Raw genomic sequence first — 101,756 nt, 5'->3', positions numbered from 1 at the left:
CAGAGAGCCCAACGCGGGGCTCGAACTCACAAACTGGGAGATCGTGACCTAATCTGAAGTCGGACATTTAACCAGCTGAGCAACCCAGGTGCACCTTTAATATTTTAATTAGAAAACTAAAAAAAAAATTTTTAAGTAGACTCCACACCCAATATGGGGCTTGAACTCACAACTCCAAGATCAAGAGCCAAATGCTCTACTAACTGAGCCAGCCAGGCGCCCCAAATAACTTGCTTTTTTAAAGTCCTACATAAGCAGACTTCTGATTTGAAGACACCCGTTTTTCACACAGAAACTTGTGTTGGAAGTAATAAAATTTAGGACATCAGGAATTTGGAATCCGGTGATATTACAAATAAGCTGCATACATTAGAAACTCTATGTGGCATATTGCTGGGTGATGAATGTGAAAAGTCTGCCGAGGAAGTGAAATTCCGGCAAGTTCCGTTCTCACTTTGGTTGAAGTTGGCGGACCTTCAGATGTGGACTTTTGGGCTGACGGCTGACAGTTTATTGGGGTTGGTTGTCACTCTCAGAAACGAAAGACACTTGCTGGAAGTGCAGGGATGGGATTCAACTGTCTACCTCTTTAATCTCTGAACGGGTAAGAAGTTACTGAGGAAACAAGCAGAGCCAGGCTTTGAGAGAATATGCTGCAAGCAGTTGTATGAAGACGGGCCAGACCAGGTCAGACCCCGCAGAGCTCATCTTTTGGAGCAGTGCCAACCTAGAGAACTTTCTGTGAAGATGTTGCCCATTTGCACTGGCCAATACAGTGGCCACTGGCCACCCCTGAGCCCCTGAAATGTGACTGGTGAGACTGAGGAATAAATTTTAAAACAAATTAATAAACATTGGTTTTAGAGTAATTTTGGGTTCACGGCAAAACTGAGCACAAAGTACAAAGAGTTCCCACGTACCCCCACTCCTACACCCACACATCTCCACCGCCATCAATATCCCACAACACAGCGGGACGTTTGTCACCACGGCTGAACCTGACACATCGTGATCTCCCAGAATCCATAGTTTACAGTAAGATTCACTCTTGGTGTTGTACGTTCTATGGAGGGATGCATTTTCAATCTTATTTAATTAATTAAATTAAGTTAATTTGACTTTAGTCAGCCAACCTGACGGGTGGCCGCCATGTTGGGCAGTGCAGCTCTGTCCAGCGAGAGAGGCCCAGGAGGGGGGATCACTGCCCAGTGTGGTGGTTACAGGAGTAAGAGGGAATCCCAGGCCGCTGGCTGGGTGGGACTCACACCGCCAAGCCTCTGTGTCCAGGCAAGAGGATGCAGGAGAGTCTCTGTTGTCCTGGTCTCTACAGGCTCTGACACCAAGGCTGGAAGCCTGCATGTGCCATTTCACGGACACCCGTGCCCATTGGTTTCCCGTCATGTTCCGTCAGAAAGAAGTGGGAAGGCAGGTGGAGAGGAGAAGCCATTTTTTTTTCAGGCTTCTGCGGGCATCTCAGGCATGGTAAGAACAAAGCAGTGGCTTTAATGATGGGCAGAAGCAGCAGTGGCTGGGGACTGCGGGCTTCCGGGTTCCTGCTCAGGGTCCAGTGATTTTGGGTTTTGGGCCACACCTTTTTCCCTTTTGACCTTTAGTCTTAGAAGCGCTTGAAGCTCCCTACAGTTACTAATCGATAGGCGACCTTATATGCCTGTTCCGTTTTTCGCATACTTTTGTACTCATTCTCCCGTATGAAACATCCTCTGTGGGAAATACCTAACATGACTTTTCCTGGGGTGCCTCGGCGGCTCAATCAGTTAAGTGTCTGACTCTTGGTTTCGGCTTCTGTCACGATCTCATTGTTCGTGGGGTCAAGTCCTGCGTTGGGCTCCACGCTGTCAACATGAAGCCTCCTTGGGATTCTTTCTTCTCCTCTCTCCGCCCCTCCCCTGGGTGCACTCTCTTGCTCTCTCAAAATAAATAAATAAACTTAAAAAATATTTAAAAAAATAAAATGACTTTTCCTTATGGAACACAGACTAATAAAGCACTCAAGACAGCTAAAAGCCTTGATCACCGCACGTAGACCACCACTACGCTTTCCAGCTGACCCACTCCCTTCCGTCCATCTATGCTCAGTACATTTTGCCTCCTGCATCCAGAGCCACCACTCTAGAACACAAATCTGATCATGTTTAGATCCCTCTTGTGGCTTCCCATTGTTTTTTGGGGGGAATGGGACAGAGGGAAAGGGAGAGAGTGAGAATCCTTTTTTTTTTTTTTTAAACATACTCATTTTAGAGAGACAGAGTGAGAGCAGGGGAGGGGCAGAGGGAGAGGGAGACACAGAATCCGAAGCAGGCTCCAGGCTCCGAGCTGTCAGCACAGAGCCCAATGTGGGGCTCAAACTCACGAGCTGTGAGATCATGACCTGAGCTGAAGTCGGACGCTTAACCAACTGAGCCACCCAGGCGCCCCAGGAGAGTCCTAAGTAGGCTCCACGCTCAGCACAGAGCCTGACATGGGGCTCGATCCCACCACCTGGGATCATAGGATCAGTCAGATGCTCAACCAACTGAGCCACCCAGGTGCCCCTTCCCATTGATCTTTATACAGGGGATGGAGAAGTGTAGGAGCATGATGAGACTGAAAACTTAGAGCAGACAGCAAAACACTCTCAAGATGAGACCAGATGACACATGGTCTCATATCATTGCTCTTTACTCAGGGGTGTCTCATAAGATCAGCAGGAGCTTGTGAGACTCCCAAATGGAAGAGGGAGACAGGAAGCTGTGCCCCACCCCTGAGATCACATGGCCTTCTAGCTTGCCTGCCTGAGAAACAGAGCCTGATCAGACTCACTGTGCCACCATCACAGGAGGAGGGCAGGTAAGGGGATGCCCACCTGCCCTGAAGAGACCTTGCGGTCAGCTGCCCAGGATTCCTTCTTCATCTTGTTAGTGGAATCCTTACTCATCCTGTTAGTGGAATCTGGCCACAGAGGAGTGTGTGTCCCTCGCGAATGGAAGACAAAACGTCTGAGAAATAAATGCCCTCTCCAGTACCGGTTCTCCAGCAAACGTCCGGTGCCTGCTCTGTGCCAGGCACAGTGTGAGACATGGAGGTGGAACGACAGCAAACATACATTACCACTCCCACTTTTCAGAAGGGGGGACTAGGGGCTCCGAGAAAGTAGTTAAGTGACTTGCTAAGGTGATTTGCCTCCTGCTAGAAATGGGAGCTGGGAAATCATCACACACACACACAGACACACACCCTCCCACCCCCCCACCCCCCCACACATACACCCTATCCTGGGAACAGCGAGTGTAGTTGGGCACGGCGAGGTTTCTGACGCTCCGTGAGGTGCGTAACAACCTTCCCATAAGGATTTGCCAGGCGCACGGAAAAGGGAACGGCACCTGAAAGAATGACAGCATGTCAGACTTACGCAGCGGACGGAGGGGTAACGGGGCAAATAGGCTGGGTTCACACGGTGGGACCCGCGCGCCTAACCGGCCCCGCCCCCTCCCGGCCTGGGCTAGGTGTGCGCGGCCCCGCTCCCGCCCCTTCGGTTTCGGTTGCGCGTGCGCAGCCCTGCCTCGGTCCCGCCCCTTCCCGGACTCAGCTGCGCGCGCACCGCCCCTCGCACCAGTGCGCACGCGCGGCCCCGCCCCCGTCTCCCCGGCGCTCGGAGCCCGAGTCCGCGGGAAGATGGCGGCCCCGCTCATCCCGCTCTCCCAGCAGGTATGGGCCAGCGGGCGGGGGTGCAGCGCCGGGGCGTAAGGCGCGAGGCGGGCGCCCCGGGGAGACCGATGCGCGGGGAGGCCCACCCGGGCGGCGGCGGCTCGTGCTGACGGGCCCGCGCGGAGGGAGGGCGAGTGGGCGGGCGGTCCTGAAGGTGACAGGCCGGCCCGGCCCGCGGCCTCCCGCGCCCTGGAGACCCTCTGCGGGCGGCGTCCAGGCGGGGCTGCTGCATGTATCTGCATGGTTCAGGGCCCGGGCCCGGCTACGAGTCTGGCCTTTGCCGCAGCTCCCAGGCCGGGCGATGCACGGTGGCACTGGGCTCTTGCTCTGGGAGGTGGGCGAGGGGAGCGAGCCTTTCTGCCGGTGCGACAGCCCCGCGAGTCTTTGTTTTCTGCCGGGTCCCAGCGCCGGCGAGGACGGTGTCCCCGCCGGGGTGGAGGGCAGAGCCCTGCCAGAGCCAGGACCCTCCAGCAGTGCGATCCCGGACTCATCCCTTTCTTGGGAGCTGTTTCTGCCACCCTTGAATTGAGAGAGAGGAGCTCGCACGTCTCCTTTCTGCGTCTTCAAATCTGCCTGATGGTCTGTCTTACTAAGGGGCAGTAACAGCGGCGCGACATATAACGTGCAAAAAAGAGCCTTGCGCAGGCAGCTTTGCTTTCTGGGAAAGATGTTCATTCATTTATTTGTCTGTCAAATGTGCGTTGGGCCAGGTGCTGGGAGTGCAGCAGTCACCCAGACAGACAAGGTCGCTGCTCTCCTGGAGGTGACACTCTTATGGGAACTAGAAACTACCTGTGTCCTGCTAACGACAGCTGCCTTTATTTACTGAATACTTGTGTTGTACCAAGCGCCATGTTATAAGCACTTTGAACTATCTAGCACGGAGTTGGAATTAAGAGTGAAGACACGGGGTCATGTCATCTTGCTGTTTAGTTCTTGGCTCTGTCATTTATTCCTTTGAGTGTGCTTGGGTGAAGTGCTTAGAACTCATCTGGAAAATGGAAATATAAAACATATAGGGATGATGTGAAGATTAAGCATGTAAAACGCTTAGTAAACAGTGCCTGGCACATCAAAGCACTCCGTGAAACTATAATTATTACCATCATTTAATTCTCTGGCAGATTGGGACATACGGGAATGTAGACCACAGCAGTAAGAATGCCGAACCTTAAGAGAGCTGATAGGTAGGTTGACATGACTGGTCAGCTTTTCCAAGGAGAGAGACATACCTGCTAAATCTTACAAGAACTAGCCAATTTGTAACGCCGTCACGAAATTAAAAGTGTTAAAGGCCAGTGGTTATTAATTAATACATTCTTATAACAGGTATGAAAGTGCTATGTAAATTAGGTGCTCTACGGATAGGGGGTATTATTATTAATAGCCACTCGCTATAGTTTAGGATATGTGCATTGGGTGAAACTCACTTAGGCTCACTTAATGAGAACGTGCTCCCATTTTTTTGGGGAGGGGAAGAATCTTTTTGAAACTTCCTTTGACTTCCTGTCAAATTTTGACAGCCCTAATTTGAACTTTGATGACAACAGTGGCTAATGTCTATTGAGTGCGTTGGAGTTTAAGTGCTTTCTAACATGTTGGCACTTATCCCCACAACAAGGAGAAGGAAATTCTCATTTTACTGATGCAGAATTAGGTTCAGAGGAAGGCCACTGTGAGTTAAGGAATGGAAACATGATTTGGGTCCTGTGATTCATGTGCTTAGCACCCTTTGGGATAAATTCCCAGTGCTTTCTCAGGAAGCCTCGCTGGTCTGGTGCCTGCCAGCCCTCTCCCGCCTCCTGCTTTCCCTGGTCCCCACCCTGCAGCCATACTTGCTGCTCTTCTGCTCCTCCCACAGTCCCAGCTTTCTCTGTCCTCAGGGTGTCTCACTAGTTGTTCCTTCTTCCAGAAGTGCTCTTCCCTGTCTCTTCCCTTGGTGCTTTTGGTTCCTGGGTCCTTTCCCTCCTTCGGGCGGTAGCTCAGATGTCATTCTTCCCAGAGGCCTTTGCTGATCGCTTGTCATAAGTAGAGCCCCTTCCATCCCACCAGAAATGTGTTTTTTCCACACACCCCTCGGCACCAATCAATGGTTTACACCCAGGCACCCAGGGAGAGCAGGTACAGGCCTCTTGATCCTGTGACCAGCCCCCAGGAGGTGTCTCAAGGTAAACTCTTGAGGCACCCATGACTTATACATGCCAGCGCCATTTCCAGGTGGCTTTTCTTCTCTATGTGTGGGATGGGGACAGGGGTGGGAGTTGCAAGAGACTGACAGCCAGGAGCCCATGACACGTTTAGGTCACAGACTTCTGTGCGTTTTCCTGTTCCTTTACACGTTTGTTGAACAAAGGCGTGACCAGGCTTTCTTCCTTCAGGTAGTTATCTGACATTTCTCTACACCTGTTCTTTTTTGTTGTTGTTAAGTTTATTTATTTTGAGGGAGATTGAGCACCAGCTGGGGAGGGGCAGAGAGAGAGAGAGGGAGGGAGGGAGGGAGAGAGAGAGAACCCCAAGCAGGCTCCACGCTGTTGATGCAAAGCCCGGCACGGGGCTGGAACTCATGAACCGTGAGATCATGACCTGAGCCGAAATCAAGAGTTGGACGCTTAACCGACTGAGCCACCCAGGCGCCCCTCTTTATACCTGTTCTTATGGGAAGCTCTGCACTAGGTGTTCCTGTCGGCCAAGGTGTGAGGCTTAGCCCGTCCAGCCGCTTTCAGTCTAAGCTGAGCGATCACACAGGTTCACAGATAATTCGCGGAGATGCGTGGATAGGATTCCAGGATAATTTCTGGTTGGGGGCATTCAGGGAGCCGCCTGGAGCGCGAGGCTGTGTTCTGGTTGGACTGAGGTGTAGAGCACACTTGGAACATTCTTGGAACACGGAACTTGGAACATGGATGGCCAGGTGAAGGTGAGTAAAGCAGCTGCTCGCAGGGTTGCAGAGGGGAGAGGGGCTGTGTGTTTCCCCTCTGTCGCCAGCACTTTTGCTATAGGCATCTTTCCTGGTCTGCTCCACAGTCCCCGGTATCTGTGACACCTCTTTCCCTGTGCAGTTTCTGATGACCCTGAATACGAATCTTGCTCTTGTGAAGGAAGAGTCAGGGTGGATTTCTCCCTCCGTTGGCGGCTCAGTGATTTCCGTTTCTCCCTGCCTCTGAGCAAGCTCCCCTTTGCCTCTCCTGGCCTGGAGGTGCACCTGTGTCCCTCCCCCCTTTGTACCGTGTGATCTCGTAAGTGGCCGGTCACCATGCCGTCCTTCACCCTGGTGGCCTGTCACTGGTTGCCCTTCAGCCTCACAGCACCGCGTCCTCTCTGTCTGCCCCCATCTTAGGGTCTCCCCGCAGAGCGTGCGCTTCCCCCACCAAGACGCTGCTGGAGTCCAGCCTCCTGTTTCTCCCTTGCCAGCCACCTCTGGAATTGGCCACTTCCTTACCACATCCACAAGTTCACAGGCTGCGGCTGCCCCCCCTTCCTACTCAGCCTCTGCCTCCAAGTTCATTCCGCACAACCACCCCCTGCTCCAGAAGCTTCCAGCTACTCCCGTCTCCCTCCCCTCAGTATGTCCAGCTCGGCCGCCCCTGTGCTGCTCCGCCTGACCTTGCCAGCTTGCTCTCCCACCCTCGCACCACTCCACTTAGACCCTTGCTGTTCCCAGCGCTCCCCCCACACCCTCCGTGGCTCTGTTGCCCCCACCTCGTGCTGTGACCTCCTGCTGCGTCCTGCCCCACCTCCCGCCCACGGGAGGCCACTCCCAGAGGCCTTCCTGGGGGTGTCTTCCATCAGTCCCACCAGAACGTCATTGTCCCTCCTGTACCTTCTGTGGGTCCCTTGTGTGGCCCTCGACCTAGGAAGCATGCGGGAAGCGTTGGGCTCACTGATGAAGAGAGTGTCCTGGGCCCAAGGGGGTGCTCCCACCAATGCCACTGGGGTCCTCCTCCGCCAGGTACTTCCTGTGCCCACGCCCTTGAGACACATCAGCTTTTTAATGGCTGCCATGTTCTGGAAGGTTTTTATTCCCATTTCACAAACTGAGACCCACAGAGATTTAAGTAACTTGCCAAAGTCCCATAGTTGGTGGGTTGACCCTACATCCGCCTGCCTGCAGAGCCCCGCTCTTTCCCCTCTTCCAGGCGGCCTGCTGGGCTCCTCGCCCAGAGCAACACCCGGTGAACGTGTCTGCAGTGAATGCCAAGTGCTTGGGACACTTGGTTGTCCTTTCGTCCCTTGTTTTTTTTCCTCTAAAATAACTGCCAGTCTCTCTGTCTTACTAGAATGCTAATGGTGATGTGGTATAAATTGGTGGGGACAGAGCCAGGGTTTAGAGTAAAGATTGGCCCTGCCCCGTAAGATCCAGAATTCCCCGGCTGGCTCTTTGTCGTATTGACCTGCATTGGCCTGGTTTTTGTGGACTGAGTAGCTCCCAGTCGAACAAGAACATACAAGTTTTGCTCCCTCTGCCCCAATTTTGCACTTTAAAGCAACTTTCCCACATCTGGCTCTTTACCCGATCAGCTGATCCCGGAAGTGGACTGTCTTCGATCAGATGGTACCCAAGCGCCGAGCGTCCACTCTCTGATGCCTCAGGCCACTTGCCATTATTGTGCCGACGGACAAACACAGCCGCCCCCCCCCCCCCCCGAAGGAGGCAGCCCGTCAGCCACTCTGGGGGTGCCCTCGGGTTCTCCCCTCCCAGACTTCACCTGAGCAGCCAGCATCCACTCGGAAAGCTCTTCCACATTCTTCCTGAAAGACACTTCTCCCACCCCGTTACCCCATGAGGTCCCTTCAGGGGGTGTGTGTTTTCAGTGTCATGGTCCCCAGATGTTCTCTCAGAGCCCTCAGTTGTGCGGTATTTTCCGTATCTCACTTTGTCCGTGTGCAAACTGGGCCTACCTCTAAGTATCTGCCTCCTGACAGCGGAGTATCAGCACCTCGCGGGGTGATGGGTGTGCCGTCAGAAAGCGCCTCTCGTTTGTGGATCGCGCTGTTCATTCGGCAGATGTGTATCAGGCTTCTTCTCTTTGCTGGGCACCTCCTGGCCAGTGGGATGTAGCAGTGAACCTGAAGACAGCTCTGTCCCCTGGAGCCGAGGTTCTAAGGACGGCGGGGGGGGGGGGGGGTGCAGACAGCAGGAAAGGAGCTAGTATGTAGTCTGTCCCAGGGCCGTGTGGTCCGCGCTGTGAAACCGAGTTTACGATCCCACAGGTGAGGTGGGGAGGCCTCACTGCACAGGCGCCAAGGACTGAGCAAAAAAGGCATTTGGATTGCTCACCTCCCCCTCCCGAGTCACCGTGGTCCGTCTTATCCTCCCTCTATGAAGAGGTAAACGGGGGCCCAGAGGCAGAGGTCACTTGTGAGAAGTCACACCCCACAAGCTCGTGCTGATAGAGCTCATCTGACACAGATCTGGGGCTCTGTGCGGCACTCCAGTTTCTTTTTATTTATTTCTTCACTGCCAAGCATTCAACAGTGTGAGAGGTCATTTGGTTTTAAACAACGGCCGTGCTCCCTGGGTGCTAGGCGCTGTATCCGCTAGATGCTGTAGAGTCTGATGGAGAGAAGATCACGTGTTTAAAATTTTATTTTATTGTTTTGATCTCCTCTCCCTGGAAAGTCATGGGGGAAACGGAAAGGCTGCCTTTTCGTCTTTACAGAGGGTCAGCAGGTCGGTTTCCCTGCTGGCGTGGGTGTTCGGTGCCTCAAGGCGGAAGGCAGAAATGAGGGCGCCATGTCCGGCCCACGAGGAGGGTCGGCGTGGTCTGGGCCACAGTGGAGGCAGAGGCCACGGGTGGTCTGAGCTGGATGAGGGGCGGACGACTTGCTTCCACTTGGGTGTGTTGGAGACGGCTGCATGGAGGAGGAAGGGCGCCGGGGCTGGGCCGTGGGGACATTGGGAAGGAAGGGAGGGATGCTTTTTCAGACAGCGGCAGAGCAGAATGAACAGAAACCGAGGGATTGGAATCCCGGCTCAAAAGGGTCGAATGTGAGGCCGGGGCTGGGAACTTTGGGCTCCGCATCCCTCTTTTAGTTAGGGTGACTTGGAGATTAAAGGGAGAAGGTGGCTTGGTAAATGGGACATGGTCTGTGCCTGGCCTACAGATTGGCCCGAGACAAAAGGGACTGACAGGGTGTCTGCTTGCCTAGAGTGGCCGACGAGGGGGGTGGGGTAGAGTGGAGACCTGCCTGCTGTGTGGCCCAGAGGGCCGCTCCTGCTTAGAATGCTCTGCCCACTCTAGTGGTAGGGCCAGCCCTTAATGTCCCAAGCTGCTGGAGGGAGGGAGAGGTTACAGATGACCACAAACAGCCATCTCCTTGCACTTCCGCCTGGCTCTGCCTACTGGAGGGGCGGGGCGGGGGGGGGGGGGAACTGTTGCACTCCTAATGGCAGAATTGATTTACTGATTACGTTCAGACTGGCTGATAAAAAGTCAGTTCTCCTTTTGTAGACACTGGTTGAAAGCAGGGAAGGGTGGTGCCAGGAAGCCTGGCTGTCCCTCTCTGCAGACTGGAGGCCGGCTTCTGCCCCTCCAGCACGCTGCTCACCTGCATCCCACGCTTCCCAGTTCTGCTCTCCTCCCTGTTTGCTGTGCCCTGTGGCCCCTTGGCATTCTTTTCCAGTTGCTTGTTCAGGCGACATTCTGTCTTGCCTCAGGGCCTTTGCACATGCTATTTATTGTTCCTTTCTGGGATTTTCTTCCACCTGTTATCTCTGCGTTAACTTCTACTCCTCTTCATATCTCAGCTGGCACATCACTTCCTCAGGTAAAGCATTCCCTGACAGATTGGCCCAGCTTCTCTGTTACTGCCTGTGGGGATGCTTTGTACTTTTCCACATACCAGTTTGTAATTTCCTGTTGCTGGGATTATTTGATGGATGGTCAGTCTCCCCCACCACCTAGACTACGCTCAAAAAGGCCTGTTTTAATTTGTCCTAGTTCCCCAGGTGCTCAGTAATCCTGTTGAGCAAATGGCAGAATGGTAGGGCAGGTCCACGGTGTGTGAGGTAGTGAGGAGCTGTGGCACGTTCTTGAGGAGTGAAGTGAGATGTTTAGATCTGACCGCTTGCGTAGAGAATGCACAGAGCTGGGCACCAGCTCAGAGATGCTTGTTGTGATATGGGCACGAGGTGATAAAGAGCAACCTAGGGCGCCTGGGTGGCTCAGTCGGTTAAGCATCCAACTTCCGCTCAGGTCATGATCTCACGGTTCGTGAGTTCGAGCCCGGTGTCAGGCTCTGAGCGCGAGCTGACAGCTCAGAGCCTGGAGCCTGCTTCGGATTCTGTGTCTCCCCCTCTCTTTCTGCCCCTCTCGCGCTCACACTCTGTCTCTGTCTCTCTCTCTCAAAAATAAGTAAACATTAGAGCCTGGAGCCTGCTTTGGATTCCGTGTCTCTCTCTCTCTGCCCCTTGCCTGCTCATGCTCTGTGTCTCACAAATAAATAAATGTTAAAAAAAAAAAAAAAAAAAAAAAAAAAAAAAGAGCAACCTGGCATGAGGTTGTTTCTGGAAGAGGAGAGGGGTTGGTGATTGGAGGACTGTGTGGGATGGTTATTTGGGCAGAGGGGCCTTCTAAGTGGGGGGAGGAGGCAGAAGAAAGGGGCAGGTGTGGTGTGTGCAGCCAGCAGGGCCAGACCAGCTTTGCTGGGCAGTGCCAGGTGGGTGGCTGGGTCACCTTGCAGCAGGCCCTTCAGGCCTGGTGGGACCCCACGTTTAGGTGCAGTTGAGAAGCAGCCTGCCTCCTGGGGGTACCGTCAGGTTGCACTTTCTGAGCATCCACCCTGTGCTGGTATGAGAGCAAGAAGAATAAAACAGCCCCCACCCTTTAGATAGCTCAGCTCGAGCCGGGCTCCCAGGCACACAGATAAGTAGGACCCCCTGTGGCAGACTCCTTCGTGGAGGTCAGGTGGCAGCCTGCATGGGTGGAATGAGTTGCCCTAGAGGATTGGAAATAAGGACAGGAGGAAGAGGGGGCCTGGGTCTTCCTTCCTCCTTTCCCTCTTCTGTTCCGGCAGGACTGGAGGCAGTAGGGTACAGCCTTTCAGACTGGCTGCTCACCGCCCCTCCCCCTTCCCCCCCCACCCCCCCGCCCCGCCCCGGTCCCTACCCGGTCAGAGTCCCCTTCCCCGACTCTGGAAACCCAGGTGTCGGGGAGAGGTCTGGGGTGCAGGTATTGCGCAGAAGTAAGGGAGTGTGTTTGGACACCCGCTTTGTGCCCACTCACCACTGACTCCTCATTAGGGAAGTGTCATTGGCACTGTCCCTGCAGCTCCTTTCTGAACAAGGAAACTGAGAAGGACAGAGGGAAAATGACTGGTTTCAGGCCTCTCAGGGAGGTGGGGTGCTCGGATCAGACCGCAGCTCCAAAGCTGGTGTTCGCTCCCATGGACACCACACCGGGGGGCTCCCGGGAGGGCAGGAGCAGCTGTGTCCCTGCTGTGTCCCGAGCCCCTGCAGCAGGCAGGTGATCACCATCTGTTGATGGATGCCACACGCTCCGAATAGCAACCAGGAGCAGCGTCTGTAGCCGCCCTTGATGGTAGTTGATTAGTGAAAATGTTTTCTGTGTCTTGGGTGGAGAAGCAGGCACCTTCTGCCCTGGGGATGGGAGTCAGGGAAGCCTTGGGAGACCAGCATCCTGATGGCCAGGCCCCCACACGTTCGCAGGGCTCCCGGTGTCTCTTCACTTCCGCTATGAGAGGGTATAGGAGGGGGTTCTCTGATTTACTAGTGACAGTGACAGGCATGCCTGTTGATCCATAGAAACTTGGCTTCTCTAATCCACAAAGGTTGTTTTCAGTTTTATATACTCAGTGGGAAAAGGAAACGATCTTCTTTCAGACCACTTTTTTTTTTTTTTTAATGTTTGTTTATTTTTGAGAGACAGAGATGGAGCACGAGCAGGGGAGGGGCAGATAGAGACACGCACACAGAATCTGAAGCAGGCTCAAGGCTCTGAGCTGTCAGCACAGAATCCGACGCGAGCCTTGAACCCATGAACCCATGATCACGACCTGAGCCGAAGTCAGACATTTAACTGACGCTCCCCAGGCACCCCCCAGGCTGTTTTTAAAGCGGAAAGAATGAATCGAAAGAACTGTTGATGGTGAGGCCCTCACATGGACACGCTTAAACCTGGACTGGAAGGCTCAGGGACTGGATTAGCCCTCTAAAATTCCCCACACCCTAGAAGCGGCAGTTTGTGGTTGGAGGTGCCAGAACCCGGTAGACCTAGGTGTGTGTTATCGAGAATGTTTCTCCCGTTGGGAGTTTTCTTTGATGAAGACTAGAACGGTCTCTGTGCCCGCAGGGCACCCCATATCCGTCGTGGGTGCTCTTTCCATGGTGAAGGGGGTTCCATAGGGACGAGCGGACACCCACGGCTGCTGAGTGGGTGCGAGCCAGTGCTGTTGTTCCTGTCGCCCACACGCCAGACCAGGGAATCGGCATTTTCTTTCAAGCCAAGCTCGTCGTCCCGTTGGCATTTGGCCTCTTGATTTAATTTTTTGTTGCCTTTGAGCCCCTTGAAAATACCCTTTGCTTCACACCTACAAACTCTGTGTGTGAAATTGCACGTTTTAAAAAAAATCATCAGTAAGGGGCGCCTGGGTGGCTCAGTTGGTTGAGCGGCCGACTCCGGCTCAGGTCACGATCTCGCGGTCCGTGAGTTCGAGCCCCGCGTCGGGCTCTGTGCTGACAGCTCGGAGCCTGGAGCCTACTTTGGATTCTGTGTCTCCCTCTCTCTGACACTCCCCTGTTCATGCTCTGTCTCTCCCTGTCTCAAAAATAAAACGTTAAAAAAAAAATCATCAGTAAGACTTAAGAACTAGTAAAAGACTGGGGTGTCCTAGATGTTGGGAGAGGCTCAGCCGACTAGTTGAGAGAGAAAACGAGTACGACGTGTGCTGCAGTGTAGCCAGCGTTTGGTGAAATATTTTATCATTTTTTTGGCCAAGATCATTTGGTGTGGCATGCTGTAAGGACTGCGGATTTGATGCTTGTGGGACACGCCCTGCTTAGCAGCCTTGCCTGACTTCCCTTCCCACCCGCCACCGATTCTCTGTAAAGAAAGCCTGCTCCTCTGACTCGGTGGCGGTAATAAGGGCGCTGATGGGTACAGTAGCGCCTCCCGCTTGTGGAGTGCGCTTTGCCGTGATGCTGAAAGCGATCCTCAGGGCAGGCACTGTATCGTTCCCATTTTATGGAAGCGGAAACTGAGGCCCCGCTCTGCTGCTGAGCGGTGGAGCTGTGTCTCTACCCGAGCATCGCTCTCGCTGCACCCATCCCAGCCTCTCCCTCCTGAGGCTCCATCTGTGAACAAACGATCTGTAAACAGACGTTTAAGGAAGGCCTGCTTACCCCGCCAGCGTGGCAAGAGGTAGAATAAATGTGAGACCGCCCCACGTCACCGAATTGAAAATGTAGGAGGGAGGCCTTGACAAAAATTGGACGTTTAAGAAATGTCTCATTTGTAAGTTCGGGGCTTATGGGAGTGTGAGGGAGGGACTCATTTCATTTGGGGGGGACTTTGGGAGGCTTTTTAAAGCAGGGGGTCATTTGTGGGGCTGGGAGGTAACTGGCCTTCAGCAGGCTCGGCCCCCCTCCCCGCAGGCATAGGGAATGATCTGCGGGGAGACCAGGAGCGGGAGGCACACAGTAGTAGAGCTTCTGCCAGAGCAGGAAGGAAAGCCGGGATTGAGGGCTGTATGCCCGCGGTTGTGTGCAAGGGCCTCTGAGTGGGTGTGTGTGAGCGTCCAGGTGGATGTGTGCGTGTGTGGGGGGGAGTAGTGCAGCTAGCTGGGGGGTGGGGGCAGGAGATGGCTGTGGGGCACCTCGAGAGCTCGGCAGAGGCTTGGAACCCTCTTTGCCAACTCACACTCTTTGCCAACCACAGAGGGTCTTTTCCGAGCTGAGGCGTGACCGTGTGTAATTCCTCTCCCTGCTCCTGCCAGCATGTTTTCTCTTCTGTGTTTGTTCCCTGATCAGACCGTGATGCTCCGCTCCTCCGTGGAATCTGTGGAATCTGGAGCCTGCTCGGTGCCTGGTGCCTAGAGGACCCCCAGGCTCCACAGAAGAGCAGTGGTGCCAGGAAGCTGATGATGCCATCCGCAGAGTGGAGGGGAGGGGCACGGAGAGCTGCTGACCCCATCCGCCTTGGGGAGCCCTGAGTCCCGGGCAGTGGGCTCTCTTGGGGGATGGCCAAATATCGGGCCAGGGCTCAGAAGATGGCCCAGGGTGTCTGATCTAGGAAAGGAATTTCGGGAAGATTCAGGGCCCCTTGGGGAAAGCTGGGAGCCTTGTGGGAAATGGGCATTCTCAAGGAAGGTGGTAGGTGCTCTGCTGTGTGGGGCCCTTACTGCTGAGCTGTCGCCCCTGTGAGTCTGTTCAGGGCCTGCTCCACCATACAGAGGAAGGAAGGACAGAACGGATGGGGGCTGTTCTCTGGGATGCTAGGAGGAGCCATATCCAGGGAGGGCTCTGGGGAGGCCGGGGCCACTTTTCATCTTAAACAGCACTTTGGGGAGAATGAGCTCGAATCTGCTCCCTGCTCCACCTTGGCTGCCCAGCAAGGTCCCGGGAGCTGTCATTGCCTGACCCTTTCCAGGGCCATCCACCTGCCCTCTGTGGCTGCACTCAACCCTCCTACTGCTCCCCACACGCCCGTCCCCCGATCCCCTCAGGACCCTCCTCCCTTGGTGTTTTCCCGCCAGTGGTGCCTCCTTCTGTCTGTGTCACCGGTGTCCTTGGCCTGCTTGTTGCCTTGCATCCCCTCGGGCAGGCTCAGCTGGGGCAGGGCCGGTCTTCCTGCCCTCGCAGGTGCGTGTCTAGGCTGCCGAGTGCCCCTGCTGTCCCCGTCTTTTCCTCCCAGCCCTTAATGGCCCTCAGTGTGTGTTGTCACGTGTAATGACATTCCCCTCCAGACTAGGAGCTCCACGAGGCATTCTGTAGAAATGGCAGAGGTTTCCACCTCGATGGCCCATAGGGACATCCCAGAGAAACGTGTGAAGGTGAATGGCTCATGTTGTCCGTGTTTGTGCACCGTGAGTGGCTGCATTCCTTGGCCTCATCATCCTGGAGGCCTGCCCAAGTCTCTCCCTGGTTGCTTCCTGTGGGTGCTCCCCTGTCACCCACTCTGTGTAGCTAAGTGCATATTCAGTTCACTGGCTCGTGTGCACATCTGCTCAGGTCGCCTTGGGGATCACGTTCCGGGCTTTTCAGCAAGGCGGGCACAGACCCCGTTACCTCACTGTGTCCACTCTTGTGGCTGGCTGAAACCGTGCTGAATGAGCCCAGGTCCCTGGCGGCCCCCTCTGTCCTAGAGCCCACCTTGCCCATCGCTGACCCCTCGCTCAGGCTCCGGAGGCTTCGGCTGTGCATCCCGCCATCCCCTCATGTCCCATGGCACCTTGTGCTGCAGTCACAGGCTCACTTTGCCTGCGTGTCTCCCCATCTTGCGTCCTAGAGCTGTGTCTCACACCCTTTTGTATGCTTGATTCCTCCTCATGGTGTGAACTTAACCTTTGGTTTGTTGATTGAGTGAACGAATGAATTTATAAGTGCAAGGGCAGACCACTCTTTCAGGAAGTCTTCTGGGAAAGGGGCGGTCAGTAGCTTGAGGTAGAACTGGGCTGAGGGAACATTTACGGGGATGGGATACATTTTTGCATGGGAGACGGTGGAAGGAGAGGACAAGGGAGAGCACAGAACTATAAACAGCCGGCACTGGAGGAGAGCTCACCCCAGGTCAGTCTCTGGTGGTGGGAATGCTTATCCTTATTTTCCAGATGAAGAAACTGAGGTACAGAGAGGCTGCTCACCTTCCCCAGGGTTGCACAGCACACTAGTGGTGGGGTAGGACTTGAGTCCGCATCTGTCTGGTGGCACTGTTGACCTCTGTGTGGGTCTGCTTCCCCTGGTGCTGGGAGTGCGGGGCCAAGAGGTGTGGGTGGAGACCTTTGGGACTCAGTGTAGGTCCTGCCTCCTGCCTAGGGTGGCATGTCAGGGCGGGAAGGTTGCTTAGGGTGACCTCGGTTTCTCTTTTACTTCCATTTCTGGTAGATGGGGCAAGAGCAGTGGGCTCCCAGCAGTGCTGAAGCGTTTACGCCTCGAGTCTCCAGGTAGTTCTGGCCCTGAACTCCCCCTGGCTGTCTTGGTCGCCTTGATGCTTCACTGTGTGTCCAAACTTTCAGGCATGGTTCTCTTGCTCTTTGGTTCTCCTTGTGGTTGGGGACTGCAGCCCTTACCCCCCGCTTCCCGTCCCCACCGCAGGCCTTGAGTTCCCAGCGGGCTGGGTGGAGGTGCTGTACCCTGTGCCGAATGGCAGGTACACGCCTTCAGCTCGTCTTTCTTTCGTCATGGCGGTCATTAGGGTCCCCAGGGAGAATCACGTAGCTTCAGACCCCTCTTCTCCTTGAATGTGTCTCTTTCCCTTTTCTGTCTTACTCACAAAAGCAGTGAAGCAGGGTGCACTGATGTAGAACGCTGGCAAACTCAGAGCCACAGGGGGCAACCACGTCTCTTAGCCTGTGGCTTCCGTCCTGCCACATTCGGGTCCGTGTGCGTATATGATCGCTGTGCGCTTATAGCCGGGCCGTGACCGTGTGTGCTGGCTTGGACCCTCCCTTTGCAAATACCTGACGGTCATGGCCCACGCTTAAGGGTTCTGCCCTTGCTGTTTTTACTGCTTTGTGGTGTATTCTCCTCACCTGTTTTCAACTTTGCTGTCACCTGCAGTGCTTGCCCTCAAGCAGGGTGAACTGATACGTCCCTCTTGCCTTTCCCCACCTCCTGCATAGTTAATCACTTCCCCAGGGTAGACCTCCCAAGGGGAGACCTTGCAGTAGTGGAAGGGTGTGTGTGTGTGTGTGTGTGTGTGTGTGTGTGTGTGTTAAAGAAGTACTAGTTTTTACTTTTTGACAAAAGTATGACAGTGCTGGTGATAAAGCTACTCTTTGTTCATCATACTTAACACATGAAGCAGCTTGTACCATTAGGATCCTTGCCAAAGCAGAAACATATCAAATGTCCGTCTTCTGTAAAATTTTACACACACTCGAAGTAGAGGGAAGAGTTTGATGAACTCCCATTTCTCACCACCCGTTTACAACAAATGTCATTTTTTCAAATCTCTCTGCACTTGTCTACTGTCCCTTGACCTCCTCTGCCATATACATTTTTATTTCTGAGGTTTTTATTTTAAATCTCAGAAATCACATTTCAATATGCATCTCTAACAGTAAGGCCATTTGTCTTTACATGACCATGGTGCCCTATCAACACCATTTTATCTATTTATTTATTTATTTATTTATTTATTTATTTATTTATTCATTCATCCATTCATTTTTAAAGCTTATTTTGAGGGAGAGGGAGAGAGTGCATGCATGGATGAGTGGGGGAGGGGCAGAGAGAGAGGGAGAGAGAATCTCAAGCACACGGAGCCCGATGTGATCATGACCATGAGATCATGACCTGAGCCAAAATCAAGAGTTGGACGCTTAATTGACCGAGCCACCCAGGAGCCCCAACACCTTACACATTTAATTATTCCTTAGTATTACCCGATTGATATGCAGTCCCTATTCAAATTTCCCTGATTGTCTAAAAAGGTGACCTTGTTATTTGGTTGTGAGGCCTCCTGTCTCTGTCACTCTCTTTTAAAAATTTATTTTGGGATAATTGTAGATTTACATTCAGTTTGGAAAAATAATGCAGGGTGGCCCTGTGTATCCTTCACTCAGTTTCCTGCAGTGGTAACATTTTGCAAATCTGTAGTACACTATCACAACCAAGACTTTGACATTGTTGGGGTCAGACGGAGATGGGCTCCATCCCGCACAAGGATCCCTCCTCTTGGTCCTTTTTAGCCACTCCCCTTACTTCCTTAGCCCCTGGTAACCACTGATCTGCTCATTTCCATAATTTCAGCATCTTAATAATGTTGTATAACGGAATCATGTAGCATGCAACCTTTGGAGATTGGCCTTTTTTACTTAGTATAATCCTCTGGAGAGAGTTTTCCAGGTTGTTGTGTGTATCAGTAGTTCATTTGTTGGCATTTTTCATTGGCAGGTAGTATTCCATGGGGGGGGGTCACAGTTCGTTTAACTCATTGAAGGATGTCTAGTGTGTTTCCAGTTTGGAGCGATGATGAATAAAGCTGCACTGAACATTTGAGTACAGGGCGTTATGTGAGCCTAAGTCTTCATTTCTCTGGATGAATGCCCAGGACAGTTGCTGGGTCTCGTGACAATTGCAGGTTTAATTCTTTCTAAGAAACTGCTAAACTCCAAATGTCCATCGACAGATGAATGGTAAAGAAGATGTGGTGTGTGTGTGTGTGTGTGTGTGTGTGTTAATACACACTCCATACATACAATGGAGTATTAACTTGGCAACCAGAAAGAATGGGGTCTTGCCATTTGCAACAACATGGATGGAACTAGGGGGTATTTGCTAAGCAAAATTAGAGAAAGACAAATATCATATGACTTCACTCATGAGGAATTTAAGATACAAAACAGATGAACAGAAGGGAAGGGAAGCAAAAATAATATAAAAACAGGGAGGGGGACAAAACATAAGAGACTCTTAAATATAGAGAACAAATGGAGGGTCGCTGGAGGGGTTGTGGGTGGGGGGTTGGGCTACATGGGCAAGGGGCATTAGGGAGGACACTTGTTGGGATGAGCACTCACTCGGTGTCACACAGGGGATGAATCACTGGATTCTACTCCTGAAATCATTACTGCACCATATGCCAAGTAGAGTAAAAAATATATTAATTAATTAAAAACAAAGAAACTGCTAAACTGGTTTCCAGAGTAGCTGTACCTTTTTACCATCCTACCGGCAACGTGGAAGTGGTCCAGTTTCTCTGCGTGCTCACTGGGGTCACTGTTCTTTTGGCCATTCTGATAGGTGTGTGGTGGCATCTGCAAGTTGTTCTGATTTGCATTTTCTCTAATGACCAACATATGCTGACCATCTTTTTGTGGCCTTACTTGACATCTGTGCATTCTCTTGGTGAAATGTCTCGTGCCTGTGTTCTCATTTGATTGTTTGCTTTTTTGCTGCTGAATTTTGAGAGCTCTTTATATATGCTGGGTACTAATCCTTTGTCAGATCTGTGATTTGCAAATATTTCTGTGGCTTGGCTTATCCTCCTCTTACCAGGGTCTTTCACAGAGCAACCATTTTTAATTTTGATCAGGTCCAACTTTATCAATTTTTCCTTCATGAGTCAGGCTGTTGGTATCAAGTCTAAGAACTCTTTGCCCAGCCCTTGATCCTGAATATTTTCTCCTATGTTTTTGCCCAGAAGTGTTATAGTTTTCCGTTTAAGCCTGTGATCCATTTGGAGTTAATTTTTGTAGAAATCTAGTGTGAGATTCTGTTGAGGCTCCTTTTCTTTTCCTTTCTTTTTCTTTCCTTCTCTTTTTGTTTTTTGAGTTTATTTTGAGAGAGGCAGAGACAGTGCGAGTAGGGGAGGGGCAGAGAGAGAGGGAGAGAGAGAGAGAATCCCAAGCAGGCTCTGTGGTGCCAGCACAGAGCCCGACACAGGGCTCGAACTCACAAAACCGTGAGATCATGACCTGAGGTGAAACCAAGAGTTGGACACTTAACCAACTGAGCCACCCAGGTGCCCCAAGGCTCTTTTTCTTCCATTGGATGTCCACTGGATGTCTAGTGGACCTATGCACCATATGTGGAACAGGCCTCTTTCCTTTTCCTAAATGGCTCTGCACCTTTGTCAGGACTTGGTTGGGCACACCTGTGCCTCTTTCTTGGTTGTGCCTCTTTCTTGGTTGGGCATACCTGTGTCTCTTTCTGGGCTCTGTGCTCTGTTCCCTGGCCCTGTGTGTCTACCCCTCCATCGCTGCCATGCTGCCTCCATTACTGCAGCCTCATAGTGAGTCTTGAAATCAGGTAGACTGGTTCCTCCCGCTTTCTTTTTCTTTTTCAGAATTGTTTAGCTATTTTGGTTCCCTTGCCTGTCTCCATACATTTTAGAATAACCTTCTTTTTATCTACCAGAAAATCTTGCTGGGGTTTGGTAGGAATCAAGTTAAAACCTGCCTATCAGGGGTGTGTGGGGTGGCACTACCCTCCAGAAAAGCCACTTGGCCACCTTCCCACCGGCAGGGCCCAAGATGCTTGTTCCCTCTTTGCTAGCTCTGCCCAGCAACCTCTCTCTGACCCCGCCAAGCTGATAGCAGGCGCTGGCCCGTTACTCTCTTGTAATACCGAAATTGAACATTTCCCCCAACTTTGCCACATCTTTTCTTTCTGAGTCACCTTTGTCTTTGACTTTGCTCATTTTTAAATGAAGATGCCTTTTTCCTTGTGACTTATAAAAAGCTCTTTCTCACCTCAGTGTTCTCCTTCTGTCAGCAATGCTTACCTTAGCTGGGGTTTAGACTCCCCCCCCCCCCCCCCGCCCCGATGGTGCCATTGGAGAGAACTGGTCGTTGCTGGGCAGTCAGGGATGCCCCAGTGTTTTCTGATGTTTTTTGAACGCTGCTGAGCTAAATCCCACTTTCCTCAGCTGCAGAATATGACTGTGCACATAGCCAAGATGATGGCTTTGTAAGCAGGGAGGGCAGCTAATGCCAAGTGGAAGACAGAAATGCAAAGATTATTAAGTGAGTACTGGGCTGCATTTTTGCATCGGCTTCTGGTTTTCCAAGTAGAAACTCAGAACGGGATGTCTCTTCGTGTTACATGCCTAATTCCTGCAAAACTTGGCAACTGGGTTGAAAAACACAACCATTTGCATTTCCCTGATGGTGAGTGACATTGAGCATCTTTTCATGTGCTTTGGCCATCTGGATGTCTTTAGGGAAATGTCTGTTCATGTTTTCCGCCCATTTTTAATTAGATTATATGGGTTTTTTGTTTGTTTTTTTGTTTTTTTGTTTTTGGTGTTGAGTTGTATCAGTTCTTTTTATATTTTGGATACTAACCCTTTATTGGATATGCCATTTGCAAATATTTCCTCCCATTAGTAGGTTGTCTTTAGTTTTGTAGTTTGTTTCCTTTGCCATGCAGAGGACTTTTACTTTGACCTTGTCCCAATAGTTTATTTTTGCTTTTGTTTCCCTTGCCTCAAGAGGCCTATCTAGAAGGATGTTGCTATGACTAGTGTTGGAGAGATTACTGCCTGTGTTCTCTCCTAGGATCTTTATGGTTTCAGGTCTCACATTTAGGTCCTTAATCCATTTAGAGTTTATTTTTTGTGTATGGTGTAAGAAAGTGGTCTAATTTCATTCTTTTGCATGTTGCCGTTCAGTTTCCCCAGCACCTTCTGTGAAGATACTGTCTTTTTCCCATTGCATATTCTTTCCTGCTTTGTCAGAGATTAATTTCTGGGCTTTCTATTCTGTTTCCATTGATCTATCTAAGCAGTACCATACTGTTTTGATTAGTATAGTTCTGTAATATAACTTGAAGTCTAGAATTATGACACCTCCAGCTTTGTTTTTCTTTTTTCAAGATTGCTTTGGCTATTCAGGGTCTTTTGTGGTTCCGTAGAAATTTTAGGATTTTTTATTCTAGTTCTGTGAAAAGTGCTGTTGGTATTTTGATAGGGATTGCATTTAAATCTATAGATTGCTTTGGGTGGTATAGACGTTTTAACAATATTTATTCTTCCAAAATAACTCATCATCAGGGAAATACAGATCAAAACCATAACAAGCTATCACATCCCATCTGTCAGAATGGCTAAAGTCAAAAACCCAAGAGACAATAAATGTTGGCAAAGATGTGGAGAAAGGGGAACCCTCGTGCACTATTGATGGGAATGCAAACTGGTGCAGCCACTATGGAAAACAGTATGGAAATTCCTCAAAAAATTTAAAATAGAACTATCCTACTGGGTGTCTATCCAAAGAGTACAAAAACACTAATTTGAAGGGATACATGCACCCTTATGTTTATTGCAGCATTATTTACAATAGCCAAACTATGGAAGGAGTGGCCCAAGTGTCCATTGATAGATGGATGGATAAAGAAGATGTGGCATATGTTATTCAGCCATAAGAAAGAATGAAATCTTGCCATTTGCAATGATGTGGATGAAGCTAGAGTATATTTTGCTAAGTGAAATAAGTCAGCTAGAGAAAGACAAATACCATATGATCTCACTCATATGTGAAATTTAAGAAACAAAACAAATGAACAATGGAAAAAAGAGACAAATCAAAAGAGATTTTAATTTTTTTAAAAATTATTTATTTTTAGGGGCGCCTGGGTGGCTCATTCGGTTAAGCGGCCGACTTCGGCTCAAGTCATGATCTCGCGGTCCGTGAGTTCAAGCCCCGCGTGGGGCTTTGTGCTGACAGCTCAGAGCCTGGAGCCTGTTTCAGATTCTGTGTCTCCCTCTCTCTGACCCTGCCCCGTTCATGCTCTGTCTCTCTCTCTCTCAAAAATAAATAAACGTTAAAAAAAATTTTTTTTTAATTATTTATTTTTAAACTTTTATTTATTTATTTTCAGAGAAAGAGAGTGTTCACACAAGTGAGGAGGGGCAGAGAGGGAGAGAGAGAATCTCAAGCAGGTTCCACACCGTCAGGGCAGAGTCCAGCATGGGGCTCGAACTCATGAACTGTGAGATTATGACCTGAACCAAAGTCAAGAGTTGGAGGCTTATCCGACTGAGCCACCCAGACGCCCAACCTTTTTTTTTTTTTTTTTTTTTTTTTAAGAGAGAGAGTGCGAGCAGAGGAGAGAGGCAGAGGGAGAGAATCTTAAGCAGGCTCCATGCCCAGTGCGGAATTCAACATGGGGTTCCGTCTCATGACCGTGACATCATGACCTGAGCCGAAATCAAGAGTCAGACACTTAACAGACTGAGCCACCCAGGTGCCCCCCAAAAGACTCTTAACTATAGAGAATAAACAGTTGGTTACCAGAGGGGAGGGAGGTTGGGGGATGGGGGAAACAGGCGGTGGGGAGTAAAGAACACAGTTATCTTGGGGCGCTTGGGTGGCTCAGTCAGTTAAGCATCCCACTTCAGCTCAGGTCATGATCTTGCAGCTCATGAGTTCAAGCCCTGCGTTGGGCTCTGTGCTGACAGCTCAGAGCCTAGAGCCTGCTTCCGATTCTGTGTCTCCTTCTCTCTCTGCCCCTCCTCTGCTCATGTTCTGTCTCGCTCAAAAAGAAATAAACATTAAAAAAAATTTAAAGAGTACAGTTATCTTGATGAGCACTGAGTAGTATATAGAACTGTTGAATCACTATATTGTACACCTGAAACTAACAAAACACGTGTGCTGACTACACTGGAACTTAAAAAAAGAAGATATATGACAGTAAAAAAAGAAAGAAAGAAGGAAGGAAAGAAAGAAGAGAGAAAGAAAGAAAGGAAGAAAGAAAGAGAAAGAAAGACAGATAGATAGATACAGCCATTATGGGGTCTTGGCTTTCTTGGGGAAATCAATGACAGGCTGTGCTGGTTTTCAAGTCAGTTTATGTACTCGAGTTGAGTCTTGCAGTCTGACCTCTTCAGTGGAATAAAATGCACAGTCATATAATCATGAGTCTGCATTTTCCCAGGCTACCATGCTTGGGAGGCTGTGCTGTGCCCGAGTGCCCAGCTGCCTGGGCAATTTTTGCAGCGTGCAGAGTAGGTTAGGGCCACGTGACCTGGGTGTTCCTCCAGCTCTGTCACTCATTGGCTCTGTGACCCTGGGCAAGGTAACCTCAGTCTTAGCACCTGTACATTGGGTACCTGTGCTGTAGTGTGGTTGGAGGATTAAATGAGGTACTGGATGGAAAACAGTGAGTGCTTCATAAATGTGATCCCCTATTTGTTAGTGCAAGAAATTAAACCTTTTTTTAAAAGTTCCAAAACAGAGGCACCTGAGTGGTCAGTTGGCTAAGCATCTGACTCTTGATTTCGGCTCAGGTCATGGTCTCACGGTTTGTGAGTTCAAGCCCCGCGTCAGGCTCTATGCTGACAGTGCAGAGCCTGCTTGGGATTCTCTCTCTCTCTCTCTCTCTCTCTCTCTCTCCCCCCCCTCCCCCTCTCACTCTCTCTCTCTCCCCCCCCTCCCTCCCTCCCTCTCTCTCTCTTTCCATCCTTCCTCTGCTTGTGTGCTCTCTCTCTCTCTCTCAAAAATAAATTAAAAAAAAAGAAAACTTAAAAGTCCTAAAACAAAAACTAGTTTCCTTTAAAGAATGCCATTTTGAAATGAGCAAGGCTGGCGATTGTTTGCTTTTTTTTGCATGAGAGCACATCCTTTCCTGGAAGAGTGGGAATTCTCCTGGTTCCAGGCATAAGGATTTAGGAAGGGTCCTGCCTGTGGACAAAAGTGGGGATCCGAACTGGGTGAATTCAATCCTGGGAGGTTTAGGAGTGGCTGGAACCCCGATCTTCAGAAGATTTCCCCTCCAAAGTGGTTCTGCTGTGTCCTTCCTTCATCTCGAGCTCCGTTTCCCCAGCCTCAAAACTGCATGTGCTCACATGAACTGTGGTGTTTTAAAGCCCACCCCACAGAAGGGTGTGAACTCCTTGCTACACTCCCCTCCCTGCCATCCCCGCTTGTAAAGTGCATCTAGGCTGGAGGAGAGAGCAAAGAGGCCACAGGAACTTTTCATGTTATCTCTGTGTATTTTAAGATACCACAAGCAACTGAAAGGTCAAAATCAAACTTCTGACTGAACCTCATCAATGATTCAGTCACTGTAAGTTGAAGCTGGCCCCTTAGCAGACTGAGTTGGTGAAGGAGATTGCCGTCCCAGGCCGGCTCTGTCCTACTTCCATTTTCTAAGACCTCGCCCAGCTCTCCGCAGCCTCTTACACTGAAAGCCCCGTCCCCCCTTTCTGTGTGTGCCCCAGGCTTTGTCTGGGGTCAAACAAAAGCAAACAGTGCAGGTGTCCACTCTCAGCGCGCCCTGCCCCAGCAGCCGCAACACTCCCTCTGGGAGCCGCTGCCTGCGCCTGCTGGTTGTGACGCTGCAGCGGGTTGTGACGGAGGTCTTGCCCAGGAGCTGGCCACAGAGACTGCCTGTCTTCGGGAGGTTCATGGTGTTGGCTAGCAGCAGGTGTCTTCAGTGGCGCATCGGGCAGCTTGCAGACCTGACTCCACCCGTCCCCGGGTTGAGGCAGTGTGGTGAGAGCAAGTACCAATTAGATCTGCTGGTTTCCCTTCTTTCTCCCCTTCGGCTTTTGCAGTAGCTGAAGTGTGAGTAATCAGATCAAAACCTCTAATTGCGGTCTTTGTCCCAGCTTCACTAAATCGACTTCCAGAGAGAGGAATAGTCGAGGCTTCTCCAGTGGATTTTCCGTCACCTGTGGATCATGTGGGATTAAAACCTGGCCGTAGAATGCCTGGGGGATGAGCCCCTAGCACAGACGGTTGGAGCTTTGGGTCTGGTGCTGCAGAGGCTTTTCAGGGTCTTGTTTTTCTTGATTGTGGATCCAGTAGCACAGAAGCATTTGGGAAGTTGGAGGCAGTTGTTGACTCTGTATGCCCCCAATACCGTAACTTTTGTCCTGGAATTATAGCAGCTTGGAAACTTCTTTCTTGCCTGCCGTGAGATCTTAAAAAAAAAAAAAAAAATCCCACTGGCAACGCATTTCAGACTCTCTGATTATTGGTGGGAAGGGGATCTTTGCCATCAAGGTGGAGGTCCCTGGGGCCTGCGCATTCCCTTCCCGTGAACCACTGGCACGGGATGTGTTGTCAGGACCCGGCCACTGTCCCCTTGACAAACAGCCTGCCTGACTTTGCTTCCTCTGCCGGCCTTACCTCCTCTGAGGAGATGTGATGTGCTTTGGAAGGACGCCAGAGGTTTAAACCCAGGAGGTCACACGGGGTGTGATGGCGGGCACTGCCGTCTAAGGCCCCTGGGAGCTGAGGGTGACAGACTCCCCCAGTGACAGTGTGGGGCAAGTGCACCAGGCAGGAGGAAGCAACCAGCCGGGGAGCGGCTGAGGCCACGTGCTTACCTCTTTTTTTTTTTTTAATGTTTTAATTTATTTTTGATAGAGAGACAGAGCATGAGCAGAGGAGGGGCAGAGAGAGGAAGACACAGAATCTGAAGCAGGCTCCAGGCTCTGAGCTGTCAGCACAGAGCCCGACGCGGGGCTCGAACCCACGAACCATGAGATCGTGACCTGAGCCGAAGTCGAACACTTAACCGACTGAGCCCCCCAGGAGCCCCCCATGTGCTTACCTCTTGATCCTTCTCGCTGGTGGTGTCTCCTTTTCTTTCTCAAGCCATGGCTCCTTCTTCCCCAGCCTTCCTTTTTACATTGGTCTGCGTTTGGTTTTCCCTGCTTTTTCAGGATTTCTCCCTTTCTTTCTGTTTTGACTTTCCTCTCTCCCCCTTCAGACCTTCATGCTCTTTTCCTTCTATTTCCATCCTGTCTTGGTGGTGTTCTCTGTACTTTCACCTCTTCATACACTCAGAGGTGTTGGGATCCTCTAGAGGAGCTGACTGTAATCTCGGCATTATTTGTAATTGTTTTTAATGTTTACTTTTTGAGAGAAAGAGAATGCGAGCGGGGGAGGTGCACAGAGAGGGGGAGACACACACACACACACACACACACACACACACACACACACACACACAGAATCCGGAACAGGCTCCAGGCTCTAAGCTGTCAGCACAGAGCTTGATGCCGAATTCGGACCCGTGGACCGCAGAGATCATGACCTGAGCTGAAGTCGGACGCTTAACTGACAGAGCCATGCGGGTGCCCCTGGAGCTGACATTCTAGTGGCTGCCTAATTTCTTCCCTGGCTGACACCTCCCCTGGGGGATGGCTCGCCGGGGTCGGGAAGAGAGGCCACGGACGCGCGGTGAAAAGTGTGAGGGTTTGGCCGTCCACCAGGCCAGATCCAGACGTGGCCTCAGTGAGCCACATCGGGGAGCCACATGACTGTCGACTGGGTGGTTACCTTCTCTAAATAGTGACGTCTTGGGATCTGATGGCTGGAATGTGGACTGTCTTCTGTGCTGAGCTGAGGACTTCGTACTTCCTGCCTGCCACAGTAGGAGTGGCCACTGGCCAGCTGTCTCCCAGTGGGGGCCAGTCAGTGTGCATCTCTTGGCTGGTGGAGGACGGGATGGGTGGAGACCAGGTCTGGGGCGGGGAAACCAGTCTGAAGCTTGCGTGTCTGGTGACACGTGATGATATGCAGAAACTCCTGTTCTGATTCCGGAACCAGAGAACAGTCTCAGAGGATCCTCTGAGCCCCTGGATACGTCGAAATCCCCTCCTTTGGTGAGTGGAAGTCAGTTCAGCTGCTGCTGCTTCCTGAGTGCCAAGTTGTTTGTTAGGAATTAGAACTTGTGAAAGAGCGGTAGCGTTTCCGCTTCCCAAACTGGGTAAGTATGAGATCTGTGTCTAAAAACAAGCTGCGGTCTGTGTGGAGAGGACGTTTAAAGTGCGTACGTTTTGATTTTCACTATTTACATTTTAGCAGTGACACTTTGTTTGAGGGGATGGCACTTTTTTGTGAAGGCGGGACGTGCCCACTTCTGACCAGTGTCTGTGGTTTCGTTCACAGATTCCCACTGGAAATCCCTTATACGAATCTTATTACAAGCAGGTAAGTTTCACGGGTGTCTTTGGGGATCGAATTAGCGAGGGCGTGTCTCAGTAGGCACAGGGCTGAATGGAAGCCCGGCATGGCCTCGAGTCCCTCTCTGTCCTCCACGTTATCGGCCAGTAGCCAGTGGGCCGTGTGCTGCCTTGTCTGCTGTTCTGGTTACTGCAGCCTCGTCTCACCAGTCGCTCCCCCATTCCAGGTAGACCCGGCATACACAGGGCGCGTTGCGGCGAGTGAAGCTGCACTTTTTCTAAAGAAGTCCGGGCTCTCAGACATTATCCTCGGGAAGGTACGTGAAGACCGGTAGTGACCTCTCTCCTGAGGCCGCCCTCGGGATTCCCCCCGGCAGGCGAAGGCCAGACCCCTCTTCCAAGGGGATGTGCCTCCTGGGGAGTGGGCTGGCCACGGCGGGCCTCTCAGGCTGTAACTGGTGGGTTAGCCCACTTGTCACTCGTGCAGCGGACGGGAGGTCTGAGTGCTTTGTGGACCCTGACAGCTGGTGGATTGATTCTGGCTTTGGAGCCGAGTGGACCTGAGTGTTCTCCAGGCCCTGCCACCGGCCAGCTGTGTGCCTGTGGGGGGGGGGGGTGGGGGCGCCGGTGATTCACCCGTTCCAAATTTGCCTCCCCACCCACAGCCCAGGAGTAGCCACTCTGGCCTACCTGTAAGGTCCACGTGTTGAGGCGCTGGGCGCTCCTGCCCTGTGAGTAAACAGGCAGCGATCGGCAGTTGCATTCACGAACATCTTTGTGTTTCCACAGATATGGGACTTGGCCGACCCAGAAGGTAAAGGGTTCTTGGACAAACAGGTATTTACACGTATACATAGAGCGAGTGGAGGGGCTCGGGCCAGGGCCCCCACAGGCTGGGTCACCCCTGCACTTCCTTGTTATCACTGCTGACAAGCGTTACTAGACGTAATGAGTGTGGCTTTCAGACCGTTAAAATGGGAAGGTTTCATTTTGAAATAAAGGTCTTTTGAACACTTGAAGCTGTCTTTTCATGGTTAGCATATCTTTTAAGATTTTGTGTGCTCACAAGTGATGCAAATGTTTTCAAAGATATTTTGATATATTTAAGATATTTTGAAATATCTTAAGACTCAGGGAAGTTGCAAAAATAGTTCAGGAAGTTCCCGTGTATCCTTCCTCAGCTCCCTGCTGGGAGAGCTGCTTACGTCACCAAGGCATGACACTCAGAACTGAACTAGAGGCCTTACTCAGGGCTGACCACTTTTTGGGCTTTTTTCTGATGCGCATAGTTCTGTGTAACTTTATCACCTGCGTAGACTCACGTAATCACCACCATAGTCAGGATACGGAACTGCCTGCCCCCCAGAAGAATCTCTCTCGTGTTGCCCCACAGTAATCACACCCTGATCCGTGGCCACCACTCATTCCTTCTCCGTCATAATTTTGTCATTCTGGGAATGTTCTACAAATGGAAATTTACAGTACTTAACAAACGATTTTAAATGATCCTATTTTAATTTAGTCCAGTCTTTCCCGAAACTGTATCCCAAGGGATGTCTTTCCTGGTGTCCTGCTGTCCATGAGCCGATCCATTGGGAAGGCACCATCAGCTTTTCCTCCCTTTCTTGAGATTCATACTGTACATCTGCACGTTAAAAGATTCTGAGGATCCTTGTGGACAAGAAACCCGTTAGCTTTGTCTAATGCAGTTTCCATAAACTTTTTTTACGTCCCCTTTTCCGTATGCTCTCCTCGGGTATTCTGTGGACATCAGTCCGAGAAAGGCTGAGCTAGTGTTTATCTCTTTGGAGAAGTTTGAAAGACCATATGGTGTTTAGAGCTTTTAAGACAGTTCATGTTCTTAGGCTATCCGATCAATTAAAATTAGGCGATTATGCTGCATTGAGTCCCCTAAGCCAGTAACATGGCTGGTTCTGGGGTTAGGAGGGTGAGGAGGAGTTAAGGCCCCTGACGGCCTAGTTCAGATCTTTTGACCCTGCGTGGGAGGTGAGTCCATTTCAGGCCACAGGGGGATGAGTGGGAGATGCTATGTTCAGCGAGGCCAGTGGGATCACAGTGCATCTCGAGTGTTAATTCCCGAACAACTGTGTCTATTTCAAACCATTTTTAAAAAATCAACATGTATTTGAGTCATCGTTTATTTGTAATCTTAAACCCAGGTCTGCTACTTATCTAATCTAGCATTTTCCTAAATGTTGGGAGCTCATTGTTGCTTAAAATACATGTATTTGAGGGGCATCTGGCTGGCTCAGTATATGGAGGGCATACGACTCTTGATCTTGGGGTTGTGAGTTCAGGCCCCACGTCGGTCATAGAGCTTACTTGAAAAACAATAAAGGTATAAAAACTATATTTAATGGAAATTTTGCAGCATTCAGAATGTAATGGACTAAGTCCACTTTGGCACATTCATTCATTCATTTAAAAAAAAAATTTTTTTTAACATTTATTTATTTTTGACAGAGAAAGAGAGAGACAGAGCATGAGTGGGGGAGGGGCAGACAGAGAGGGAGACACGGAATCTGAACCAGCTCCAGGCCCTGAGCTGTCAGCACAGAACCCGACGCAGGGCTCGAACTCGTCAACCACGAGATCATGACCTGAGCCGAAGTCGGACGCTCAACTGACTGAGCCACCCAGGCGCCCCTCATTCATTTATTTTTAATTTTTTTTTAACGTTTATTTATTTCTGAGAGACAGAGACAGAGCACAAAAAGTGGGGAGGGGCAGAGAGAGAGGGAGGCACAGAATCTGAAGCAGGCTCCAGGCTCTGAGCTGTTGGCACAGAGCCTGACATGGGGCCCGAACCCATGAACCACAAAATCGTGACCTGAGCTGAAGTCTGATGCTCAACCTACTGAGCCACCCAGGTGCCCCTGCTATATTCATTTCAACAGTGCTCCCAGGGTGAGACCAGTTCAGCTCAACACTCTTGAGTTTTACACGTTCAGTCTTCAGTGTTGGAGCGACGTGAAATCCTTCTTTCTTGAAGCCCACGGCTGCAGACAGCTCACCCCCTGTCATTGCCAGCCGGTGGTGTTTACACCTTCCCCTTTCTTGGATTTGCAGGGTTTCTATGTTGCACTGAGACTAGTGGCCTGTGCACAGAGCGGCCACGAAGTTACCTTGAGCAATCTGACTTTGAACATGCCACCACCTAAATTCGTAAGTTCAAGTTCATGCTCTTCTAATATCATCTGTCCGTCCATGTTTTCTCTCTCTCTTTCTAATCAAGGTGAAATTCATATAACGTAAAATTTACCGTTTTAAAGCGAACAACTTGGTGACATTTAGTACATTCACAGTGTTGTACAGCCAGCACCTCTCTCTAGTTCCAGAACGTTTCCATCACCCTGAAAGGAAGCCCTTTCCCACGAAGTAATCACTCACCGGTTCCCTCTCCCCCAGCCCCTGGCGGCCATTAATCTTTCTGTCTCTGTGGATTTACCTGTTCTTTCCGGTGATCTCACTTCTTTCAGGCTACCTCTGTGTTGTAGCGGGTGTTACACTTTGTTCCTTTTCATGGCTGAACCAGGTTGCATTGTGTGGTCTAGCCCATTTTGTTAATTTATTCACCTGTTGGTGGACATAAATATTCATGTTCCAGCATTTGCACACCTCTTTTCAGCTCTCAGGTCTGCACCTCAGAGTGGAGTTGCTGGGACATACAGTAATTCTGCGTTTAACTTTTTGAGGTCTTTCCTCCTTTTGAAAGCACTTTGAGATGTGTATCCTTTCCCTTAACACATCCTCCGTAGTTTAATTCTGGGCCAGCCACCAGTGATCGTTTCTCTCCCTTTACAGCACGACACCAGCAGCCCCTTGATGGTCACGCCGCCGTCCGCAGAGGCCCATTGGGCTGTGAGGGTAAGTGAGCCCCGGTCAGCGCCCCTCGGCCGTCCTTCATGTGCGGTCGTTTGAGCCATTTACGATGTTCAAAACATTGCATGGGATGATTATTTGCCACAGAATTTGGCCAAAACACTTTTGCAGATGAAAATCTCTTGAAATGCCCGTGACCTTTTTGGGCATTGGCCCTGCTAAAGCAGTTAGCTGAGTTTCCGGCAACGGGTTCTTAAGATTTCACAGTCACATTTTGTGTTTCTAGGCCATATTCTGTGGCTTTTGCTCCCTGGGTTGGTTAGTCAGGACAGAAAGGGCAATTGTGAGAACTTGGCAAGCACGAAGACCTCCAAGACGTCTTTGTAGCTGTCGCTCTTCTTTCTAGCAAGTTCACATGTTATTCTTTCCTCTCTCATGCTCTCATTGCTCTTTGAAAATCTTCTCTCAGTGTACGGGGACCGTCTCCACGTCCCACGTCTTTCTAGAAGCAGCAGAGAAAGACATGAGAGGTGCCTTCTAATAGGCACAGAATTAGTCCTAAAGGAAATGCAGGTGGGGCACGGAGACGGTCCTCCACGTACCGAGACCTCCTCACTCCCCACTCGTGGTGAGGGGACTGTCACGTTTCCTCGCTTTTATTTGGCTTAAATACTGGCATTAATAACAGTGTTGCTATAAAATCAAGACACCCCCCCCCCCCCGCCCCGTCCCCGCCTCAAGTACCTCTGTCCTGTTTTTTATACAGTTTTTCTGTCCCCTCCTTGGAAGAATTTGGGCAGGGGGAGATTGGTGCAGGGACAGGGCAGGAGGAGGCCTCAAGTACCAAGGGATTGCGAAGTCACCCCTGTGAGCAGGGGAGCTCTTTGCTGGCAGCGGTCACAGTACCAAAGGATTTCCTTCTTCGTAGTCCAGTTGCAAGGCACCTACTTTGAAAACGAGCTGCTTTGTTATGGAAAAACAACGCCCGAGAGATCCTGTTCCTGGAACTGTTCCGATCCCTTTCTGGCAGGGCTGTATGGGGCCTCAGGAGACTCAGGAGCCGGGCTGGTGCCCGAGGAGGCTGCGAGGCCTCGCGCGGCAGGCTGGGAAGGAGTGGTGCTGTGATGGGGGCAGACTGTTTTCAAGTTTCAGTCAGAGAAACACTGACAGACCAGCCTGAGGTGACACGTGTTCTTTTCTGTTGGGAGAGCACTGGGCTGCTCAAAGCAGCTCTCCAGACCCTCGGGGCCGACATGGGGCGCTCACCTCAGTGCCTCCAGGGCCTTGTGCCTGTAGAATCGGCTTGTGCCCTCATTTCTGTTTTCTTGTTTTCTTTTTAATTGTGGCAAAATATACGTGACATAAAGGTTACCATCTTGACCATTTTTAAGAGTATAGTTCCCTAGTGTTCGGTTCATTCACGTTGTTGTCCATCCATTCCGCCCCGTCCATCTCTAGAACTTTCTCATTGCTCCAAACTAAAACTCTGTCCCCATGAACACTGACCCCCTCTCCCTGCCCCGGCCCCTGGAGCCCGCCATCTGCTTCCTGTCTCTGGGAGTGTGACTCCTCTAGGGACCTCGCATAAGTGGGATGATACAGCCCCTGCCCTTTGTGTGCTGGCTTCTGTCCATCGTCATGATGCCCTCAAGGATCATCCGCATTGTAGCCTGTGTCAAAATCTCCTTTTGTTTTTGAGGCTGAATAATAGTTCGTTGTGTGGGTGCACCACGTTTTAGTTGTCCGTTCTTCTTGTTGGGGGGTCTTTTCTTTTGAGAGCCAAGGTGAGCAAGCAGGGGAGGGGCAGAGAGAGAGGGAGACAGAGGATCCAAAGCGGGCTCAATGCTGACATTGCAGAACCTGATGCGGGGCTTGAACCCATGAACCACAAGATCATGACCTGAGCTGAAGTCAGGTGCTTAACTGACAGAGCCACCCAGGCGCCCCTTGAGGGTGTTTTCTTAGTGCACCCAGCAGCTCCGGCTTGTTCACGGAGTGGGTGCTGAGGGTTATGCAATCCCCCGGGGCCAGTGGCTGTGGGCTTTATTTCTGGAGGAGGGCAGGTTTCAGGACCCTGCCTGGACCCACCTCACCGATGGCCCTTGGATGTGTGACCCACAGTTCATGTTTGACAGTGGACTCAGTAGCTTCCGCTCTGTGCCGTCAGTCCTCCTCACACCTCTCTGTTCAGGAGCAGCTTTTAGAATTGTTTTCTTTGCTGTGAGAGGATTTCCTCTGCTTAAAGTTGATTTTGGTCATTGGTTGCTTAAGTCTTTTTTTTTTTTTTTTTAATGTTTATTTATTTTTGAGAGAGAGAGAGAGACAGCAAGCACAAGTGGAGGAGGGGCAGAGAGAGAAGAGACACAGAATCCAAAGCAGGCTCCAGGCTCTGAGCTGTCAGCACAGAGCCCGACACGGGGCTTGAACCCACGAACCACGAGATGACAACTTGAGCCGAAGTTGGGACACTCAACCAACTGAGCCACCCAGGAGCCCCCTTAAGTCTTTGGTTTATTTTTATATTTGTTCTTGAGCTCTTTTAGTTCTGTAGGTTGATGCCCAGTTTTCATCATTTGTCCTAAAGAAGGAACAGCCATTCAGGCCTTCATCTGTCTCGTCCCAGTGTGCTCCTAGGAGGGAGGGAGGGAGGGGTGGTCCTTGTCTTCCAGGCAGCCCCTGTGGTGGAGAGTGAGGCCCCAGGCCAGGCCCTGTCCCCCTATTGACCTTGGCCACTGGCGTTGTCGTTGCTGTTGCCGGGGAGCTGTTTCCTTCAGGGCAGAAGTTCACTCTGAACTGCCGTGAGGCTGTCCTGTGCTTTTCGGCGAGGCCAGTGGTGGGTCCTTGCCTGTGTTCATCCAGCTGCGGGTCAGAGCTCATCTTGGATTCTCACACAGGCACACTTTCTTTCCAACTAGGTGGAAGAAAAGGCCAAATTTGATGGAATTTTTGAAAGCCTCTTACCCATCAACGGTTTGCTCTCTGGAGACAAAGTCAAGCCGGTCCTCATGAACTCAAAGCTGCCTCTTGATGTCCTGGGCCGGGTAAGTGGTTCTCTCACACCCTGCAGTGCTGCTGAACTCCGTAGGCCCCCCGCTTGCTCCCCACGTACACATCGGAGGCTCTACGCATGGCCGTGCACCGTCAGGGGGCTTTGCAAGAGCCGATGTGGATGGAGAATTTGTTACAGTCACGCTGGCTTAGGGCCTCATGGATGTGGCTCACAGATGCTCTGCAGCCTGGGAGAAGATGCTGGTGTGGGCCCATTGCACACGTGGGGAGGCAGCCTCAGAAGTGATCTCGCTGCCCAGGGCCCAGAGATGGGCAGGGGTGAGATTTGAACCCAGACCCGGGATCTCCCTGTCTCTCTGCTTCTGGGGAGAAGTGTGGGAGTTTCCATCTATAATTCTTGTCTATTTAGAATTACTTTTTTTCTGCTTAAGAACTTAAGATGCAGATTATTTTTTTATTTTTTTTGAGAGAGAGGATGCAAGTGAGTGAGGGACAGACAGAGAGAGAAGTGGGGCTCACCCAAAGTGGGGTTCTTATTTGCCTGAAGCGGGGCCATGAGCTCACCTGATGCAGGATTCGAACTCATGAACTGTGAGATCATGACCTGAGCCAAAGTCAGATGCCTAACTGACTAAGCCATCCAGGTGCCCAGGTGAAGTTACTTTAAATTCTGCTGCAAGCTTAGAGAAAATTTATACATTCACTTAAAAAAAAAAAAAAACGCTCAGCTTTGTTTCTATTAAATACAATTAAAAAAAAATTTTTTTTTTTTTTACTTATTTTTGAGAGACAGAGAGAGACAGAGTACAAATGGGGGAGGGGCAGAGAGAGGGAAACACAGAATCTGAAGCAGGCTCCAGGCTCCGAGCTGTCAGCACAGAGCCCGACACAGGGCTCGAACTCACAAACTGTGAGATCATGACCTGAGCTGAAGTCGGACTCTCAACCGACTGAGCCACTGAGGCACCCCTAAATACAGATTTTTTAGGTACAGCTTTCTGTTCCGGATTGCTTTCCCTCCAGTGAGGTTTGCATCATGGCACTGTGTGTTTGCTCTGCACAAAGCCCAGTTCCACAAGGCTGTACTGAGTCCCCTGCTCTGGATTGAGATGGGAGGGATGTCATCTGTCTGGACTGGATTGTGACGATGTGGCAGTCACAGGCCCAGCAGGGGACTGAGCATGGTCCCTGCTACTTTAGGCCACGCCTGTGGGTCTAGCTCATGACGTTTGGTAGAACCTCTGGGAAAGGTGCAAATTCCTGTCCACTTGGATTCACCTAATAACGTTTCTGTTTGATTATGACTTTTTTGGACACTGGCCCGCTTAGTAGGACCCAGGTAGAGCCCACCTTAACAGTTTGCTTTGAAAGAAGGCCACTAAGGGGCGCCTGGGTGGCTCAGTTGGTTGAGCATCCGACTCTGGATTTCGGCTCAGGTCACGGTCTCAAGGTTTGTGAGTTTGAACCCCGCATCAGGTTCTGCACTGACAGTGTGAAGCCTGCTTGGAATCCTCTCTCTCCCTCTCTCTGCTCCTTCCCATTTTTTCTCTAAGTAAATACACTAAAGTTTATAAAAAAAAAAAAAAAAATTAAGAAAGGGGAATCTCTCAAATCCTTTTGTTCGCTCTTGGCCGTGGCATGGTGTCGGTGGAGCTCTGTGATGGGGACCCTGGCTGATCACCTATAGTTTTTCCAAGGCCTGAGTTTTAATTGCAGCGGGATGGGGTGACCCGTTCCTGCACTTTGTGTGCCTTTACTTGGCAGTCCTCGCAAAGTACCCGATGATGGGTATAATCATGTTGTAGAGCCAAGTCACGAACAAGACAGACTTGACAGAGGTGGAACGTGCTTCGTTAGAAAGGGAGCTCGGCTAGGAAGGGCGCGTTCTGCAGTCTTCTGCCCTGGCTCCAGCTCTTGTGACACAGGGGTCACTTCTCATCTGCTCCTCTCTCCTTCCCTCCTTTTCTTCACACGCCAGCCTTATGTGCACCCGTTCATCCATGTACTCATGCATCCACATCCATTCACCCGCCCACCTGTGCACGAGTGCATCCGTATCCGTGCACGCACACATCCGTAACCGTGCACCCATCCATCCGTGTGTGCATCCATATTCACGCACCCATTTATCTGCGCTCCCAGCTGTCCATGATGAATGCGTCAGTATACTCGTGCATCCATGCGCCTATGCATACATTCATTTACCTGTGCACCCATGCACCAACCATCCATGCAGGCATTCAGGAAGTTTTGGAATCTGCCCTGGGCCAGCCCTCGTACTGAGCACTGGGAAGATGGGGATGAAATTAGATACAGTCCAGAAGGTCGAATAAACAAATAGTAGTTAAGACCAAAATAATTAGTGGTTGAGATCCTAATATTTCTTTACCGAGGGCTTAATACGTGCCAAGCCCCATTGGAACACTTTGCACGAATGAAGTCCTTTAGCACTTGCAACCACCCTGTTATGGTTGGCGTCACTTTCATTTTCCAGATGAGGAAATGGGGGCCTTCAGAGTGGCCAGTAAGCCCCTCAGGGTCTCATGGAGATGGGAATGAGGTCCTCGGTGGTCCCCAGGTCCCTCACTCTTCCCTGGTAAAGCCTCTACTACCCAGTGCTTCCCTGGTGATTGTGATTCTGCCCACTGAGGACAGTGGCAGAGGGGAGATGCCTGATCTGCCAGGGCAGAGGGGTACGGGGCAGGCAGGGAAGGCTTCCTAGAGTAGGCACTTGTGGGTTGTGTTCTCTAGAGTAAAGAGATGGGTTGCCAGCGATGGGACGAGAAGGGGTGCGTGGCAGCATGAGCAGAGGCATGCTCAGGAGGGCTGGTGTTCTTAGCAGGCAATTCCTCCCCCAGGGAATGTTGAGCAATGTTTGGAGACAGTTCTGGTTGTCCCACCTGGGTCCGGTGTTGCTGGCCTCAGGTGGGTGGAGGCCGAGGATGCTGCTCAACACCGTGCCGTGCCCAGGTCAGCCCCACCACAGAGAGTGACGCGGTCTCGAATGTCCGTGGTGCTGAGGTGGAGGGGCCCCTGGACAGAGAGGGGCTATGGAGCCAGGAGTTCTCATTCTGGTCCTGGCTCCCTGAGCAAGTGCCATCTGCTTGGAAAAGTTACTCTTCCTGAATTGAAACCAGAGGCATACAGCACTCGGCCTGATGCAGAATGCCTCCGAAAGGGCGTCCACATGCTTGAAGGGACTGTGAACAGTTTGGGGTCCCTAGAGGTCAAGGTGGAGTCCCTGGAAGCTGGGCTGTGGTACAGGGACCTGTGTAGGGCATGGGAGGGGGGCTGGGGTCCATGTGCCAGGCAAAGGGGCAGGCTCAGAGTGCATTCTAGGACAGTTCCTGTGGTAACCCTGGGGAAAGGATTAGAGGCAAAGAGGCCAACTGGAGGCTGTGGCCTCTGTGGACGATTGGAGAGGCCCAAGTCAAGGACAGCAGCAGGGCTGGGGAGGAGGGCCTGCACATGAGAACTGTCCCTGGGCTGATGTCGCTCCTGATTGAAGAGGTACCAGCACGTGAAGGACCACGTTTGGACCCCAGGTGTCCGCTTCGCTCTGGGTACTGGCGCCCCGCCCAGTGTTGCCGAGTCAGGCAGGCCTGCTGGTTCTGGTGATGCTGACTTGGGTCGGGAAGCTAGTGCTTTGATTGTGGTTTAGACAGTCTGGCACATGGCCTTTGACCCAGTATAGGAACCTGTACCTGCCTCATCTTGAGGGTGCAAGCGTGCTCTGTGTCACCTGCCTCACCATCCACCAATGGGAGAGGAGACGAGACCCCATGGACTTCGAACGCGTGCCCATGGCCAAGCACACCGTGAATGGGGGCGGGGGGGCTTGTGTTCGGAGCAGCACCTGTGCCGAAACCAAGCCGTGTTTCCTATCTAAGAATTCCTTGTGAGACGATAAAGAGAAAAGCAAGGTGGACATGGTTGGAATTACAATCACTTGTTAGAGAAAGTGAGCACAATACAATGGAGGGATCTTGGAATTGATGGTACTTCATCAGCTGATGGTTTTGCAGAGAACCTGCCGAGGGGTTCTCCAACGCGTCTTGAGTGCCTCGCCTTAACCCCGGTGTGCACCGACCGAGCACACGGAATCTGAGTTCTGGCAGACATGCTTCCTTCCCCAGGGAGCCCCGGTGCCCCCCACCTCCCTAGTAAGCCTTGCTCTCTTTCCCTTGCAGGTCTGGGACCTCAGTGACATCGACAAGGATGGGCACCTGGACAGAGATGAGTTTGCTGTGGTAGGCCCCTGCTGTGACTCTCTTTTCCTACTCTGCTGAGGAAGGAAACACAGCTCATGTGGGGTTTCTGGATTCTTTTTTTTTTTCCCCTCTGATTTATTTGTTTGTTTGTTTGTTTGTTTGTTTAAAGTTTGTTTATTTTTGACGGTTGGGGAGAGGCAGAGAGAGAAGGAGAGAGAGGATCCCAAGCAGACTTCATGCTGCCGGCGCAGAGCCCGTTGTGGGGCTCAAACCCGCGAACCGTGAGATCATGACTGAGCCGAGATCAAGAGTCAGACGCTTAACTGATTGAGCCACCCAGGCACCACTTCTTCTGTGATTTTTAGAAAGTAGTTATTTTGATGTGCTTTGGATTTAAAGAAAAGTGGCAGTGATACAGAGAATTCTTTTCAATACCCTCCAGTCAGATTCCCCAGTGTTATTATTTTACCACTTTGCTTTATCCTCCTCCTAACTCTTGCCGTATGTGCATATGTGTACACACATAAAAATTCCGTTTGAACCATTTTGGAGGAAGCTGCACGCACCATACCTTTTCATCCCAGAATACTTCAGGGTGGATTTCCTAAAACCAGTGAATTCTCTTATGTAACCAGTGTCCAGTTCAAACCCAGGAAATTAACATTGGCATTGTCTAAGTTACTATGGTATTGTTTACGTGTCCTGTCTTCTGTATTGTTACATCGTTAACCTATTATCTAAGGATGTTCGGACATTGCCAGTTGTTCCTAAAACGTCCTTTGCAGCAAAGAAATTCTAGCCTCCTGTGTTATGTTCTGTAGCTCCGTCTCTTTCATGCCCTCTGATCTGGAGGCATCTCCGTCTGTCTCTGTGTCTCGTGGGCATATGGGCATTTTGAAGAGCGCAGGCCAGCAGTCTGTAGAGTGTCCCTCAGCTCAGGGATGTCTGCTGTTTCCTCGTGATGGTCCAGGTCGTGCATATACGTGGGGCAGGACCCCACCATGGGGATGGCTTCTTTTCCTTGGGGTACGTGCCACTGACAGGACCTGGGATGTCTTCTCCCTTGTTGTTGACATGGTACGAACCTGGATTGCAGTCAGAGCGGAGGCCGGGGTTTCTCCCTGCAGGGTTACTCTCCTCCTCTGTGCTCAGTCTCTCGTGGGAGACACCTGGAGACTGGATGCCCCAGTCTCCTCCACTCTCACCCGCTAGTTCTCAAGGCTTCCCAGGAGTCTCACAGGATTCAGTGAGGATTGTGGTGGTTGCCGGATGAGTTTGTACTTCTGGCACTTCCTGCACATTTCCCAGTGAGCCTTCTACTGTGAGGAATTTGTGTCCGAGTGGACTCATGGCTGCGCCCTTTGTTCCATGTTTGTAATCTTTTTTTTTTTTTTTTTTAAACATTTATTTATTGTTGAGAGGCAGAGAGAAGCAGGCAGGGGAGGGGCAGAGAGAGAGAGGGAGACACAGAATCTGACGCAGGCTCCAGGCTCTGAGCTGTCAGCACAGAACCCGACGTGGGGCTCGAACCCCCGAACTGTTGAGATCATGACCTGAGCCAGAGTCAGACGCTTAACTGACTGAGCCCCCCGGGCGCCCCCACCATGTTTGTAGTCTTTTAGTGGCATGATTTCTTTTGCCCATTTGGAGTTCCTCCCAGCTGGCTCCTTTGGTCACATCCCATCATTCTCTGAGCACTTGCTTCCTCTTGGCACGGTGGGACGCTCCTCGCTCCTCCTGTATGTTTCCTGCCTCAGCCCGAGTTCTCCAGGGAGCCCCGGTTCCATGTAGTGGAGAATGGTGTTAGAAACTACCATGTAGGCTCTGGGGTGCTCAGGGCCCCCGGGGTGCCAACTGCTTTCAGGCCCTCTCAGCAGACAGAGCTGGGAAGTAGGTATACGTGTAGGTGCGCCCAGCAGGTGCCCCAAGACACCGCCATCTGCATTCGGGTCTGCTTATGCCTATGCGAGAGCCCCGGCACTCCACCCCTTCTCCTGTTAGTGGCAGTGGCTTGTCTCTGTGTTGACTAGGGCTCTTGTGCCCTGTTGACTGCCTTCCCAGGCAGCTGCTCTCCCTCCACGCCCCTGCACCTTCCCACCCTGCTCTTCAGCTGCCCCAGCAACCGGACTGACATCCTCACATGCCAGCCCTCCTCACTCCGGGCCTGTGTCTTTCTGTCCCTCCTCTTCTTCCTCCCTTCCCTCCACCTCACACCTTTGACCTTTGACCTTTCTCTCCCATTCAGGGAATTTATTCACTCACCTTGTTCCCTTAAATCTCAAAGTAGAAGAAAGTAGTCTCTTGTAGTTACGGATAGTGTTTTAATAAATAGCAGTTAAGTTCGACCAAGCCAAAAAAACCAAAAACAAAACCCGACTGTGACTTACCTGGGAATTCCCTAGTATCCCTAAGATTCATCTTCCATTCTAGAAATCATAAACCTCCTTAAAATGTGATTTACCACATACACACGAATTGAGGTTTATTATTTCCTTACTGTAATATGTGTGTAAAGCCTTTGAGGATTTTAAACTTAGATTCAATTGCAGCCGTTTCCCAGGTCGGTTAGAAGTTTCTCCAGCAGCGCCCTCTGACCCCTAACCCTCACCAGCACTGGTTGGGTCTTTCCCCACCTCCCCCGTCATCTCTGCTTTGCCTTTTTCACTTTGAGCATTTTCCGTGTGTGTCCATCATCCTGTTCTTTTTACTGGCCATGCATTATTCTTATTTTTTTATTGTAAAACGTATATAACGTGAAGTTTACCATCGTAACCATTTTTACGTGTGTGATTCAGTGCCATTAATAATTTTACACAGCTATGCAGCCGTCACCAGCACCCATCTTGGGGACCCTTCATCCTGCACACCTGAAACTCTGTCCCCAGCGAACACTAGCTTCCCCTTCCCCCAGTCCCTTTTTACTTATTTTTTATATTTCTTCTGGCCACACTGACTTGAGGTATTTGTATCATTTAACTGCTCTTGGGGTGATGCCCAGGAATGGGATAATTGGCCCAGAGTGAGCCCGCACGCGTGCCCCTCCCCTCACGGCCTCAGGAGCCCTGGGTTTCCATTTTTGTTTTGTTTTTGTTATTTCCCATCATTTCAGCCAGGAGTTATGTTATTCTATAAATGGGTCTTATAATTGTGTCATTTGGGGTTTTTTTCATCACTAGCTGGGTTTAACATTTTGTAGCACTTTTTAAAAATTTCTTTTGAAATTTTAAAAATTTTATTTTAGATAATGTGTGCGTGGAGAAGAATCGGAGGGGGGTATTTGGGGGGGGGGGGAGAGAGAGAGAGAGAGTCTTAAACAGGGGTTCTGTCCCACGACTCTGAGATCATGACCTGAGCCCCATACCAAGAATTGGACGCTTAACTGACTGCCACCCAGGTGCCCCTTTGTAGTGTTTTTGAGTGACGATAAATTTTACCTATGTTAGTGATCTGGTCTGTATTGCAAATAACAAGGGATCTTTTTAAGGGAGAAGGGCTGTGATTTTGGTTTGGTTTTATTACACTTTAAAACGGGATTAAATCTTTGTTTTAGAGAAAGTTTCTTTTCTCTGCCCGCCTGAAACAGGCGTATACACATCGCAGTGCGTCTTTAGACTTCCAAATTCCAGTACTGTGGGAGTCCTCAGCCCTGGAGCTGGTGGCCCTCCTGTGTGGTGAAGGGACATGTGTGGAGTCTGGCATGATTGAACTCCTCTTGTGCTCATGTGGGTCTTGCGTGATTACACACCTCTTGGAAAAATTATGCGTTGGAAGATACCTCATCAGAAAAGGTTTATTTTTCACTCTGTTCAGCTTGGAAGTGACCTCAAAAAGAGCAGCCCATGTCACATCACTGCAGCCCTGGAAAGAGCAGGCCTGCGCCTGGCCACCTGAACGTAATTCTCTTTTGCATTCACAGGCGATGCACTTGGTGTACCGAGCCCTCGAGAAGGAGCCTGTGCCCTCTGTCCTGCCCCCCTCCCTCATCCCACCTTCCAAGAGAAAGAAGACCGTGTTCCCAGGAGCTGTGCCTGTCCTGCCCGCCAGCCCCCCGCCGAAAGACAGCCTCCGCTCCACCCCTTCCCACGGCAGCGTCAGCAGCCTGAACAGCACGGGAAGCTTGTCCCCCAAGCACAGTCTCAAGCAAACACAGGTACAGTGTCTGCTTCTCAGGGCAGCCATTTGCACGTATAGAGTCCCAGCAAGATGCACCTTGCGAGCAAGTAACTTGCGACCCCTAAAAGGTAACATGTGTGATTATGTTTTTAACTGTCATACCTTTTTTATTTTTTAATTTTTTTTTTTTTTTATTTTGGAGAGAGTGTGCACGAGGCAGGGAGAGGGGCAGAGGGAGAGAAAGAGAATCTTAAGCAGGCTCCATGCTCAGCACCGAGATCCCACAACCCTGAGATCATGACCTGAGCTGAAATCAAGAGCCAGACACTCAAACTACTGAGCCACCCAGGCGCCCTTGGATTACGTTTTTTAAAACAATGTTTGTGATTGGTATGTTAGGCTGTTTGAGTGTAATGGAGTCCCATAGGATAGGTGACCATGACAGATACCTACTTCTCACAGAAAATCTGGAGGCTGGGAAGTCCCAAGATCCAGGCACCGGCAGATTCGGTGTCTGATGAAAGTCCAGCTCCGGGTTCACAGATGGAATTTTCTTGCTGTGTCTTCACATGGTGGAAAGGGCGAGGGAGCTCTCTAGGGTCCTTTTTATAAGGGCCGTGATCTCATTCATGGGGCTCCACCGTCATGATCTAATCATCATTCAAAGGCTCTACCTCATAATACCCTCTCATTGGGGGTAGGGTTTTAACACATGAGTTCTGGGGAGGGGTTGGTGCCCAAACATTCAGTCCGTTGCAATGGGGATGCAGAATTAAGTTTCTCATTCATTTGCACACAAATACTGCCCTTCCTCAGACACCCTCAGCTGGCTCCCACCTCTGGGCTCTCTCCTCGTGTCTCTGTCCCCCTTGCCTCAGGTAGCTCCTCTGCTGGGCGGTGCGTTCCCAGATCACACCCCAGCCCTTTGCTTCGTGAGGCTTCTGCTCACGGGCACCTTATCGGGGGGCGCTGGCATGACCACAGCCAGCGTGCCCCGGGCTCTGTCCACCCTGCGTTGTAGATTTCCCACGCCTGGCTTGGTGTGTAGTTAATTGTGTATCCTCGGTCTCCTCCCCGTCCCACCCCCACCCCCACCTTAGCTTCATGAGAACAGTTAGTCCTTGGTTAGAATCTCAGTGTCAGAAGAGTCTCAGGTGCTTGGATGCTCAGTGAGCCTGTTGAACAACCAGCCAGCAGCGGAGGCATCTGTCTCGTCAGGAGGACAGCGTGGGGGCTCTGAGTCCCAGCAGGCAGCATCTGGTGTGTCAGAAAGACGCGTCTTGTTCTGGCAAATGCAGCACACCATCGAGGGCTCTTTTATAAAGAGGCACCTTTGAGATGATCTAAAACATGGAAGAATGTGGCCGTGAGTACATCCTGAGTCATGCCTTGCTCTCTGCCTCACTTGCGGCTTCAAAGGCGGAGCAGTGAAGGTGACACGAAGAGGGCCAGCCAGCGCCGCCACGCAAGTTCAGATACGAACGATAAAAGTAGAAGTGTGTTGTGTTGGTCTCGGCCTGTCAGTCGGTGGCGCTGTTGGCCAGGAGCGCCTGTGGCGCTCACTCGGGCCCCCGTGACTTGTGGCGAGCCCCCACGGACGCTTCTGGCCTGGAGGAGGTGTCTTTGTGGTTCTTGGTAGGATTGCAGAGTACACCTACCTTTCGCAACAACCATCCGGAAAATTTGAAAAAAGAAGATTCATTGCTCACAGGTCCTGCAGAGTGCGTGTCACCCCCAGGGCCACCACAGCAAGGTCGTGGGTAGAGAGAGAGTGAGCTCGGGCACGGGACTCTGCCTCTTTTGGGGTCGAGGGTGGGGGCCTAGGGTTTCTCAGGCTCGCTCTTCCTTGGTGAATTTAAAACATAAGAGTGGGAATGAAAGCAGGGGAAGGGAAAAGCAGGGTCACTCAGGCGGCCAGTTGTCTAGGTCACCCAGAGCTTTTTAGTGGGGACCGTCATGGGCTGGCCTGGCGCTTCCTAGTTGTGTGGCTGGCAGTGTGTTTATATGAGATGGATAGTTTTGAAATGGGTGCCTCAGCAATCAAAAGCTTAATGACAGGCACTTAAATTACAATAAAAAACCCCCAAATTGTCAGGCACTGAACGCTACAGAAATAGACGATCAGACAGTGGTTCCTCTTGCACGTGACATCATTCTAAAATTAAGCATTCTGGGGGGGGTAAAAAAAAAATAAAATAAAATAAAATTAAGCATTCTGCCTGGTGGTGGTTGGGCGGGTGCGGTTAGTGGCTCATTTTCCAGGAGCTCGCTGCACCGAAGAGTAAGGGTCCCATCAGGGAGGGCCGAGGTGGTTTGGTCGGTTGGGGGTTGGGGGGGTTCATATGTTCCCCGTCACTGCCACGGACGTGTGGAGAGGCACAGGTGATGGGGCTTCCCCTCTGGTTGGTGAGTCTCACATGGCTGTCGGTCAACAAGCCCAGCATCCAGATGGTCCAGTGTGGGCATCTTCAGCTCGGCAAACCACCAGCCATGCCCAGCACTTTGTGGACATGCGCAGTGACCGTGGGACTAGCCTCTGCCCTCCTTGGGGAGATAGATGATAAGCATAACCATAAACTAAGGAAGGTCAGATAGCTATGAGAAGCAGAACAGGGCCCAGCCTGGAAGCACTGAGGTGCTCCTGTAGGTGGGGTCAACTGGACGGTCACTGATGAGGTGCCCTGAGCTGATCCCTGAATGACAAAAAACCGTTGGAGGACTAGCATATGCCAAGGCTCTCAAGTGGGAACCTGTAGAAACAGGAAGAAGGATGGGGGTGGAGTTAAAGCGAGGGCCGAGGCTGGTAACTTGGACCCGCGTGAGCTATTGTTTTCTAAGACAACCTAGCGCCTTGTGTCTGCAAAATTCTTGCCAAGAGTTCTTATTAATTACCGTAGGTTAGGTTAGTGGTAATAGGTTTTACTGACAAGGAAGCAGGTGGGGCCAAAGTTGCTGACAGGTGCAGACTGACTAGCCTTGTAACCCAGATCCATGGTGATCTGGTGACTCTCCCCGGATCCTGGGAGCGTGCTGCTGATTACCACTAGACCTATTTTACCGGGGACCTCTGTCAGGATGGGGGAGGGAAGAAGACGTATGTCCCCTTCCCTAAGGATGAGGGCGCTGGTGGAATCACAGACATGAGATCGAGCAGTTCTGGGGACCCGCAGTCACCATGCTGTCCCCTCCTCTGCTTCTCTCACCTCCAGACTAATGCCACCAGGTCTTGTCCTCCCAGCCGGCTACGGGGTGTAGGCACTTCCAGCCAGCAGGGTCTGTTCCCCTTTACTGGGGCCTGTGGCTGCCAGACCAGCCCCTTCTGGGAGACCCAGCTCCGAGGAAAAGGCTGGGCGTTGGAGTCTGGCCACCGACCTGCTCTGGGATCTCAGAAATCAGGCAGCAAGCCATTTTGTTTGCACACCGAACATCAGGACTTTGTCATCCCAGAGTGGTAACCTCTTGGGACCTGCGGAGCACAGAAACCGTTGTCCCCCTCAGCTCAGCCTGTCTGACCCACTGTTACTTCCTCTTTGGGTTGCTTGGCGTCTGAGGTTTAGCTTGCTCCAGACACTGGATATGAAGGCGGCAAACTTCTTCGCTAGAGATCCTTTACGTGTGTCTTTATGCCTCCCCTGGGGTGGCTTACAAAATTCATATAATGGGACGCGGAAAACGCAGGTCTCTGAACTCTTGCTGCCTGAGCCCTTGCTGTTTGAATTTGGCCCATGGATTCCGATAAATCCGTGGCAGACTAAATCATTCTACTCCCTATCCGAAATCCTGGAACCGAAATGATACGGGTAATGTGGTGTCCCTTGCTTCCCACCCTTGCTTTCTGGATTCCCGGTGCTTGAGTCAGGATCCCACTGGATTTGGATAACGAGGGAGACCTGTTCAGAAAAAGCAGATAAGGAGGAACATCTCTAGAAAAACGGGTAGAGGCACTGTGGAACTTGGTTCGGAGAGCACACCAAAGGTCAGAGGTGATGCGTCTGGAATTAGCGGTGGAAGGGGCCCTGGTGCCTCTGGATTAGGAGGTGCCCGGGCCCCGGTGAACCCTCAGTGGCATTTGCCTTCCTCACGTAGACCTGAGCAGGCGGTGTGAGGGGTCACGCGTGCAGCGGGTGGCCAAGCCCCATGACTGCAGACATGATGCTACGCTGGGCTCTCAGATACCCAGCTCTGTCCGCCTGTGAGGGCCCTTGGGGGCGGTGGGGCTTTGCGGGTGGACGGCATGCTCGTCGGGGGCCCGGGCTCCTCAGCCAGCGCCAGGGGGCCCTGAGCGCCTGCCTGTCTAGCAGATGCCATTTTCACACGGGCAGACGTGTTCACTGCCCATCAGTGCCAGGTGGGACACCTCACGGGGGGATTGCCATGTCACGGGGAATGGAGTCAGGGACAAAGGGTGGAGTACAGAATCCTCAACTGTGGGCATTGAGAATACTTCTGGCAGCTGCAGAGAAGTGTTTGCAGGCAGAAAACGAGAGGGCCAGGAAGGGCTGGTTGGTTCTCAGGAGGCCGTCCTTCTAGCGTGGACCGTCAGCAGGGTCTCGCCTGGCGCACTTGAAGTCCCCTCCTGGAAGGAGGTCATTGGCTTCCCTTCAAGTCCCTTTGGACCTGCCGGGTCTCTACCTCCCTCTGAATACAAGGAGAAGGGGGCTGTGCGATGGGGTGGGAGAGGTGCACGTTGGCCACCAGGCGAGACTGACCGAGTTGGTGTGCACTGCTCTCTGCCTCAGTTTCCCTGTTTAGAGAGTGGGGCTCCTGTCTGCCCTCTCGTTTCGTGGTGCTGCCCTAATGCACAGAGAGCATCCATCAGGAGCATGTGAAAGCCCTTTAATAGCGTGTGTTTATGGTTTATAGTCTAGAAGCTCTAGACTAATGGTCTTGAAACCCCTTTCAGCCAACAGTGAGCTGGGTGGTGCCGGTTGCAGATAAGATGCGATTTGACGAGATATTCCTGAAGACCGACCTGGACCTGGATGGCTACGTGAGTGGCCAGGAGGTGAAGGAGATCTTCATGCACTCGGGCCTCACCCAGAACCTTCTAGCACACATATGGTAAGGATGGGTAGCTGGACGTCTGCTCCCTCTGGGCCTCCCGTGTGGAGGTGATGGCCACGGGGAAATAAGCTTTGTGCTGAAGGAAGGGCGGGTGACCTTCAGGGCCTGGGGGTCAGGGCCTCCACCTCTGCTTGTCACTTAATCCTCAGCAGGCTGATCGGGGTGCCGAGTGAGGTACGAGTGTGAAGGCCCTTCCCCCGTATCCTGGGCATGTCAGCTCACTGCCTGTTTAGTCCCTCTGGAAAGCTGTGGGGTGATTTGCTTGAGTGTCTGGGGTGAGTTCTTGCTGGTTCTAGCAGGAGGCCCCGCCTTTGCCACAGCTAGTCAGGGTGCAGACGCATGGCCCTGCCCCTCTGGGGCGAGTGTGTGGTATGTCTCCAGGGACTCTAGCAAAGCCACCCTGGGCAGTGGGGGCTGTGGCCGCCTTCCCTAGGAGGCCTGTGAAGGTCAGCGACTCCACTGCCGTCAGGGGGGTGAGTGGTCAACAGGACTCTGGTCCCCAGCCATGGGGACTGCCCCACCCTCACCTTCCTTCAGGGTGAACCAGAGCAGTCTTCCCAGTGCTGGGATGGCTCCTTCTGTAATTGGCCAGTGGTGAAAGTCACTTTCTAACTTTTGTTCTCAGGGCTTAGGGGGCTTCACTTGGGAGTCACAGGGAGGGAATTTCTGTATAATTCTGGAGAAGTGAACCTCTCCAAGCAAGAGCAGTGGCATTTTATTTTATTTTATTTATTATTTTTTAATTAATTTTTTTTAACGTTTATTTATTTTTGACACAGAGAGAGACAGAGCATGAACGGGGGAGGGTCAGAGAGAGGGAGACACAGAATCCGAAACAGGCTCCAGGCTCCGAGCTTTCAGCCCAGAGCCTGACGCGGGGCTCGAACTCACGGACCGCGAGATCATGACCTGAGCCGAAGTTAGACGCTTAACCGACTGAGCCACCCAGGCGCCCTATTTTATTTTTTTAATAGAATTTATTGTTGAGTTAATTAACGTACAGTGTATACACTGTGCTCTTGATTTTGGGGGTAGATTCCCATGATTCAACACCCAGTGCTCATCCCAACAAGTGCCCTCCTCGATGCCCATCACCCATTTTCCCCCCTCTCGCGCCCTCCCATCAACCCTCAGTTTGTTCTCTGTATTTAAGAATCTCTCATGGGTTTGCCTCCTTCTCTGTTTAAAACCATTTTTCCCCCTTCCCTTCCCCCATGATCCTCCATTCCACTAACGAGTGAGAACAGATGATGCCTGTCTTTCTCTGACTGACTTATTTCACTCAGCATAATACCCTCCAGTTCCATCCACGTTGCTGCAAATGGCCAGATTTCATTCTTTCTCATTGCCAAGTAGTATTCCATTGTATATATAAACCACATCTTCTTTATCCATTCATCAGTTGATGGACATTTGGGCTCTTTCCATGATTTGGCTATTGTTGATAGCGCTGCCATAAATGTTGGGGTAATGTGCCCCTATGAATCAGCACTCCTGTATCCTTTGGATAAGCGCCTAGTAGAAGAGCAGTGACAGCACGTTACTCAGTAGCTTGTGGAAATAGCTGCCCTTGGCAAGAATTCGTAGATGTCCACGTTGTGACGGGAGGCCCCGACCTGAGAGAACAGGCTCTCCCTTCGCAAGTGTGTGACACCCAGAGTCAGTCACCAAAACAGCTAGTGGAGGCCGACTGCTTCCGACAGGTCCGGGGCAGTCATTCTCGGCCCCTTCAGATCTGGCGTCCCCTTTTAGAAACCGATAAAATGCGTGTGCCCTTTATCACCCTGAAGCGAACGTGCATGTGATTCAGAGGTAGCAATGCGGCGCCCCAGTCGTAGTATAGGGACAGTCCCTCCACCTGCCAGTGACGCCACAACGTGGAAGCAGCACGGTGAAATCACGAATACGCTCGGATTAGAAGAGGGAACGCATAAGGAGCAGAGGGGAAAGACAGAACGAGCAGGCTCTGGAATCACCGCTGGGAGAGTAAAAGGCCAGTCCGGGTTTGTCTGCGGGGGGCCGGGGGGAGCGCAGATAGCACGCCCAGGGGGACGGCAGGGAGGAAACGAGGACGGAGCCAGAAGGCGCATGTAGGCCTCCCCGGCTGGTGGCTGGCCGAGCACCCCGCCTGCAGGCCTCGGAGCCCACACTCCCTCAGAGACCGGGAGCAGGAGAGGGCTGGAGAGAAGAGGCCTCAGCCCAGGAGCAGCCGTGGGCGAGGCGAGGCGGCAGGACCGACGCTTACGGGCAGAATCCTCACACCTCGCCCTCAAACCGCGACAAAAATGAAGACGTTTGCAAACCAGCGCGTGTCAGCGATATTCAGTGGGGTCTCCGTGCTCCCCGTGGCCCTGTGCGTTGGTGTTTGGGCCCGAGTCTGCTCACCACGCCCGGCTCCTTGGCTGCGAGTTAGAGAGGTGTCACTCTTCGGTCACGACTGCAGCGGGAGGTGAGACCGCCTGCGCAGTGGCCAGGGTGAGACAGTTTTGCAGATGCGGAGGCCTTGTCCTACTGCGTGAGGCTTTCCTTCCCGTGACGGCCGGCTCCTCCGTTACCGGGCTGATTGTGAAGCTTCTCCCCCACCCCGGCTCCGCGGGAGCTCCACGTGCCGCCCGTCTACCAGGATGCCCAAAGGCCACGTGAGCAGGGCCCCTTAGCAGCGAGGGGCCGTCCGGTGCAGCACGGCCGCGGGTGGCCGTCCAGGCCCTAGCTCCTCGTGACGACAACCCAAAATGCTGCTGCTGTCATCCCCGTTGAAAACCAGCACTTCAGGCTGCTCAGATAACCCAGGGCTGCGGGAACTTGCTGAAGATCCAAGGGTGCATGCTCGGGCCCAGCTTTCACTTCCACCAGAGCGGCTCCGTACCGGACCCTCACTGTCTTCCACACACACACTATAAAGAGCCGGTTGCGTTCCTGGTAATTGTTGATGAGGCCTTCCCAAAGGCCCACCACCTCGGACTGTGGGGTGGGGTTCGGTGGTTCTCCAGCCAGGTGGGGCCCCCCTTCTTGTGCTGACGGCCCCTCCTCCACCAGCCGTAGGGCCGGATGCCTGGGTGGCCGGTGGCGGGACCGCGGTCCTCGAGAGGGATGTTCAACAGAAAAGGAGTCGCTGCTGTGCCCCGCTGTTTGTGTTGTCACTGTTCGTTTTTTAAATGGAGGGGTTCTGTGATTTGTACTTCCCAGGAGGGGCTGAATTTTTGTCTGATGTCTAATTAGCATCCCGCCTTCTCCCAGGGCCCTGGCTGATACGAGGCAAACGGGGAAGTTAAGTAAAGACCAATTCGCATTAGCTATGTACTTCATTCAGCAGAAGGTCAGTAAAGGCATCGACCCCCCTCAGGTCCTCTCACCGGACATGGTCCCGCCCTCGGAGAGAGGCACTCCCATCCAGGTGAGTACCCCTGGCCACATCCCTGTCATGCTCCTGTGGCTTCCCGCAGCCTGCCACCAGGTGGCGGCAGTGGCCCATGTGAGCAGGCCAGTGCCCTGCTGTTGTAGCCTGCCTTCTCGTGGCCCGGCCTTCACCAGGGGCTGGGGGTGGGGCTGGGGGTGGGGCTGGGCCACTGGCATAGTTATCCAGCTGGGTTCTGGCACTTTTGCCACTTGCCCTAGTGAATTGGAGATTGTATCCCTCATACTAGCACCTGCTGGGTGGTGAGGTCAGCTTGTCAAAAAAAAATTTTTTTTTTTAATTTTATTTTTAAGTAATCTCTACATCCAGTGCGGGGCTTGAACTCACAGCCCCGAGATCAAGAGTCACAGGCTACATCGACTGAGGGAGGCAGGCAACCCTCAGCTTGTCAATTTTTTTTTTTTTAATTTTTTAATGTTTATTTTTGAGATGGAGACAGCGCGAGTGGGGGAGGGGCAGAGAGAGAGGGAGACACAGAATCCGAAACAGGCTCCAGGCTGCGAGCTGTCAGCACAGAGCCCGACGCGGGGCTCGAACCCACAAACCGTGAGATCATGACCTGAGCCGAAGTCGGACGCTTCACCGACTGAGCCACCCAGGCGCCCCATCAGCTTGTCAAGTTTTAACCCTGTGTCTGAATTTGGTTCCAGGATGGTTCAAGTTCTCTTGGATCAGGGGAATTCACTGGTGTGAAGGAACTTGATGATATCAGTCAAGAGATTGCCCAGTTACAGAGGTGTGTTAAAGCTCCTTCCCCTCGGAATCTGGCCCCTACACAGGCCCTATCCCAGCTTGTTACCACAAGTACCACAGGCTTGTGAGGCACACAGGTCGGCCGTCAACAAGTTCATGCAGCAGAAGCGAAGCAGGGCACATTCCCCCGAGTTCCTGAATTGACTTAATGAGCTCGAGTGATGACATCCTCAGTTGGAGTCAGTCTGGGCTGTGGAATCTCAGGCAGGTTGTTGCTAGGTAGCCATAGGCCCTGCCCCCTGCCCTTAGGATGGGCCTTGTTCCCCCTCAGCACGTAGAATGGCTGAGCCTCCGAGGGCAAGTTAATGGCTCAGGACCGACAGCTAAACTGAGGGAGCCTTTGTGTCCAGGTCTCTGGCTCCTCTCTGTGCCTGCTGCCTCAGTCTCCCCACCTGTAAACAAGGGCTTTGGATGGGGTGTCTGTCCTCTCAAATCTGGCATAAAGAGATGCTTCCTCTTCAAAGCAGCATTCTCCCACCAGTTAGTTCTAGGAGAGGGAGGAGGGCCCAGGAAGCACCTGGCCCTCCATGGGCACAGTCAGCAGGGAGCGTTGAACCCTCCTCACCCCGGACACCGCTCTGACTTCCTTTTTCCTCTGCTTGAGGGGCTCGAGTGGTCTCATGGGGAGCAGTGCCTCCTCGTAGCCACGGACTCGCTGATGGGGGAGGGGATGATGTAGAGGGCACGATCCCTGAGGGTCATTCCTAGGAACCAGCTGAGTTGGGTTCCGTGCGTATGGACGGAATTGGGTGTTGAGAAGTCGGCGTGGAGAGAATACACCATGGCTGTAGTCCTGCTATCACTCATCTGTGCTTTTCCTGAATTCTTTTTCTGTGCCCAGAGAGAAATACTCCCTGGAACAGGACATTAGAGAAAAGGAAGAGGCAATCAGACAGAAAACCAACGAAGTACAGGTAAGAACAGCCTCACCCTGGGCAGATGGTCTTGTCCTGTGCAGGGCGGGGGGGTGGGGGGGGGGCCTGCCGGTCAGTGGGGGCGGGGCAAGGGGAAGGTAGCCCCGCCCTTGCACTTCTGAGTGAGGTTTCTACCTTTCTTATAACCATAGACAGGGGTTTCTTTCTTCTTTTCTTTTCTTTTCTTTTCTTTTCTTTTCTTCTGTCTCTCTCTCTCTCTCTCTCTCTGTCTCTCTTTTCCATTGAGCTATATAATTCACATAACATAAAATTTGCTACTTTAGAACAAGTGGTTCGTTGGTTTTTCGCATGTTTGGTGTGTTCCTTAGCTGTCCCCTCTGTCTAGTTCCAGAACATTTCCATCACCCCCAAAGAAACCCATGACGTGTAGTCCTCACACTCCATTGCCACTGCCCTCCCCACTCCCCACCCCGGCAGCTACTGATCTGCTTTGTGTCTCCATGGACATACCTGCTCTGGACGTTCAACGTGAGGCCTTTTGTGTCTGGCTTTTTTCACTCGAGTCTCAGTTTCTGAGGCTCAGACAGTGGCTGCTAACGTGTTCTCGGACAGTCCCGCCTCCTGGAGCATCTCCTAGCAGGTGGTGGTGACACAGAGACTGGGGGCCTGGCTGCCTGGGCTCAGACCCAGTTCTCTGTAGCTGTGTGACCTTGGGCAAGTTACTGAACATCTCTGGGTCTTGTACTGCATTGGTTACGAGCGTTCTGCTTTCCTGAGTTGTGGGGCTGGGAAACGAAGTCTGGCACCTGCTCAGGGCTCACTTGGGCCGCTTCCTGCTCTTCTCCATCATTTGAGCAGAGGGGAGTCTGCACCAGGAGCAAAGCCATCAGCACTGGGCAGCTACACTGTTGAAGAGACCTGGGTCCCCACGGTCTCCAGTCTGGGTGGATAGAGAAAGCCCTGCCACTGTGGGGACGCTAGAGGTGGCTGTGGTGCCCTGTGGGTGAGGCCGAGTCATGTCGCAGGGACCGGCGTCCTCTGCTTGAGGACTCTGAGTGTTCTGAGCTCCGAGCTGTGGCCGGAGAGGAGCCTGGCTAAGTGGTCAGGACCCCAGCTCTGCCGTGTCTCACCTGAGTGACCTGGGCAGGTAGCTCGGCCTCCTGGCCTCCATCACCTCAGCTGGCCACGAGGCTCAGCGCGCGGGCTGCTCACGGAGCCGAGAGCAGTGGCTGGCTGCCGGGTGCGCTGGGAGAGTGGCCGGTTCTCTCTGGATCACCTCCTAGGGCGTGAACCCGAGCCGGGGGAAGTAAGTACCATCTGACTCAGTTGGGCTCTCAGGGTGCTGGAGGGCGCGTTCCGCTGATCTGTGGGAAGTGCTGTCCGTCCTAGCTGTGGTCTGCGGGTGAGGTGGGGTGGGTGTGCCCACCCTGCCTCAGGACACTCATCAGTGCCTGCCGTGCAGTATCCAGACCCTTCTTTTCTGGCTTCTCACTCTGTGCACGTCGGCCGTGAGGACTAGGCCGTAGGTGGTCTCCTGGAATGTTTTGGATTGGAAAGCAGGGACTGGCCTGCCTCTGAGATGAAGGGTTTCTTGCTCAAATGAGCTTCTTCACCTACAAGACCACCTTGTAAGCAAAGTGACTTTATTTCTCTGAATGTATGTACTTTCATCGTGTCATTTTATTCTCCCTCACATCTCTGATTTCCGCCCGTGTCCTAGAACTGATCCCCCAGACGTAGAGCCCTCGCCCCGCCTCCATCATCTGTGTCACCTCACTCCATCTTTTTAGTCCTTTGGTGGAGCCGGCCTCGTCTTCCCTCCCGCCCGGGCCTGGGTGACACGGCTGTGTGGCTGGTTCTGCCTTCCTATCGCGTCTCGGTTGCCATGAACATGCTTTGGTTTTTTATTCTGGTCCCTGAGGATCCGGGTGCTATAATGTCCTGTCGCTACCAAGGAAACCATCATGAGGTCTCTGGCGCCTCCTCCAGGTGATTCTGAGGAAGAAGTCGGGCCTGTGCAGAGACTTGTTCTGACATCCGGAGGCGCTGTCCTCTGTGGTCTGTGGCAGGTGCGGCCAGGCTGCCTGGAGCCCTGGCTGGTGGGCTCCTGCAGCCTTCGAGGTGCCGGGGTCCTTGTGTGCCCCGACAGCCCCCCAGAGCTGGGAGGGAGCCCTAAGCCAGCCAGACTGGCTGTTCTGTGGGGGCATCGTCCGTAAGCAGGCCGGGCTGGGGCCCTGCTGTAGTGCTTGATGGCACAGACAGAATACTACGTATTTTTTGAAAGTTCTCCTGTGAAAACCAGGTTTGGTTGGGGTTCCTGCCACCTGTCCCCAGATGGGTCTGGCCGTGCCGGCTCGCACAGTCTGTGGGTCAGGGCCCCGCATGGAGTGCGAGTCCTTTGTCCTCAGGCTACTTAAGCAGCAGAAGCTTCAGCCCCCACGGCTCTGTTCCCATTGTGCCCTTTCCCTGTCCTCCCGGAGTCTTTCACCTCTATTTCCATCGCTGTCCTTCTGGCGAGCACCCGTAGTGTCTGCCTGGTTTTTCCTTCCTTCCCTCCTTCCTTCTTTCCTTCCTTCCTTCCTTCCTTCCTTCCTTCCTTCCTTCCTTCTGCCAAAATCAAGAGCTGGACGCTTAACCGACTACGCCACCCAAGTGCCCCAAGCATCTTTTCATGTGCTTATTGACCATCTGTGTACCTTTTGAATAGACATTTCTATTCAGACCCTTTGACCATTATTAAGTTTTTTTTTTTTTTTTTTTTTTTTTTTGTCTTTTGATAGCTGAGTTGTAAGAGTTCTTTATATTTTCTGGGTAAAATTTCTTCATCAGATACGTGATTTGCAAAAATTGTGGGTTGTCTTTTTCTTTCTTGATAGTGTCCTTTGAAGCACAAAAGCTTTAAATTTTGGTAAAGTCCAGTTTATTCCTTTTTTTTTTTTCTGCTCTTGCTTTTAATGTCATATTTAAGAACTCATTGTCAAAATCAGGGTCACAAAGATTTTACCCCATGTTTTCTTCTTTCTTTATTTATTTTTTAAATGTTTATTTATATTTGAGAGAGAGAGAGTGCGAGCAGGGGAGGGGCAGAGAGGGGGGAGACACAGAATCCAAAGCAGGCTCCAGGCTCTGAGCCATCAGCACAGAGCCGTATGTGGGGCTGGAACTCACGAATGAAGAGATGGTGACCTGAGCTGAAGTCGGACGCTTAACTGACTGAGCCACTCAGGCGCCCCTACCTTATGTTTTCTTCTAAGACTTTATCGTTTTACCTCCTACATTCAGATCTTTGGTCTGTTTTGAGCTAATTTTGGTATATGGTGTGAGGTAGGGATCCAACTTTATTCTTTTGCATGTGGAGATCCAGTTGTCCCAGCACCATTTGTTGAAGAAACTGTTCTTTCCCTGTTGAACAAATGCCTGGCACCCTTGTCGACTGTCACTTGGCCATCGATGTGTGGCTTTATTTCTGGACTCTGTTCTATCCCATTGTTCCACATGCATTTCTCTTTAGGTCAGTACTACGCTGTCTTGGTGACTATAGCTTTGTATAGGCATATGTCATTTTATTGTGCTTTACAGGTTCTGTGTGTTTTGTTTTGTTTTTCTTTTACAAATTGAAGGTTTGTGGCAACTCTCCGTCAAGTGAATTTATTGACACCATTTTCCCAGTAGCATTTGCTCACTTTGTGTCTCTGTGTCCCATTTTGGTAATTCTCGCAATCTTTCAGTGTTTTTCGTTATTATTATATTTGTTATGGTGATCTGTGTTCAGAGATTACGACTCCCTGAAAGCTCAGGTGATGATTAGCATTTTTTAATAATAAAATATTTTTTAATTAAGGTATGTACGTTGTTTTTTAGACATAACACTATTGCACACTTAAACTGTGGTGTAGTGTAAACATAACTTTTGCATGTACTTGGGAACTCAAAAATTCATTTGACTCACTCTATTGCAACACGTGCTATATTGCAGTGATTTGGAACCAGACCCACAATATATCTGAGGTATGTCTGTAGTAAGTTTTGAAACTGAAAAGTAGAAGTTCTCCAACTTTTTTTCTTCTCCTTCGAGATTGTTTTGGCATTTCCAAATCCCTTGCATTTCCTTATGAACTTTGGCCTCAGCTTGTCCGTTTCTGTGCAGGAGCCAGCTGGGGATTCCAGGGGGGTTTGAATTAAGTCTGCAGGTTCTCTGGGTTGTTTCTTTGTTCTCTTTGCTCAGACACCTCCCGCATTCTGACCCCAGCTCCCATCCTGACCATGAGCTGGGTCTTCGTCCCCATTGGGCTCTTGGATTCCCCCTCCTTCGTTACAGAATGAGGCTCAGATTCCTTGATGTTTCAGGCCACCACAGCAGGCCTGGCCCTCTTCCCTGCTCTGTGTCCTCTTCCTCCGTCACTTGTTGTTCCCTCAGATGTGGCAAACCTGTGTCTGGGACTCCCTACCACCATCCTCTTCCCTTCCCCAGACTTGAACACTGAAGTTCCGCTTCTTGAATTCAAGGCCAAGGGCAGGGAGACTGGGGAAGAGAGGGCCTAGCTCCCCAGCATAACTCAGAGGTGTGTTTTGGCTGTCTAGAGTGGTGAGAGCCATGACATTTTCATCCTCAAGGCAGAGAGGAGGCCCTGTGCCTGCTTTGGGTTTTCTCCTAAAATGGCACCAGCAAAGCCCCAGCCGGCCCGGCCCTGGGGATCGGCCTCACCATCCCCGTCCTCTCTTACCCCCAAAGGTCCCCTCAAATCTTTCCCTTGCTTTGATTCTCACGGCCACCATCTCCTCGTGGCCCAGGTCCCCTCCCTGCTCCTTTTGTTGGTCTGTCAGAGATGTCGTCAGTTAGCTCCCACGAGGCCTTCCAGAAAGGTCGCGTGCGTGTTCTTTCCTTCCTGTTGGCACGAACGCCAGAATGCAGCATACACATGTGCTTGGCCACGGGCTTCACGTTGTAACTCGAGTATGAGGTGCAGCTTCCTTTAGGGTACGAGCACGCCGTAAGTTGTGAGCCAGGCCCGCCTGGTGGGAATTTACTTGGTTCCCAGGTTTTGCTCCCATAGACTGCATGTTTTCACGTGCACCATACACCCCCAGGGTGCTCTTCCTAGGGGTGTCCTGGTCGGGTCTGAGGGTACCTTTATTGGTCGTCTGGGTAGATACTGCCGATTTGGGGCAACGTCAACAGTGGAGAATCATCCTGTCCCACGCTCATACTTGAACGTCCTGCGGGGGCTTCCTGCGTGGCCCTGCTTCCTTTTGCTGGAGCTGGAGCCCTACACCCCCTTCCCCACTTCCGTGCAGTGTCAGTCTGGTCTCCCTGTGCCCCCACCCCCCGCCCCGAGTCCACCCAGCAGCACCCGTACATTCTGTCGGTTCTGTTCCTCCCAGTTTGTTTGTGTTTGGGTGATGCTTCTCCCCTCCCCACCCTTGACCACATGTCACCGGATAGCTCTTCTTGGTGGGACCCAGCTACTCTCCCAGACCCTGGCCACTCTTAGGCCATCAGTAAATATTTGCCAAGGGACTTAGTGAGAGGTCATGCCACGGCCACCAACTGAGATGCACACATTTACAGCAAGTGTGCACCGGATGCCTGCTGAGCACAGGCTGACGGGCAGGGGCCGGTCTCGTAGGACATCCAGGGGGCTCTAGCCCAGGCTGAGGCTGCTGTCTTGGACATGCTTCCCACCCCCCATGCTCAAGTACATTGACGCACCTCTTCCCTAGGAATTGCAAAATGACTTAGACCGGGAAACGAGCAGTTTGCAAGAGCTGGAAGCTCAGAAGCAGGACGCCCAAGACCGCCTCGATGAAATGGATCAGCAGAAGGCCAAGCTCCGAGACATGCTGAGCGACGTCAGGCAGAAGTGCCAGGACGAGACTCAGATGGTGAGTCTCACGCCCAGCATGGCGGGGGGGCTTCCTGTGGGCTTCTTTGGGCTCACGACGACCTGGAAACACAAGGCTGAGGCGTCCTACTGGTTTAATCGAGTTGTGGACATACCATCTGAAAAAGCGTCCAGGCATCTGTGGCCTGACCTCCGTCTCACCCACCAAGTCAGTCATACAGTGAACGGCCTTGGTCCCCACTAAACTCACCCTGGCTGGTGCCTCACAGCACCCCGGGGCCAGCATGCTCCTCCTCCGCCCCTGCCACCGTCTGGTGTCTTCACTGCTCATTATAAACCGGGGAGGCTGCAAGCTCAGCAGATTGAAAGCCCTCATCTCCTCCTCTGAGGCCTTGCACGGGGATGTTTAGCCCCTGGGAGACAGGTAGACTGCCTTTGCTTATCCCAGGCCTCAAAATTGACTTATCCCAAAATTGACTTTCTGTCAGTTCATGGGCATTTGCACGTCTGCCTTGTTTCCTTCTGTTCTGCGAGTGGAGAGAGGGCCCTGGAAGGAAGCCCAGGTGTCCGGCCATCAGGCTGGTATCTGCCTCACTGGGTCCGCTTGTTCCAATGATGTGAATTAAGACTCCTCCTTTTGTCATATTTCATCTCATTTCAGATTTCCTCGTTGAAGACCCAAATCCAGTCTCAGGAATCTGACCTCAAGTCCCAGGAAGACGACCTGAACCGGGCCAAATCGGAGCTGAACCGATTGCAGCAGGAAGAAACCCAGCTGGAGCAGAGCATTCAGGCCGGGAAAGTTCAGCTGGAAACCATCATCAAGTCCCTGAAATCGACGCAGGACGAAATCAACCAGGTATCTCCCTGAGGGCGGGGCCTTGCCTCTGCTGGTGGTGGGGGGGGGGGGGTCTTCTGGGGCCTTCTTGTGAGCGGAGCAGCTGCGGTGAGCTGTCACGTCGGGGTGTGTGACCAGCCTGCACAGAGGCCACTTGTTACCTTGGCTCTCACCCAGCCCGTTTATGTCAGGCTCTCTTCTTAGAAGCTGTCGTCCTGGCCTGGAGGTCAAGCACCCAGCGTCCCGCAGCGTGTGCTCCGGCATCACGTTGACTTTGGCCTGCGGGCTGTTTGCTGTGCCTCTCTGTCCTTCCACTTCCCCACCTGGGCACACGCCCTCTTTGGGGAATGGGCAGGGTCTGTGTGAGGACTTCAGTGGCTCCTTTGGAGAGAGTCTTGGGTATAGAAATGCCCTCCCCAGCACGGTTCTCAGACCAGCGAGAGGGACAGAGTCTGAGACGTTTTCCGGCACCTCTCTGTCCCCGTGAGATCTGAGGACTGGTACATTGCTGAGGCCCCACCCTGTGATGAGCATCACCCCACGTGGGGCCCTGTTCCAGTTCTGCAGTCTGTCTGGGCACCCCATCCTTATCCTGCTTTGGTGTGAAGGCCCTGGGGCCTGTAGCCGCTGCTCGCCAGCAGAGGGCGGGCTTCCCTCCCGCTCCCCTGTATGTAACAGCCCAAGGCCTCCTTGCCGGCCCTTGGGTGTCCCATCGACAGACGGGCGTGATGCTTACCCTTGGCACTATTACAGTGGCCAGCTGTGCTTCCTCTCTTGACCGACTCGATCCCTTGCTCTTTTTGCCAGGTTGCAGACAATAGTTGATCGCAAACACGTACGCGGGATTTCATTCCCTGTGTTGTGTTTCATTGTTTCTTAGATCTGAGATTATTTTAGGTCTTTTCCATCTGAGCAATTGGAGTTTGTGTAACATAGATAGGATCCAAGCCATGCGCGTATGTTAGTAATAATAGTGATGTTCACTGTCATGTATTAACGCCCACCCTTCCAGATGCTACAGGAGGTGTTTTACCCATCGCTTCCTGTGGTCCTTTTTGGAGAAGAGCTAACAGAGAGGTTAGGTCACTCGCCAGAGGTCACACAGTGTCTCACACAGGATGAGACAGTTAAGATAACATTCCTGGTCTGTCTGACTTCATAGATTGTCCTCCTTTCCCCGGCCTCACATCCCTGTCCAGGACAAGGAGCAGTGGACAGGGTGATAAAACCCCATAAAGGGGAAATGTTTACTATCACTTGGAACAGATCGTGAATGTGGATTTTTACCAATTTCAGTTCTTTTCAGAATTGACAGATGTTTGTTTGAACACAGGCCTCTCTCAAGGGTCAGGGATATAAACAGGCCTCATGGGGCAGCGACAAGGACCTCGTGGTTTACAAGTCGTGTCACTTGGGATCCTCTACTGTGTAGGCGAGTAATTCAGTTCCCCATGTGAATGGAGTTGGACAATAGGGTTGGACGTTAGGAGAAAAAAAATATCTCTCCTGACACCTTTCCCCTAAACCCCATGTGATGTCAGCAATCTTTGTCGTGTAGGCAAGAAGCAAGCTGTCCCAGCTGCATGAAAGCCACCAAGAAGCCCACAGGACCCTGGAGCAATATGACGAGGTGCTCGACGGGGCCCACGGCGCCAGCCTGACCAACTTAGCCGACCTGAGCGAAGCCATCTCCCTGACAGAGAGGGGCGGTTTTGGAGCCATGGTAAAGGTTGAATAAGCGTATTGCAGTCCTGGGATTAGGTCCCACGTTGGGATCAGAGAACGCCCTGCCTGCTGGATCCGGCACTCGCCAGCCTTGATTTTGTCCAAATGCAGGGTGTTTCTTGTTTTTGCTGCCGCTTTGCGTGTCCACACAGGCCCCGCGGCCCGGGGTACGTGGCTGTGCGTGATCCTTGCTTCCAGGACGAAGCCAAGGATAGGCCTGAATCCTTTGTAAGACCAGTTTTTAAAGATATTTGTCTTTGGTGAGCCAGCCACCCAAATTCAGAGGGCTTTCCCAAACTTAACTAAAAGTGGATCAGGCTCACACATGTGAAACCCTACATCCTACTAGTTGGGGGCGGAGGGCGGGGCATGGGAGAAATGTGTGTGTGTGTCCGTGTTCCCACAAGGAGCACCTTGAAAACCAAATGTATTTGTGAAGATCAAGACAAATGACAGCCCTTTGAGGCACTGCTGTTTGCCCTGTGAACTGGCCCCTCTCCTGCACTTTGGGGTGTGCTGAAATCCTGGGCTCTTATGACCCCGGGGGCCTTGATCAAGTCCCAGGGTGCTGTGGACTCGGGCTGCTGACGTCCAGCCGGTGTCCCTTTTTCCCCATATCATCACGTCCCCTTTTTCCTGCCAGCGCCCGCCCTTGTGGCTGAGCCCCAGCGTGTGCCATTTCCGCTTTAGCCTGGCCGATGACAACATCTTTGTGCTCCTGACAGAGCCGATGGGATGCTCTTGGTCTCGGTGGTTTCACTGTGCTCTGCTCCCAAAGCCTTTTGACCTCTCACCCCATGTTGCTGCCCCCTCGTCCGGGGCCACTCCTCTGAATTGTCTTGCTCCTGGCCCTGGGCTTCGTGGATTCCTTCTTCTTCCTGTAGTCACACAGCTTCTCTCTCTTTCTCTCTCTGTCTCTCTGTCTCTCTGTCTCTCTGTCTTTCTCAACTTGAGTCTTGGCTCTTCACGTTCATTTCTTGACCTGTTTCTTTCCTCAGTAGCCAAGTAGTCAGTCCTAAGAATATATGGGGAAGCTTATACCTCCTTCCCCGAATCGCTTAGAAGATGCTGTTGGTGTCCTCATCTGTCTCCTGTCTTGGGCCCTCACTGCCTCCCTCTGCCGCTCACAGATTCCTTTTCCTCACGGAATTGTAAACGGGTGAATTCCGTATCTGCTCTTGAGCCCACCGTCAGCTTGATTGTCCGAGTTCAGACTACGACTGTCCACTCTTCGTTCGCTGGGAGAGACAGAATTGCCCGCTTGGCTGGCTGGCCGCTCAGTGTGTGCATTTCAGCTTCATGACCCTGACTTTACTTTTCCCGTCTGTCACTGGCCCCCTCGCACAGCTTTCCGCTTGCCCTCCTTCATCTTGGTTTGTGGAACAGCTTAAACCCTTTTGCAGGTTCGAATAAGATTGGTTTCCTGGATAAAAAGTTGGCAGTTTGCAAGTGGCCAGTGATTTTCCCTCCTCCCGCCCCCCACAGATTTTTCATCTTTTCCTCATTTCTGTTCATCTTGTGAGCGGGGCAAAGTTTACATGATAGGCAATTCATTCTGGAATGTCGATGTCAGATATGTTACATAGCAACTTGCAACCGGTGTCTGAAAAACTATATTTATCTTGTTGTACAAATACAGTTTTTAAAGCATTTTTCGGTTTGTTTCCTTTTCTTAATAAACACTTCGAAGAGGGCTTTTTGTTTACTCTTGAATGTTTCGAGACTGCTTCAGAGAGCAATTAGTTCTCTTTGAGGTGGGTGACAGTGAGGGGTTTAGTTCCCTGAGAATACTGTAACCAAAGAGGGGCATCCAGAAGTTTCTACGGCTGGGCAGGTCTACTGAAGTCACTAACTTTAGTTTTCAGCTCATACCGTGTTACTTTGTCCCAAAGACTGAGGCTTCTTAAAGCCAGATTTATTTCTTGTCTCTCATCCGACGATGATACTGGCCTCTGGCTCTTGAAGGCAGCACTCAACCAACCTGTCTAGTAGGAAAAGGCAATAAATCATCCCCGACTTCAGCCTCGCCAAGACCTTATCATGAAAGATTGGTTTGTCATCTCATCCAGCCCCACTGGTGTGCTGGAACCATTTTTATTGACTTTCCAGAGCTGATTATTAAATAGGAATTTTGTAACCTGATTGTTTAACTTTTGGTGACTTGAATTCAGCCACGGGGAGTATTTGCACCATGGGAATTGACAGGACGAAGCTGCCAATCAGGGCCTTTTTTTTTCCCCCCCAGAGAGCTGGTTCACCAGCACACCACTGCCCAACCCCTAGCTAAAGGGAAGGAGAGTCACAGAAACTCCTTTCAGAGTTGTCACATCGGTTTCTTAAGAAGTGCAGAACTCAGGACTAGTTACTGAACTCCACGTTCAAGGTATTTTACCTCTGCTAAGGGACCTGTCATTTACCCCAGTGCTCGTCTGCCACACCCGTGTCTCCCAAGTGGCAGGTGGCTCAGTTCTCATTGAGAGGTGGTCAGTGGCTGGTGGAGTTTATGGCATCTCTGTACCAGGGGAAGCCTAATTTTCTGCTCTGAATCCGTGAAATGGACTCAGAACCACCGGTGGTTACCTCACGTGTGTGAATCCTGCTGGGGTCTTTTTAGGCTTCTCCTTGGAAGGGGAGGGAGCGATTGCTACCTTAGGCAAATAATTGCACCTGAGAAAGAGATCACAGACCTGGCTTTCAGTTCGGGGGGCTCACAGCCAAAGCGTCTAGAGTCACAGCCTCTTCTCTGCCATCGTCCACTGTTAGTTGGCAGGCCTCCAAGTGATGATTGAAAACATCGAAAAAAAAAAACCAAAAAAACACCAACTTGTAAATCAGTGCTAATTTCTAACTAAATAGAAGCTTTCGTTCTGAGACCAAGCTGTCATTCTTAATGTGCTGCTGTATCCAGGACATCATCTCTCTTCTTCTGGGGTGAGATCCATTCCTTCCCCCAGGGTGCAGCGTGAGAGGGTGATTTTCCGTCTTGGCTGCCCGGCTTCTTTAGATCAGGACACCCCATCCTACTTATCTGTGTGTGAGAGGCCCGTCGGATGTCTGTCGGGCGACTGCAGCTCGCGTGTTTGCACTGTGACGTCCTTACGGAGCCGCCCGCTTCCACGGTATTTGTGGTACTTCCTTGCCTAAGAACCCGCTTGGTCTTCCCGCCTTGGGGAGGGAGACCTGTGGTTGGAGGCTCCAGGTAATCTTCCCCAGGTAAGAAAAATCATCCCGTGGTCATCAGAGGACAGGGTGTTTGTCGTCCTTCAGGAGCCTGTGGCTTCCCGTTGGCCCAGGGCCTCCGGGAGCCATCCCGCTTTCCGAAGTCAAGCAGCACAGAGTGCTGGGGGCCTTGTCTGGAATCTTCCTCTGGCACCTTTGACGTCATGGCCCTGTGACCGTTGTCTGTATTTTTACGGAAGCCCCAGCTCTTTAATCATTTGGCTTTGGTCGGTTGGAATAATGGATGTTTGCCAGCCCCACGGGTGCCGACACACCTGCCGGGTTCAGTGAGGATGTTGTGCTTTTTCATATCACAGTGAAACCTTCGTGTTTTCACTGAGGGTGTGTCTTCATTAACCAAAATACACTCACTGTTTCTAAACGGAGTGGGCCTTGTTCCCGTGTAGGTTGTACCCCCTCACCCCCCAACACACACACATCGGGGCCATTTTCCACTATAAAAAAGTGCTCTTCAAAAGCAAATCGTCTTTTCTTCCGGCTTAAACGTGCTTGTTTGTTTCTAGAAATAAGCACTTTAAAACAAAATGCAAAGTGTTATATATGCTCTAGTAGTTCCAACTGCATAAGCAGCTCATTTCCTCCCAAGATGCAAATAGCCAGCGTGTTTCTTGGTGTGGGGACAGCATTTTCAAACATGCCCACTTAGCTATACGTTCTATGAGGAAAAGATGGTTGAGGGAGGCCACACTTTTGAATGAGGCCCAGGCTGTGGTTCTTGACTGGCTTGTTACGTTTTCCTTTGGACAATTCCAAAGATACCACTTTCTTCTGACTTTGTAATATCTTATTTTTGATTTCTAATTGTGATAAAACGCACAGAACATAAAATCGTTCATCTTAACCATGCCTGAGTATATTCATGTGCAACTAGGCCCCAGGACGTTTTTCTGCTCATTAACCACTGACTCCCCAGTCCCTGGAGCCCACTGTTTTACTTTCTGTCTCTGCAAACCTGACTCCTCTGGGGACCTCTTCTAAAGTGAGATCACACAGTACTTGTCTTTTTGTGACTGGCTTGTTTCACTGAGCATCACGTCCTCAAGGCTAAACAATACTCCTGTGTATTTACCTACTGCATTCAGTGTATCTGTCCATCCATTGGTGGTGGTTTACATGACTGCCTTCCACTCAATGTTTAAATAAACTTTTAGTTCACAAGAGTGGTGGATTTACAGAAAAACATAACAGGTGGTACAGAAAGTTCCCACATGCCCCACACTCCGCTTCCCCTGTCATTAGCACCTTATCCTGTACATTTGTCACTGAATGAACTAGTGCTGACACGTTATGAAATGATGTCCATATTTCTTCAACGATTTTCTCAAAATGTTTATTCATTTTTGAGAGTGAGTATGGGGAGGGGCAGAGAGAGAAGGGGACAGAGGATCCGAAGAGGTCTCTGTGCTGAGTAGAGAGCCCAATGTGGGGCTCGAGCTCACAAACGATGAGATCATGATCTGAGCCAGAAGTCGGACGCTGAACCGACTGAGCCACCCAGGTGCCCCACTTCAATGATTTTTTTAGTCATTCTCCGTAGGGTCCCACTGCTTGAAGGAGAAACATGCAGGTTGGGTATGGAATTCTGTACTTTGCTTTAAATTTGGAATAATAAAGTTCCTGTCCTGTCTCTTCACAAAATTACAGGACGATCCTTTCAAAAATAAAGCCTTGTTATTTAGCAACAATGCCCAAGAATTGCATCCGGATCCTTTCCAGACCGAAGACCCCTTCAAATCCGACCCATTTAAAGGAGCTGATCCCTTCAAAGGTATCTCTCTCGGTGCCCACTTAGTCACTGAAGGGCTGTTTACTTTGTGCCTGTTAGAGTTGTCCAATGACCAGAGTGGTTGGCCAGTAGCACCTTCTGGAATGGAGGGGGAAGGGAGTTCTTTGAGCCCCGTGGGTCACCAGAGCGTTGCACCTCGGCCTGGTCCACTGCGGAGCTGAGGTGTTAGAGTTGGGAGGGAAGAGCTGAGCTCCCAGCTTGCAGCGAGGTGCCCATGTTCACGGGCAGCTGGCTCCGCCCTCGACCTCTGCTCGCTTTGGTTCCCATCCTCCTGTCGGGGTGGTAAGTTCTCCCTCGCTGCCCTGGTGGGATGGATAAGATAACCAGAGGTAGTCGTGATCGTGAGACTCCCCAGTGAGCGACAAGTCCCCACATAAATCTAAGGTCTCGATGTGACACATTTGCCCAGAGCCCCACATGAGTCCAGAATAACTAAGAAGGCTTCTAGAGATACATGTTCCTCACTGTGGTCCTTCAGAGCAAGGTAGCATTTCCAGGAAGGCTATCTGTACGTCCCTGAGCAAATGTACGGAGAGGGCGAGGCGTGGAGAGGGCAGAGGGGAGCGCCTTTCCGGCATCACGTGTGGAATCGAAGCACCACAGGACCCAAGCGACACCGGGCGGCTCTGGAAGCTCAGATGTGTGGAGCTCGTCCTCACACTGGGGCTGGCCGTGGGTCGGGCCCTGTGTTGTCCTGGCTGGGGGAGGTGAGAGGGACAGTGAGGTACAAGAGTGTAGCATGGCGGAGAGAGAGCGAGCGGTGAATTCTGGCTCGTTCCACATTTCCCCCCGCTGCAGCCCCGTGTCGAGCAGCCGGTGGTGCCTCATTTCGTCCTGAACACCCCAGCTGGGAACAGCCTCCTCGGCCAGTCGCTGCTCCTCCTTGGATATGCCAGGGTCATTTCTACGGTAGAGCTAAACATTCCTCTCTCCTCCAATCTAGGTGACCCGTTCCAGAATGACCCCTTCGCAGAACAACAGACCACTTCAGCAGGTAAAAGCCTTTGTGGGAGAGGCTTTTTGGTTTTTCATGGGCTGGTCCTCACCCTTATTTATCTACTACTTTCTTTTTCTTTTTTTTTGCTAAGGTGAAATTCGTAGAACACAAAAGTCAACATTTTTAAAGTGACAATTCAGTGGCATTCGGTACATTCTTAATGTACAACCACCACCTGTGTGTAGTTCTAGAACGTTTCCGTCCCCTAAAAGGAAACCTTATCCCCATGAGCAGTCACGCCCTCCTCCCCCAGCCCCAGGCAACCACCAATCTGCTGTCTATCTCTGGATTTACCTGTGTTTTCATTATTAAAGTCAGCTTTGTCGGGAGGTGTAATTTATACACAGCAAAATTCACCAATTTTAAGTGTATAATTAGATGAGTTTTGATAAATGAGTTTTGAGTTAGGTGAGAACATTTCCATCGTCCCAGAAGGTTCTCTTCTGCCTCCTACCCCCCCATCCCCGGGTCCCTAGCAATCACTGATCTGCTTTCTGTCATTATGGTTTTTACCTTTTCTAGAATCTCATATAAAGGGCATTCAGTCAGCTACGCACTCTTTTATGTTTGGGTTCTTTCACTAAGCGCAGTGTTGTTTATTCATGGGGCATGTTTTTCTTCACTTTCCAAAACACCTTCTAGATCCATTTGGAGGGGATCCTTTCAAAGAAAGCGACCCGTTCCGTGGCTCTGCACCTGACGACTTCTTTAAGAAACAGACAAAGAATGACCCATTTACCTCAGACCCGTTCACGAAAAACCCTTCCTTACCCTCAAAGGTGAGTGTCACCTGGGAGGCCTAGGTGCTGCCCGTGTGTGCCCTTGGCACACACGAAAGTGGCCCTTCCTTATCCCCCGCCCACCCCCGGGCCGAGTCTGGGGCTCCCAACATGCGGACTGAGCTCGCGAAGCCTGACACGTGTGCGCGTAGGCCGTGAGCGCCACACGGTTCTCTGGGAGCTGGGCGGCGGGCATGTCCTACTCCTGGAAGGTGAGGTGACTAGTCCCTGTGAGGCTTGTCCCATGAATCAGGGGTCACGTTCAGAGGTGCACTGAGCCCGCGTCAGGATGGGTTGGGCCTCGAATAGCTCTCTTTTCTCTGTTCCTTCCTGTGCCCCTGTCACTTCAGCTCAGGCCCACTGGCTGGCTTGTCTGTTCTGTCGCCTGCCCCCACTGCGACCCCGTCTCCCAACAAAAATGAAACAAAACAAAGCATCACACGTTCCACATGACCACCCTGCCATCTTCCTGGCAGCACTTAGTGTGTGAGGCACTCACGTGCCCCTCTCTACCCCCAGCATCTGGCGGACCGTGTGTTTTGCAGTGTTAGGCCCAACACACTGCATTAAATGGCTGTCAGCTAGGATTTGAAAAGCAAAACAGTGACTCGATTGAACAGAGAATTCTCATGTCTAGGGGAGGGCGGCTTATAGCCTCTTTCATGTTCTGGGCTGTATCTCTTCCAAAGCCCTACACGTGCCGTGTCTGTCCCTCTAGACCCAGAGTTTCTTGAAGGCCAGGATTGGTTTGTAACGTTTCCGTCTGTGAGACCTGTCGCGGGGACCCCCTTTCATTCTTGGTATTGAGCTGTGTGTGATGTGTGTTCTCACTCTCTGTGGATCAATTTTGTTGAGCTTGTCCATCAACCAGCTTTTGGTTATGTTAATTTCCTCTCCTGTTTGTTTCTATTTCACTGATTTCTGCTTTTTATTATTTCCTTCCTCCTCTTTTGGGTTAGTACTTTGCTCTTCCATTTCTAACATCTGAAGATTAAACCTCAGGTCACTGATCTTAGACCGTTTTTTCTAATATAAATGTTTTCAAACTACACATTTTGCCCTGAGCACTGCTTAGCCACATTCCACACATTTTGATACGTTCTATCTTTACTGCCTTTTGTTTGTGGTATGTTCTAGTTTCCCTTGCGATATCTCTGTTGAACCATGTATTATTTAAAATACTGTTTTGTTTCCAGATACTTGTTTTTTTTTTTTCTTTTACGTGTCTTATAATATTGATTTCTAATTAAATATGCTCCTAGGGAACATGTTTTGTATTTTTTGCGGTCCTTTTAAATTTATTTATATTTATTTTACGGTTTGCATTGGTGTCCACACTGTATAATTGAGAAGAATGTTTATCTATGGTTGTCGGGTTCTATAAATGCGAATTACATCAGTGTGGTTGATAGTACTGTTCAGATCATTTGTGTCTTTACTGTTTTTTGTTTGTTTGTTTTATAGCTTTCCCAATTGCTGAGAGAGGAATGTTAAAAATCTGTGATTGTGGAATTGTCTATAGCCCCGTTAATTCAGTCAAGTTTTGCTTCATGTATTTTGAAGCTCTGTCTGGTGCCTACACATTTCTGCTGGTTGTATCACCGTGATGCAGTGACCCTTTTATCATTATAAAAGCTTTCTTCCTTCCTCTGGTGACACCTTTGTCTTGAGATCTGTTCTATCTATTAAAATAGTTGCCTCATCCTCCTTATGCTTACTCTTTGTACGCTATACCTTTTTTCATCCATTTACTTTCAGTAAATGGGTTTCTATATATGAAGGGTCTTTTAGAGCGAGCATGTAGTTGGGGCTGCTGGTCAATCCAGTCTGGAAATCTCTGCCTTCGAAAGGGAGTATTTAGACCATTAACATTTAATTCAGTTATTGTTGTGGTTAGATTTGAGTCTATTTTATTATTTGCTTGTTCTTTATCCCCTTTGTTTTGTCACTCTGTTCCCTTTCTGCCTTCTTTTATTTATTTATTTGTTTGTTTGTTTGTTTATTTATTTATTTATTTTAGAGAGAGAGAATGCACTAGGGGAGGGGGCAGAGGGAGAGAGAGACTCTTAAGCAGGCTCCATGCTCAGTGCAGAGCCTGATGTGGGGCTCGATCCCACGACCCTGGGACCATGACCTGAGCTGAAATCAAGAGTCAGACACTCAACCGACTGAACCACCCGGACACCCCTCTGCCTTCTTTTAGACTATTTGAATATTTTCTAGAATTCCATTTTCTAGTATCTTTTGGCCTATTTTACCTATATCTATTTCTATTATTTTTTAGAGGTTGCTTTAGGGATTACCATATACACCCTTAACTTTTCATAGGCTCCTAGGAGTGAACGTTACATCACTTTATGTAAAATGTAGAAAACTTGCAGCCAAATTTTCTTGGGGGGATAACGATCCTGTCAAAAGGATAGATCCCTTTATCCACCTCCTCCCTAGCCAGCAGTGTCTCCTCTTATGTTACAGGTGTCCTACGAATATAATATGTCTAAATACGTCATAAATCCTGGAAGACAGTTGTTTAAGTTTTGCCTTAATCCACTGTATGTATGTAAAAGAAATTTTAAAGAGGAAAAAAGTGGTCTGTTTATTTTTGCCCATGTATTTGCCATTTGCTCTTTATTCCTTCTTCCGGATCTGACGTTTCCTCCCATTATCCTTTTCCTTAAGCCTGAAGAACTTGGTCTGGCACCTCTTCTGATACAGGCCTGCTTTGTTGTCATTCTTGAAGGGTATTGCTGCCTGACCTAGTAGTTTTTGCCCCTTTCAGCACTTTGAGGATATTGTTCCACTGCTTTCTGGCCTTCCTTGTCCTTGAGGAGAAGCCGTCAGTCTCAGGCACTTGTTCTCCCAAATGTACCATCCTGTTCTTCTCTGGCTGCTTTCTCCCTCTCTGTCTCTCTGTCTCTCCCTCTCTGTCTCTCTGTCTCTCTGTCTCTCTCTGCCTTTCAGTAGTTTGTGAAGCATATGTATGTGGTTTTCTTTGTATTTATGTTGTTTGGGGTTTGCTGAGGTTCATAAATCTCTAAATATCTTTTACTGGACTTTGCAAGTTTTTGGCTGTTACTTACACATTTTCTTTGTCTCCCCTGTTCTCTTCTATCTTTGTGAGATTACAGTTACTTATATGTTAGAGCTTTTGCTGATGTCACCACAAGTCCCTGAGGCTCTGTTTTCTCATTCTTCTTTCTCTCTCTCTCTTTTTTTCTTGTAGATTGGATAATTTCTTCAGATCTGTCTTCTGTCTCACTTACTTTTTTCTCTATCTGTTGTGTAGCTGACCTAGTGAAGTTTTATTCTAGACAGTGTACATTTTTCAGTTTTAGAATTTCCATTTGTTTCTTTGTGTGGTTGCTGTTTTTCTGCTAAGATCTACCCGTTCCTCTTAAGAGTATTTTCCTTTACTTCACTGAGCACAGTTGTTACTGCTTTAAAGTCGTCCTCATGTAAGAATTCTAGCGTCTGGGGCGTCTTGGGATTGGTTCTATTGATTGTCTTTTCCCTTGAGAACTGGCCACATTTTTCTGGTTCTTTAGAAACGTATCCTGTGTCTCATGAGTGCTCTTTCGTGGTGACTGGATACTGCTCTGTTCCTCCAGAGTCCAGACGGCGAGTTTTCTGTTGGGGTCTTAGCTTTGCAAAGCCCTCAGATTACAGCTGTCCAGACAGAAGATTCAACCTGGTTCTGTTCGTTCCTGCCCACTTTGAATTCTCGTCCAGAGTCTTCCTGCTTTGGTTCACTTCCTGAGCTTTCGGGTGGTTGCTTGTATTTACCTGTGTTTTGTATTTTGTCCAGAGTTTAGAGGCGTTATCTGCAGGAGGGTTTGGCCTGTGGGGATTTTACTCCACCAGGGTTTACTACAAATCGTTTTATCCTCCTCGTGGCCAGCACCAGATGTCAGGACAGTGTGTGGTTGAACGAATGGCTGGGTAAATGAGTGAACTGCTTTTCACTCTTCCTCTCTCCTTTCACTCAGCTCGACCCCTTTGAATCCAGTGAACCTTTTTCATCCTCCAGTGTCTCCTCAAAAGGATCAGGTGAGACCGATGGCTTATTTTCCTTCTGACCCTCCCCGCTGCCAGTGGAGGGAGCCCACCCGGTGATGGTTTTATTTCCAAAGCTGTGTGTCCTCAGAGTTTATGTCATTAGCCAGGGGCGCCCAGATCCTCGCCGGAAGCACTTCAGCCAAAGCCAGCTATACCTCCCCCCGCCCCCGCCACTGCTCATCTTTGTAGAAAGGGAGGTGGGCAGTAGGGAGGAAGTCAGTAATGACACCACTGTTACCGGTTGCTCTCTGCTCATTGCTCCTTACGGGTCTCTGGTTTGTACCTTCGGATCTTTTTCCTAAAAGAATCCAAAGTTTGGCTGAGGGTACTGGCTTCTGCACTGAGGGAGGGGAGCATTTGTGGACTCCCCCTGGTTCTGGGGAACAGTCCCTGCTTGGTCCTACTGCCTTGCCTAGCAGCTTGTGCTTGATGGTGATAGAGTTCATTACCATAGGCGGCTGTGGGGGTTATCCAGGCAAATTGCCCCCCCAAAGGAGAAAGCTTGGCAAACTGCACTGACAGGCTCCCCCCATACATGGCGCTGGTGGTGGGTCACTGCAGAACTGCACCCCCCTCCCTGACCCGGGCTGTGCTTCCGCACCTGTCACTCGTCTGCTGACCGTAGTGCTGGCTAGAAGTACAGATGGGGCAGAGTCCCTGTGGCTGTCCCCTAGGCGGCCGTCACAGCAAGAGACTTCCGGCCGAGCTAGACCAACCATGAGCCAGCACAGGTGGGGCCAGGGAGGCCTTGCTGAGGGCCTGCGTCCAGGTGCACGGCCCTGGCCACCTCCTCAGATGTCCCGCGCTGGGGGCCCTGGAATACGGAAAGGCAGCACCTGACCCTGACCCCAGGAGGTGTGTTCCCTGAGCGCCCTGTAACTCTGCGTCTGTTGGTGCCACTTTGCAGGTCCCTTTGGAACCTTAGACCCCTTTGGAAGTGGGTCCTTCAATAGTGCTGAGGGCTTTGCTGACTTCAGCCAGATGTCCAAGGTAAAGCCCCACCCACGGAGCACGTGTGCCTCTGCCAGTGTCTTTGTGCCTCTTGTCGTGGTCTTGTCGTGAGCAGCCAGGCATAATTATTAATACCACGTATGTATTTCCTCGGCACCTGTCAGACTCTGAAACGCATCCTCGTGTGAGGCCGTGAGCCGGCAGGCAGGGTCTAGAAAATGCCTGTGGTTGTGATTGGCTCCATTTCCCTTCCTCCGAGTGAAACTGCCAGAGCCCTGAATCCCTCCACGAGGCCTACGTGTCGCGGGCTCCCCCCAGTCCTACTGGTGTCTGTTAGCTGCCAGATCTTAGGCAATAAAGTTGTGGCTGCACAGACCCAAAGAAGAGAAGGCATTAGGCACAGGGGACTCAGGAGGGTCACGGGTGCCAGGCCTGGTGTGCGTGCAGCTGAGACTGGAACTGTGGGCTACAGGCTGGCAGGCGGGAGGGATCCGGAGAACGTGGGCCGGTTATGTAAGTGGGAGCTGCCTGTGAGAACCCGAGAAGGGTTTGGAAAGTGAGGGCTGGGTTTTGTGAACAAATACACAGGTTCAAGACAGACGACGCTCCTGCACTTGTCGGGCTGGGCAGTAGCTGCGTGCCACGGTCAGGCGAATATAGCCTGGTGGTGTCGGGGTCCTGTTGTGCGAGAGGCTGAGAGTTGTGGCTAGGAAGCTCTATCATTTATTTATTTATTTTGAGAGAGAATGCACAAACATGAGCAGAGGAGGGGCAGGGAGAGAGGGGGAGAGAGAGAGAGAGAGAGAGAGAGAGAGAGAGAGAGAGAATCCCAAGCAGACTCCATGCTTAGTGCAGAGCTCAGTGTGGGGGTCCATCTCATGAACCATGAGATCGTGACCTGAGCTGAAATCAAGAGTCGGGTGCTTAACCCACTGAGCCACCCACCAACTGAGCGTTGCCCTGAGAATGCTAAATCTTTAATGTAGCAAAAAGTCAGTAAATCATGTCCAAAATGGACAGATCGAGAAATAACAGTAGATGCCCATGATTATAGAGGTAAATCTCAGAAGAAACCGCTAAGAGGTCAAAAACGTCGGCCATGGTGAGTGGGAAAGGCAATGGTCCGAGGGTCTGCAGATCTTCGTTATAATCTTTAGCGTCCCTTGGTTTTCAGTATGAGTACGTACTTCTCTGATAAGAATTTGGGAAAGCGGCATTAGGTGTGCCGCATGTGGGCCTCAGGGCCCCATCCCGAGGACCCACTTGTGCTCTGCTGCTTGCTGATAGTCCCTGCAGGCAGGTGAGGGCCTCACAGCCCACGGCCCCAGAGCCATGCCTCTTCACTCATTCCTGCAGTCTTCCGTATCCACCTGCTCCAGCCCAGGTGCCATCGCCGTGGTGTGTGGGGGGGCGAGCGGTGGCCACATGCGAGGGCCCGTCCCCATCCCTGGTCTTACCTCCTAGTGGGGAAGGCTCACAAGCCAGATGGTGGAGAGGGAGCTGGGGAGGGCATCTCGGAGCACGTGGGAGCCGAGCATCCGCAGCGAGGAGTCACTTGCTTCCTGCACGCTGCCCACCCCTACTGGGCAGCCGCCCCCCTCCCCCGCCCGTCCCCGCCGAGCCAGCTCCCGGGGGGCCTGCTGGCTCCAGGTGCACTCAGCCTGAGGGACACACACTCGTCTGGGCACTGAGCACTTGTGGTGAGCCAATGTGTGATTGTGGCACACGGCTTCTGCGGAACCTTCGAGACTCCGTTCGGGTTTTCAGAGAAGCACATTGAGCGTACATCGTCAAGGTAGCAAACCCAGTTTCTGGCCAGAGAGAGGGTGTCTGCTTAGCCATCGGCTGTCACAGGAGGGAGCTCGGAGGTGCTGGTGTAGCTGCCTCTCTCACTGCAGTGCCTGCGGGGAGCAAGCCTCCATGCCTCGTGTGGGAACGCTGGGACTCGGACGGTCAGGATGCTGTCTGGGATTGGCCAGCAGGCCCCAGGACAGGAGATTTGCTTGGACATTTGCCTGTCACTTGGCGGCTGTTACACACGGCCCTCCCTGCTCCTGGAGTGGAGCTGTGCGTCCTTCGCTTTCTCGTCCCTGCTTCATAGGCAGGAAAATCACCTCTTGAAAGCAGAAAACTTGTGCCACACGGTGGCAGCAGTCCCCAAACGAAGGGGCCTGCCTTGCATTCTCCAGCTGTCTGAGCGAGCCCTCTCCCTTTGGGAGGCTGGCCCCAAAGACAGAGGGAGTGAGCCGCCAGTGGCCAGAGCTGAGACAAGGACAAGGGCACAAGAGGTGCCCTTTTGAGAGGTGTCCTCATAGAGGCTGCATGGGCTGGCGGGGGCTGCGCCGGGCGGCCAGTCTGGACGGGCCCTGGGCTTCCCTCTCCTTGTCCTCGTGTCCTTCGATCAGGCCGCACACACACGTGCACTTGTGACTCCAGAGCTGGTGGCCCCTTCCTGTTGGAGGCACTGGCTGGACGGAGCTGGACGGGGCCGTGGAAAATTTGTCTCCAGTGCTCCTTTGTTTTGTTTCCACGCTCCCGTCACCTCCCGGTGTCCTGCCACTCGTCCAGCTGCACACCGAGCCCTAACCTCGTAGGACTCTGTTTTCCCCTTTGGTTCTCTTTCTGTTTTTCAAGAAAAACATCGTGTGTATAAATAAAATGCTGAAGGAAATGAAAGTAAAGTGGCGAGAAGGCTTTTTTTTTTTTTTTTTTTTTTTTTTTTGGCTTCTTGGTTTTGTTTTTTTGTGTGTGTTTTTTACATTGCCAGCTTTTCCCCCTCTGAGTGGGGTGGCAAGGCGATGCACACGGAGCCCTTTCTTGACTCCACCCTAAGTCGAGGTGTCCTCCTCTGCGCGGCGGTGCGGAGGGAAGGTGACCGCCAGAGAGCTGGTTCCAGCACATTCCTTCGGGAGAATCTTCGGGCTTGCTGCTGGCAGGGGAGGTCCTCCCACCCCCCGACCCGCAGAGATGTTTTTAGACCCGTGTTAATCCATCCCCTTGCTTTAAGAACAAATTCTGAGCATCTGAGAGTAAGAACAAGACCTGAACATAATTATTTCACTCCCTCCCCCCATGAAAAAAAGCCATCCGTGCAGTCCTTGGCTGGTCGTCAGGCCCTTTCCAGTCGTTTTTCCAGTGGTTTTTAAAGCTATGCATTTCTATTTAGGGCCATTTCTTAAAAGGTGAGAGTAGCTTGCTTTAAACCAACTCTTTAAACCGTGAACCCAAACATGTTCCTCTCAGAGGTGCTTTTTATAGTGGCTTTTCTCTTCGTTTTCTTTTTTTTTTTCTTTCTGAGCACGCTTCACGCTGTGCCAGCCCGGAGAGCCCCTGCCGGCTTTACTGAAACCCTTCTAAAAATAGCGACTTTCCCTGAAGCTGCAGCCTGAGGAGGAACGGGTCGGGTCCCAGAGGAGGGTTCTTGGGAAACCTGGAGTTGTGAAAATTGGGATTCGGAAATGTTGCTCGAGGGCTGTGTGGTGTTAGAAGTGCTGTGGCTCACGGACGTGGTGGGAGTGGGCCTTTATGGGTGGAGCCCTGTCCCACTGGAGGGAGCTCACCAGCTCAGTGGGTTTGAGCACAGAGGGGACAGAGGGACATCCTGGCCTGCAAGTGCCCTCCACCAGCTGGGACCATCCTTATGGCTCGTGGTCCAGGCTGCAGCTCGCGGGCTGGATGGACGGGGACCCATGTACCCGACGCACAGCGGGGTCTCCAGCTGCCACTCCAGAGCTGGTGCATTCCCAACAGTTGGGACGAAGACTGGGGTCCACGTGGGGGGCCTTTGGGCTGGTCATGCCACCTCCCTGCTAAGAAATTGGTTTTGATTCCCGCCTGCCTGTCTCAGGTTGTGCAGAAATCTCATGAGCCTGCGTTTGGTGAATGGCGGGGGCAGGAGCAGAACCCACATGCTCTCCCAGCAACTTTGCCCCCCGACCCCTTACCCCCATTCCCAGACTACAGACTCTAAATAGACCTTGACACTTTGCCTCAACTCTCACGCTGTCGCCCTCCAGGGGCAGGGTCTATGGTTAATGGGAAACGGCAGGAATAAAACATCAGTAGCTGATTGGGCATCCGCAGGTTCCTATGGGCATCTAAAAGAATTTGACCATGGCCACACCCTTGGCATGATCATTTTGCCATCTTGGGCCAGTGTTTTTGGGGTGCCTGTTGGAGCTGTTTACACATGACTTCGTTGCATTTTTGCTGCAGCCCTAGAGCGAGGGCCTGTCATTATGGCCATTTCACGGATGAGGAAGCTGAGGCACCGAGCAGTTGGCTGTGGCAGGGCCGGGCCTCCAGCCCAGGCAGGGCCTCCCAGCCTCCTCCTGACCACTGCACTCTGTAGTGTAGACGTTCCAGAAACTTGAGCTGCAGGACTCCCTGCCTTCTGTTCCTAAAAGGACAGGTGTCCACCGAGCCCAGAATGGGGGGGGGGGGGGGGCAGTGGCCGCGGAGGGAAGAACCTCCTTGCCTTACCACAGTCCTGCCAGCCCCGTCTGCCCCTCTTGCTCTGAGCTTCCTGGGGGGCTGGCATGGTCTTGGCAGGGGACTGAGTCTTCTTCATTTGACCCCCGTCTTCCTCAGGGCTTTTGCTGTCCCACTGACCCTGCGACCTGTTCTGCCTCTTGGCTGCATCCACCTGTGTCTCTCTGGGCCCGAGGACAGAGCTCGGCCTGGTTCAAGGCCCCAGACCTATCACAGGGGGTAGGCCGCCGGCAGTGGAGGGCCCTGGCCCCGGAGGCAGATGACGTGGCTTCCTAACTCCCTGACCTCCCTGACACTGAGGTGCTCTGTGGCTGTAGGCTGCATCGCCTCTCTGTGCCTCAGTTTCCCTGTGTGTAAAGTGGAAGCGGTTGTTGGGAAGACGAGAAGATCAGCAAGGAGCCAACATCTCCCACCCTAGAGGTCTCGGAGGGCTGGTAGAGGGGACCAGGATTGCCCAGCAGGATGTCCCTCTCGTTGTGGGCTGGCCACCTCTTCCCCACTGAGCCTGGTGTCTATGACTGTGCCTGGGGCGGGGGTTGCACGTCATTGTCCCTGTGCTCAGATCCCAGGGGAGGGGGAGCTGTGTGCCATGACTGGATCCCAGAGGAGGGAGGACTCAGGCCCTGTCACCTGAAACCTGCGCTGGCCCATCTGCAGCTCGTCCGTCTGCCGCTGGGGGTTTGTCGTGGCCCGGCACCGTACTGGCACTCTGTGCACGAGCTGCCCACGGAGACGAGTCACGGCCCGCCACAGGGCCGCCCCACCACCTGGGCGGGGGCCCGTGTCTGCACCTGGTGACGTGTGTCCTGTGGAGTCCCACCAGGATATCAGGCAGGCACAGTTGGCAGAAAGGGCTCTGGGGGCGGCGGTGAGGCTCGGTCAGTCTCTGAGAACAAGAGGGGATCGGGGTGGATGAGGTAGAGCTTATCCCAGCTGGAGACCCCGTGTGCAGCGGGGCGCAAGGAGTTCCAGGGACCGGGGAGTTGTCGAGGGGATGGGGGCGGCCGCAGGGATGAGGCAGAAGAATCGGGCAGTGGGGGGGCGCTGCCGAAGTCCCCCTGTACCTTGAAGAGCGCTGTGGAGGCCACCTGTGGGCACTGGGGCTGCAGACTGCTGCGCACCTAGCTGTCCCCTCTACCCCCCTGCCCACCCGTGCATCTGTCTCACTGGGAGGGCGGCTCTGAGTTGCATTTGAGGTGGGGGGTGGGGTGGGGGTGAGAGGAGCCCGGCAGAGGCAGCTGAGCCGGTGCCGGCCGGAGTGGGCGGGGCAGCAGGACCCTCGGGCCACCTGGGGGCGAGGGGGTGCTCCGCTGCCGTTCTGACCCGGTGCTCAGCCCAGAGGCGGCACACGGAAGGGTCTGCAGCTACTGTGAGGGCTTGGGCGGGGCCCATCTCTGAAGCATGAGCAGGAGGCCCAGGGGACCCTGGGGTCAGGAAAGACTCAGTGTCCCTGTGTGGGTAGGATGGTGCGTGTGGCAGGCCACACCCCTCTTGTGACATCAGCCCATCAAGGCACAGGGCGGCTGTCGCCTGCTCTCTGTTCGCTGGCTTGCCCCTCACAGGCCAGAGGACCCTGGCTGTTGAGGGTGGAGGAAAGCAGGGGTCTTGGGAGAGACCCGGGTCCCCGTGGGGCCATGCCGCAGAGCCCCGGAGGGTTGGGGGCCTCGCCGAGGCTCTCAGTACGTGAGCGTTGGCTGAATGGACATCCGTTGCCTCCGTTTTAACGATTATTTTTGCCTCTCTTTCGTGTCCTCTCTTACAGCCCCCAACTTCTGGTCCTTTCACCTCCTCCTTTGGAGGGGCAGGATTCCCAGATGACCCCTTTAAAAGTAAACAGGACACTCCCGCTCTGCCTCCGAAGAAACCTGCTCCTCCGCGGCCTAAACCGCCCAGCGGTCAGTACGCTTTCTTCTCTCGCAGCGCCCGCCCCCCGTCGCAGGCCGGCGGCGGTAGGGGGACCAGGGGCTTCTCTGTTCACCAGACCAGAGTGGAGCAGATGTCGGGGGCCCCACACTTGGCGCAAGAGGGTCTCCCTACCGCTTAGGCCTGGGTCCGTGCACGGTGTGTGCCTGGAGCACGCCTCCCACCCCACCCACCCTCACCCTGTCCTGGGGGCCCCTGGGCTCCAGGCTCAGTGTGGGCCTCCAGGGTGGTCTCCAGAAGGCCCAGGGCTCAGCCCTTGTGGTGGCGTGTGTGGTCAAGATCTGGTGGCCCCTCTGGCTTCCCCCCCCCACCCGAGCTATTTTCCAAGTTGGCTGAGGCCTCCCCCTCGATCCAGTGCCTCCCTGCTGGTCAAGGACTCGGCGTGGGGTTTGGGGTGGGGGTCCTTTTGGCCGTGCTTGATGCAAGAGGAGGCAGGTGGCTCCGGGCTCCTTTCTGCTTGGCTCCCGCCTGGTGTCGCTCCCGAAAAGCTCTAAGCAGGGGGCTTCCTGTAGACCTGGCCCGTCCTGGCTGTGGCTGGTGCTGCTGATCTCTCTCTCGGTCCTGCCCCTGGGGCCCCACTCTCAGGAGAGGGCCCAGGTGTCCCCCTGAGGAGGCCGAGGACTCAGAGCTTGTGTGGGAACTCTGTCTCATATGATGGCCACAGGCTGACAGGCCAGGTTGCCGGACTCGAAAGGAGAAAGCTGTTGTTTCGAGTGGCAGAGGGATTCACTGCAGTTTCCTAGCCCCTTCCTCCACCCCTGCTTACTGTTTTCTTGCTGCCCTGGCTTCAGGCAGTCTCCGCGACGCTGTCCTGAGTGGGTGGCCATAGGAGACCCACACGCTCCCTCGAAACTTGGTCCTGCCTGAGCTAGCTTCTGCCCTTCAGTCCGCCTGGGGCTCCACTCGGCGGCCCGTGGAACTCTCTAGTTACACCTGGTCATTGGTCCCAGGCCCTCCAGTCATCCCACACAAGGTCCACCCGTCAAAGTCTTCCTCCTAGCAGAGGTGAATGGAGGGGAAGTTGTTTTTAGAGGCCGCCTGCCCTGTCATATCACCTGAGCGAGCTACGGCTTGCTTTCAGGAGGACGGGAGCCCCGCCTGCAGGGCGGCTCTACGGGGACCCTGACAGTCTCCTGATGGAAAGTCATCAGGCCTCCGTGCCCCACCTGAAAGAAGGGAGCCACAGCATGCGTGCACACGCCTGCATACCCCCCGCCCACGCATGGGTTCACGCTTATGTGCCTCCGTGCGTGCTCACATGCTCACGTGCCGCTCACATGTGCAGACGCGTGTGCACACACGCACACATTCCCGTGCACCCTCGCCTGTATGTGTTCTCACACAGTGCTCCCAGGCACCTGCATGTGCGTTGCACACGGCACGTTCTCACGCACACACGGGCTCGTACACGGGGGGGGGGGGGGGGGGGGGGGGGCAGGAGGTGTCGGGCCTCAAGGAGATGCTCCAGAACTTCACGCTCAGGGTTTCTTGGAAACTCTTATTTCCGCCTCCTCCCCTTACTTGAACCAGTGCCGGATCTGCGTTTAAACTTGCTCTTCACTGTCCCCTTCCCCCTCGTGTCACCCTCTGCAAAGCCTCCGCGCCCCGTTTGGGCTTCTGCTCGTAGCGCACCGCGGACTTAGAAAGCAGAGAAGCCATCCGCATTTGGGAGAGGTTTGGGCCTGTATTCTGGGGAGTCTCAGGCTGCTTTGCTCTTGGCTTTGGGCCACCGCACCCTTGCTCTGCCGTGGCCGGTGAGGTGCTGGTGCCCCAAATATCCCGTTCATGTCCATAGACCCTCAGGGAGCATTTGTGGGTCTGTTCCCTAGCCAGCTTACCTAGCAAGACCTCCAAGGGAGGATGGGCACCATGATGGTCGTTTCTCAGAAGAGGAAAGGGAAGTGAGAGAGGTCACGTGGGCCACCCACTGTCACCCAGCAGAGTGGCCGCAGGGCCAGCCCTGGACCCAGCGACCTGCCCCCCGTGGGCCTCTCCATCCCTGTCGACAGTTGGAATGAGGTTCAGAGTGCTCTGGAGATTGGTGATGCGTGCTCAGTGTTTGATCTGTAACGGCCGCGACGTACCTGCGTTGAGGTCTAAATGTCTCTCGTCTGATTCTCTTACCTAGAAGCAGTGGCTGATCAGAAAAACTCCGTGCTGTACACACTGCTGGGTGGTAGGTACACGCCGTGTGAGCGTTGTCGTTTGAGCGCCTCCAGCGGTGGCTCAGCTGCGATTTCGTACTAACCTCTAACAACACGGAAATTGCCGGCCGTGTAGGTGCACCCCACGCATGACATCTGAACCCAGCAGTCGACACTTTAACGATTGCATCTGGGGCGGGGGGGGGGGGGGATGTGCACCCTGACACCACCCCTCCACGTCCACACTGCACAGAGCGAGACCGCGTAAGCCCCGGAGCAGTCGGGGGGTTAGCTGGTTATTAGCAGGACAGGTCAGTGGACGAGTCTGGAGCCAGTCCTGCTCAAAGTGTTTGTTATGAGGACAGAGGGCACGACTCGTGTTTTCTTGGCTGCTTACAACAGGCAGCAGCCAGGGAGATGTCCAAATTTTGTTGTTTTTCTGTTTTTGTTTTTGTTTTTTAAGAAAACGAAGGCCAACCTTTTGAAAGTGAGGGAACAGAATGTGCTTCTCCGCTCTTCTCACTGACCGGGCCTTTTGCCGTGTGGAAAGGCCACCCGGCCGGCATCTGAGGTGGCCACTGCCACCTGGGAACACCACATGGTCACACTCAAGGGCCTTCCCAGCTTGCGGAAGGCCCCACTGTGGCCCCACCTTGGGGGCAAGGTGAAGTGGGAACCTGGCTGCTGGGGGCCCTGTGGTCCTAGTGAGGGAGCCCTGCTCCATGGAGATCCCAAGTGGACGGTCCAGACTGCCTGGCGAGAACGGTTTTTTCCACAAACCAAAACTCACGGCTTCATGCCTGCACTCACAGAAACCAACCTGAAGGCACGGCTCGTCCGTAGTAGGGTCTAGAACTCTGCCAGGTCTCTGCACCTGGAGGTGGCTCTGATATGTGAGGCCACTAGAACCCAGGATGGTAGGTCAGGCTCAGTCCGTGTTTCTGGACATTGGCGCAAGGGCCCAGGGTCACGATCTGGCTCTGCCATCTCCTTGAGGGGCTCTGGGCGGGCGCCTGCTCCTCACCAAGCCTCGGTTTCCCTGACTGAACATGGGACCGACTCTGGCCGAGCAGGGGCCGTGTGGAGAGAGTGCCCTGCATGGTGATGACCCTCACTGTGATGTGTGTGATGTGTGTCCCCATCCCCTCCCCAGGGTCCCGGGACCAGGACACAGGTCCTCTTCCACAGGCTCCTTTCCCAGAGGCAGACAGAAGCTGGGCCTGAGGCAGCCATGTGCACGCCGGGAGTTACCAAGGGACCCTTTCCCCCACGAGATTGCAGTTTGGCAGAAACCTCTGCAGCTGAAAGAGTCAGAGCATGGGTAGCTGAACTTCAAAGAGGGCTCCAGGGTCCTCTCTGGCGAAGCTCAGCTCTTGTCGCTTGTGCGGGACGGGGTGCACGTTTGGGTCTGAGTCACGCATGGTCTTTTGGGTACCGTCGCTCGCATGCCGTATCTTGGCAGCATTCCCCTTCTGTGGGAGTTGTTTTTGTTTGTTTTGAAAAGCTCCACTGAGGTTTGACGTGCAGTAAACTCGCGTATTTAAGTGTCAGCCTGTTGCGATCACGGTGGGGGACCGGCCACCTGGGAGCCTCACCGAGGTTCCCTGTGAAAGAGTTCTGATGTCATGTACATGTGACTGGAGCAGCCCACGGCTGGCCATCGGCTTTCACTGCTAAAGATGCAGTTCTGTCTTGACCCGAGCCAGAAAGCGTGCCTGCCCTCCGGACCACTGAGAATCACCCTCTGGGACACCTGGAGCTCCAGGGTCCACACTGAGTTCTCTGTGCTCAGAGCTCTTTTCTAGAAAGGTCTGTCAAGGTATTCAGTAAGCAGCAGGTGCCTGTTCTTGGTAGAGAGAATTGGTTTCTTCCAGGCAGATGCAAAACAGACCCCGCTCGCAGCCTCTGAAACCTGTCAGTTAAAGCTGGTGCTCGCACACCTCCCCCAGGTAAACAATGGTGTATTTTCTGCAACGGATCAGAGACCGAGATCAGTCAGAACTCACCGCTGAAGAGTTTCTAGGTAAAAGTTGTTGATTTGCAAAGGGAGAAACAGATTTTTTTTCAAGGGCAGGAAATGGCTGTGTGGGTGTCAGTGATTGGGCCTCCGCACCCCAGCGACAGATAGCGGGATCCTGCCCTCGGCCCCACCCTCCCCACTTCCTGCAAGTGCAGCCCTGCGCCCTGCCCGGCCCCTGCGGCGCCCCCAAGTCACCTTTAACCTCTCCGCAATTTAATTAGCCTTTTATTACTGCTAATGACCTTTTCACCTCCACAGTAAAGCCATGCACATGCCCAGGTTGCCTTTTTTGGTCCCCTCCCACCTGCCCTGAATTCGCCAACCGACACAGGGAAAATGAAATCGCATTTAATCTGAGTCCTGTTTGAGTCAAATGATTAAAAAACAAAACAAAACAAAACAAAAAAGCAGTCCTGTCCCTCCTGGAACGGGAGTCCCCTCCCACAGCTGTGTGTGGACGCCACGCAGGGTGACTGCGGCTTCTTGCTTTGGCCAGTTCTGGCTGCCGCCCACCCACAGGCCAGCCCGCTCACTGGGCGGTCACCCTGCCTGTCCCGGATGAGCCGCCCGCGGGACTCAGTCGTGGAGGAAGCCCCGAGTTCCTCCACGGCACCAGCCCGTGTGCACGCTCGGCTCTCCACCTGCTCTGACAGGCCAGGCTGAGGCTGAAACCGGGGTGGCCGTCCTTCGCCCGTGTGGGTCCCGGACCTCTTGTTTGTCGCTCGAGATCCACTTTTAAAATGGCTTCTCCAGTTGAGCCGTGCGGTTAGCACCTCAACCTTGAACCTAACTACTTTAATTCCGTTCCCACGATGATTTCAAAGAGATAATTCGGTGGGTACAAGCGAAGTTCTAGAATGGGACAAGAGCGGTTCGCCGCCATCTCAAGAAGCCTGGAAAATTCTGGCACTTGCCGGCCAGCCTGGGTCGGGGTGCTGCAGCGGAGCCGCGGGCGCCCAGCCTGGTGGAGCCCTCCTTTCCCGCTCGCCGTCCCCGCCAGCTGGTGGGGGGGGGGGCGGGGAGGGGACGAGCATCTGTGTCAGGGCTGGGGGTGACGCCCTGGCAGCACGCGCTCGCCAGCAGACCCTGCTCCCCGCAGACAGAGAAACGCCCTTTTCCTCTCAGCCTCTTCCTTGAGAAATGCCTGGAGATGGAGTGTTCTCTGGGGTGCATTTCTGCTCTGCAAAGTCGGCTGAGTTTGAAAATAGAAGCATTTGCCTATCTTAGCACACGCCCACCCTCCTGCACCCCGGAGGAAAGATTGAGTGGGAGTTGAGTGACACAGTTGTCATCTGTAGCTCAGTGGCGTGGGGTCCCGGAGCAGAGGAATCCGAGTTCCTGGGGGGCTGTGGGGCCTCAGGGTGGGGTGTGGGCTTAGGGAGCCTGGACCCCCTGCCCGTCCTGCCACCGACCGTGGGTGTGAATGGATAGGAGCCACTGCCCCGTCCCTGGTCCCCCGCCCCCTTCCCAGCCATCTTGAGGGCTTCATGTGCCTGCTGCCAGGCTTCCCCCAACCCCTTGGTTCCACTTAGAGCGACGTGAAGGAGCCTAGGAAGGTGTGCCCGGTGTGGCCCCTGCTTCTCCACGGTCCCACATCCCCTCATTTCTCGATTCAAAGTACCGAGTCATTCCTTTGCCTTTGCCTTTGTCAGCTGAAAAACAGCATGTGCGTGTGGGGCAGGGGGGAGTCTGGCCATACAGACAGCAAGAGTGGGGGGGTCCCCTGTTCTGCTAAGACTGGACTCACTCCTTCCAAGCTGCCCCCACAGTAGGAGGGAGCTCCTGGGGGCTGTGCACCTCCAGTGCACGCACGCTTTCTAACCGTCTTTCAGACCCGCCTATGACACTTGTGATTTTGTTAAATGTGGGCACGACGCCTTTCTGCCCGTGCCGAGGTAGCGATTTGGTAGCTTTGGAGCTCCTCTGTAGGGACGAACAGAGATCTGGGCCACCTCGGCCCTGTGGCACAGACCCAGGGCTCCCCCCTGTCTGGCTGCTGCGTAGCCACGAGCGTCTCCCCATCCCCTGCCAGGGCGCCCTGAGCCCCTGGGAGAGGTTGGCGCAGGTCGGCGCACGGGGCTGTTCCAGCAGAGTGTGTCGAAGGCGAAATTCAAAGAACAAATGTGATTTTTGCAAAAGCAGAACTATGAGACCTGCAGTCCGTATTGTTTTTGTTGTAAAGACTGATCTGTAATTTGACAGATTGGTAAATTGACTTGTAAGTCGCGAACTCCTCTCCCTGTTTTGGCACAGAACTAAAGTAGCCCCTGTCGGGAGCCTTTTGTTGAAACTTCTTGAAAATCCTCTCTCTCAGTGATACGTGTGTCTTGAGGATCCAAAGAGTGTGGCCACTTTCCTTCCCCCTTTTCTCCTCTCTCTTCTGATGGCGGGTTGACCCCACATCCACGGGGCTCGTCACCCAGCTCAATTCCATGACCTTTGACCACCCCAGACACCGTAGAGGCTGAAAAACATATCAGTTGTGGAGATGCCTGGTGGATAATAGTAAATATTTGTTCAGCTTTTCTCAACAATTCAGTACCAAACCTCATCCTGTTCCCCTCAATGCATTAGGCAGATTTTTCTTAAAATTCAGTAAATATTTTTAGTGGAAAATCTCAACGCTGTGATGGTGGGGACCTCAGATTTTATCTGCCGGGGCTGTGCTACTTGGCACGGCTTTGATCTGCCGGGTTTGCCTTCTCTCACATGTGCATCAGTGAGAGCGAGCACGGCTGGCATCTGCAGGGCTCCTCGCTTGCAAGCCGTTAGTTGGTCCCGAGCGCCGCGGTTGGAGAAATGGGTTTCTTCCCTCCCTCGCCTCCCCCAGGTCCCTCCAGATAGGTGGGGGCCGGAGGAAAAGGCTGAAGTGTGTTGGTTGAAAAGCAGTCTCTTTCAGTCAAAGGTTCCCGAGGGATTATGAATTTGAAGCCTTGTGCTCTGCACGGGCTGCTTTTTTTCTCTCTTTCTCCCCACTGCCCCCGGTGAAGCTGTTTTGCTGAGGGTGGGGCGGGGGGGGGGCGGGAAGGGAGAAGCTAAGAGTGCCCCCTCCCCAGCCACAGTCCTCCCTTGTGATGTGACAGTCAGAAGCGTGGCAATTGGGTGGGTACCCGTGCCGTGGAGGGTGAGGGGCAGTCGCCCGAGGGTCCCCTGTTGTATAGGGTGAGGGGCAGCCGTGTGGACGTGTCCTGTGTTGGCATAAATGGCAGTGGTGTGAACGTCCTGTGTTGTGTAGGGTAATAGCTAAGGTGGGGCAGCTGTCCTGACCACAAACCTTTGTTTTTTTCTTTCTTTTCTTTTCTTTCTTTCTTTCTTTTTTTTTTTTTTTGTTGTTGTTGTTGTGTTTTCTTGTTTTTGTATTTGTCTCTCAGCTCCAGAAACGTAGTTGCATTTTCCAGCTGCGGCCTTGAATCTTACAAATAGAGGCCAGCAAATGTCCAGTTGGGATGAAAAATGCACTCACACTTCGGTGCATTTTTGATATTTTTACCCTTCAGGTTCATCGAGACCCTCAATCACCCAAAACCTCTTCCTCTCCTCCTAAGTAAAGACTTTCAAATAAGGGAATCTACCTCCCATCGAGAGTTTTGAGCGTTCCCGGTTTTCTGTTTGTAGCCCGTCATTTTTCCCATTGGCGGGCCGGGCTCTTGCGGACCCTTCCCGGGCAGCGGTTTCCTGAAAAGCACGTTGGGAAAGGTGTGACAAGGGGGCAGTCCTGATGTCAGAGACTCAGGGGCGCCTGCCCGGGGCCCGGCCGCTTCCCCGATCCCGGGTGCCCAGGGTTCGGGGGGCAAGGGGGGGGCACACACGGCCTTGAAAAGTTAAATAGAATTAAAGAAATTTCTACCAGGGTGGAGCCGGCCACTGGTTGTTTTTTTTTTTTTTTTTTTTTTTTAACAGCACACACTGTGGTAAACCATCAGGCTCGTATTGTTTTTGCCGAAGGCAGTCCTGTGTGCGGTTTCGGTGCACCGCTTGGGTAGCTGTTGAAACTGTTGCGGTTTGAAATAAGCCCTACTTTGCCTTTTCTTCAATCTTGCACTCCTCTGTTAATGAGGACTCCTCTGAAGATTGGAGAGTCACCGTGGGCAACATGCCCGCAGCTCCCAGCCCCCGGGGGGTCGTCGCTTGGTGCGTCCTCGCTCACCACCTTCCCTCCGCCAAGGGGTCAGGCGGTGCCCCGCGCAGCCCTCTAGGAGTGGTGACCCCACGCCTCCCAAACGGCATGTGTCGGGAGTCACCCTGGTTAGTTTCTTTTCCAGCCCTTTCTAAAAAATGATTGCCGTTGCCTCCTCTGCACCGTGTTCTAGTCAGCATCTTTCCTTCCTTGTGGCACCTGGAGTCGTGGAAAAGGCAGAAAACGGGCAGTGAGTTGGCTCAGGGGCACGGAGGCAGCTTAGAATGACTTTGTCACGTTCGAGATAAACTACACCTCAGAAAATCGGAAAAACGATTAAGGCGTTAGCAGAAGTGGTTATGTAAAAGCAGGAACTACACCCAGAATGTTTGAAAAGTGCAGCTGCTAAAAATAAATGGGGGTGCAGAGTAGGAAGTTTGGACCGAGGGCAGTCACGGTGTGCGTTTCTTTGCAGAAAGCCTCTGGTCGCCGGCACGGTGTCAGGCCAAGCCAGAGTCGCCACCGAGTTTGCACGTGTCGGGTCCAATAATTCAGCCTCTGCACCCAAGCACAAAAACAGACAACCGAGAAAAAACCGTTTTGTTTCTTTTTTTTTTTTTCCCCTCTGAAATCAAGAGCAGTTGATGTGCCCTGGTTTCATATTAACGCAGTCATGATTTCTAAATAACAACGGTTTCAGCAACGGAGCAAGACCAGGCCCCAGCAGTTTTGATGTGAACGACACTTTTCATCTCCCCAATCACCTCTTTGCTTGTCAGAAACCTCAGCTTGAAATCCTAGTGGGCTGGATTCTGAACCACCACCCCCAAAAGCAATTTAAAAACCACAACAAACCCGAACCAGGGTGGGGAGATGTTCCCAATTTAAAAGAAGGAAAGAGCACAGAGTAGGTGCTGCCTTTGAACATTCGGACCGTTGTGCTCCTCGCGCTTGGGGCCGGGCTGGGGTCAGCTGACCCTTTTATCCCCACTCCGCTGTCTGCCCTTGGGAGCAGACCCTGCAAGAAATGCTCCAGGAAGTCAAGCAGCTGGCCACTTGGCTGTGCCGTGCCCTGGTATTTCCAACCTGTCCCCAGCAACTCTGTACTTTTTCCTGTATTAGAATCTTCTTCTTTGGTCCATTGTCATTTTAGTTTTTGACTTGAAAAAAATCAGCCCAAGAGGGCACCAGTGAACATTGGTCTCTCTTGCAGAGGACGGAAGCCAGAACTCTTTTCTAGCTCACCAGAGGGGCTCCCCGAAAGGGCCTCAGGTCCCTCAGGACAGTCCTGTGGCTCTTGTATGGCAGCCCCGGGCCCACGAGGACCCCCACCAGGGCCAGGGAGCGGTATTTACTTGTACCAGCAGTTGCCGAGCCCCACCTAGGAGGAACTGACCCTCGTGTGCTGGGGGCTACACCAGGAAGGATCGGTGCCATGGGAGGGGGACAAGGCAGTTGGAGACCCCACAGGGGAGGAGTGAGCCCGGAGGGAGGGGTCTGCCGGGGAAGGGTGAGGCGAGAGAGACTGGCTGGGCAGGATGGATGGTACAGGTGGTTAGGACAGTGGAAGTGGCAATGGGAAAGAGGCTGGGAGTGGCCATGCCACGAGGACCGTGCATACTGGGTTAGCATCCCGTCCTCATGCAACCTGAGCCTGTGTCCCCAACCCTCAGGATGCTGTCCCCCAGGGCACCCCTGCCTGTGGCCTTAGGGGTCCTTGCATATACTGGGTCAGTGTGTAGATGAGGGCCAGTCTTCCTGGTGTCCAGGAGCCCCTGGAGCGGGCTTCACTCAGGAGCACGTGTGTCTCCCCACGCTCAGGCCTCGGCTGCTGCTGCTGCATGGGCTTTGGAAGGCGAGGTGGAGTCTGCCTCCTGGTACACTCCACAGGGGGATCTTCTGGGGCTGTGCGTCTTCTCTCGGGGGCGGCCCCTGGCTTGTGCTCCACGCTGGGAAAGGAGAGCTTGAGGAGGGGGGATGGGCGGGTGCCTGTGAAGCGGTCCAAGGCGAAGGTGCCCTTGTCCGGAGGCTGCAGGTGCCACCGTGCTGCACACAGGGCTTCTGAGTGGCTGCATCAGAGCAGAGAGCTGCAGCCAAGGGTCCTCGGTTTTCTTGTGGGGGCCCCGGGGGGCTCCAGTCTCCCAGAAGGGCCTGATCGCATGGCAGGAAGAAGTGAGTGCTTACCGCCTGCTTGCTGTCCGAGCTCCGTGCCTGCTCCACATCAGGGGCAGGTGCGCTTTTCCCCATGAAAGGCCAGAGAGTCAGTGTTCATCCCCCGCAGGCCTCACGTTATCCTAGCAGCCACAGAGGACACAGGATCGAGTCGGCACAGCGTGTTGGCACTGGCATACCTGAAAAGCTTGGTTTACAGAAGCAGGCAGCCCTGTCGTGGGTGGATCCCTCCTCTTGGTCACTGCTCTGGCAGCCACACGGGGTGGGCCCCTCACGACCCCCACGTGAGTGTGTTCGGGCTGCCGTAGCAGGACCACAGGCTGGGCGGCCTAACGGAAATGTACCACCGTCCCACGGCCCTGGGGGCTGGGGGTCCAAGGTCAAGGTGCCGAAAGGCTTGGCTGGTTCCTTCTGAGGCCTCTCTCCTTGGCTGGTAGCTGGTGATCCTCTCCTCGTGTCTTCACGTCACATCATCTTCTCTCTGTGGACGTGTGTGTCCTAATCCCCTTTTCTTATAAAGTCACCCGTATGGGACAGGGGCCCCCCCACAGGACCTCATTTTAGTGTAATCACCTCTTCCAAGACCCCGTCTCCAAATACAGTCACGTTCTTAGGCGCTGGGGGTGGGCACAATATAACGAACTTGTGGGGGCTGCAGTTCGGCCCGTAACAACCCCTTTTCATGGAGTAGGAGACTAAGGCTGAGGACAGGGTCGAGGGGTGGCTGCTGTGCTACCCCCCGTCTCCCAGGGGTAGGTCTGGCCTGCCCCAGGGCTGGGCTGGAAGAGTTGAGCACAGGGCACAGGAGTTCCCCTGAGAGGACAGTAGCAACTGAGTCGGGAGTGCATCCTGGGCAGAGGGACCAGCCAGAAAAAAACCCCGCATTGGGGGGGTTCCCAGGAAAGGAGGTGCCACTCGAGCCCTGGAGGGGTGGCAGGCAATGCGGTTGGGGAGACTTTGGCATGGGTTGCAGGGCCTTCGGGAGTCACCGCGCGATGGGAGAAGCATAGGCCTGGGGTGGGGCTGGGGGTACAGCGGGACCTGTACAGTAGAAAGCTCCATTCAGCAAGGGTGTAAAGCATCAGGCCCTACGATAGCATCAGGACACAGCAGCGGACAGCGGGGCCCTAGCCCCAGGGAGCTTATGTTGTGTTGAGAGAGAGCAAAAATACACACGTGACATAATGACAGAAGGTAACGGCCGCAGAACAGTAGATGGGGAGGCATCTCAACCAGAAGTGGGGAGGGGCAGCCTCTGGCTCTGCAAGAGGAAGGGTTTCCCAGGCCTGGGGACAGCAGGCACAAAGGACTCAGCTGGGCGGGGCTGGTGGGTATTCCTAGAGCAGCAGGGAGCCTTCGGGAGATCTCAGCAGGGTGGGGATCAGCTCGATGTTAAAAAGCCGTTTTGCTGGATGAGGATGGCCTATGGGGCAGGAAGCTGGGAGGGGGAGCGACCAGTGAGGTGAGCGGTTCCCAGGGACCCAGGAGAGAGGAGAGCTGCTTGCTCGGGGCGGTAGCTGCAAAGAGAAATAGGGCATCTCCGGGTGGTGTGGGCATGCCCACCCTTCCTCCTGCTTGGGGTGCCCCTGGAGTATGTCTGCCCCCCACTGTTCTCAGGTGGACAGCCTGGAGTTTGCAAGCTGCTGGGCCGGGCTCACCTGACAGCTGTCTCCTCTCCCCCTAGTCTGGGGACCAGGGAGGCCTTGACTCACCCGTTGGCTCATCCCTCAGAGCAGGGAGCAGGCCGGCCGTGCACGGCAGCCGTGTTGGGGGGGGGGGGGGTGTGGTTCTTCGAGGCCAGCAGGACAAGCCAGGGAGCTGTGGCAAGCACCCAGAACACCCTGCTCCCTGCAGCCCTGTGGCGCAGAGGTCCAGGAGGAGGGTTAGGGTTAGGGAGAGCTGATGTCAGGGGGGATGGCACCTGCAGCAGCACTTGGTGCCGGAGGGACAGCTTGAAGATCTGGGCTCTGTCGTGGACGGGGGAGGAGCCCCCAGTGGTAGAGTCGCAGCCAGTATAGAATGTGGGGGGGGGAACCCCCAGGCCTTCTCTCTGGCAAGTCACTTGCTATGGGAGAGAGAGGTCCTAATTCCTGCTGCACGGACTCTGCACTACCCTTCTGGGGAGTGACCCGTCCGGTCCCGTAACCCATGCCAGCGGCACACCCGGGGCTTTGGCAAAGGCTCTCTGTGGGGGCTCCTTCTTCTAGCTCATAGGGCCCGCCCACCGTCGGGCCCTGCATCTGCCTATGAATTGATTTGAGGCCACTGGGAGAGGTGGGCTGATGCGCCAGCCTGCCCCCTCCCCGCTTCTTGGTCTGCCTGAGTCCTACTGGTACTGCCTGGGGCGGGCGGTGTGACCGAGAAGGGCAGAACCCACTGCGGTGCAGGATGCCAGGGTGGCCTCGGGGGTGGGGGGCCAGACCCCACTGCTCCCAGGGGCACCACGCCTCAGCCGTCTCATCTGAGCCCCGCCTCTATTCCCGCTTCACACGTAGGAAACCGGCCGGCTGGGGCTGAGGTGCTTGTCCTTGGTGAGGTCTTGACACTGAAAGAAGCAGAGGCAGGCCGTGGCCGCAGAGCTCTTAGGGACACCTCAGGGCCTTTCGAAATGTAGCCCGAGCAGCAACATGGAGAGGATAGTTTTGAGAGCTGGGCCTGAAGATGGGTGGGTGGGCGGTCTCTGTAGCTGGCAGGTGATGCGGCAGAGGCTGGCTGGGTGAGGAAGGCGGGTGTCCCAGGCTCAGGTGCTGCATGGGGGCACCTGAGATGCCACTCGGGGCTGGAGGCATTTTCTGGATGTGCAGCTAGATGTCCAAGGTCATATGTGCGATGTGGCCCTTGGCTTTTAGGTTCTCTGTGCACATTGGTTTTGAAATTGCAAGAGTAAACGTAAACAGCTGGATGGACAAATTGGAATTATGTTAAGTGCCCTCTAGTCTGTAGCCTGGGGCTCGGACGCAGACCTGCTTGGACTGAATTAAACACCTCACTCTGGGCGCCCCGACCCCCCTGGCCTGCCATCGGGCAAAGGAGTGGCGTCAGGCAGGGACCCGGCCTACAAAACGGGCAGATCCTGGAGGCTCATCAAGTGTTGCTAGGCAGGCCTGGGGAGGCCCCTGGTTCCTAGTGGAATATTCTAGCACGCTGGCAGGACTTGTTAGGAGAAGCTGCCTGCCCTCAAGCCACAGCCCCTAGCGTGATCTCAGGGCCTCAGTTGTCTCTAACTCTAAGCATGTGTATCCCACACTCATCCCGTAGCGATCTGCCTTGCCAGGACCCAGGCATCCTAGAGCCACCCTCGCAGCAAGAACCCAGAAAGGCCCAAATCCTGCCCGTTGGAGCCACCAGCACCAAAGGGCAGAAGTGGGAGCTGAAAGCACATCTAAATCTCAGGATAGCAGAGGGGGTTTGTCTGGTGAGCCTCACAACTAATGCTAACTCTGTACCATGTTGTGAAACCAATTCCCCCTTTTAATTGCAAATACCCCCCCCCTTTTTTTGTTAGAAGTTTTACAGTGTATTTTTCTGCTCAGCCATGACTTTCCGTGTGATAAGTAAATGTGTTGCCACACTAAAATGAGTCACTTTGAAACATGCCTGCGAGTTCGCTTGTTAAAGACAGTAAATTTTAGCTGTGTGGGGCGGGGAAGGGAGGGGGTTGTCTGAAGTGGTTTTCTTGTATTTGCCCGCAAACCCGTTAAGCCTCTGGGATAAGGTGAGCATAAAGCGAGATCCACCCAGGATTCTCCGGGATCTGTCCCACCACTGAGCGGCATTCCAGCCCTTTCCAAAGAGGGAGAGGGTGTCTCCGTGAGCGCGTGCCGGCCTCCTCGGTCAGGACTCTGTTCTGTCCGTGGTCAGTAACTTGTATTTCTTTTTTTTTTCTCCCCTTTTTTTTTTTTTTTTTCTTTTCTTTTTTCTCCTAAACTTTCCAGGTAAAAGTACACCTGTAAGCCAGCTTGGTTCTGCAGACTTTCCCGAGCCCCCCGATCCATTCCAGCCACTCGGGGCTGACAGCAGTGACCCGTTCCAAAATAAAAAGGGGTTTGGGGACCCGTTTAGTGGAAAAGATCCATTTGCTCCCTCCTCTTCAGCTAAACCTTCTAAAGCCTCTTCCTTGGGCTTTGCAGACTTCACCTCTGTAAGTTGAGCTTCCTCTGCGCCACCCCCCACCCCCAACCCTCCGCTTGCAGCTTCTTTGGGGTTGTTTTTTTGTCTCTTTCCAAAGGCAAACTTGGCTTATGTCCCCCGGTACCTCAGTGCTCTCACTTGTGTTATTTATTCTGTACTACTGCTCTCTGTAAGAAAAACAGTTTCTCAATAAAACAAAAAAAAGAGCTACAGTTTGGATACTCTGTGATAAGGGCATGCTTTCTTCCAGCGGGGTGGCCAAACAGGCCTGTTTCTGTCCTTCCTGGTTAGACTCTGTGTTATTTCTGTTGCCCAGAGGCTGTTGTGTTCAGGGACTCTTGGCAGCTGAGGTGTCGCACGCTTCCGAAGTCTGAAAACAAGACGCCAGAGGTTTCGTTAGGGTGTCGCTGCCCCCAGAAGGGTCTCCGTTGCCAGAGTTGTGATGGGCCCGCCCCAGTGCATTTGGAGCCCGCCCCGTCCTCGTGAGGACGGATGGACCCAGGCAGGACCCGCAAAGGAAGAGCCGTTTGATTTCTCCGCGCTTATTTAAGTTACCAGCTACAAGGCACAGAGAAGTCCAGCCCAGAACAACTGCCCTGACGCCCTTTCCCTTTGCCAAAACTAAACCAAAACCAAAACCCTCCCGGAGCCAGTTAGCAAAGCTAAGTGCCTTTTCAGAAGCTAATCCTGGGATTTCTGAAAGCCTGGCTTTGTTTCTCAGAGCGGAGCGCAAGAAAAGATTCCAGGTTGTAAAACGCTGTCCCTCCAGGCTGTTTTCAGTACCTTCCTGGGTACCGAGAATCTTGTTCTCCGAGAGCTTCAGATGTTGTCTTCCCAGAACTGGTTTCAGGGTCTGTCGCGCACTGTTTGTTTTTGAAAAGGTTTTCTTCATTCGAATTTGCAAAGTACTTTTGTTTCCTGGCTAGGGGTGGAGACGCATGACCTAATAGACCTCCTGGTCCCAGACTCTCTGTCCTAACACAGTCTGTGCCCTGTCGGTGCCCAGTGAGTGCCTGATTCGCTTCAGATCCACCTCGTGCACAGCTAGCCATCCTGTGGCGTTACCGAAATCGCCCGAGATGCCGACACGTTCTCGGCTCTTGGCGACCTATAAATATTTTACGACTGCCCTTAGCTGAATTTTGTTGACAGCCAGTGCACACTGTGGATGTATACAAATGGCAACATTATTAATAAAAGCCCAAAACAAAACCCGCTTTATCTACAGTTTCTTGAATAGTACCACATTTGTATTTTGGTGGGGAAAAAAAAAAATGTTAAACGCTGATGAGAAAAATAGAGCTGTTCACGCATGATTCGGGTACTCTGTTTTGGGTAGGGAAGAGGGGTAAGTAGATGTGATTGGCAATTGGGAGAAACGACTGTTCTCTTTCTGAAATGCATGGTTCTGGTTCTGTGACCCCCACCCCCCACCTGATGGCTGGTTTGGGGAAAATATTAAAAAAAAAAAAATCTGAGGTTTCAAGCTGTCATTTGGCCCAACATTTTTGGTCATTCCAGAAACATCCCTGGTATTTGATCATTCTCGTTTCCAGGTGGGGGATCAGGTTCCACCCAGTTTGCAGCCCTGCTGTTCTTTGTTTGAAATCGCCTTTCCCGCTTCAGATGCCCCAGTTTTTCCAGAGGAAATGACCCAACAGTGGGATTTGGCCACTCTGCTGGGATGGAGTGTGGGGAGAGGCAGGCAGGACACCTGACTGGTTTGGTTTGTCCCCTTCGGTCCTACTATAGTCCCAAGATGGTCAACCTGTCCCACCTTGGGGCACTCAGGATGTCTTTGCGTTTTCATGGCATCCAGGGATGCAGCCCATTGGCCACTGGTTTCTGGTTCCCTGGACCTTGAAGATCTGGGCCAACTCAAAACAGGGCCAGAGTCAGTTCCTCTGGTTTGTGTATTTCAGCTTCCCCAAGTAAACGCTGACGGGTCTCTTCCTGCCCAGTCACTGGCACCGTGACTCTTTCAGCTCGGATGTTCTAAGAGTGGCACCGAGATGCCCTGTTCCCCGCACAGAAGCCTCTGGGTCCGCACTGGAGCTCAGTTACGCCGATGTCACTGCGCGTGCCGTCCCCCGTTGGCGCCCTGGCTCTGCCACTCTGGAAGCCTCTAATTTATGAGCCCCGAGTTTCCATCAATGGGTTACTTGTCCTTGGAGCTGTTCATGGGAAACGTCTCCAAGATTTCTTTCAAAACAAGACTTTCTGTCTCAGGCAAATGTGTTTATTAGGAAGTAGCATTTATAGGTTAGCAAAATGGCTCTTTTTTCCAGAAGTGCAGAGCAGCTATCAGATCGGTGCGCCGTGCACCCTCAACCGAGTTGGATGCGATTCTCACGGTGGCAGCAGTGAGCCAGCGGGAGGTGGCTGCAGGCGTCCCGCGCATGGCACGGTACAGGCTCTGTCACACGCCTCGGGCCCCGGGGAGGAACGGTCCCGGGTGCCTTGTGTGCGGAGCCGTCTGGACCCCGGATTTCTGCCGAGAGGCTGCTGAAGTAAAACTGCTAAGTGTCCGCCTCGAGATGTCGAGGGAGGGCAGCAACCTGTGCCCCACTGTCTCTGCTCCAGGACGGCGCAGGGGTGAAGCGGGAGTCAGCTGCCGTTGATGGAGTGGCGGCCGCATCCGCAGGTGCTCCAGGTTCTGGCCTTCACGACGCGGGCAGGTCAGAGGACCGGGGTCCACTGGGACCCGGAGAGAATTTTCTGCTGACATGAGGCCCAGAGGGAGCCACAAGGAACCCTCTTCCTCCGGTGTTCTCTCGGAAACGATGGTCCAGCCTGCTTCTCAAGTGCGCACAAACCATATGCTTGGTTCGAGTCTCCATAGAGGATCCTGAAGCTGGCCCCAACCCAGTCTGCTCTGAAGGCATCTGGAATGTTCCTGTCAGCACATCTAATTTGAAAATGGAGACCCCTTGAGCAGGAGGCGTTGTGGTGACACCCTAAGACTCTGGGGCTGGGCGGGAATCATGGTGTGGCCGTGTGGCCTCAGCCGATACTTGACCCCTCCTGGCCTTGCTTCCAGGCTGGGGCTGGATCACCCTGGCCGTTGCCTGTCAGCCCCCACCCACCCCCGCCTCTGAGCTGACAGAGGACAAGGTCCCTGTCAACCATGCTGCCATTTCTGCCAGCATTTGTTGTTTTTTCCTTGTTTTTCTCCTGATGAGGTATGGGAAAATTCCCCAGAGTGCGGGGGTGGGGGCTTTCTGTGACGGGCAGTGGAAACAGGGGTGGGGACCAGATTTCAGGGAGTCCTACCTGGAGACTCATCACCCCCCTGAACGCTTTTCTGGGTAGCTTCTTTGAGAAAGTCAGACTTAGCCTTTCTTCCTGGGGATGGCTCTTTTTCATGCTGACCCCACACTTGTCCCCACCTGACTCCCAAGGCCAGACGGAGGGAGGCTGCCTCTCCTGTCCCACCTCCTTCTCCAGGCCACATGTGGTCCAGACCAGGCTTCCTCCACCGCCCCTCCCCCACTCTGGTGCACAAGCCCTTGGAAGTCTAGCCCCTCCCACCCCATGCTCTGTTCTGGCAACGTCAGGGTTGTCTGGTAACCCCCCACCCCGGCAAAAGCCACACTCACGAAGGTGCCCTGTAGCCCCAACTCCGCAGCTGTGGCTGACCACCCCTGCCCCGCCTCCACCCAGACCCAGAGAGAAAGTCCAGCGTGCTGCGGGCCAGAGCTCCCTGCTGTCCCCAGGCCTCCGTGTCCCCACCTGTCGGACGAGCTCACCCCTCAGTTGCCACTCAGGCTCAGTACATGTGTGGAGAGGTAGCCGCGAATGTCTTTTGTGCTTCCTTCCCCAGTGCTCCCCCTGGGGTCTGTATGGGCCTCCTCGAAGCCCGTGTCAGATTGGGATTGTCTGTATGCCTGTTCCCGAGGGCCACCTTTCCAAGGGCCGGCCTGCCTGTTTCTTTGGTGTCGTCCAGCACTTAGTGAAGAGCCGGCAGAGAGGGTGCAGAGAAGAGACATGGGAAGGGCCCCAAGTCTGCGTTGGGGCATGTGACGGGGGTCTTGGGGGGAGCCAGCGACCCACGCCACGGGAAGAGCGTGTGAGATCTAGCTTTGCTTTTCTTGCCAGAAAGCTAAGGTGAAACCACCCATCTTGGTATCAGAACGGTTTCCTCTGCTGCTGAAAAAAATTTTTTTTTGAATTGAAACTTTTGGAAAAGGACCTCAAGAACTCCTGGACCGATTGGCTGCTGTAAATGTTCAAGTACAGAGTGGCGCTTAGCAGGCCCAGAGCTCCCCGGACCGTGGCCGGGGTAGAGATGCCGCGTTTCAAGACAGTCGTCTGTGCACATGTGAAGCCCAGAGCCCCGTGCACGTGCCAGAACTCTCCAGTCTCGGCGTCTTCCACCCACTGGTGTCATCCGCCCGTCATCGAGGCCCGGGCCTTGTAGGTTCGCTGTTTGAGCTCCTCAGTTCAGACCTCTGCTCCACCGCCGTTTTCAGAGACGCCTGAGAGGAGGCCACGCGGAGGCTCCTCCTTCACACCCCCGTTGAAGCCTCATAGACCCCGACCCCGGGGAGTTGCAGGAAATCTCTCTGTGTCCCCAAACTGACGCCTCGCGTTGCCTGCCTTGGTTTCCTGCGGGCAGGGCGACTAGTTTCTCTGAGGTCCCAGGTGGCAGTTCAGGTCAGACTGTTTCTCAGTGCATGTGACCCTGGGTCAGGACCGGGGGGCGTGCGTGTCCCCTCCCCGCTCCCGACCGAGACACGGGCTTCTTTGGCTTCTGCCGGTTTTCACGTGCACGCCACGCGGCCCCCGCCCCCCCCCCCCCCAGCGCACCCCAGCATTGCATTCTCCTGCACCCCGACAGTGCGCGCGGCAGGCGCCCTCTTCTCCCCCCCCCCCCCCCCCCAAGTGGCGGCTCGCAGCTTACGGGCCGAGTAACCCCACCTCCATTTTCCTTTGCAGTTTGGCAATGAGGAGCAGCAACTCGCGTGGGCCAAGCGGGAGAGCGAGAAGGCGGAGCAGGAGAGGCTGGCGCGGCTGCGGCGGCAGGAGCAGGAGGACCTGGAGCTGGCCATCGCGCTCAGCAAGGCTGACATGCCCGCCGCCTAGGCGCCCGGCCCCGGCCACCGGCGCGGGCGGGACGGCCGCGGGGGCGCTGGTGCAAAAGGAGAAAGCTCGAGTCTGTCTGTACGCACGCACGCACGCACGCACAGTGGCCCCCGTTTCACGTGGCGACGCGTGGCCGCCACTGTTCCGCCAAGGACTCGCGGGTCAGAGGGCCTCGGGCTCGGGGGGCTCACCTGTGCCGTGACGTCCCTGTTGAGCGGCGGCACCCGGTTCTCCCTCCGCCCGGAGCACAGGACCGTGACTCCCGGCCTTTCGTCTCCTGCTCGCGCCGGCGCCGGGGCGCCCCCACCCGACGCCTCCCCGACCCCCCCTTCTGAGACAGACATCTGGGCGGTGTCCGCATCCGTTGTATAAAATTCAGTTCGAACGGTTAATATAAAGTATTTTAATACAAAACACAATCTTTCTTTCCCTTTCATTGAAATGTTCTCTTCCTGGCTTTAACGTTCACACGTGGTATCCCAGAGGGAAACCAGCCCCGCGGTGGGCGGAAAACCAGATGGAAGGTTCCTGTGTGAATCCTAAGCGCTTGAGTGGCTTCTAGGGCCACAAAGCCAATTTGGGACGTTTTCAGGGTCGCCCTGGCTCCCCAGGGTCATTGTCACTAGAGGGGGCGGTGCTTTGTCAAGGCCCCGCAATTTGAAAAAAAGAGCCCTGTGCCACATTCGCTGAGGCCTGGTCTCCATCGGGGGCGAGGCCGCTGGGCAGTCCGAAACCCGTAGTCAGAATCGGGAAACAGGACAGTTTCCCCCTAGGATGCAGCTGTGTTCCCCTAGAACGTTCCGGAAGCTTGGATGTAACTCTTGACAGGACGACCTCAGGAGTTGCTGAAGATATTGCAGATCTGCCCCCTGCTTTGCTTCTCGCTGTCCCCAGGGAGACGAGACACCCCCCCCCCACCCCCCACCAACTTCTTTCAGATAAAGATGATAATAACTTTCGAATCTGAGCGGCCTGAGCATAGCCTGGGAAGAGCCTTTATCCAGAGAAAATGCAGCAGAGAACCTCTGACCCCCAAACCACGCAGGTTCGGAAGGGGACGAGATGGGAGTGTCAGGATCAACCATTCCGGGAAATCTCAGGGGACCCAGCCCCAGCCCCTTCTGGTAGGGTCAGATTCTAAGACCCTTCTTTGGAAAAGTTCCTTTTCGGTGTTTGTTGTGTATCTCTGGGCCAAGGTCTCTGCCTGCTCCCCTTCCCCAGCCAAGGCAGGGCCGCTCACCCCCGCCCCCCTGCCTGCTGCTTCTCAGCCCCCCTGCCCCCCAATGCACATGCTTTATCACCTCCAGGGAATCATTCTAACAGACATATTTATTTGCTTGTTCTTACGTTTTAGTAAACTTTACTTCTTAGACCCAGTTTCAGATTTGCAGAAAAATCACAAAGATAATGCAAAGGGGTTCCCATAAACCCCTAACAAATTCCCCTGTTTTTAACCTCTTGTACTCATAATGGTACATTTGTTAGAACTAATGAACCAATATTGGGAAATTAAATCTCCCTTTTCCAGCTTATGGACGAGGGGCCCCTGGGGTCCTGGAGGGTGTGGGATTCCCTGGTGCCCAGGAGACCGCCTGGCTTCTCTGTCCTTGGCAGTGACGTGGGTCTGGGGCCTCGCACGAAGCCTGTGGGCTTCCTGACCTCTGAGGGGCGTGCCCCCCATCCTCTCTGGAAGAGCCAGCAGCTTCCAGGATGTGGCTGGAGGCGATTCCTCAGGCTTTCTCCCCTCAGGTGGCAGTCACCGTGTCACTGCTCCCCAAGGTGGTCACAGCTCCGCACGTGAGCATGAGGTGAAACCCTCTCCGTGTTTGCAATGATTCAGCTTCCATCATTTTGTTTCAGCCTCAGAGCCACCTGGCAGGCGAGGCAAGGCGACCGTGCATTTTCCTGGTGGGAAAACCGAGGCTCTG

General features: G+C 52.8%; 1 protein-coding gene across 12 annotated transcripts; it reads left to right on the top strand.

Moving 5' to 3' along the window:
• The first annotated feature begins 3,614 nt into the window (after positions 1-3,614).
• EPS15L1 (epidermal growth factor receptor pathway substrate 15 like 1) lies at positions 3,615-100,247 on the top strand. 12 transcript variants are annotated; one of them, XM_078443237.2, is made up of 26 exons: positions 3,644-3,705; positions 14,693-16,824; positions 28,234-28,275; positions 28,475-28,564; positions 29,037-29,061; positions 31,338-31,433; positions 32,073-32,135; positions 35,006-35,131; positions 39,290-39,349; positions 43,227-43,460; positions 48,327-48,484; positions 51,725-51,881; positions 52,553-52,638; positions 53,497-53,569; positions 59,252-59,413; positions 60,035-60,232; positions 61,770-61,934; positions 66,821-66,944; positions 67,906-67,956; positions 68,602-68,738; positions 72,725-72,785; positions 73,702-73,784; positions 79,999-80,131; positions 82,288-82,335; positions 94,548-94,753; positions 99,682-100,247. In XM_078443237.2, exons 6-26 carry the CDS (start codon positions 31,416-31,418, stop codon positions 99,826-99,828), a joined length of 2,490 nt encoding a protein of 829 aa, XP_078299363.1. In that variant the 5' UTR covers positions 3,644-3,705; positions 14,693-16,824; positions 28,234-28,275; positions 28,475-28,564; positions 29,037-29,061; positions 31,338-31,415; the 3' UTR covers positions 99,829-100,247. The 12 variants fall into 12 exon arrangements, with proteins under 12 accessions (XP_060486517.2, XP_060486515.2, XP_060486519.2 ...); XM_060630534.3 differs by lacking the exon at positions 14,693-16,824 and having other exon boundaries at positions 3,615-3,705; positions 29,037-29,084; positions 82,291-82,335; XM_060630532.3 differs by lacking the exon at positions 14,693-16,824 and having other exon boundaries at positions 3,615-3,705; positions 29,037-29,084.
• The last annotated feature ends 1,509 nt before the right edge of the window (positions 100,248-101,756 follow it).

This window comes from Panthera onca, chromosome A2 (assembly GCF_046562875.1).
Source record: "Panthera onca isolate mPanOnc1 chromosome A2, mPanOnc1 haplotype 2, whole genome shotgun sequence".
Lineage (NCBI taxonomy): Eukaryota > Metazoa > Chordata > Mammalia > Carnivora > Felidae > Panthera > Panthera onca.
The sequence above is the reverse complement of the archived record's forward strand: the minus strand, read 5'-3'. Positions and strand labels throughout refer to the sequence as shown.

Bases quoted from the DNA above. Each gene is read 5' to 3' on its own strand.
- EPS15L1 (XM_060630532.3), top strand. From the start codon at position 3,673: ATGGCGGCCCCGCTCATCCCGCTCTCCCAGCAG. The intron at 31,434-32,072 runs GTAAGTTCAAGT...CTCCCTTTACAG, and splicing joins ACATGCCACCACCTAAATTC to CACGACACCAGCAGCCCCTT. The intron at 94,754-99,681 runs GTAAGTTGAGCT...TTTCCTTTGCAG, and splicing joins GCTTTGCAGACTTCACCTCT to TTTGGCAATGAGGAGCAGCA.